Source organism: Nipponia nippon, unplaced genomic scaffold (assembly GCF_047370975.1).
Source record: "Nipponia nippon isolate SJK-2023a ecotype South Korea unplaced genomic scaffold, ASM4737097v1 scaffold_22, whole genome shotgun sequence".
Taxonomy (NCBI): domain Eukaryota; kingdom Metazoa; phylum Chordata; class Aves; order Pelecaniformes; family Threskiornithidae; genus Nipponia; species Nipponia nippon.
Genome location: NW_028262339.1, coordinates 4999351 through 5143529, shown reverse-complemented (window position 1 = coordinate 5143529; position 144179 = coordinate 4999351). Strand labels below are relative to the sequence as shown.

At 48.1% G+C, this 144179-nt stretch overlaps 1 protein-coding gene across 7 annotated transcripts; it reads right to left on the bottom strand.

Moving 5' to 3' along the window:
• Positions 1–81740: 81740 nt before the first annotated feature.
• LOC104019253 (zinc finger and BTB domain-containing protein 5) lies at positions 81741–125944 on the bottom strand. 7 transcript variants are annotated; one of them, XR_015705352.1, is made up of 4 exons: positions 116488–116589; positions 87424–89198; positions 83396–83471; positions 81741–82366 (listed from the first exon to the last, which is right to left on the bottom strand). XR_015705352.1 is itself a non-coding variant. In XM_087760330.1 (4 exons), the coding sequence occupies exons 1-4, from the start codon at positions 116541–116543 to the stop codon at positions 82347–82349; spliced, it is 1101 nt and encodes a 366-aa protein (XP_087616456.1). In that variant the 5' UTR covers positions 116544–116589; the 3' UTR covers positions 81741–82346. The 7 variants fall into 7 exon arrangements, 6 of the variants coding, with proteins under 6 accessions (XP_087616456.1, XP_087616453.1, XP_087616454.1 ...); XM_087760330.1 differs by having other exon boundaries at positions 88250–89198; XM_087760327.1 differs by having other exon boundaries at positions 81741–83471.
• Positions 125945–144179: the final 18235 nt, after the last annotated feature.

The following is a 144179-nucleotide window of genomic DNA, read 5'->3' as shown; positions in this document are numbered from 1 at the left end:
GCCTCTTCGGGCCATTGAGTGAGAGCCATCCATACCGCCTTGGCCTCAAGATACTGCACGGATTGCCCTTGATCTTGATAACTAATGTGGGTCCACTGACCATCCTCCTGCCATGTAACGACAGCTTTCCCAGTAATCGATGACACGTCGGTAAAAACCGTGCGGCCTCCGGTGGGTTGTTCAACTATGGCACTAGCTGGCAAAAAATGGAGTACCTGGATTATCTCCCCACAGGGGTGTGGTCTTAGACCTTCAATACGACCCGTAAATTCAGCTATCGCCGCTTGCAGGAGCCCCACTTGTGGAAGTACGAGCTCCCACTGTGCCAAAGAACAGGGCAATGCGATGACCTCCGGGTCCTTTCCTGTTAAGTGTTGAGTTTGCCTCCGACAGCGGAGAATAAGCTGGGATAATAATGTTGGCCAAGAAATTAAAGCCGTCTTTGGTTTGCCTTGATACAACCAAGCAAAAGGCCAGCCTTTTTCACCATTATTTTGAATTAGTAAACCATGGCCAGCGGTATGGGTCATGTAAATCAGGGCAGTGACCGGTTGTTCAGGTGTAAATCGAGCGAGACCCCAATGCTGGGCCCTCTCCATAACTGTCCTAAGAATCTCCTGATGGTTTCTTGAAAGAGTCCTTGGAGCTAGGGGGGAATCTCCTCCTTTCAGGAGTTGTTGATATAAGGTAGTCATTTCTGCCTCAGATATTGGAATAAAGTTTCTAAGCCACAATAGTTGTCCAATTAATTTTTGCGCCTCATGGAGTGTTGTCACTGTAGTCCGAATTTCAAATGATTGTGCTGTCACGCTTCGTGGCCTCAGTTGAGTACCTAAATACTTTACTGCACGCCCTACCTGCGTTTTCCGAGGCTCAATGTGTAACCCATGTCGCTCCAAACTGACTATCAGCTGCACGCGTGCCTTTTCCAGTAACTCCTCTTGGTTGGACGCCAATAACACGTCATCCATGTAATGGAAAATGATGACCGTAGGGAAATTTTCTCGAATGGGGCGTATCGCAGCGGCTACAGCAATTTGACACAAGACTGGTGAGTTTTTCATGCCCTGGGGTAACACCTTCCATTGATATCTGGCGCACGGGTGTTGATTGTTAGGCTCAGGAACAGTAAAGGCAAAGCGTACTCTATCTTCTTCATGCAAGGGAACACTAAAAAAGCAATCTCTAATATCTATAACCACTATTTGATAGTCAGGTGGAATCACGGCCGGAGAAGGGAGGCCCGCTTGTAGCGGGCCCATGTCTTGTATACATGCATTAACTGCGCGTAGATCATGTAGCAGTCGCCACGCTCCCGATTTTTTCTTTATCACGAAAATGGGGGTGTTCCAGGGACTTGTAGAGGGTTCGATGTGTCCTGCGTCAAGTTCTCGTTGTACCAATTGTCGAACGGCCGCCCTCTTTTCCTCTGTCAATGGCCACTGCTCTACCCACGCTGGTTTATCTGTCAACCAGGTGAGTTTTAATGGGCGGACACAGGCAGTGGCCATTATGATAAATTTGTACGCAGCACTATATTCATCTTCTGCAAGCAACATCGTCCCAAGATGACAACGGCTAACTCAGCAATGACGGGGTTACACCATGCTACCCTAGCTTGTCCGGATTCCGGATCCTTCAACATAATTTGCATTGGGTTCCTGCTTTGATGCGAGGTCTGCATGCCTCCCACGCCTTGCAGCGAACCTCTCGGTTCGAGTGGCCAATCATCTGGCCATAGATGTGATGGGATTACTGTAACGTCCGCTCCTGTATCCAAAAGGGCTCTTAATACGAGGCGTGGTGTTCCCCCCAACTCTGGGAGCCATGGGGTAACTATAATATCTACTTCTGGTCGTGTGGTCATGTTTAGGGTGAGTGCCACACACGGCGAGGCTCTATCCCCAGCCTCCTCTATTGCGCGCTCCCATCTCCCCAAGGCAGCTGAGTTGGATATTGCGTCATTGGAACCGCAGGCGACTGTGCTGGTCCCGGGGAAGGAAAGACTCCCTGTACCACACATTGCGCTGCTGTCGTCGGGCCTGTTGAGCTGATCGCTGGGGCAGGTGGGGATGGCACGGCCCTCGGCCATCCCCTCTTCTCGTTTCCCCAGCCCGGTCTCCTTTGCTGACTCCCCGATTTGCACTGTCGAGCTCTGTGGCCTAGTCGCCCGCAGCGCCAGCATCGTAGGTCTCTCTCTCCTTTCCCTGTTCCGGGGGTGTTTATTTTTGAAGGGCACTGTCGCGCCATGTGTCCTTGCCCCCCACACTTATGGCACGTAAGTCGTGCGTCTCGGCAGGCCGCGTGGACCGCAGCCACTACCGGTTGCATACTTTGCACCTGTTCCTGTTCCAGCACGTAACGAATCATTTGTGAAAGCGTGGTCCCTATGGGTAACTGTCTTAGCAACACCGCGGTTTGTGGATTTGCTTGCGTACGTGCACAGTCAAGCAATATCGCCTCCTTAGCCTGCTCAGGAAGTCGAGCAACCTGGAGCGCCGCTTGCGGCCGGTCTAAAAACTTTGTGAAGGGCTCACTTAACGATTGCCGTATTTGGACCCATGGAGGCTCCCTTCTATCAAGAGCCGCAATGATGCGTATCGCTTCCTGGGCAGCATTCGAAGATGCAGCAAAATCGTGCCCCCGCATTCGCTGAGCCTGTGCCTGAGGAGCTGCGAACTGCCCTTCACCCATCAGCTGCTCTAAAGTCACTCCTGCCATGGGATGGCCGGCCTGCTGCGCCTCGATAACAATTTGGGTGCACCGATTCCTCCACTCCTCCCTAAACAATACCATCATCGAGGGGGTCAATACAGGCCCGCATCAACTGAATGATATCAAAAGGTGCAAGCGGCGTTGCAAAAACACAGTCTAGTAGGACTTGGGTCTCTGGGGAATTTAATCCATGACTTTTCACCGTTGTGGCCAATTCTTTCACCAACTTCGTATCTAACGGTTGCCACTCATATCCTCCACCTGGGGCTGCTCGGATAGGAAATGCTTGAATCGGAGGGGCCTGGAACCGCACTCCTTCCAAGACACAATTTTTTGCAATCATCCGCCAATCCGTCCCGTTTGCCCTCTCTTTCGGCATTTCCCCTGGCATTAGACTTTCTGCATTTGCCACCACCCTTCTCAATCGGCTGATCAATGCCTCGAGTTCCCTTGAAACCTCGTTAGTCTGTCTCGGAAGCGGGGGCGGAGGAGCAACAATCGAGGATCCCTCGTCGCCCCCTTCGCCCTCACTGCTATCAGAGCTCATGGGGTAATCGTGTACAGGCTCCCTCCACTGTGAGGGAATACCAGTTTGCTTTCCCACTGCCCCAGGGATAGGGGGTCCCTCTGGTGGCTCAGGTATCACTGGCAGTGCCGGGGGAGCCCTACCACCCCACCACACCCCCCCCCCCCCGATGTCCTGCGCTCCGCTCTCTGTGTGTCCAGTACCCGTCGATCACTGGGATGCAACGGGGCGTCCTCAGAAGGTGATGGTGCCTTGCCCTCCTTTTCTCCTTCCCGCCATCTTCCTTCACGTAGTTCACGATACCGCTGGGATCCCACATCGCCCCCGGGACCCAATCCAGCAACCTATCAGTCAGCTCCCTTTCCACACATTGTTGCAACTCGCCCCAGGGGTACTGAGGAAGTGGCGGATCCGCCGGTGCAGGGGGCGCCGAAGGTTCCGTGGGCGACTGCTCTAGACTCCCCACTTGTAACGGGAACACCTTTCCCGACTCCTTTGTTCCCGCTACATTATAGTCTCCCTGCGCCTCCCCTTCCTCCGTTGGCTCAGCCCCCAGTAACGATGGTTCCATCTGTGTCCCACGGGCCACTCCTTCCCAGCCAGCCTGTGTCCCCTCCGAGACTAAACCCGTTGGTTTTTCGTTCCCAGGAGATTCATGTCCCATCAGCGCGCCACGTGTGGCAAGCCAGCACCGCTTTGCTGCAAACCCCTTCTTGAGCACCCTTTCTACTGATCCCCAGGCACGAAGCCCTAATACCTTTACGAGTTCCGCGAGCTCCATCGCTGCTGCCTGCAGCCGATCACGTCGGGGTCACCACTGTGTAGCGAACGCTACACATCAAGGTTATCCTGCCAGATCTCCAGCCGACCCGGGCTTTATACCCCCAGCAGTAGGCGTGTCATGTTATAAGGGGCGGAGACAAGGGAGGGTCGACCCTTAACTCTTTCCGTACAGCGCGTGATCTTCCGGTCGCCAGCCCTTATCTTTACTACATTTCCCCCTCCCGTAGCTCCAGTAGTTCTGGATCTTGCTGGGGAAGCTGCGCGTAAAATAATCGATATGTGGTAAGACTTATACAGACACGCATCCGTTACGTTCATGGATTTTGCCCAATCCAGCCAGTAGTTCGTCGCGGCTCCCTCATTACTCCCCCACACCATCAGGATGCATAGGGAAATGGTAACCTGTCAAGATAAGACTCAATAGATTGATTAATGTCTATACGGTCGAATATTTCGACTGGGTACCCATTCTAGCGTCCCTTTCTCGGTTTGCACACACGCATACCCACGTCCCAGGCAACGGAGGGAATAAGGGCCCCCCCATTCACGGGTTTGCAGGTCCCGTACTTGAACCAAAGGGTAAGGCCCTTCGTTCTCATCGAGCCGGAAATGTGCCTGGGTTGCAGTCTGGGTTTTATAGGTGTTCCCTCGAATGGTACGATTTAAGGTAATTAGTGCCGTCGTCAACAGACGCTGTGCCCGAAATAAGGGAGGGTCAAGGGGAGGGGGAACCCCTGTTCCTGGGCTTATCTTTTCCCCCTCCCTAAGTCGGTCGAGTAACCCTTTTAATGTGCGGTGCGCGCGTTCTACGATGCTTTGGCCCGTACTGTTATAGGGAATGCCATGACTCAACTGAATATCCCAGCGCGCGCAAAAGTCCTTTGTCTTCTTGCTGACATATGCCGCTCCATTATCTGTTTTAATTTTTTGTGGGATGCCAAGTTGCGCCATACAGTCCTGCCGATGTAAAATAACTGCGAGAGCATTTTGTTTAGCATGCATAGTCGCTAAAATAACTCCACTGCAGGTATCAACTGTGACATGCAGATACTTACGTGGATTAAAGGGTTCATAAATCGTAACATCAGACTGCCATATTTGGTTGGGCTGCAACCCTCGAGGGTTTACCCCTGCCTCCCAGAGGGGACCTTTGGAACACACAGGACAAGCAGCAATCACAGAGCGAGCATCTTGCAACGTAATGCCAGCGAGCTTAGCTAAACCGCGAGCTCCACAGTGGAGTAGCTCATGCAGGCGGAAAGCTCGTCTTAGGTTAGAAGTTTCTTCAACCGCCAGTACGCTCTTTGCTAAGCTGTCTGCTACTTCGTTCCCGGCAGAAAGAAAACTCGGTATGGAACTATGACTATTAACATGGATGGGACAGACAGGAGCGGTTCTCATTTGCAGTGCGGCGAGCAACATTCCAGCAATCTCCGACGTTGCCCCAAGTGCCCATCGGCACTTCTTCAGTAACTTATATACATAGCAAGAGTCTGTGATTAGATCCAAGGCCTCTTCGGGCCATTGAGTGAGAGCCATCCATACCGCCTTGGCCTCAAGATACTGCACGGATTGCCCTTGATCTTGATAACTAATGTGGGTCCACTGACCATCCTCCTGCCATGTAACGACAGCTTTCCCAGTAATCGATGACACGTCGGTAAAAACCGTGCGGCCTCCGGTGGGTTGTTCAACTATGGCACTAGCTGGCAAAAAATGGAGTACCTGGATTATCTCCCCACAGGGGTGTGGTCTTAGACCTTCAATACGACCCGTAAATTCAGCTATCGCCGCTTGCAGGAGCCCCACTTGTGGAAGTACGAGCTCCCACTGTGCCAAAGAACAGGGCAATGCGATGACCTCCGGGTCCTTTCCTGTTAAGTGTTGAGTTTGCCTCCGACAGCGGAGAATAAGCTGGGATAATAATGTTGGCCAAGAAATTAAAGCCGTCTTTGGTTTGCCTTGATACAACCAAGCAAAAGGCCAGCCTTTTTCACCATTATTTTGAATTAGTAAACCATGGCCAGCGGTATGGGTCATGTAAATCAGGGCAGTGACCGGTTGTTCAGGTGTAAATCGAGCGAGACCCCAATGCTGGGCCCTCTCCATAACTGTCCTAAGAATCTCCTGATGGTTTCTTGAAAGAGTCCTTGGAGCTAGGGGGGAATCTCCTCCTTTCAGGAGTTGTTGATATAAGGTAGTCATTTCTGCCTCAGATATTGGAATAAAGTTTCTAAGCCACAATAGTTGTCCAATTAATTTTTGCGCCTCATGGAGTGTTGTCACTGTAGTCCGAATTTCAAATGATTGTGCTGTCACGCTTCGTGGCCTCAGTTGAGTACCTAAATACTTTACTGCACGCCCTACCTGCGTTTTCCGAGGCTCAATGTGTAACCCATGTCGCTCCAAACTGACTATCAGCTGCACGCGTGCCTTTTCCAGTAACTCCTCTTGGTTGGACGCCAATAACACGTCATCCATGTAATGGAAAATGATGACCGTAGGGAAATTTTCTCGAATGGGGCGTATCGCAGCGGCTACAGCAATTTGACACAAGACTGGTGAGTTTTTCATGCCCTGGGGTAACACCTTCCATTGATATCTGGCGCACGGGTGTTGATTGTTAGGCTCAGGAACAGTAAAGGCAAAGCGTACTCTATCTTCTTCATGCAAGGGAACACTAAAAAAGCAATCTCTAATATCTATAACCACTATTTGATAGTCAGGTGGAATCACGGCCGGAGAAGGGAGGCCCGCTTGTAGCGGGCCCATGTCTTGTATACATGCATTAACTGCGCGTAGATCATGTAGCAGTCGCCACGCTCCCGATTTTTTCTTTATCACGAAAATGGGGGTGTTCCAGGGACTTGTAGAGGGTTCGATGTGTCCTGCGTCAAGTTCTCGTTGTACCAATTGTCGAACGGCCGCCCTCTTTTCCTCTGTCAATGGCCACTGCTCTACCCACGCTGGTTTATCTGTCAACCAGGTGAGTTTTAATGGGCGGACACAGGCAGTGGCCATTATGATAAATTTGTACGCAGCACTATATTCATCTTCTGCAAGCAACATCGTCCCAAGATGACAACGGCTAACTCAGCAATGACGGGGTTACACCATGCTACCCTAGCTTGTCCGGATTCCGGATCCTTCAACATAATTTGCATTGGGTTCCTGCTTTGATGCGAGGTCTGCATGCCTCCCACGCCTTGCAGCGAACCTCTCGGTTCGAGTGGCCAATCATCTGGCCATAGATGTGATGGGATTACTGTAACGTCCGCTCCTGTATCCAAAAGGGCTCTTAATACGAGGCGTGGTGTTCCCCCCAACTCTGGGAGCCATGGGGTAACTATAATATCTACTTCTGGTCGTGTGGTCATGTTTAGGGTGAGTGCCACACACGGCGAGGCTCTATCCCCAGCCTCCTCTATTGCGCGCTCCCATCTCCCCAAGGCAGCTGAGTTGGATATTGCGTCATTGGAACCGCAGGCGACTGTGCTGGTCCCGGGGAAGGAAAGACTCCCTGTACCACACATTGCGCTGCTGTCGTCGGGCCTGTTGAGCTGATTGCTGGGGCAGGTGGGGATGGCACGGCCCTCGGCCATCCCCTCTTCTCGTTTCCCCAGCCCGGTCTCCTTTGCTGACTCCCCGATTTGCACTGTCGAGCTCTGTGGCCTAGTCGCCCGCAGCGCCAGCATCGTAGGTCTCTCTCTCCTTTCCCTGTTCCGGGGGTGTTTATTTTTGAAGGGCACTGTCGCGCCATGTGTCCTTGCCCCCCACACTTATGGCACGTAAGTCGTGCGTCTCGGCAGGCCGCGTGGACCGCAGCCACTACCGGTTGCATACTTTGCACCTGTTCCTGTTCCAGCACGTAACGAATCATTTGTGAAAGCGTGGTCCCTATGGGTAACTGTCTTAGCAACACCGCGGTTTGTGGATTTGCTTGCGTACGTGCACAGTCAAGCAATATCGCCTCCTTAGCCTGCTCAGGAAGTCGAGCAACCTGGAGCGCCGCTTGCGGCCGGTCTAAAAACTTTGTGAAGGGCTCACTTAACGATTGCCGTATTTGGACCCATGGAGGCTCCCTTCTATCAAGAGCCACAATGATGCGTATCGCTTCCTGGGCAGCATTCGAAGATGCAGCAAAATCGTGCCCCCGCATTCGCTGAGCCTGTGCCTGAGGAGTTGCGAACTGCCCTTCACCCATCAGCTGCTCTAAAGTCACTCCTGCCATGGGATGGCCGGCCTGCTGCGCCTCGATAACAATTTGGGTGCACCGATTCCTCCACTCCTCCCTAAACAATACCATCATCGAGGGGGTCAATACAGCCCGCATCAACTGAATGATATCAAAAGGTGCAAGCGGCGTTGCAAAAACACAGTCTAGTAGGACTTGGGTCTCTGGGGAATTTAATCCATGACTTTTCACCGTTGTGGCCAATTCTTTCACCAACTTCGTATCTAACGGTTGCCACTCATATCCTCCACCTGGGGCTGCTCGGATAGGAAATGCTTGAATCGGAGGGGCCTGGAACCGCACTCCTTCCAAGACACAATTTTTTGCAATCATCCGCCAATCCGTCCCGTTTGCCCTCTCTTTCGGCATTTCCCCTGGCATTAGACTTTCTGCATTTGCCACCACCCTTCTCAATCGGCTGATCAATGCCTCGAGTTCCCTTGAAACCTCGTTAGTCTGTCTCGGAAGCGGGGGCGGAGGAGCAACAATCGAGGATCCCTCGTCGCCCCCTTCGCCCTCACTGCTATCAGAGCTCATGGGGTAATCGTGTACAGGCTCCCTCCACTGTGAGGGAATACCAGTTTGCTTTCCCACTGCCCCAGGGATAGGGGGTCCCTCTGGTGGCTCAGGTATCACTGGCAGTGCCGGGGGAGCCCTACCACCCCCCCCCCCCCACCCCCCCCCGATGTCCTGCGCTCCGCTCTCTGTGTGTCCAGTACCCGTCGATCACTGGGATGCAACGGGGCGTCCTCAGAAGGTGATGGTGCCTTGCCCTCCTTTTCTCCTTCCCGCCATCTTCCTTCACGTAGTTCACGATACCGCTGGGATCCCACATCGCCCCCGGGACCCAATCCAGCAACCTGTCAGTCAGCTCCCTTTCCACACATTGTTGCAACTCGCCCCAGGGGTACTGAGGAAGTGGCGGATCCGCCGGTGCAGGGGGCGCCGAAGGTTCCGTGGGCGACTGCTCTAGACTCCCCACTTGTAACGGGAACACCTTTCCCGACTCCTTTGTTCCCGCTACATTATAGTCTCCCTGCGCCTCCCCTTCCTCCGTTGGCTCAGCCCCCAGTAACGATGGTTCCATCTGTGTCCCACGGGCCACTCCTTCCCAGCCAGCCTGTGTCCCCTCCGAGACTAAACCCGTTGGTTTTTCGTTCCCAGGAGATTCATGTCCCATCAGCGCGCCACGTGTGGCAAGCCAGCACCGCTTTGCTGCAAACCCCTTCTTGAGCACCCTTTCTACTGATCCCCAGGCACGAAGCCCTAATACCTTTACGAGTTCCGCAAGCTCCATCGCTGCTGCCTGCAGCTCCTGCAGCCGATCACGTCGGGGTCACCACTGTGTAGCGAACGCTACACATCAAGGTTATCCTGCCAGATCTCCAGCCGACCCGGGCTTTATACCCCCAGCAGTAGGCGTGTCATGTTATAAGGGGCGGAGACAAGGGAGGGTCGACCCTTAACTCTTTCCGTACAGCGCGTGATCTTCCGGTCGCCAGCCCTTATCTTTACTACATTTCCCCCTCCCGTAGCTCCAGTAGTTCTGGATCTTGCTGGGGAAGCTGCGCGTAAAATAATCGATATGTGGTAAGACTTATACAGACACGCATCCGTTACGTTCATGGATTTTGCCCAATCCAGCCAGTAGTTCGTCGCGGCTCCCTCATTACTCCCCCACACCATCAGGATGCATAGGGAAGTGGTAACCTGTCAAGATAAGACTCAATAGATTGATTAAAGTCTATACGGTCGAATATTTCGACTGGGTACCCATTCTAGCGTCCCTTTCTCGGTTTGCACACACGCATACCCACGTCCCAGGCAACGGAGGGAATAAGGGCCCCCCCATTCACGGGTTTGCAGGTCCCGTACTTGAACCAAAGGGTAAGGCCCTTCGTTCTCATCGAGCCGGAAATGTGCCTGGGTTGCAGTCTGGGTTTTATAGGTGTTCCCTCGAATGGTATGATTTAAGGTAATTAGTGCCGTCGTCAACAGACGCTGTGCCCGAAATAAGGGAGGGTCAAGGGGAGGGGGAACCCCTGTTCCTGGGCTTATCTTTTCCCCCTCCCTAAGTCGGTCGAGTAACCCTTTTAATGTGCGGTGCGCGCGTTCTACGATGCTTTGGCCCGTACTGTTATAGGGAATGCCATGACTCAACTGAATATCCCAGCGCGCGCAAAAGTCCTTTGTCTTCTTGCTGACATATGCCGCTCCATTATCTGTTTTAATTTTTTGTGGGATGCCAAGTTGCGCCATACAGTCCTGCCGATGTAAAATAACTGCGAGAGCATTTTGTTTAGCATGCATAGTCGCTAAAATAACTCCACTGCAGGTATCAACTGTGACATGCAGATACTTACGTGGATTAAAGGGTTCATAAATCGTAACATCAGACTGCCATATTTGGTTGGGCTGCAACCCTCGAGGGTTTACCCCTGCCTCCCAGAGGGGACCTTTGGAACACACAGGACAAGCAGCAATCACAGAGCGAGCATCTTGCAACGTAATGCCAGCGAGCTTAGCTAAACCGCGAGCTCCACAGTGGAGTAGCTCATGCAGGCGGAAAGCTCGTCTTAGGTTAGAAGTTTCTTCAACCGCCAGTACGCTCTTTGCTAAGCTGTCTGCTACTTCGTTCCCGGCAGAAAGAAAACTCGGTATGGAACTATGACTATTAACATGGATGGGACAGACAGGAGCGGTTCTCATTTGCAGTGCGGCGAGCAACATTCCAGCAATCTCCGACGTTGCCCCAAGTGCCCATCGGCACTTCTTCAGTAACTTATATACATAGCAAGAGCCTGTGATTAGATCCAAGGCCTCTTCGGGCCATTGAGTGAGAGCCATCCATACCGCCTTGGCCTCAAGATACTGCACGGATTGCCCTTGATCTTGATAACTAATGTGGGTCCACTGACCATCCTCCTGCCATGTAACGACAGCTTTCCCAGTAATCGATGACACGTCGGTAAAAACCGTGCGGCCTCCGGTGGGTTGTTCAACTATGGCACTAGCTGGCAAAAAATGGAGTACCTGGATTATCTCCCCACGGGGGTGTGGTCTTAGACCTTCAATACGACTCGTAAATTCAGCTATCGCCGCTTGCAGGAGCCCCACTTGTGGAAGTACGAGCTCCCACTGTGCCAAAGAACAGGGCAATGCGATGACCTCCGGGTCCTTTCCTGTTAAGTGTTGAGTTTGCCTCCGACAGCGGAGAATAAGCTGGGATAATAATGTTGGCCAAGAAATTAAAGCCGTCTTTGGTTTGCCTTGATACAACCAAGCAAAAGGCCAGCCTTTTTCACCATTATTTTGAATTAGTAAACCATGGCCAGCGGTATGGGTCATGTAAATCAGGGCAGTGACCGGTTGTTCAGGTGTAAATCGAGCGAGACCCCAATGCTGGGCCCTCTCCATAACTGTCCTAAGAATCTCCTGATGGTTTCTTGAAAGAGTCCTTGGAGCTAGGGGGGAATCTCCTCCTTTCAGGAGTTGTTGATATAAGGTAGTCATTTCTGCCTCAGATATTGGAATAAAGTTTCTAAGCCACAATAGTTGTCCAATTAATTTTTGCGCCTCATGGAGTGTTGTCACTGTAGTCCGAATTTCAAATGATTGTGCTGTCACGCTTCGTGGCCTCAGTTGAGTACCTAAATACTTTACTGCACGCCCTACCTGCGTTTTCCGAGGCTCAATGTGTAACCCATGTCGCTCCAAACTGACTATCAGCTGCACGCGTGCCTTTTCCAGTAACTCCTCTTGGTTGGACGCCAATAACACGTCATCCATGTAATGGAAAATGATGACCGTAGGGAAATTTTCTCGAATGGGGCGTATCGCAGCGGCTACAGCAATTTGACACAAGACTGGTGAGTTTTTCATGCCCTGGGGTAACACCTTCCATTGATATCTGGCGCACGGGTGTTGATTGTTAGGCTCAGGAACAGTAAAGGCAAAGCGTACTCTATCTTCTTCATGCAAGGGAACACTAAAAAAGCAATCTCTAATATCTATAACCACTATTTGATAGTCAGGTGGAATCACGGCCGGAGAAGGGAGGCCCGCTTGTAGCGGGCCCATGTCTTGTATACATGCATTAACTGCGCGTAGATCATGTAGCAGTCGCCACGCTCCCGATTTTTTCTTTATCACGAAAATGGGGGTGTTCCAGGGACTTGTAGAGGGTTCGATGTGTCCTGCGTCAAGTTCTCGTTGTACCAATTGTCGAACGGCCGCCCTCTTTTCCTCTGTCAATGGCCACTGCTCTACCCACGCTGGTTTATCTGTCAACCAGGTGAGTTTTAATGGGCGGACACAGGCAGTGGCCATTATGATAAATTTGTACGCAGCACTATATTCATCTTCTGCAAGCAACATCGTCCCAAGATGACAACGGCTAACTCAGCAATGACGGGGTTACACCATGCTACCCTAGCTTGTCCGGATTCCGGATCCTTCAACATAATTTGCATTGGGTTCCTGCTTTGATGCGAGGTCTGCATGCCTCCCACGCCTTGCAGCGAACCTCTCGGTTCGAGTGGCCAATCATCTGGCCATAGATGTGATGGGATTACTGTAACGTCCGCTCCTGTATCCAAAAGGGCTCTTAATACGAGGCGTGGTGTTCCCCCCAACTCTGGGAGCCATGGGGTAACTATAATATCTACTTCTGGTCGTGTGGTCATGTTTAGGGTGAGTGCCACACACGGCGAGGCTCTATCCCCAGCCTCCTCTATTGCGCGCTCCCATCTCCCCAAGGCAGCTGAGTTGGATATTGCGTCATTGGAACCGCAGGCGACTGTGCTGGTCCCGGGGAAGGAAAGACTCCCTGTACCACACATTGCGCTGCTGTCGTCGGGCCTGTTGAGCTGATCGCTGGGGCAGGTGGGGATGGCACGGCCCTCGGCCATCCCCTCTTCTCGTTTCCCCAGCCCGGTCTCCTTTGCTGACTCCCCGATTTGCACTGTCGAGCTCTGTGGCCTAGTCGCCCGCAGCGCCAGCATCGTAGGTCTCTCTCTCCTTTCCCTGTTCCGGGGGTGTTTATTTTTGAAGGGCACTGTCGCGCCATGTGTCCTTGCCCCCCACACTTATGGCACGTAAGTCGTGCGTCTCGGCAGGCCGCGTGGACCGCAGCCACTACCGGTTGCATACTTTGCACCTGTTCCTGTTCCAGCACGTAACGAATCATTTGTGAAAGCGTGGTCCCTATGGGTAACTGTCTTAGCAACACCGCGGTTTGTGGATTTGCTTGCGTACGTGCACAGTCAAGCAATATCGCCTCCTTAGCCTGCTCAGGAAGTCGAGCAACCTGGAGCGCCGCTTGCGGCCGGTCTAAAAACTTTGTGAAGGGCTCACTTAACGATTGCCGTATTTGGACCCATGGAGGCTCCCTTCTATCAAGAGCCACAATGATGCGTATCGCTTCCTGGGCAGCATTCGAAGATGCAGCAAAATCGTGCCCCCGCATTCGCTGAGCCTGTGCCTGAGGAGTTGCGAACTGCCCTTCACCCATCAGCTGCTCTAAAGTCACTCCTGCCATGGGATGGCCGGCCTGCTGCGCCTCGATAACAATTTGGGTGCACCGATTCCTCCACTCCTCCCTAAACAATACCATCATCGAGGGGGTCAATACAGCCCGCATCAACTGAATGATATCAAAAGGTGCAAGCGGCGTTGCAAAAACACAGTCTAGTAGGACTTGGGTCTCTGGGGAATTTAATCCATGACTTTTCACCGTTGTGGCCAATTCTTTCACCAACTTCGTATCTAACGGTTGCCACTCATATCCTCCACCTGGGGCTGCTCGGATAGGAAATGCTTGAATCGGAGGGGCCTGGAACCGCACTCCTTCCAAGACACAATTTTTTGCAATCATCCGCCAATCCGTCCCGTTTGCCCTCTCTTTCGGCATTTCCCCTGGCATTAGACTTTCTGCATTTGCCACCACCCTTCTCAATCGGCTGATCAATGCCTCGAGTTCCCTTGAAACCTCGTTAGTCTGTCTCGGAAGCGGGGGCGGAGGAGCAACAATCGAGGATCCCTCGTCGCCCCCTTCGCCCTCACTGCTATCAGAGCTCATGGGGTAATCGTGTACAGGCTCCCTCCACTGTGAGGGAATACCAGTTTGCTTTCCCACTGCCCCAGGGATAGGGGGTCCCTCTGGTGGCTCAGGTATCACTGGCAGTGCCGGGGGAGCCCTACCACCCCCACCCCCCCCCCCCGATGTCCTGCGCTCCGCTCTCTGTGTGTCCAGTACCCGTCGATCACTGGGATGCAACGGGGCGTCCTCAGAAGGTGATGGTGCCTTGCCCTCCTTTTCTCCTTCCCGCCATCTTCCTTCACGTAGTTCACGATACCGCTGGGATCCCACATCGCCCCCGGGACCCAATCCAGCAACCTGTCAGTCAGCTCCCTTTCCACACATTGTTGCAACTCGCCCCAGGGGTACTGAGGAAGTGGCGGATCCGCCGGTGCAGGGGGCGCCGAAGGTTCCGTGGGCGACTGCTCTAGACTCCCCACTTGTAACGGGAACACCTTTCCCGACTCCTTTGTTCCCGCTACATTATAGTCTCCCTGCGCCTCCCCTTCCTCCGTTGGCTCAGCCCCCAGTAACGATGGTTCCATCTGTGTCCCACGGGCCACTCCTTCCCAGCCAGCCTGTGTCCCCTCCGAGACTAAACCCGTTGGTTTTTCGTTCCCAGGAGATTCATGTCCCATCAGCGCGCCACGTGTGGCAAGCCAGCACCGCTTTGCTGCAAACCCCTTCTTGAGCACCCTTTCTACTGATCCCCAGGCACGAAGCCCTAATACCTTTACGAGTTCCGCAAGCTCCATCGCTGCTGCCTGCAGCTCCTGCAGCCGATCACGTCGGGGTCACCACTGTGTAGCGAACGCTACACATCAAGGTTATCCTGCCAGATCTCCAGCCGACCCGGGCTTTATACCCCCAGCAGTAGGCGTGTCATGTTATAAGGGGCGGAGACAAGGGAGGGTCGACCCTTAACTCTTTCCGTACAGCGCGTGATCTTCCGGTCGCCAGCCCTTATCTTTACTACATTTCCCCCTCCCGTAGCTCCAGTAGTTCTGGATCTTGCTGGGGAAGCTGCGCGTAAAATAATCGATATGTGGTAAGACTTATACAGACACGCATCCGTTACGTTCATGGATTTTGCCCAATCCAGCCAGTAGTTCGTCGCGGCTCCCTCATTACTCCCCCACACCATCAGGATGCATAGGGAAGTGGTAACCTGTCAAGATAAGACTCAATAGATTGATTAAAGTCTATACGGTCGAATATTTCGACTGGGTACCCATTCTAGCGTCCCTTTCTCGGTTTGCACACACGCATACCCACGTCCCAGGCAACGGAGGGAATAAGGGCCCCCCATTCACGGGTTTGCAGGTCCCGTACTTGAACCAAAGGGTAAGGCCCTTCGTTCTCATCGAGCCGGAAATGTGCCTGGGTTGCAGTCTGGGTTTTATAGGTGTTCCCTCGAATGGTATGATTTAAGGTAATTAGTGCCGTCGTCAACAGACGCTGTGCCCGAAATAAGGGAGGGTCAAGGGGAGGGGGAACCCCTGTTCCTGGGCTTATCTTTTCCCCCTCCCTAAGTCGGTCGAGTAACCCTTTTAATGTGCGGTGCGCGCGTTCTACGATGCTTTGGCCCGTACTGTTATAGGGAATGCCATGACTCAACTGAATATCCCAGCGCGCGCAAAAGTCCTTTGTCTTCTTGCTGACATATGCCGCTCCATTATCTGTTTTAATTTTTTGTGGGATGCCAAGTTGCGCCATACAGTCCTGCCGATGTAAAATAACTGCGAGAGCATTTTGTTTAGCATGCATAGTCGCTAAAATAACTCCACTGCAGGTATCAACTGTGACATGCAGATACTTACGTGGATTAAAGGGTTCATAAATCGTAACATCAGACTGCCATATTTGGTTGGGCTGCAACCCTCGAGGGTTTACCCCTGCCTCCCAGAGGGGACCTTTGGAACACACAGGACAAGCAGCAATCACAGAGCGAGCATCTTGCAACGTAATGCCAGCGAGCTTAGCTAAACCGCGAGCTCCACAGTGGAGTAGCTCATGCAGGCGGAAAGCTCGTCTTAGGTTAGAAGTTTCTTCAACCGCCAGTACGCTCTTTGCTAAGCTGTCTGCTACTTCGTTCCCGGCAGAAAGAAAACTCGGTATGGAACTATGACTATTAACATGGATGGGACAGACAGGAGCGGTTCTCATTTGCAGTGCGGCGAGCAACATTCCAGCAATCTCCGACGTTGCCCCAAGTGCCCATCGGCACTTCTTCAGTAACTTATATACATAGCAAGAGCCTGTGATTAGATCCAAGGCCTCTTCGGGCCATTGAGTGAGAGCCATCCATACCGCCTTGGCCTCAAGATACTGCACGGATTGCCCTTGATCTTGATAACTAATGTGGGTCCACTGACCATCCTCCTGCCATGTAACGACAGCTTTCCCAGTAATCGATGACACGTCGGTAAAAACCGTGCGGCCTCCGGTGGGTTGTTCAACTATGGCACTAGCTGGCAAAAAATGGAGTACCTGGATTATCTCCCCACAGGGGTGTGGTCTTAGACCTTCAATACGACCCGTAAATTCAGCTATCGCCGCTTGCAGGAGCCCCACTTGTGGAAGTACGAGCTCCCACTGTGCCAAAGAACAGGGCAATGCGATGACCTCCGGGTCCTTTCCTGTTAAGTGTTGAGTTTGCCTCCGACAGCGGAGAATAAGCTGGGATAATAATGTTGGCCAAGAAATTAAAGCCGTCTTTGGTTTGCCTTGATACAACCAAGCAAAAGGCCAGCCTTTTTCACCATTATTTTGAATTAGTAAACCATGGCCAGCGGTATGGGTCATGTAAATCAGGGCAGTGACCGGTTGTTCAGGTGTAAATCGAGCGAGACCCCAATGCTGGGCCCTCTCCATAACTGTCCTAAGAATCTCCTGATGGTTTCTTGAAAGAGTCCTTGGAGCTAGGGGGGAATCTCCTCCTTTCAGGAGTTGTTGATATAAGGTAGTCATTTCTGCCTCAGATATTGGAATAAAGTTTCTAAGCCACAATAGTTGTCCAATTAATTTTTGCGCCTCATGGAGTGTTGTCACTGTAGTCCGAATTTCAAATGATTGTGCTGTCACGCTTCGTGGCCTCAGTTGAGTACCTAAATACTTTACTGCACGCCCTACCTGCGTTTTCCGAGGCTCAATGTGTAACCCATGTCGCTCCAAACTGACTATCAGCTGCACGCGTGCCTTTTCCAGTAACTCCTCTTGGTTGGACGCCAATAACACGTCATCCATGTAATGGAAAATGATGACCGTAGGGAAATTTTCTCGAATGGGGCGTATCGCAGCGGCTACAGCAATTTGACACAAGACTGGTGAGTTTTTCATGCCCTGGGGTAACACCTTCCATTGATATCTGGCGCACGGGTGTTGATTGTTAGGCTCAGGAACAGTAAAGGCAAAGCGTACTCTATCTTCTTCATGCAAGGGAACACTAAAAAAGCAATCTCTAATATCTATAACCACTATTTGATAGTCAGGTGGAATCACGGCCGGAGAAGGGAGGCCCGCTTGTAGCGGGCCCATGTCTTGTATACATGCATTAACTGCGCGTAGATCATGTAGCAGTCGCCACGCTCCCGATTTTTTCTTTATCACGAAAATGGGGGTGTTCCAGGGACTTGTAGAGGGTTCGATGTGTCCTGCGTCAAGTTCTCGTTGTACCAATTGTCGAACGGCCGCCCTCTTTTCCTCTGTCAATGGCCACTGCTCTACCCACGCTGGTTTATCTGTCAACCAGGTGAGTTTTAATGGGCGGACACAGGCAGTGGCCATTATGATAAATTTGTACGCAGCACTATATTCATCTTCTGCAAGCAACATCGTCCCAAGATGACAACGGCTAACTCAGCAATGACGGGGTTACACCATGCTACCCTAGCTTGTCCGGATTCCGGATCCTTCAACATAATTTGCATTGGGTTCCTGCTTTGATGCGAGGTCTGCATGCCTCCCACGCCTTGCAGCGAACCTCTCGGTTCGAGTGGCCAATCATCTGGCCATAGATGTGATGGGATTACTGTAACGTCCGCTCCTGTATCCAAAAGGGCTCTTAATACGAGGCGTGGTGTTCCCCCCAACTCTGGGAGCCATGGGGTAACTATAATATCTACTTCTGGTCGTGTGGTCATGTTTAGGGTGAGTGCCACACACGGCGAGGCTCTATCCCCAGCCTCCTCTATTGCGCGCTCCCATCTCCCCAAGGCAGCTGAGTTGGATATTGCGTCATTGGAACCGCAGGCGACTGTGCTGGTCCCGGGGAAGGAAAGACTCCCTGTACCACACATTGCGCTGCTGTCGTCGGGCCTGTTGAGCTGATCGCTGGGGCAGGTGGGGATGGCACGGCCCTCGGCCATCCCCTCTTCTCGTTTCCCCAGCCCGGTCTCCTTTGCTGACTCCCCGATTTGCACTGTCGAGCTCTGTGGCCTAGTCGCCCGCAGCGCCAGCATCGTAGGTCTCTCTCTCCTTTCCCTGTTCCGGGGGTGTTTATTTTTGAAGGGCACTGTCGCGCCATGTGTCCTTGCCCCCCACACTTATGGCACGTAAGTCGTGCGTCTCGGCAGGCCGCGTGGACCGCAGCCACTACCGGTTGCATACTTTGCACCTGTTCCTGTTCCAGCACGTAACGAATCATTTGTGAAAGCGTGGTCCCTATGGGTAACTGTCTTAGCAACACCGCGGTTTGTGGATTTGCTTGCGTACGTGCACAGTCAAGCAATATCGCCTCCTTAGCCTGCTCAGGAAGTCGAGCAACCTGGAGCGCCGCTTGCGGCCGGTCTAAAAACTTTGTGAAGGGCTCACTTAACGATTGCCGTATTTGGACCCATGGAGGCTCCCTTCTATCAAGAGCCACAATGATGCGTATCGCTTCCTGGGCAGCATTCGAAGATGCAGCAAAATCGTGCCCCCGCATTCGCTGAGCCTGTGCCTGAGGAGCTGCGAACTGCCCTTCACCCATCAGCTGCTCTAAAGTCACTCCTGCCATGGGATGGCCGGCCTGCTGCGCCTCGATAACAATTTGGGTGCACCGATTCCTCCACTCCTCCCTAAACAATACCATCATCGAGGGGGTCAATACAGCCCGCATCAACTGAATGATATCAAAAGGTGCAAGCGGCGTTGCAAAAACACAGTCTAGTAGGACTTGGGTCTCTGGGGAATTTAATCCATGACTTTTCACCGTTGTGGCCAATTCTTTCACCAACTTCGTATCTAACGGTTGCCACTCATATCCTCCACCTGGGGCTGCTCGGATAGGAAATGCTTGAATCGGAGGGGCCTGGAACCGCACTCCTTCCAAGACACAATTTTTTGCAATCATCCGCCAATCCGTCCCGTTTGCCCTCTCTTTCGGCATTTCCCCTGGCATTAGACTTTCTGCATTTGCCACCACCCTTCTCAATCGGCTGATCAATGCCTCGAGTTCCCTTGAAACCTCGTTAGTCTGTCTCGGAAGCGGGGGCGGAGGAGCAACAATCGAGGATCCCTCGTCGCCCCCTTCGCCCTCACTGCTATCAGAGCTCATGGGGTAATCGTGTACAGGCTCCCTCCACTGTGAGGGAATACCAGTTTGCTTTCCCACTGCCCCAGGGATAGGGGGTCCCTCTGGTGGCTCAGGTATCACTGGCAGTGCCGGGGGAGCCCTACCCCCCCCCCCCCCCGATGTCCTGCGCTCCGCTCTCTGTGTGTCCAGTACCCGTCGATCACTGGGATGCAACGGGGCGTCCTCAGAAGGTGATGGTGCCTTGCCCTCCTTTTCTCCTTCCCGCCATCTTCCTTCACGTAGTTCACGATACCGCTGGGATCCCACATCGCCCCCGGGACCCAATCCAGCAACCTATCAGTCAGCTCCCTTTCCACACATTGTTGCAACTCGCCCCAGGGGTACTGAGGAAGTGGCGGATCCGCCGGTGCAGGGGGCGCCGAAGGTTCCGTGGGCGACTGCTCTAGACTCCCCACTTGTAACGGGAACACCTTTCCCGACTCCTTTGTTCCCGCTACATTATAGTCTCCCTGCGCCTCCCCTTCCTCCGTTGGCTCAGCCCCCAGTAACGATGGTTCCATCTGTGTCCCACGGGCCACTCCTTCCCAGCCAGCCTGTGTCCCCTCCGAGACTAAACCCGTTGGTTTTTCGTTCCCAGGAGATTCATGTCCCATCAGCGCGCCACGTGTGGCAAGCCAGCACCGCTTTGCTGCAAACCCCTTCTTGAGCACCCTTTCTACTGATCCCCAGGCACGAAGCCCTAATACCTTTACGAGTTCCGCGAGCTCCATCGCTGCTGCCTGCAGCTCCTGCAGCCGATCACGTCGGGGTCACCACTGTGTAGCGAACGCTACACATCAAGGTTATCCTGCCAGATCTCCAGCCGACCCGGGCTTTATACCCCCAGCAGTAGGCGTGTCATGTTATAAGGGGCGGAGACAAGGGAGGGTCGACCCTTAACTCTTTCCGTACAGCGCGTGATCTTCCGGTCGCCAGCCCTTATCTTTACTACATTTCCCCCTCCCGTAGCTCCAGTAGTTCTGGATCTTGCTGGGGAAGCTGCGCGTAAAATAATCGATATGTGGTAAGACTTATACAGACACGCATCCGTTACGTTCATGGATTTTGCCCAATCCAGCCAGTAGTTCGTCGCGGCTCCCTCATTACTCCCCCACACCATCAGGATGCATAGGGAAATGGTAACCTGTCAAGATAAGACTCAATAGATTGATTAAAGTCTATACGGTCGAATATTTCGACTGGGTACCCATTCTAGCGTCCCTTTCTCGGTTTGCACACACGCATACCCACGTCCCAGGCAACGGAGGGAATAAGGGCCCCCCCATTCACGGGTTTGCAGGTCCCGTACTTGAACCAAAGGGTAAGGCCCTTCGTTCTCATCGAGCCGGAAATGTGCCTGGGTTGCAGTCTGGGTTTTATAGGTGTTCCCTCGAATGGTATGATTTAAGGTAATTAGTGCCGTCGTCAACAGACGCTGTGCCCGAAATAAGGGAGGGTCAAGGGGAGGGGGAACCCCTGTTCCTGGGCTTATCTTTTCCCCCTCCCTAAGTCGGTCGAGTAACCCTTTTAATGTGCGGTGCGCGCGTTCTACGATGCTTTGGCCCGTACTGTTATAGGGAATGCCATGACTCAACTGAATATCCCAGCGCGCGCAAAAGTCCTTTGTCTTCTTGCTGACATATGCCGCTCCATTATCTGTTTTAATTTTTTGTGGGATGCCAAGTTGCGCCATACAGTCCTGCCGATGTAAAATAACTGCGAGAGCATTTTGTTTAGCATGCATAGTCGCTAAAATAACTCCACTGCAGGTATCAACTGTGACATGCAGATACTTACGTGGATTAAAGGGTTCATAAATCGTAACATCAGACTGCCATATTTGGTTGGGCTGCAACCCTCGAGGGTTTACCCCTGCCTCCCAGAGGGGACCTTTGGAACACACAGGACAAGCAGCAATCACAGAGCGAGCATCTTGCAACGTAATGCCAGCGAGCTTAGCTAAACCGCGAGCTCCACAGTGGAGTAGCTCATGCAGGCGGAAAGCTCGTCTTAGGTTAGAAGTTTCTTCAACCGCCAGTACGCTCTTTGCTAAGCTGTCTGCTACTTCGTTCCCGGCAGAAAGAAAACTCGGTATGGAACTATGACTATTAACATGGATGGGACAGACAGGAGCGGTTCTCATTTGCAGTGCGGCGAGCAACATTCCAGCAATCTCCGACGTTGCCCCAAGTGCCCATCGGCACTTCTTCAGTAACTTATATACATAGCAAGAGTCTGTGATTAGATCCAAGGCCTCTTCGGGCCATTGAGTGAGAGCCATCCATACCGCCTTGGCCTCAAGATACTGCACGGATTGCCCTTGATCTTGATAACTAATGTGGGTCCACTGACCATCCTCCTGCCATGTAACGACAGCTTTCCCAGTAATCGATGACACGTCGGTAAAAACCGTGCGGCCTCCGGTGGGTTGTTCAACTATGGCACTAGCTGGCAAAAAATGGAGTACCTGGATTATCTCCCCACAGGGGTGTGGTCTTAGACCTTCAATACGACCCGTAAATTCAGCTATCGCCGCTTGCAGGAGCCCCACTTGTGGAAGTACGAGCTCCCACTGTGCCAAAGAACAGGGCAATGCGATGACCTCCGGGTCCTTTCCTGTTAAGTGTTGAGTTTGCCTCCGACAGCGGAGAATAAGCTGGGATAATAATGTTGGCCAAGAAATTAAAGCCGTCTTTGGTTTGCCTTGATACAACCAAGCAAAAGGCCAGCCTTTTTCACCATTATTTTGAATTAGTAAACCATGGCCAGCGGTATGGGTCATGTAAATCAGGGCAGTGACCGGTTGTTCAGGTGTAAATCGAGCGAGACCCCAATGCTGGGCCCTCTCCATAACTGTCCTAAGAATCTCCTGATGGTTTCTTGAAAGAGTCCTTGGAGCTAGGGGGGAATCTCCTCCTTTCAGGAGTTGTTGATATAAGGTAGTCATTTCTGCCTCAGATATTGGAATAAAGTTTCTAAGCCACAATAGTTGTCCAATTAATTTTTGCGCCTCATGGAGTGTTGTCACTGTAGTCCGAATTTCAAATGATTGTGCTGTCACGCTTCGTGGCCTCAGTTGAGTACCTAAATACTTTACTGCACGCCCTACCTGCGTTTTCCGAGGCTCAATGTGTAACCCATGTCGCTCCAAACTGACTATCAGCTGCACGCGTGCCTTTTCCAGTAACTCCTCTTGGTTGGACGCCAATAACACGTCATCCATGTAATGGAAAATGATGACCGTAGGGAAATTTTCTCGAATGGGGCGTATCGCAGCGGCTACAGCAATTTGACACAAGACTGGTGAGTTTTTCATGCCCTGGGGTAACACCTTCCATTGATATCTGGCGCACGGGTGTTGATTGTTAGGCTCAGGAACAGTAAAGGCAAAGCGTACTCTATCTTCTTCATGCAAGGGAACACTAAAAAAGCAATCTCTAATATCTATAACCACTATTTGATAGTCAGGTGGAATCACGGCCGGAGAAGGGAGGCCCGCTTGTAGCGGGCCCATGTCTTGTATACATGCATTAACTGCGCGTAGATCATGTAGCAGTCGCCACGCTCCCGATTTTTTCTTTATCACGAAAATGGGGGTGTTCCAGGGACTTGTAGAGGGTTCGATGTGTCCTGCGTCAAGTTCTCGTTGTACCAATTGTCGAACGGCCGCCCTCTTTTCCTCTGTCAATGGCCACTGCTCTACCCACGCTGGTTTATCTGTCAACCAGGTGAGTTTTAATGGGCGGACACAGGCAGTGGCCATTATGATAAATTTGTACGCAGCACTATATTCATCTTCTGCAAGCAACATCGTCCCAAGATGACAACGGGTAACTCAGCAATGACGGGGTTACACCATGCTACCCTAGCTTGTCCGGATTCCGGATCCTTCAACATAATTTGCATTGGGTTCCTGCTTTGATGCGAGGTCTGCATGCCTCCCACGCCTTGCAGCGAACCTCTCGGTTCGAGTGGCCAATCATCTGGCCATAGATGTGATGGGATTACTGTAACGTCCGCTCCTGTATCCAAAAGGGCTCTTAATACGAGGCGTGGTGTTCCCCCCAACTCTGGGAGCCATGGGGTAACTATAATATCTACTTCTGGTCGTGTGGTCATGTTTAGGGTGAGTGCCACACACGGCGAGGCTCTATCCCCAGCCTCCTCTATTGCGCGCTCCCATCTCCCCAAGGCAGCTGAGTTGGATATTGCGTCATTGGAACCGCAGGCGACTGTGCTGGTCCCGGGGAAGGAAAGACTCCCTGTACCACACATTGCGCTGCTGTCGTCGGGCCTGTTGAGCTGATCGCTGGGGCAGGTGGGGATGGCACGGCCCTCGGCCATCCCCTCTTCTCGTTTCCCCAGCCCGGTCTCCTTTGCTGACTCCCCGATTTGCACTGTCGAGCTCTGTGGCCTAGTCGCCCGCAGCGCCAGCATCGTAGGTCTCTCTCTCCTTTCCCTGTTCCGGGGGTGTTTATTTTTGAAGGGCACTGTCGCGCCATGTGTCCTTGCCCCCCACACTTATGGCACGTAAGTCGTGCGTCTCGGCAGGCCGCGTGGACCGCAGCCACTACCGGTTGCATACTTTGCACCTGTTCCTGTTCCAGCACGTAACGAATCATTTGTGAAAGCGTGGTCCCTATGGGTAACTGTCTTAGCAACACCGCGGTTTGTGGATTTGCTTGCGTACGTGCACAGTCAAGCAATATCGCCTCCTTAGCCTGCTCAGGAAGTCGAGCAACCTGGAGCGCCGCTTGCGGCCGGTCTAAAAACTTTGTGAAGGGCTCACTTAACGATTGCCGTATTTGGACCCATGGAGGCTCCCTTCTATCAAGAGCCGCAATGATGCGTATCGCTTCCTGGGCAGCATTCGAAGATGCAGCAAAATCGTGCCCCCGCATTCGCTGAGCCTGTGCCTGAGGAGCTGCGAACTGCCCTTCACCCATCAGCTGCTCTAAAGTCACTCCTGCCATGGGATGGCCGGCCTGCTGCGCCTCGATAACAATTTGGGTGCACCGATTCCTCCACTCCTCCCTAAACAATACCATCATCGAGGGGGTCAATACGGCCCGCATCAACTGAATGATATCAAAAGGTGCAAGCGGCGTTGCAAAAACACAGTCTAGTAGGACTTGGGTCTCTGGGGAATTTAATCCATGACTTTTCACCGTTGTGGCCAATTCTTTCACCAACTTCGTATCTAACGGTTGCCACTCATATCCTCCACCTGGGGCTGCTCGGATAGGAAATGCTTGAATCGGAGGGGCCTGGAACCGCACTCCTTCCAAGACACAATTTTTTGCAATCATCCGCCAATCCGTCCCGTTTGCCCTCTCTTTCGGCATTTCCCCTGGCATTAGACTTTCTGCATTTGCCACCACCCTTCTCAATCGGCTGATCAATGCCTCGAGTTCCCTTGAAACCTCGTTAGTCTGTCTCGGAAGCGGGGGCGGAGGAGCAACAATCGAGGATCCCTCGTCGCCCCCTTCGCCCTCACTGCTATCAGAGCTCATGGGGTAATCGTGTACAGGCTCCCTCCACTGTGAGGGAATACCAGTTTGCTTTCCCACTGCCCCAGGGATAGGGGGTCCCTCTGGTGGCTCAGGTATCACTGGCAGTGCCGGGGGAGCCCTACCACCCCCCCCCCCCCCCGATGTCCTGCGCTCCGCTCTCTGTGTGTCCAGTACCCGTCGATCACTGGGATGCAACGGGGCGTCCTCAGAAGGTGATGGTGCCTTGCCCTCCTTTTCTCCTTCCCGCCATCTTCCTTCACGTAGTTCACGATACCGCTGGGATCCCACATCGCCCCCGGGACCCAATCCAGCAACCTATCAGTCAGCTCCCTTTCCACACATTGTTGCAACTCGCCCCAGGGGTACTGAGGAAGTGGCGGATCCGCCGGTGCAGGGGGCGCCGAAGGTTCCGTGGGCGACTGCTCTAGACTCCCCACTTGTAACGGGAACACCTTTCCCGACTCCTTTGTTCCCGCTACATTATAGTCTCCCTGCGCCTCCCCTTCCTCCGTTGGCTCAGCCCCCAGTAACGATGGTTCCATCTGTGTCCCACGGGCCACTCCTTCCCAGCCAGCCTGTGTCCCCTCCGAGACTAAACCCGTTGGTTTTTCGTTCCCAGGAGATTCATGTCCCATCAGCGCGCCACGTGTGGCAAGCCAGCACCGCTTTGCTGCAAACCCCTTCTTGAGCACCCTTTCTACTGATCCCCAGGCACGAAGCCCTAATACCTTTACGAGTTCCGCGAGCTCCATCGCTGCTGCCTGCAGCCGATCACGTCGGGGTCACCACTGTGTAGCGAACGCTACACATCAAGGTTATCCTGCCAGATCTCCAGCCGACCCGGGCTTTATACCCCCAGCAGTAGGCGTGTCATGTTATAAGGGGCGGAGACAAGGGAGGGTCGACCCTTAACTCTTTCCGTACAGCGCGTGATCTTCCGGTCGCCAGCCCTTATCTTTACTACATTTCCCCCTCCCGTAGCTCCAGTAGTTCTGGATCTTGCTGGGGAAGCTGCGCGTAAAATAATCGATATGTGGTAAGACTTATACAGACACGCATCCGTTACGTTCATGGATTTTGCCCAATCCAGCCAGTAGTTCGTCGCGGCTCCCTCATTACTCCCCCACACCATCAGGATGCATAGGGAAATGGTAACCTGTCAAGATAAGACTCAATAGATTGATTAATGTCTATACGGTCGAATATTTCGACTGGGTACCCATTCTAGCGTCCCTTTCTCGGTTTGCACACACGCATACCCACGTCCCAGGCAACGGAGGGAATAAGGGCCCCCCCATTCACGGGTTTGCAGGTCCCGTACTTGAACCAAAGGGTAAGGCCCTTCGTTCTCATCGAGCCGGAAATGTGCCTGGGTTGCAGTCTGGGTTTTATAGGTGTTCCCTCGAATGGTATGATTTAAGGTAATTAGTGCCGTCGTCAACAGACGCTGTGCCCGAAATAAGGGAGGGTCAAGGGGAGGGGGATCCCCTGTTCCTGGGCTTATCTTTTCCCCCTCCCTAAGTCGGTCGAGTAACCCTTTTAATGTGCGGTGCGCGCGTTCTACGATGCTTTGGCCCGTACTGTTATAGGGAATGCCATGACTCAACTGAATATCCCAGCGCGCGCAAAAGTCCTTTGTCTTCTTGCTGACATATGCCGCTCCATTATCTGTTTTAATTTTTTGTGGGATGCCAAGTTGCGCCATACAGTCCTGCCGATGTAAAATAACTGCGAGAGCATTTTGTTTAGCATGCATAGTCGGTAAAATAACTCCACTGCAGGTATCAACTGTGACATGCAGATACTTACGTGGATTAAAGGGTTCATAAATCGTAACATCAGACTGCCATATTTGGTTGGGCTGCAACCCTCGAGGGTTTACCCCTGCCTCCCAGAGGGGACCTTTGGAACACACAGGACAAGCAGCAATCACAGAGCGAGCATCTTGCAACGTAATGCCAGCGAGCTTAGCTAAACCGCGAGCTCCACAGTGGAGTAGCTCATGCAGGCGGAAAGCTCGTCTTAGGTTAGAAGTTTCTTCAACCGCCAGTACGCTCTTTGCTAAGCTGTCTGCTACTTCGTTCCCGGCAGAAAGAAAACTCGGTATGGAACTATGACTATTAACATGGATGGGACAGACAGGAGCGGTTCTCATTTGCAGTGCGGCGAGCAACATTCCAGCAATCTCCGACGTTGCCCCAAGTGCCCATCGGCACTTCTTCAGTAACTTATATACATAGCAAGAGTCTGTGATTAGATCCAAGGCCTCTTCGGGCCATTGAGTGAGAGCCATCCATACCGCCTTGGCCTCAAGATACTGCACGGATTGCCCTTGATCTTGATAACTAATGTGGGTCCACTGACCATCCTCCTGCCATGTAACGACAGCTTTCCCAGTAATCGATGACACGTCGGTAAAAACCGTGCGGCCTCCGGTGGGTTGTTCAACTATGGCACTAGCTGGCAAAAAATGGAGTACCTGGATTATCTCCCCACAGGGGTGTGGTCTTAGACCTTCAATACGACCCGTAAATTCAGCTATCGCCGCTTGCAGGAGCCCCACTTGTGGAAGTACGAGCTCCCACTGTGCCAAAGAACAGGGCAATGCGATGACCTCCGGGTCCTTTCCTGTTAAGTGTTGAGTTTGCCTCCGACAGCGGAGAATAAGCTGGGATAATAATGTTGGCCAAGAAATTAAAGCCGTCTTTGGTTTGCCTTGATACAACCAAGCAAAAGGCCAGCCTTTTTCACCATTATTTTGAATTAGTAAACCATGGCCAGCGGTATGGGTCATGTAAATCAGGGCAGTGACCGGTTGTTCAGGTGTAAATCGAGCGAGACCCCAATGCTGGGCCCTCTCCATAACTGTCCTAAGAATCTCCTGATGGTTTCTTGAAAGAGTCCTTGGAGCTAGGGGGGAATCTCCTCCTTTCAGGAGTTGTTGATATAAGGTAGTCATTTCTGCCTCAGATATTGGAATAAAGTTTCTAAGCCACAATAGTTGTCCAATTAATTTTTGCGCCTCATGGAGTGTTGTCACTGTAGTCCGAATTTCAAATGATTGTGCTGTCACGCTTCGTGGCCTCAGTTGAGTACCTAAATACTTTACTGCACGCCCTACCTGCGTTTTCCGAGGCTCAATGTGTAACCCATGTCACTCCAAACTGACTATCAGCTGCACGCGTGCCTTTTCCAGTAACTCCTCTTGGTTGGACGCCAATAACACGTCATCCATGTAATGGAAAATGATGACCGTAGGGAAATTTTCTCGAATGGGGCGTATCACAGCGGCTACAGCAATTTGACACAAGACTGGTGAGTTTTTCATGCCCTGGGGTAACACCTTCCATTGATATCTGGCGCACGGGTGTTGATTGTTAGGCTCAGGAACAGTAAAGGCAAAGCGTACTCTATCTTCTTCATGCAAGGGAACACTAAAAAAGCAATCTCTAATATCTATAACCACTATTTGATAGTCAGGTGGAATCACGGCCGGAGAAGGGAGGCCCGCTTGTAGCGGGCCCATGTCTTGTATACATGCATTAACTGCGCGTAGATCATGTAGCAGTCGCCACGCTCCCGATTTTTTCTTTATCACGAAAATGGGGGTGTTCCAGGGACTTGTAGAGGGTTCGATGTGTCCTGCGTCAAGTTCTCGTTGTACCAATTGTCGAACGGCCGCCCTCTTTTCCTCTGTCAATGGCCACTGCTCTACCCACACAGCTATCAGAGCTCATGGGGTAATCGTGTACAGGCTCCCTCCACTGTGAGGGAATACCAGTTTGCTTTCCCACTGCCCCAGGGATAGGGGGTCCCTCTGGTGGCTCAGGTATCACTGGCAGTGCCGGGGGAGCCCTACCACCCCCACCCCCCCCCCCGATGTCCTGCGCTCCGCTCTCTGTATGTCCAGTACCCGTCGATCACTGGGATGCAACGGGGCGTCCTCAGAAGGTGATGGTGCCTTGCCCTCCTTTTCTCCTTCCCGCCATCTTCCTTCACGTAGTTCGCGATGCCACTGGGATCCCACATCGCCCCCGGGACCCAATCCAGCAACCTGTCAGCTCCCTTTCCACACATTGTTGCAACTCGCCCCAGGGGTATTGAGGAAGTGGTGGATCCGCCGGTGCAGGGGGCGCCGAAGGTTCCGTGGGCGACTGCTCTAGACTCCCCACTTTTAACGGGAACACCTTTCCTGACTCCTTTGTTCCCGCTACATTATAGTCTCCCTGCGCCTCCCCTTCCTCCGTTGGCTCAGCCCCGAGTAACGACAGTTCCATCTGTGTCCCACGGGCCACTCCTTCCCAGCCAGCCTGTGTCCCCTCCGAGACTAAACCCGATGGCTTTTCGTTCCCAGGAGATTCATGTCCCATCAGCGCACCACGTGTGGCAAGCCAGCACCGCTTTGCCGCAAACCCCTTCTTGAGCACCCTTTCTACTGATCCCCAGGCACGAAGCCCTAATACCTTTACGAGTTCCGCGAGCTCCATCGCTGCTGCCTGCAGCCGATCACGTCGGTCACCACTGTGTAGCGAACGCTACACATCAAGGTTATCCTGCCAGATCTCCAGCCAACCCGGGGGGCTTTATACTCCCAGCAGTAGGCGTGTCATGTTATAAGGGGCAGAGACAAGGGAGGGTCGACCCTTAACTCTTTCCGTACAGCGCGTGATCTTCCGGTTGCCAGCCCTTATCTTTACTACACCCGGCACTTAGCCTTGTTGAACCTCATACAGTTGTCCCCGGCCCAACGATCCAGCCTGTCCAGGTCCCTCTGTAGGGCCTTCCTACCCTCCAGCAGATCGACACTTCCGCCCAACTTGGTGTCATCTGCAAACTTACTGAGGGTGCACTCAATCCCCTCATCCAGATCATCGATAAAGATATTGAACAGGACCGGCCCCAACGCTGAGCCCTGGGGAACACCACTCGTGACCGGCCGCCAACTGGATTTGACTCCATTCACCACCACTCTCTGGTCTCGGCCGTCCAGCCAGTTTTTAACCCAGCGCAGAGTGCCCTTATCCAAGCCGTGTGCAGCCAGCTTCTCCAGGAGAATGCTGTGGGAGACAGTGTCAAAGGCCTTACTAAAGTCCAAGTAGACAACATCCACAGCGTTCCCCTCATCCACTAAGCGGGTCACCTTGTCATAGAAGGAGATCAGGTTAGTGAAGCAGGACCTCCCTTTCACAAACCCATGCTGATGGGGCCTGATCGCCTGTTGTCCTGTATGTGCTGTGTGATGGCACTCAAGATGATCTGCTCCATGACCGAGCAGATCTATATTTCATGGAATCATAGAATATCCTGAGTTGGAGGTGACCCACAAGGATCATCGAGTCCGACTCCTGTCCCTGCATAGGACAACCCCAAAATTCACACCATATGTCTGAGGGCGTTGTCCAATTGCTTCTTGAATGTTGTCAGGCTTGGCGCCATGACTGCCTCCCGGGGGAGCTTGTTCCAATAGTCCACTACCCTTTGGGTGAAGAACCTTTTCCTAATGTCCAACCTAAACCTCCCCTGGCATATCTTCCTGCTGTTCCCTCGGGTCGTCAGGGAGAAGAGATCAGCACCTGCCCCTCCTCCTTCCCTCGTGAGGAAGCCGTAGACTGCAATGAGGTCTCCCCTCAGTCTCCTCTTCTCCAGGAAGTGTAGTGTAGTATGATATATTTTCCTCTAACACAAAACATTGTAAGCATGCTGGAGTCCTATTGGTATGTAAGCTGGTGAAGTATAAAAATGTTGAGTCAAGTAGTTATATCTCTTTTCTGAGTAGAAACTACCTCTTGTTCTCAGATGAAAATGTAATACAGACATTCTGTGACTCAAGGTTTCTACCCTGTTCTTGGTTCAATGAGCAGCCTTCTCCCAGGCAGTGTCTTTTTGTTCTTGGAGCAGCTGTGTTGGTAGAGCACCTGCGTGAACCCAAGTTGATATTGATGCCTCATTTGCCATGGCCAGAGAAAGGCCTCTTGAATAACAGCCGTAGTTAGGAATCTGGCCTGCTACTGAAGGAATACCTGCTCATTGTCTGTTCATATGTACTACTGAAAGCATTAGGCAGGTGTCTTGATCCACTTGATGTCCGTACTATTCCAAATAGCTAAAGTAAGTCTTATTACAAATAAAAGCTGCTTCAGTGTCATGGGAAGACAGAATAAGCAATAACCTGTAATGGATCTGGATACTGGGGTTTATTTAAGAACCAATGAGATTAGAGCTTTTACCCTACTTGATCATTTCACATACTTACTCATTTACTCCCCCCAAAGTGTCATGTTCATTTGGTCTTGACTTCCCTTTCCATCGAGGAGGTCGCTGCTGGTTCAGGAAGGTCAAGCAGAGAGTCATGTTGGTTCTGTGCCATGCAGCTGCTCACAGTTACCAGTTTGGGGCATTACCAGCCAAGGTCCCTGGGCATCCCCTGGCATTTGTCTTCCCACATCTCTCCCATCTCCAGGATCTTCCCCCACTTCCAGGATGTTTCCGATGTTTCCTCCAGCCAGGACATTCACCATCTTCTTTCCGATTTTCCCATTCTAAACAGTCTATGTGCAGAAGCACAACGCCTGATCTCTCTCCTAATTGGTGATTTTGTCTCATGTCTCTATTAATCGAAGGATTCAGGACATGTCACTTTTGTTTAGCACTGGTGTTATGAAAATTTACAACCAGCCTGTAGCTAGCAATTAGCAGGCTTCTGCTTGAGAGTTCAGAAGTTCAGTTTTACACATTCACCCCTGCACACGTACGCACAATTATTTGCAGCATACCTGTCAGCATTCACAATTTAAGCTATTTTTTGTCTAACACATTCAGTAATTCTAAATAATATCAATGAAGTAGAAGCACATTTTGGAAAATAAGTTTCTCTTTTTGAACATCAGTGAATCACAAAAATTTATGATCTTTTTAAATATATATAGCTTTCGTGTCTTCTGTTCATAGAGCTAAAAAGAACACTGAACATCTTATCTGAAGATAAAGCTAGAATACACAGCAGAGTAAAAATCCTTATTTGCATGAACGATAAAACGGTTGTTCTTAATTCCTTTGAGTTCCTGTTCCTTAAATAACCTGTTCTATCCCTAAGTTGAGGATCAAGCTATCCCCAGTACTGGGGAAACTGCCTGGTGATTCTGCCTCAATACTTCAAAATACTATGGTTGTTCTGTATCAGCAGAGTGATTGGAATAGGATTAAGTCTGATTGTAATGAAGAGCTGTTATGTAGCATGAGACAATGGATTCCAGTCCACTAACCTAGATTTTTTATATGTGTGTGTGTGTGTTCCATTTTTAGCAAAAGATAGGTCTTGCTATGGAAGGAAGGAAGATCAAGTAGATAGCTTCCCTATCAGTTTCAAGTCTCATGTTCCACTGTGGATGTTGGGCAAATCACATGACCAGTGTGCATCTTGGTTCTCGTTCTGTATGCTGGACTCAGTCTTGCCATTCCATAACAAAGGCTGTTGCGATGATTAACACTCTTATGATTGTGAGATATTTGGCTAGTATGGTTAAGGTGAGGGTTTGGGATATGGTAGTAATGGTAAAAAGCTAGATAATTATATTTTAGCATTTTTTTTTTTCCTCCTGAGAGCTGTTGATATTCATGTATGGTATTCTGGGGGTGGGTTTTGTTTCCTGTTTTTCAAAATTGCAATTGTTTTTCCTTGCAAAATAGAGCTTAAAGTTATCAGAACAGTTATCCCAATTGATTTACATAAACTGATTCTGATGTTCAGATATTGTCCCTGCTTATCAAGTAAGACTTGTAACAATAACATGGCAATTGATTGTTCCTTAGGCTAAGCAAGAAAATCTTTGGTGACTCCCTAGTTTTGTTTCAAACAAGGTGGTGATGTTTAGAAATTCAAGTATAGGATTGGGAAAAGGATTGGGAGAAGTTCACAGTATGAAATACAGGCTGATTACAAGCACATGCACTAGAAAATATTGTTTGTACTGTCATTTTTTGGCAAGCAACTCATTTCTTCAAATGAAATTACTGAAATATTCCAAGAGACATACTGCTCTTCCCGATGACGTATACAGTTGAAAGAAGACCAGTGAAAGGTGAAAAAGAATCTTTCTTTCTCTAAATTTCGGTTTTTCTAAGGAGGGGAAAATGGTCTCCCAGAATTTGGTGCTCCAGTCAGTTAAATTCTGCAAGTTTCACTGGAGTTCTCATACAGCACTATTTAGCCAGTCTGTACATTTGTAATATGCTAGTTCATTATACTAGTCTGACAAAATAGATACCGTTGTTTTTTTGACACACATCCTAATGGTCCTGCTTGTATGCAGCTTGATTGAAAAGTAGTAATAGTTAAGGGTCTGAACAATAAGGAAAAATTGCTTAAAGGATTTCCTGTATTTTGCCCACTTTTACTGAAAAAGGAATAGTGAATATAAGGGATTAGGGAAGATGTATGGATGAATGCTACAACAGCAGAAGAATGGGTATATTACTCTTGGCCTTGGGGATTCCTGCTTCGGCCACTGTAAATGGAGAAGAACTGACTAGAATTTGGGATTGCTTTAGTTGCACATGATCAGAAGCAAAGGTGGGAACTCATTTGCTTAGACACACAAGTGTGACTTCTATCTCTTTTTTTTTTCGCTTTGAATTTTTGGCACCAATTATTTAAAAAAAAAAAACAAACAACAAACCAAAACTTTGAGATGCAAAGAATTTAGTTTACATATACTTTTTAATAAAGCATAAATAGTTGTTTGTATTTAAAGGAGTGCTGAAAGCAGAGTTGCATTCCTGCCTCTCCTCTGCCCCCTACTTCCCAACTTCTCTGTTTTTTTATTTACAAAGTGCAGGCAATGTTTCCTTCTTGCAGAGGAAGTGTGGACTCTTTTTAACCTTAGAGGTATAGGGAGTGTTGAGTCCAATCTGCGCTGTCTTAGGTACATGGAGGTCTCTTTCAAGAGGTATCCAAAGAAGTCAATTGAGAGTTCTGTTGTCCAGTAACAGAAGTTCTTCTATGTTTGTCAGGTGTGTGATTAATGTACAAATAAACAAAAAAATTAGGAGCTGTTCAATAAAAGTTTCCTCTGTGTCAGTTAGCTTTTACCTAATCAATACTTACATTCTAGTAGGTTTATCACATGGTGAGTCATTATAGAGATTTTTAAGGAAAATTGGTGCAAACAAGACCTGGATTGCGAATGTAAAATATAAGCAAGATAGAAAGTAGGCCTGTCTTGTATGTCACAGAGAAGCAAAGAACTGCTGCATGTGACCTCTTCAGTTTGGCTTTTGAATTAAATTTAAAGCTGGCATCCTTGTTCTTTTGATCCTGTTCCTCTGTCAGTAGCTTCTGAGCCCTTTGGGAAGGGTAGCAGATAAATTAGTGTCCTGCCTGAAGGAAACACTATGATGTGAGTTGATGCTGTTTTGTTTGGCTTGCTGGCATGTATGTATCTGCTGGCGAGTCAGCACACACGCTGCTTGGAAATAGCTGCAGTGTATGCTCCCTCTTTCCGGGCATGGGAAGGAATGGAGGGTATCAAGGGGTAGGGAAAACAATGAAATTGCAAAGAATGGGGACTGTAGGGATTTGGGGGGGGGGCAGACAGGGGGATGATGACTGGGTTATTGTGGGAAAGAAACACAACAATATAGAACAAAAATCCATGGTAAACAGGATTCATTAATTCTGCTGCTCATGTGACTACTTGTTTTTCTTGAGTATTACTCGTAGTGATAAGATGTTATACTATGATAAAAGAGAATTTTCAAAACAAAATGGTTGCATAGATTTATATGCATGTTTAATGTGAATTAACTGCAACATGTCATATATATGTCTCTTGTTAACCAGCTGTGTGGAGGCTCTGTGGAAAGGAGTGAGACAGCTGAAAGTGAAGCCAAAGGGGTGACCTTGAGCATATCAAGAGTGATTATGGGGCTCTGAGGATCAAGTTGAAGGGCATGGGAGCTCAGGTGGTATTCCTCCTCAGTATTACAGGTGAAAGGGAAAGGAATGAACACATCCACAGAATCACAGAATCACACAGAATGGTTGAGGTTGGAAGGGACCTCTGGAGAGCCACCTAGAAATGGTTGCCCAGGACCACGTCCAACCGGCTTTTGAATATCTCCAAGAATGGAGACTCCATAACCTCCCTGGGCAACCTGTTCCAGTGCTTGGTCACCCTCACAGTGAAAAGTGTTTCCTTATGTTCAGACGGAACGTCCTGTGTGCCACTTTGTGCCCATTGCCTCTTGACCCTCCAGCAGGTTAAGAACTGGCTGTGTAGCTGGGGTCACAGGCAGGGCTTTGGCTTTTATGACCACAGAACCCTCTTTGAGGAATGAGCACTGCTGGGGAGAGATGGGATCTATCTGACAAAAAGTGGGGCAAGAGCATCTTTACCAACAGGCTTCCTAACCTAGTGAGGAGGCCTTTAAACTAGCTTTTGCCCTGCGCCTGATGAGCACTGTCTGTCCTATCTTCTTATTAAATTCCATTTCTAACTCTTTTTCCTGGGTGAGGAACTCTCTATTACGTGTGCATTATGTGTGTGTGTATGGGGGACTGAGTGCCAGCAACTGGACTGGGACCGTGGGACCTAGGGCCCATGTGCCTGGGTGCCAGCGACTGGAGGGACTGGAGTGAGTAAAACCAAGTGCCAGCCACTGGAGCAAGTGTGGGTGTGCACATAAGTGTGTGAGCACTAGCAAACATCAAGGTGAAGTGGCTTGAGCACCAGGTGTGTCTCTAAGGGTGACCTCTCTGAAAGGGGTTGGCTACTGGGGACCAGGAGAATCCCAGCCAGCTGCCAGAGAGACCATAGGGCCTGGGTGTCTCTAGGGGCGAGACGCATGTGTGTGTGTGTCTAAGGGCAAGACCACAGGGGGGTTGGCTACTGGGGACCAGGAGAATCCCAGCCAGCTGCCAGAGAGACCATAGGGCCTGGGTGTCTCTAGGGGCGAGACGCATGTGTGTGTGTGTCTAAGGGCAAGACCACAGGGGGGTTGGCTACTGGGGACCAGGGGAGTCCTGGCCAACACACACAACATCTCTGTGTGTGTGTGTGTGTGTGTGTGTGTGTGTGTGTGACTGTCTGTACCAGTAACTGGAATGGGGCTCTGGCCTCGGGGGCTCTTATGTCCAGATGCCAGCAACTGGGGGGACTGGGATCCGGGGGCCAGCTACTGGGCAGACCGGGCATCTGAGCTCAGCTGCTGGAGGGATCCACCTTGTACATAAGGTATATATATATTCTCACTAGTGGACCTCCATCCTGCTCAGCCAGAGAGGGGAGTGGGATGAGGCCGTTGGTGCTGTCTGTGTTCGCATGAGTGCTCTCTGTGTCTGTGATCTGTGTGGCTGGCCGTATATAATGTATATATGTATATATATATGTTGTATATACGTGTGCTCTGTGTGCACGTGCCTACGTTTTCAGCCTTGCTACTGGTTGGACGTGGGGGCATGGAGCTGCATCAGCATCGCCTCTCGTTGGGCTGTCGGATCCTGTCTGATGATGGAACAGATCCTCCTAGAAGCTATGCTAAGGTACACAGAGGACAGGGAGGTGATTCGAGACAGCCAGCACGGCTTCACCAAGGGCAAGTCTTGCCTGACCAACCTAGTGGCCTTCTATGATGGAGTAACTACATCAGTGGACAAGGGAAGAGCTATGGATGTCATCTATCTGGACTTCTGTAAGGCCTTTGACATGGTCCCCCACAACATCCTTCTCTCTAAATTAGAGAGATATGGATTTGATGGATGGACTGTTCGGTGTTCTGCATCCTATCTCCATCTCCCAGCTCAGGGGCCAGTTGTGTAGTTAGTGCCTGACTGACTCCCTTGCCAGAGCTCCAGCAAGGCAGCCTCAGCTGCACGATTGCAGTCTCCCCCCAAATTGTTCCAGAGCCATGAATAAATAATCAGGGTCCTGGAGCACTGTGTCGTTGCACTCCGTATAGGGAGTGACGCGGTCTAGGGCCATCCCTGAGAGCCAGGATATTATTAATGCTGTGTGGCTAATTTCTGTTGGATAAGCAGCACAAATATTAGCTGTATCTCACTAATAAATCCCCATACCCTCACCTGATGCCCATTGAAGGGTTTGGGGAGGTGGGGGGCAGGGGCAGGCTGTGACCTGCCTCTGCATGCTGATTACAGCTTCCTGCAGGGTTTGGAGGTCAGCCTGGAGCTGTGGGGGAGCCATGGGGGCAAGTCCCTGTCCAGCCTGAGAGCCAGACTCCGTGGCACTCAGCTCAGGGCTCAACAAGGCCTGAGCTAACTGTCAAGGAGCAGCAAGAGGAGAACTGCTCCATGAAGGAAGGTGAGCTGAGAACCAAGGTGTGACCGATCAACGAACCCCTACAACGGAAGAAGACTCAGAGAAGATAGGCACGGGTGGTGTGCTCGTGAAGCTCAGAAAAGAATGTAGGAAGTGACCACGCCTATTGTAAAGGAAGCTGAACTTAACACAAAGGGGACTGTTTTAGCTAAACAGCTGTATCAGTTGAGTGGGTCAAGTGGTTATGTAAATGGACTTCCCTAAAATAATCACTAGAGAGTATTATCTTCCTAAGCCAGACAGACCAACATGGGGGAAGTGTATATGTGGCTCAGCTCAACATAGAACATAAAAACTGGACAACCAGCAAGGTGAACTTTGAAGAGAGCAACAGGCTTGAGCTGGCTTCAACCCACATATTCCTTCCTGGCAACTGGGGATGCTCAGTGTCGTGATGGTGAGCATATAGATATCGGTAACGGGAATCACGTTTGTATTGTGATCCAACTATATGTTGCAATTGCTATAGTGTGTTTGTGTTGTGATTTCAGTATGTTGCTGTATCACTCTGCTAAATCAAAAATCCCATGTAACGTCAAATACCTACAAATAAGTAAATCTGATATTAAACATTAAACCCTCCTCATGTGGAGTAACTAAAAGAACCTGGTCAGAGAGTACTGGACTCTGACACAAGGGCAACCACAGCACAGGCAGGGGCAGTGACCTAACCAAAAAGGGCACAACACCACAGTATCTGAGCAGGGTGAGCAGAGCAGGGGTGGTGATAGCAGCAGGTTCCATCAACAGTCCAACAATCATCAGACACAGGTGAGGTAACAAGTCAGGTCTGGGGTCAATCTGGGAAGTCCGAGCAACATGTCAGGAATGACAAGGGACAGGACTGGAGACAAATATACCAACAGCATAGCTCAGGCAAGGACACGTAGTCCGGGCCTGAGCTTAAATGGAGCTTCTGGACCAGTGAGCAGAGGGCATGTGAGTGGGAGTCTCAGGTAAGGTTGGTCAGGGCAATGAAGGCCTGTTATTGCACTCAGCGCTTTGACAGTTATCTGTCATGTCCAGCAATTTCTCATGTCATGGCCAGTAGTTTTCCACGTCTTGTTCAGTTAGATTAACCTCAGGCCAGGGACTAGTCGGTGGTGTAGTCATTCGCCTGCAGCCCTAACACTGAGCTAGCCATCTTGGAGAGAAATGGGCTGCTCCACAGGGTGAGCCATCTAATCTACCTTAGATAATCATCTTGTGTCATGCATCACCCTCTGGGGGTGCTATTGACTTGGAAAAGGAGCTTGGGGTGACTAGATATCCCACATTTTATTGTGTAAATAGGACAGGTGATTCCTACCCTGTACACCCACTGAATTTCAACGGGTCTCCAACTGTAATGTGGAGATAACGAACCGTAGGATATTGACATGCTCACTCTTTCCGTGCACAGCACCAAGCACAACAAAACAGAAGAAACAACCAAGCACATTTTCATCAGAAAAAACTTTTTTCCTGTCTTTTTTGATGCAAAGTCAATTATTTTTCCACAGAGGAAAATTTTCAGACTGCTAAGCATATTTTTGATGACTATATAAATCGAGTAGAATTAGGATAGAACAAGTCAGAATTAAAAAGAAAATCCTTGAAAATGCTCAAAGCTTTTGAGTTCCATGGGTTTTGAAATGGAAGGGTTTTTTGTTTTATAAATAAAAGTGATTACAAAATTAATTACAAAAATTGCTTTTTACATTTTCCCCCTCTTCCGGTCTCCCTTTTTCCCTTTCCCCATTTATTCCACTGACTGAAAACATAATAACAGCCATACTGGGTCAGACCTAAGGTCCACCTAGTATCCTTTCACTGACAGTGACCAGAAGTGGATGTTGAAAGAAGGGGATAAGAACAGAGCAAGCGTATATGATGCTTTCTCAAGGGCTCTCTCAGCCTCTGACCATTTGCGAGATCTGGGTTTATTTTCCATTCTTCTTTTGTCACTCAGTGATGGTTCCAAAACTGAGGAAGACTTTTAAGAGTGCCACATTGGAAAAAGGAAAAAAAATATAACTTGAGAAACTTTTGTCGTTGCCTGTCTTCCCCCCCGAAAAAAGAAAAAAGCGAGAGAGAAGGGAGAAAAAGAAACCTCCCCAAAGATTGCCTGTTCTGCTGTGTTTCGTGGCAACCTGGATGCCAGACAGCAGTGGGGTATGAGGGGAAAGAAGAAAACATGGAATATTTTTTTACAGGGGTTGTCTTTACCTCTAATGTTTTGACCAATTCTAATAAAACTAAGAAGATAAAAGGCCTTTGCGGTGGTCAGGGTAGGAGGTTTGTTGGGGTAAATGACAACATGGTGGCCTTTTTCAACACAGTAAAAGCATACCCCTTCCCTCCATCTGTGTTCTTGCTCTTGGGATGAGGGGCATGGCTGGATGGCACCTACTTCCATGGGCTCATCCTCTGGCAGGGTGTCACGGGTGAGACAGAGTAAACGACAACCCATAGTGGATCTGGATACTGGGGTTTAAGAACCAACAAGATTAGAGCTTTTACCCTACTTGATTATCTCACACACTCACTCATTCACTCGCTTCCTCCCCGCAGTGTTACATTCACTAGGTCAGGTCTTAACTTCCCTTCCCATCAGGGAGATTGGTCCAGGAAGACTGAGCGAAAAGTTGGATCAATTCTTGCTGTGCCGCTACTCGCAGTTACCGGTCTCAGGCATTACTGGCCAAGGTCCCTGGGCATTTAGGGACTGGAGCATCTCACGTATGAGGAAAGGCCGAGAGAGCTGGGGCTGTTCAGCCTAGAGAAGAGAAAGCTCAGGGGGATCTCATCAATGTATACAAATATCTGAAGGGAGGGTGCAAAGAAGACAGAGCCAGGCTCTTTTCAGTGGTGTCCAGTGACAGGACAAGAGGCAATGGGCACAAAGTGAAACACAGGAGGTTCCGCCTGAACATCAGGAAACACTTCTTTACTGTGAGGGTGACCGAGCACTGGGACAGGTTGCCCAGAGAGGTTGTGGAGTCTCCCTCCTTGGAGACAATGCAAAAGTCATCTGGACATAGTCCTGGGCAACTGGCTCTCGGTGGCCCTGTTTGAGCAGGGGGGTTGGACCAGAAGACCTCCAGAGGTCCCTTCCAACCTCAACCATTCTGTGATCCCCCAGCATTTGTCTCCACACATCACCCTGATCTCCAGGATCTTTCCCCACTTCCAGGATCTTCACTCACCTCCCCCCCCACACACCCCTCCCTCCCCCTCGAGACTACTTCTTCTTTTCGAGAACCCTTCTTTTTGGCACCGGCTTGTCTTTCCTGAACCCCAAGGCCCTGTTCTTCCCAATCTAAATAGTCTATGTGCAGAAGCACAATGTGTGATCAGCCTCCTAATCGGTGGCTCTGTCTCGTGTCTCTTTATTAATTGGAGGATGCAGGATATGCCACTTTTGTTCAGTCCAGGTGTTATCAAAGTTTCCAACCAGCCTATACCAGTTGCAGCTAGCAAGTAGCAGGCTTCCACTTGAGAGTTCAAAAGTTCGATTTCAGACATTCACCAACACATATACCCAATTATCTGCCGCCTGTTAGCATTCACAACTTAAGCTATGACAGGGTGGTAAGGGAGGTAGAGAAAAGCATGGCTGAGCTCCCCCAAGGATCTGGGCATCCTCTCTCTGGCACACCATCTGGCACCTCTCCAGGGTGATAGCCAGGTCTGAGAGCTGCCCCAGCCTCTGGGGTGGGTCCACCCTGGCCATCTCATCTTTGAGGGCCTCAGTCAGCCCTAACCTATAGCGAGCCATAAGGGCTCACTCTTCCCACACGATTTCCACGGCCAACTTCACAAATTGTGTAGTCAGCTGGCTCCCCTGCCAGAGCTCCAGTAAGGCAGCCTCAGTCACAGCTGCACAATTGCTATCTCTGAAAAAAATCACTCCAGAAGAGCAACTAGGTCATCAGGGTTCTGGAGCATGGGGGTCACTGTGCTCCGTATAGGGGGTGACCCAGTCTAGGGCCATTCCTGAAAACTGGGAGATAATAACTGCTGAGCAGCTAATACCTGTTTGGTAGGCCCCTGAATAAGCAGCATTGGCCACATCTGACTAACAAACTCCCATACCCTTGCTCAAATCTCACGGAAGGGTTTAGGGAGCTGGGGAGCAGGGGGTGCGCTGGGTGCAGAGGATGCTAAAGCAGCCTGCAAGGGCTGTAATCTGCCTCTGCATAGTGACCACAGCCTCCTGCAGGGTTTGGAGGTCAAATGGGGGCTGTGAAGGTAAGTTCCAGCACAGCCTGAGGGCCAGGCTCTACCAGTACTTAGTTCAGGGCTTGAGATGGCCTGACCTAATTGCAAGGGAGCAGCAAGAATGGGGCTGTTTCCTAAGGGAAGGTGAGCAGGAAGTTAAGGGTGGCCACAATACCAGCCAGGCAACAACCTCACCAACAGGGTGCAGTCCCATAGCACCAGAGGCAGATGAGCAGAGCAAGGTGGTGATAGCAACCAGTCCTGCTAGCAGCCCAGCGAGCATCAGATAAAGGGAACAAGCTAAATCCAAGGTCAAGCCCCTCACCACTCCTGGCCCCCAAGCCTGCCTGGCCTCCAGGGCTCCCAAGGGGCATCTCCCATGCCATGTCCTTTTCCAGTTTCCTATCCCTGCCCTAGCTCTGTGTCCCCTGAAATAGTCCCATGACAACCCATAGCAATTAAATCACTCTACATCAAGTCCCTTCTGAACCCAGATCTCTGTAAGGTGTGAGGACACGCCTTGCTGGGAGGGGAGGCTGCTGTCAGTGCCCTGAGGGCATTAATAGGCCTGAATTGCTCTGACCAGCCTCCCCTGGAGCCTCCACCCCCGCTTTCTGCCCAGGGGCCCAGGGGCTCCGTTTAAGCTCAGGCCTGGGCTTCTAGTTTCTAAGCTATGTTGTAGGTGCATTTGTCTGTGGTGCTGTCACAACTATGCCTGTGTTTGGTCATGGACCTTGTTGATCTGGACCCTGATCTGCAGTCTGGTTTCCTGGTTTGATCTTGGACCTGTCTTGTCACTGTGGATTTGCCCGGGCTATTTCTGCCCCTGGTTACTGTTGCTGGATCTGACCTGAGGACTGACTTCCTGGCTTAACCTTGGACTTGTCACCATGAACTTGCCTGATGGTTTGAACTCTTGGTTGAACCTGGCTATCGTACCCAGGTCTGTCCTGCTTGCCTTGCCCCGGTATCGTGGGACTGGGCCCTGACTGGCCAGGGTCCTGCCTTGCCAGATGTGTTATTGTGCTTGGCTCCTGGCTCTCTGTTCCTTAGGGAGCAGCTGGCCCTTGCTGCTACCTGACAGTGTTGACCCCAAGGAATGCCAGTAGTAACCAGCTGATGGTTGGATTTTGTATTGTGCAATGCAACCCTTTGAGCCTAGCAGACAGAAAATCAGCTGCACCATCTTGTAGTCCACTTATCCAGTCCATATTTCACCAATTTGACTATAAGTATTCTATGGGAGACCATGACAAAGGCCTTGCTGAAGTCAAGGTAAACCACATCCACTGCTGTGCCCTCACCCGCAGAGCCAGTCTTTTCATTGTAGAAGGCAATCGGGTTGGTCAGGCACGATTTGCCCTTGGTAAATCCATGCAACTAGGTCATCACCCCTAATAAAAAGGGGCTTTCATTTCTCTTAAGGTCTCCAGTGAGATTCCCTGAATGTGCTCAGTGATACACAGCCTGCTAAGCAAGAGTTTCCATTTTATGGGAATGCTTGCCTGGTCTACCCTTGGCAAATGGCCTGGATAACAACACCTATTAAGCTAAGAATGTGAGTACAAATTTTGTGTGTGTGTGTACTGAATATATAATACTATCTGGAGGGTGTTGTCAGAGCAGCCATAAAAGTGACCCGGTTATATTGGGAAAAATACTGACAGAGAAAGATGTCTGCTGAAGTGCTGACAAAGGAAGATGTCTGCTAGCCTGGGAACCCAGAGTATCCTTGAGAAGTGCAACTGGCATCCTTGAAGAGTATCTGGGTACCTGAGACATCCTGAGATATCCTTGATAAGCACAAAACAAAGAAACTGCAATAACAAATTATCATCTGGAAAAACGGAAATTCGTCTGGGAAAAGTAAAAATCAGTCTGGGAAAGCAAAAAATGGTCTGAGAAAATAGAAAACAACAACATCTATTGGCTGTTCCAGGTGGAAAAATGGAAGTCAGCAACAGCTATTGGCTGCTCCAAGTGCTGGTCTCCTACTGTACTGGTTTTGACTGGGACAGAGTTAATTTTCTTCGTAGTAGCTGGTATGGGGCTATGTTTTGGATTTGTGCTGAAAATAGTGTTGATAATACACTAATGTTTTCGTTATTGCTGAACAGCGTCAAGGCCTTTTCTGCTTCTCATACTGCCCTGCCAGCGAGTAGGTTGGGGGCGCACAAGAAGTTGGGAGGGGACACAGCTGGGACAGCTGACCCCAACGGACCAAGTGGGTATTCCGTAGCATATGATGTCATGCTCAGCAATAAAAGCTGGGGGAAGAAGAAGGAAGGGGGGGACACGTTCGGAGTTATGGCATTTATCTTCCCAAGTAACCATTATGTGTGATGGAGCCCTGCTTTCCTGGAGACAGTTAAACACCTGCCTGCTGGTTTGTTTTTGAAACAAAACCCTCTGTGTCCTTGTGTATTATGGAATCCTACAAGCCCACCATTGTGATCTTTGCACACTCGCAGGCCGGGTAACTTTTATAGGTTGTGACAGGTGTTTGCCCAAAACTGATCGTGTTAAAGAGGAAGACAACCATCAGCTAGATTAAAAAGTAACTGGACAATTAACAGGAGACACTTGAAACAAAGAAGGAGTCAGCCTGAAAATAAGTATAAAAGAAGCATGAAAATTTGTAACACTGGGGAGGGAACTTGGAGAGGAAACAGCAATAGTCAAAACCTGGTTTGATACTGCCAGAAATCACAGGATAATTTAGAAGGGACCTCAGGAGATCTCTAGTCAAACCCCTCCTTCTCATAACAGGGTTAGCTATGAGTTTAAACCAGGTTATTCGGGGTTTATCCAGTCTAGTCTTTAAAACCTCCAAGGATGGAGAGTGCGCAACCTATGTTGCCCTGCAAACAGTTCCCCCACACCTGTGCTGACAGTATGTGGTGCAGCAAGTAGGGACCCAAACTTTGCATGTGCCTATGTGACCTTGTGGGGTGCTTTCTCACTGGTGTGTGCATTACAAAATTGTAGGGAATCACATGGGTTACCATAAAGTTGGAGCACCACATCTCCCACAGCAGGTGTATGCAAGTAGGAGAACTCCCACTCCCAGAAGGCGGGGTGCTTATAAACCACATCCCATGAGAGGGGTCTGTGCGTGTAACAGTGTGAATGTGTGTGGGTGTTGGGGGATTAGAACTTCTTGGGGCTAGTTTTAGAAAGGTGTTTAGAACTTTGTAGGTGTATATCAACATTTTGCGCATAGTATTATGCTTTATCTGTTGTGTTACTGATATTGATCCTGAATGTACAGTTCACTGATTGCCGGTTAATTATGTGCTGTTAATAAATAAGTAAACTGCTTCTGTACTGATTTGATTTAAACTATGTGAACTGAGCAGTTTTTCCCTGCAACAGGTTTCACCACAGCAATTGAATCCTCCTACCGTTTACTTATGTTCATCTGGGTGAACATACTGATATATGTTCCCAAAAGGACAGGGAATTAACAGGGAAAGGATGGAGGCTAGTAAAAAAATGGTTGTTTGATTAGGAACAGAGGGACCATCAATCACAGTGACTGAAAGATAGTTACAGTGAGAGAAGAGGGCAAGCTAGATTAATACATTTTCATCTATAGCATTGGCAGGATGTTATTGCTATATTTTCTCCAAGTAATAGAGTTTATTGTCTGTCTTTATCCTTCACATATGAGGTGTGTGCATTTACATCAGATGCATAATGAAGTAATTGTTCCTTTCGCAGGCTGAGGCTTCATGGAAAAATAAAAATCAGATGTTTTAGAAACTGTTTTGAAGGACAGAAGCCATCACTGCCAACAGTGTAGGTGTGGTGGGTTGAGCCTGTGTTGTGGTTTAACCCCAGCCGGCAACCAAGCACCACACAGCCGCTCGCTCACTCCCCTCCCACCCCCAGTGGGATGGGGGAGAGAATTGGAAGGGCGAAAGTGAGAAAACTCGTGGGTTGAGATAAGAACAGTTTAATAACTGAAATGAAATAAAACAGAATAGCAGTAATAGTGATAGTAATAATAATAATATAATACAATAATAATATACAAAGCAAGTGATACATGATGCAATTGCTCACCACCTGCCAACTGATGCCCAGCACGTCCCTGAGCAGCGACCGCTGCCCCCCGGCCAACTCCCCCAGTTGAGCATGACTGAGCATGACGTCATATGGTATGGAATAGCCCTTTGGCCAGTCTGGGTCAGCTGTCCTGGCCGTGCCCCCTCCCAGCTTCTTGTGCACCGGGCAGAGCATGGGAAGCTGAAAAGTCCTTGACTAGTATAAACACTACTTAGCAACAACTAAAGCATCAGTGTGTTATCCACATTATTCTCATACTAAATCCAAAACACAGCACTATACCCGCTACTAGGAAGAAAATTAACTCTATCCCAGCCGAAACCAGGACAGTGTTAAGCCACATTAGGGAAATGCCATCTAATTGGAGGAATCCAAAATCTGAATATGCTTGCGTGCATTACAGATATTGATATTTCTTTCCTGGGAGAGGTCTCGTCTTCTGCCTTTTGCATTTCTCGTTCTGCACCGAGGCTAGCAATACTCCAGTGGAGGCCTAGAGGACACATCCACACACACCCCCTGTAGGTCTAATACTGCTGCTTGCTTAGTAAATTCATTGCTCTTTGACCTGGAGTTGAATGTGATTCTCAAAGACAGCACCCAGTGGGACCGGAGTCTAACTGATCAATGACAGCTCAGGTTGCCCCTGCAGAAAGCAAGAGATGTCTGCAGGAATGGAACACGGGGTTAGCTCCACTGTAAGTATCTTGTAGGGGAGGTGACAGCTGTATGCCTTGCATTTAACAATATAAATCAGAGCTGCTGTTTTTAACTCTTTCTCATTTCATATGTCTTAACTATTTAAATGTGAAATTAACGGGGACAGGAAGCTGGATGCGCATTGACCCTACAAGGAATTTGCAGATGAGCATATTTATTTGCCTGTGAAGTTAAAGCATGTATTTCAGCTTTCTGTTGAGAGGGGATGGCTAATGAACACTTTTTCTTGCTTTTTTGTGAGGTTTTTTTGTAAACAATATGACCTTCTGGTTAATCATTTCCTTTAATTTGCCAGCATCACTTCAGTCTTATTTGGACTGAACCTTTCCTACATGTCCCGCTCTCAGCCAGGCAATGAGAAGCCTTTCAACAGCACCAAGGAGGATAAAACAGAGACAACAAAGTATTCAGGGTGAAATTTATCCCATTGCAGTCTAGCTTACACAAGACCTTAAGCAGTACGTCAGCTGTTATCATGGGATTTAAGAGATTCCTTGGGCATTGAGCAGGCTTGGTCGAGTTTAATTCTTAATAAAATGATGTTTCTAATAACACGAATTAAAAAGCTAGATCACATTAAGAACCCTAATAACTATATTGCATGTGAGATTCTCACAGAGAATTCGAATTTTTTCTTATTTAATGACATGACATAAATGATTATTTTTAATTTAAAATGCATTTAAAATTAAATGAATACATTCAAAATTGTGAGCAGCATAAGGGATTTTTAACAGGTCAGTTAGTGCTCCAAGTGCTCCAAACTGGTAACAGAGTTTGCATGAGTGTGAAATGTTTCTTACAAGATATATAAGATCATTCCCTGCCAATACATATGTAGAAGAAAAGTTTAAATCTGAATTCTGTAGATATTATTAAAATATAACTTCATAATCTGCATAATTTGAAAGTTTCCTCTTAAAGGAGTACCCTACAATATTCTAGAAAATGGTAAATGCCATAGAGAGTATCTGTTTGCATGTTATGTATTTGTGTGAGAAGCTGGGGAATGATTATGCAACTAAGTCTGGCTAGTAACATTCACTGAAAAGATGAAAGTGTTGAGTCTGTGTTGGAGAAAACAAGGAACACCACATGAATGCTGTATGATGTACCTGCACCAAGAAGTTGCAATGCAGAATTTGAAAATGTTTGCTGCGTGTTATAAGCATAGGTAGAACTTATCCCTCTTAATGTTTCTGCACTATGTACCTGGGAAATTATTTAGGTTGCAAAGGGAAACTTTTGAGGTTTACATTTACTCTCTGCTCAGGCCTGTTCCTGTGAAGATTTGATTCGCAGACTCCTAGAACCATTCAGGTTGGAAGGGACCTTGGGAGGTCCCTAGTCCAACCCCCGTCTCAAAGCAGGGTCAGCACTGAATTCAGACCAGGTTGGTCAGGGCTTTATCCGGTCAGGTCTTGAAACTGCGCCCCGCAGTTTGGTGTTGTCCACAAAGTTGATGAGGTGCATTACGTCTCCTCCTCCAGGACACTGATAAAGATATTAAGCAGGAGCTGTTCCAGAATAGACTCCACTTGTAACCAACCTCCAGGTAGAGCATGAACCATTAACCTTTGAGCCCAATGATCCAGCCACTTTCTCACCCATCTAGTAGTCCACTCATCTAGACCACAACATCCCAACTTGGATATGAGGATGCTGTGGGAGACAGTGTCAAAAGCCTTGCTAAAGTCAAGGTAGGCAACATCCACTGCTCTCCCCTTGTCCCCAGAGCCAGTCATCTCATCATAGAAGGCATCAGGTTGTTCAAGCGTGTTTTACTCTTGATAAATCTGTGCTGGCTCTTCCCAATCACCTCTTCCTTCATGTTCCCAGAAATGTGTTCCAAGAGGACTTGCTCCACGATTTTCCCAGGGACTGAAGTGAGGTTGACCAGCCTGTAGTTCCCTGGATCATCCTTCTTGTCCTTTCTGAAGACAGGTGCAACTTTTGCCTTTCTCCAGTCACTGGGGATCTTCCCTGATCTCCAAGCCCTTTCAAAGATGATTGAGAGCAGCCTCATAATGAAATCAGCCAGCTCTCTCAGCCCCCTTGGCTGCATCACATCTGGTCCCATGGACTTGTGTGGGTTGAGATTTCTCAAGCGATCCCTGATGCCTGACTTGATCTTCCACTATTGGCAGTTCCTTTCATCCTTGAACTCTCTCTCTAGGCACAAAGGCCTGGGAGACCTTGTCTTAGTGGTTATTCTTACTTAAAGCAGTGAGCTTTGAACTCACCTGAAGTGAAAGGAAATCTGCAATACTGAATGCAGCAGCTTTCTGATCACTGCAATATTTTGAGTTTGTAAACTCTAAAACAAAACAAAGCCCATAACAGTGGAAAAATCCTCACTGGATATAACTTTTCCTTAGATCTGTTTGGTGTAAGCTATCAAGGAGTTTAACACTGGACATCAGTCAGCACTGTTCTGTTCAGGAGAATGAGGTAGGGTAACAGTTACTTCTGTAAGGGCCCTGAGAGCATCCCCCCCCCCCGAGGTTTGGCTGCCTGGGCTCATGGCCAACTTAGAGACAGTGCAGCTGAGGGCTGCCCCCCTTCCCTTCCCTTCCCTTCCCTTCCCTTCCCTTCCCTTCCCTTCCCTTCCCTTCCCTTCCCTTCCCTTCCCTTCCCTTCCCTTCCCTTCCCTTCCCTTCCCTTCCCTTCCCTTCCCTTCCCTTCCCTTCCCTCTGGTGACCTTGGGGAGAGCACTCCCAGACAGCTCTGCGGGGAGGCCTCAGCAAGGGCTGATCCCCCTTCCCATGGGAGTTGCTTTTAAACTGAGCCTCTACCGTTTGGCCCCTGCCTGAGCTACAGCTCCCACTGTGTTGCAGCCAAGCCTGTGCCTGGCCATGGGACCCGTTGATCAGGACCCAGTCCCTGACTCACAAACTGACTTCTTGGCCTGACTTCGGACTTGCCTTGTCACCATGGACTTGCCTGGAGATCACTGGACTGTCTGACCCTGGTTACCGTCACCGGACCTACCCTGCTTGTCTTGCTTGGGTACTGTGGGACTGGGGCCTTACTGGTGAGGCCACTGCCTCTGCTGGCCTTGTTATCACGCTTGGCTCCTGGCTCACCTTCCCTTGCGGAGCAGCCAGCCCTTGCTGCCTGACAGCTTTTATCTTTGAAGAAGGAAAACTAGGTCTTTAAATACCCTGTAGACCTCAGCCTCTCCTCACAGGGCATGTGCTCCAGCCTCCTGACCATCTTGGTGGCCTCTGTTGGACTTGCTCAAGTTTATCAACACCTTTCTTGTACTGGGGGTGGGGGGTGTGTGCATAAAGGCACTCAAGATGATCTGCTCCGTGATCTTTCCGGGCACTGAGGTCAGGCTGACAGGTCTATCAGTTGGTCAGATACTTTATCCGTGCAAAGCAGGAATTGCCTCTGGGTTCCTGTCAATCTATTGATTATCTTATCAACATGAAGCCAGGACTGCCTGGGATGGGGGGTCCTTTATCAAATGGTCAATTATCTCATCTAGGGAGAAACTGCCTAGGGGGTTCCTGGGGGAGTGTTCTATTCATGACTAAATGGGCTGAGTATGTACATAGGCACAGGCTTTATACCCATCTGCATTAATTATAATTGCAGTTGTCCTGGTTTTGGCTGGGACAGAGTGAATTTTCTTCCTAGTAGCTGGTATAGTGCTGTGTTTTGGATTTAGGATGAGAATAAATGTTGATAACACACTGATGTTTTAGTTGTTGCTAAGTAGTGCTTACACTAGTCAAGGACTTTTCAGCTTCCCATGCTCTGCCAGGTGCATAAGAAGCTGGGAGGGAGCATAGCCAGGACAGCTGACCCAGACTGGCCAAAGGGCTATTCCATACCATATGACATCATGCTCAGTATATAAGCTGGGGAAAGAAGAAGGAAGGGGGGGACGTTCAGAGTGATGGCGTTTGTCTTCCCAAGTAACCATTACGCGTGATGGAGCCCTGCTTTCCTGGGGATGGCTGAACACCTGCCTGCCGATGGGAAGTAGTGAATGAATTCCTTGCTTTGCTTTGCTTTCATGAGCGGCTTTTGCTTTACCTATTAAACTGTCTTTATCTCAACCCATGAGTTTTCTCACTTTTACTCTTCCAATTCTCTCCCCCATCCCACTGTGGGGGAGTGATCGAGCGGCTGTGTGGGGCTTAGTTGCTGGCTGGGGTGAAACCATGACACTTGGTCATGAATCAACATTGCTGAGCAGTTACAATCTGAATTTTCCCTTCAAGTGGTAGATGGTTTCTTTTCCTGGGAAGAAAAGAGAGATTATAGAGAGCCATTACCTTGGAAATCCTACCCAGAGCAGCAGCATCAAGAGCTGCCAGCCCTTCCTAGCTCTCTCTAGGTACTAGGAGTTGTCCAAAGGAGACTGTACTATCATGCCTGTAAGAAGAATTGCATGATCATGCATTCCCATCCCATGTCCATCATAGGTATTGCTAACCCTGAGCTGGCTCAAGAGAGGGTCCACTTGATTCAGAAGCCTTTGATATTGAATGCCAATCAAGCTCATTTACTCCTCTTCATTGGTAACAGATCCTGCCTGTCTCATGCTTAGGTATGGCTGGGCAAACCTTACTGTTTAATCCTTGCAGTTTCAGATCTGACCTCCTGCTTCAGCCAGCATGGCTGTAGGTCAGTGGATTCCTTGGGCACAAGCTGGAAGCTCTGTGTTAAAATACAAATGTGACTCTCATTACTGGTTTCTGTAATATGCTCACTGTCACAACACTGGGCATCCCCAATCAAAGGATGGGAAGGGGGGTGGTAGTTAATGAGAATGTATTGGATAGTGTGAGACCTGAGCATGACATAAATGGTATGGAATAAGGGGTGGAGAATGAGCTGGTTTGGGCTGGGATAGAGTTAATTTTCTTCATAGTAGCTATATGGGGCTATGTTTTGGATTTGTGCTGGAAACAGTGTTGATAATACAGGGATGCTTTCGTTATTGCTGAGTAGTGCTTACACAGAGTCAAGGCCTTTTCTGCTCCTCACACCACCCCATCAACGAGTAGGCTGGGGGTGCACAAGAAGTTGGGAGGGGACACAGCCAGGACAGCTGATCCCAACTGACGAAAGGCATATTCCATACCATATGACATCATGCTCAGCAATAAAGCTAGGGGGAGGTTGGCAGGGGGGCCACTGCATGGGGACTGGCTGGGCATCGGTCGGTTGGTGGTAAGCAATTGTTTTCATTTGCATCACTTGTCTTTCTTGGGGTTATTTCTCTTTGTTTTTTTCCTTTTCATTACAATTTATTATTATTATTGTTGTTGTTGTTGTTGTTGTTGTTATTATTATTATTATTATATTTTACTTCAATTATTAAACTGTTTTTATCTCAACCCACAAGTTTTCTCACGTTTACCCTTCCAATTCTCTTCCCCCATCCTGCTGGGGGGAGTGAGCAAGCAGCTGTGTGGTGCTTAGTTGCTGGCTGGGGATAAACCACAACACCTGTGGAGTGAGTAAGAGGGCTCAGAATCTGGGCAGAGGTATCAAGACAGAGGGGCTCTTCTGATACTTGAGGGATCTGCGAATGTGCGTGTGCTTGGGAACTTAGAGTAAGGGCATGTGTGCTTTCACTAGTGAACTTCAGTCCTTACCAGCTGAACAGGAAGAAGGGGACTTGACTATCTATACTTATGTTTATGTGAGTCCTAGTAGTGTTATATATGGGTGCTGTTGAAGGCAGGGCCTTCTCTGTAGCAGTCTGTGTAGCCAGCTGCATCAGTGTCCTCTCTATGTGTACCTCTGGGATAAACACTCAGCCTTGCTACTGATTGAACCTGCAAATGGGAAAGAAGCAGCTGTGTCCATCGTCCTGGGAAGGAGACCCCCCCCCCCCCAGGTGTCTGGGCACACTGGGCTGCGCTCCAGCATCTGGGAAGGAGGAATTCCCAGGCCTCAAAGCTGCTGGAGGCAGTGGCTGCTTATAATATCCCTTAATCTTTATACTAGCCCCTGGCATCAATGGGAGCAGCCCACCCTGGTGTTAGCAATGAACTGGGGCAGGTGGCTTGTTGGGTTTCCACCATATCTGGCATAAAGCAGCATAGCTCCACTGATTGCAGTACAAATTATGCCTGGCTAGCACTCTGCTGCGGACAGTGCATTATAGTCAGATAACACTGCATATTATGTTTTTGGAGTCTAAAAATATCATCTGGGAAATCAGTCTTTGTTTCTTGCAGGATTTGGATTAAAGTTTTTTGATTTTGATGCTGAAAACAAGAAACAATATCTTAGTAACTGCCCCCCCCCAAGAAATCTACTGAACTGAAACAGCTCTTTCTCTGCTTACAAAGGAAATGTTTGACCAGACAAAAAAAAAATCCAAACCAAACATCAAAGCACAGCAAAGCAGGAACAAGCTCTGGAGAGAAGGCCACACCCCACACTTCCTCACTCAGGCAACCTCCAGGAGTGTGCCAGCAATTTCCACTGAACAAGGCTTCCAAACAGCTATGTACCCACCACTGTCAAGTCCAGTGAGACACTTCCCAGATGCACATCCAAAGCTGTAATACCTTCTTTCCCCTACAAGCCATAGCACAGGATCCAGTTTTCCACTTCCACATTAACTCCTATCTAGAAACTGAAGGAGTGAATCCAAGTCAATATATTTTGGAATAGGTAGGACATTTTTTTGTTTTACACAGTCTCCTAAATATTTGTAACCCAAGAGTTCGAATCTTTTTGTTAGTTCACCAAAGTTAATCATTCATTGAGGAATATGGGATTCCAGCTCCAAATGTGTGAGAGAGGCTCAGAAATGCTTCTCACTACAGAATGAAATTCAACAATTGTTAATTGTAATTAATTAAATTTGTAATTAATTAAACAGTTACTCTGCAGAAAATCATTTGTGGATGTTTTCCTCCTAGACATGAAGGTTAGCATGAATGCAGTTTCCCATTGACTGGCTCCGGGCTCTGCTCTGTGCAGCAAACTTTGCTGCACTGGGACTGTTGGATTAGGAAGGATGGACAGGTATTATTGCATGAGGGGTCAGCCCAGGTGAATGAGCCCTGTCTCAGCCCTCATTGGCCACCCTCTGTCCTGGCAGGAAAGCAACCATTGGATTTCTGAGCTGACACAGAAGCTTCCTGTCTTAAGTCCTCCTGTCAGTGCATTTGGGGGCCGCCTCTTTGCAATGGGACCTCTTGGGTGTTCAAGGTGGTTGAAGAAGACCCTGGTGTCAGCATTTCACATCTGCTGTAATTTACAGGCATCCAAGGCAGCTGGACAGCAGCTACCCAGAGTCCTGATAGAGCAAGATCCTGAGGCAGGTGAAACTTTGGGTATTCCTGCAAAAGGAAAAAGCAGAGGAGAGCTGGCTGTGATTGAATGTGAATGTTCACTGAGTCTCCAGCGGGGTTTAATGCTGACTGTGGCATTGAGGGAATCATTAACTTACAGGAAAGTATAATATGCTGGATTTCCTGTTCCTCTTCAGGGCAACAGTGACTGTAACATCCCCTTCCTGGCTGCTCACCAAGGTGGAGGCTGAAATCCTAGCTCCTGGGAAACCAGTGGGAGGTAGTTCAGCATCCATAAAGCATCTGTGTTGCTCAGGGATCGTGCACCCACTTGGGTGTCTCTCCAGTGATCTGCTGCATATGCTCAGTGCACATAGACTCATGACATTCAGAGCAAATGGGGCTTTAGCCTCACAGATACTGTAAAACCCTGTGCAATGGTACAAGCTAGTACCAGTGGTCCCAGTGAAAGCCAGGGAGTCTCACCCTAGACTGTGATAACATGTTTGCTGCTGCATCTTTCAGACATCTGACATGTTAGATTCGCAGAAAACCAGTGTGAAAACACATTTTTTTTCACTACAGTGCTGTGGTGGGTTAACCTTGGCTGGACACCAGGTGCCCACCAAAGCCACTCTATCACTTCCCCTCCTCAGCTGGACAGGGGAGAGAAAATATAACGAAAGGCTCATGGATCAAGATAAAGACAGGGAGATCACTCAGCAATTACCGTCATGGGCAAAACAGACTCGACTTGGGGAAAATGAATTTAATTTATTACCACTAAAATCAGAGTAGGGTAATGAGAAATAAAAACTAAATCTTAAAACACCTTCCCCCCACCCCTCCCTTCTTCTCGGGCTCAACTTCACTTCAGAATTCTCTACCTCCTCCCCCCCGAGCAGCACAGGGGGATGGAGAATGGGGGTTGCGGTCAGTTCATCACACATTGTCTCTGCTGCTCCTTCCTCCTCACACTCTTCCCTTGCTCCAGCGTGGGGTCCCTCCCACAGGAGACAGTCCTCCACAAACTTCTCCAATGTGAGTCCTTCCCACAGGCTACAGTTCTTCACTAACTGCTCCAGCGTGGGTCCCCCACGGGTCACAAGTCCTGCCAGCAAACCCGCTCCTGCATGGGCTCCTTTCCACAGGGCCCCAGGTCCTGCCAGGAGCCTGCTCCAGTGCAGGCTCTCCACAGGGTCACAGCCTCCTTCAGGCACATCCACCTGCTCCGGCATGGGGTCCTTCACAGGCTGCAGGTGGATATCTGCTCCACCATTAAACTCCATGGGCTGAAGGGGGACAACCTGCATCACCATGGTCTTCATCACGGGCTGCAGGGGAATCTCTGCTCTGACACCTGGAGCACCTCCTCCCCCTCCTTCTTCACTGACCTTGGTGTCTGCAGAGTTCTCTCTCACATATTCTCAGTCCTCTCTTCCGGCTGCTGTTGCGCAGCACTTTTTTTTCTCCTTCTTAAATATGTTATCACAGAGGCATTACCAACATTGCTGATTGGCTCGGCTTTGACCAGTGGTGGGTCCGTCTTGGAGCTGGCTGGCACTGGCTCTATTGGACATGGGGGCAGCTTCTGGTGTCTTCTCACAGAAGCCATCCCTGCAGCCCCCCTGCTACCAAAACCTTGCCACGCAAACCCAATACAAATACTTTACCTGTAACACAGCAAGTAGACGAGACATTTCCAAAGCTTTCCTCAGCAACAACCCTTTCTAACACAAAAATCAGTGTTCCTATCCACAAGGCCCATCAGTAAAATAAGCTGCCCAGATACATGTTTAACACACAGGTCCAGCAGCCCCCCTGTTTAACCTGAAACATCCCTGAGGAGACAAGAGTGGGAAATGAACAACATGCTTTTTCTAAAAGAGTATATTTGGCTTTGAGATGCTATCTGCAGTGAGGGTAGAGAAAGTGGTCAATCTTAATTAGACCTGTATCCAAAGGGGAATTAACTGCTGAACAGCTGAATGACTAGCTCACTAGGTCCAAGACTATTGGTTTTCATGGTGTCATGAGTTGACCTTAGCTAGCTGGCAGATGCCCACCAAGCCACTCTATCACTCCCCCTCCTCAACAGGACAGGGGGAGAAAATACGACAAAAGGATAATGAGAAATAAAACCAAATCTTAAAACACCTTCCCCCCACCCCTTCCTTCTTCCCGGGCTTAACTTTACTCCCGAATTCTCTACCTTGTCCCCCCAAGCGGCACAGGGGGATGGGGAATGGGGGTTGCGGTCAGTTCATCACACGTTGTCTCTGCCACTCCTTCCTCCTCAGAGGGAAGACTCCTCACACTCTTCCCCTGCTCCAGTGTGGGGTCCCTACAACACCTGCAACACTCTCCCATCCCACCCCCCACCCCATTGCCAAAATCTTGCCATGTAAACCCAATACACATTGTGTCTAAACTCCACCTTTGCACAGGGACTTTGCCCAATCCACAGCATAAGCACAGAAACAGAGCTTGGAAGCTCTGCGGAGGAAAAAGGGGGCACTAGAAAGCCAGAGAGATTGGACTTGGAGTGAATGAAATCTGGGGAGAAAAGTTCAAATATATATAATTTTTTTCTATACTGCTCAAAAATGTTGAGAAAATTAAAAAAAGGTCTACAAATATATCTATGTATATAAATATAAAAATAAATTTTTTAGATTCATGTTAATTTGTTCAGGAAAAGCTTTGACCAAAGCAATTGGAAGCAGCGGAAAAAAGACTGGAGAGGGGGACAGAACAAGGATCTGTCATTGAACTTGTGTGAGACTCAAATTAGCCAAATTTGGCACATCAGTGGACAGTGCTGAGTGAGATATATAAAGAGATATAAAGGAGAAGGCATTTCCAGTCTACATCAAAAAGTCAAGATGATGAAAATGTTAGTTTGGTTCTCAAGGATGCCTAACATTCATTAAGAACCCAAACTTTCTTCATAAGGAAGACAAGTCTAGACTTTGTTTAAAAGTGGGTTTTTATGTCTGGAATATTTTAGCTTCTCACTGCAGAAATCAATCACATCTCTGATTTAAAAACAATTCTGAACTGCTGGAGGAAAACACAAACTTTCTAGGAGAGTTTGCTGGTTAGTAACTTTATTTGAAAAAAAAACAACTGTCAGCACATTTTCGGATGGCCCAACTTTCATCAAGTGCTTGAGGAAAAGGAATGGCTAGATCCAAGGGAACGTTTGAAGATCTTCATGAGAACTATAAGCCCCCACAAACTCAAGGTGGATCATCATTCAAGCCAAGCCCATGTCACTGCTTATATAAATCTCAAGGCTGCTTTGCTAATACGTTTGTAATAGAGTATCAGTGGCCAGAACAGGAGAGGAAGTTACAAGTTCCTGCCACTTGCCAACCCATCCAAAGATGGGGAAGGATTTGTTGTGGCTGGTGCCCTTGGATAGTTCTCATTGTTCTGAAGGTAGAGGAGGAGATGCCCAAGAAGAGCATCAGGGAGACGCAGTGGGGACACACGCAAAATGAAGAAGTGTAGGAGGAAAAAACATATGAAAACCTGAAACTTCAAATGAATTTGCAAATTTGGACTCCCTCTGAGCAAAGGTGAGGGAAGAGCTCCTTTCCAGGTACTGACTATTCTGGAAAAAATAATGAATACACTATTTCTGAGTCAATATACACTACTTTTTGAAAATTACCACTTGAGTGTTTGTGGGACATTCTCAGCAAAGCATTTTGGGCTGAGCAAAGTGTCCTGCCTACTGGCTTTTAAAACACTGCTTCAAGTAGATGAATATGAATTTACATCTGAAAAGTCTTTTCAAAGCTAAAACCTGGAATATCTTGGTCGATTCCCCCGTTACGAGTGAAAAGCAGGTGCGGATCCCTCAGGGACGAGGCACGACACTCAGCAAGTGAAAGCTTTGGCTTTAATGAAAGCGTAGCATTACCATGGTGGGAGCCCTGGGACACCAACACTAGTCAAAATGGGGACCTGATGCAGTGGAGCCCTGCTCAGGAGTGAAGCTCAAATGAAAGCACTGCAGAGGTGGATAATAAAACTTGTACTGATTAACATATCATACATATGCAATGTCCTGTTTTGCTCATTAGTGAACTCGCTGATGTGATGCAGGTGCTGTTGTCCGAATTCTCTATCCGCAGGTGGCGCCCGTGCAGGGGTATATGCAGATGCAGGGATAAACGAACTATCCTGGGTTACCGTGACAACGAGATAAAATGTGCTTAGGACTCTACATACTCGGATGGGAGAGGCAAACTATCCTGGGTTACCATAACAAAGTTTTCTCGCGCCCTACACCCCCATCCCTCCAAAAAACTCTCTTTGTTCTGCAAGAATTTTTGGGGTTTGTTTAGATTTTTTTTTAAAGACTTTTGGTTTTTGACCACAGTAACTCAGTGAATTAACACAGATCTGAGCAATCAGTTGACCCAAATGTGAGTTTTCCACAGTCAAAAAAGTTGCTGTCAACCCCTGCATGCTCCAGCCCAGCACTAAGCCACCTGTATCTGTGGAGTTAACTTTCCCCATAGCAGCCCTCATAGTGCTGTGCTTTGTATTTGTAGCTAGAAAGGTGTTGATAACACACCAGTGTTTTGGCTACTGCTGAGCAGTGCTCCCACAGTATCAAGGCTGTCTCTCCAAACCCCACCCCACCCAAAGGCCAGTAGGCTGGGGGTGGGCAAGAGGTTGGGAGGGGACATAGCCAGGACAGCTGACCCAAACTGACCAAAGAGATATTCCATACCATATGACATCATGCTCAGCAATAAAAAGCTAAGAGAAAGGAGGGGGAGAGGGGGCATTCATTATTGTCATTTGTCTTCCAGAGAAACCGCTATGCGTACTGAGGTCCTACTTCCCAGGAAGTGGCTGGATATAGCCTGCTGATGGGAAGTAGAGAATAAATCTTTTTGCTTTCCTTTGCTTCCATGTGTGGCCTTTGCTTTTTCTTTATTAAACTGTCTTTATCTTGACCCACGACTTCTTTTTCAACTTATTTTCTCCCCCTCCTGTTCTTCTGAGGAGAGGGAGTGATAGAGCGGCTTGGTGAGCACCTGGCGACCAGCCAAGGTCAACCCACCACAGTGTTTACTCCTTTTTTTTTTCTTCTTTTTTTCCAGCTGACCCTTTCAAGAAAAAGTTGGCATTTGGCAACTGCATGCATTTGACATTTGTGCCTAAAGTTTCAGCCTCACTGTTATGAAATAATATGACATATTCAGTTCCACAGCACCCAGTCCTCTTAGCTCTAGTGCAACTTTGAAAATTAATTATCATTAATTTACCTCATAGTATTTTCCCCAAATCACAAGTCCAAGAAGCCATCTCACATCCTGCAATTCACAAGTTGTTAAGGGATGTTAGGAGTAGCCACCACCTCCAGCAGCTCCAGGCCCAGGAATTCCTTCTGCCCAGCTGCTGGAGCACAGCCCAGTGCGTCCATGGCCTGGGGATCTCTGCCCCAGGCTGAGGGATGTGGCTGCTGCTTTCCCATTTGCAGGTTCAACCAGTAGCAAAGCTGAGCATGTATCCCAGAGTCGCGCGCACACATACACACACAGGACACCGACAGGGCCAGCTACACAGACTGCCTTCAACAGCACCTACATATAGGACCCATATAAAGCATAAACATAGACAGCCAAGTCCCCTTCCTCCTCTTCAGCTGGTAGAGGTAGAAGGTCACTAGTGAAGGCACACATACACAACACTCTCCAGATTCACAAGCACACACACATTCACAGATTCCTCGAGTACCAGCACAGCCCCTCTGTCCATCCAATGCCACTGCCCAGATCCCAGGCCCTCTTACCCACTTCACAGGTCCCCTACTCGCTAGCTAGTCCAGCCTGATGCTCACTAGCAAACACACACACTGCACATTCGCAAGTCCTCCTGGGCATACCAGCACAGACCCTCTGCCCGCCTGATATCCCTGCTCAGATCCAGGTCCTCCTACTTGCTGGAAAGTCCAGCTTGAAGTTTGCTAGAGACTTACACATGCATCGTCCCCCTGCACACCAGGTTTGGGGAAGATACAGACATTTCTCAGCCCCCCCTCACCAGCAGCTAGCACCAGGCACACAGGCTGTGACCCGCGGTCCTGCTCCAGCCTCCGGCGCTGAGCCCCTCACTCGCCTCACTCACATCGGCCCCTCCCAGTAGCTGGTTTTCAGGACACACACCATTTCCACCCCAGTGGCTGGTAGCCAAGACCTCCACTCGCTCCAGTAGCTGACACCGCAGGCCAGGGGAACCTACACCCCTGGTCTGAGTCCCGTTGCTGGCACCAAGTCTACTGACACTGCTCCCCCCCCCAGTAGCTGGCCCTTAGTTCTTGCAGCATACACAGACACAGGATAGAGAGCAAGATTATGCAGAGAGAGAGAGTTAAGAAAGGATTTAATAAAAGAATGTTACCAAAAATAGTAACCAAGAAAACTCTCCAAACCAAATGATAGTTTAGAAAGCCAACATTGGTTTATTGCAGCGCTGGGTGCATGGGGGATCTCTCCTCCTAACATGCACACCAAACAGGACTTCCATGATACATTTATACACAAAAACTGCAAAGCTCATTCTCTTTACAATGATTGGTTAGTAATTTGCATGATGAGATTACGGACAGGTTTCTAAAGCCTCAACTGTCCGAAACTGGTTTTAGGTAGACATGTAACTATTCCTTCAGACATGTAACCATTCCTCCCTCCTCATCTCATTGTTTCAGTTCCTCCTTATCACATCCTGCTTTCAGTCTGTCAGGCTTTACAACCCAGGAGATACTACTATTGAGACCTTTGACATGCAGACTCCTTTATCTTACAAAGTTTACACCTTACAAAATTTACATGAAAGGACAAAAGGGGCCTGATCTTTTACTAAATTGTTTAAGTCTTTGGTATCAAGAAGATAGGACAGACTGCAGTGATCAGGTGCAGGGCTCAGTCAGTCAAGCATACTGATGGACATGGTTTTTCATGCAACCAGGCCTTTTTATACCCCTTTCTGTCTATTCCTCCTTTGTTCCTCCCTGATTCCCACTGCACCCCTTCAGGGTTGAAGCCGTATCAGTTGCAAAGTACTGGTTTGCCTGCAGTTTCTTGCTAGCCCATCAAGTGGTGAGACTGACAAGGTAAGTTTCTTGTACTTTGTTTCTGTTATGTTTGCCTGTCAGGTTTGCGTCTCTGTATATTTTGTTTATTGCTTCCCCCTTTTCCTTAGTATCCCACTTGACAAGGTCCTCGATCACATAATCTTACTGAAATAAACATTCCCACATTCCACATACCCTTATCAATTAGAGTGACTGACCAGTTCTCGTTACTGCCTCCCTTACCGTTTGTCAGTCAGGTTTGTGTCTCTATGTTCTTGTTTATGGCTTCCCCCTTTTCTTATTACCCCTTTTTGCATTGAAAATGTCCTTGATCAGACACCATTAAAGGAGCAGATGCTGTCTCCTTCCACATACCCTTACACAAGTTACCATCCTAAACAATTGTAAAAGGCATAAGTGACAAGGTTTAAGCAGCAAGGGGCTGCAGGGATGATCTGTATGGGAGAAGGCCATGAACTGCCCTGTGCCAGTCACAGACCATTCCAGTCAGCTCTGAAATCAATGGGAACATCAGTGGGAAAAACCTATCATCTTGTGCCAAAACCGTGTCCAATAGGAGAAGCACATGGCACCCCTGCTGAAACATATTTAGGGAAACCAGCAGCTGCCAGGGGCTGCAGACACACTCTTGGGGGGAAGCACTCCGTGTCAAAAGGGGGAATGTACACCCCTGAGGAGACTGAGGCTTGTGGGCAACCCATGCCAGAGCAGGTAAACTGAGGAAGAGAGAGGCAGGAAAACTATTAAGCATAGAATAGCAGAAAGAAACTGTTAAACGCAGAGCAGCAAAAAAAAGTCAAGCACAATGTCAGGGGAAAATTTCTGGCTGGAACTGACAGCCCAACAGAGGCAAGGCTGATGCAGTTCCATGCGCCAGGTGCAACCAGTAGCGAGGCAGAAAATTTACTCCCAGTAGGCAAATGCACATAGATCACACATATATACCACATATATATACATATATATGGCCCAGCCACAGAGATTACACACAAACACACAGAGCACTCACGTGAACACAGACAGCATCAATAGCCTCATCCTGCTCCCCTCTCTGGTTTGCTAGTGAGAATATATATATACATATGTACAACGGAGATCCCTCCAGCAGCTGAACTCAGACACTCTTTCTGCCCAGTAGCTGGCCCCTGGATCCCAGTCTCCCCAGTTGCTGGCACCTGGACATACGAGCGCCTAAGGCTGCAGCCCCCACTCTAGTTGCTGATACAGACTGTCTCACTCACACACACATATGTGTGTGCACACACATACACAAAACTGACCAGGAATCCCCTGGCCTCCCAGGAGCCAGCCCCATTGTGGTATCACCCTTAGAGATGCACACACACCCCTGGCTCCCAGATGGAAAAGGGAGGTACAAGGGCAGCGAAAAGGAGAGTCAAAAAATGGGAAAAGGGACAATAAGGTATGCAAATGATGGGATCAGGGATGTGTGGGGGTACCTGCCAGGCAATCCTGCACTTGATCCAACCAATTTTCCACTCAACTTATCGTCCATTTGTCCAGCCCATATCTCACCCATTTGGTGAAAGGAAGACTATGGGAGACTGCATCAAAAGCCTTGCTAAATTCAAAGTATACAACATCCAATGTCATCCATTCTTCCACAGCACCAGACAGCACACCTGTCCTGGTTTCAGCTGGGATAGAGTTAATTTTCTTCTTAGTATCTGGTATAGTGCTGTGTTTTGGATTTAGGATGAGAATAATGTGGATAACACACTGATGTTTTAGTTGTTGCTAAGTAGTGCTTACACTAGTCAAGGACTTTTCAGCTTCCCATGCTCTGCCAGGTGCACAAGAAGCTGGGAGGGGGCACGGCCAGGAGAGCTGACCCAGACTGGCCAAAGGGCTATTCCATACCATATGACATCATGCTCAGTATATAAACTGGGGGAAGAAGAAGGAAGGGGGGACGTTTGGAGTGATGGCGTTTGTCTTCCCAAGTAACCGTTATGTGTGATGGATCCCTGCTTTCCTGGGGATGGCTGAACACCTGCCTGCCAATGGGAAGTAGTGAACGAATTCCTTGCTTTGCTTTGCTTGCGTGTGCAGCTTTTGCTTTACCTATTAAACTGTCTTTATCTCAACCCATGAGTTTTCTCCCTTTCACCCTTCCAATTCTCTCCCCCATCCCACTGGTGAGGGGGGAGTGAGTAAGCAGCTGTGTGGTGCTTAGTTGCTGGCTGGGGTTAAACCATGACAGTGCTTTTTGGCGCCGAACATGGGGCACAAAGGGTTCGAGACAACAACAGATTTAATTGGAATGTGCTAGATCGAATTTATAGCTGTTATTGCTGTTTAGCTATTAATCGGCAGGCTCCTGTGCTTGCCATGGGGCTTGCTTGCCTTACTGTATTTTAGAGCCTAGTGCTTGTTAGTGGCTGCTTTTTGCTTTTGCCGCTTTCTGTACTGCTGAACTGCTTCTCATCTTACTCTGCTGTGCCTGGGAACATTTTGATAACAGCAATGGCCATGCGCCTGGGCTGGCAGATGGCCAGGGCATCTCTGCTGTTTTCTGTGCTGCTGTACTGGACAGGCTGGAACTCCAGTGTGAACTCGAGTTGAAGGGACTGTGACCTGTGGATGAGTCCATGCGGAAGCAGGACACCCCAAAGCGTCTGTGGATGTGGATAAGCCCATGCCAGAGCAAGCATGTCTCAAAGCGTCTGTGGCCATGGTTATGTCTGTGCCGCAGCAGGTATACCTCTGAAGGGATTGTGGCCCAAGGATAAGTCCACGCTGGATAAGGTACACCTCAAAGCATCTGTGGCTGTGGATAAATCCATGCTGCAGCAGGTACACCTTGAAGCATCAGGGGCTGTGCATGAGGTCATGCTGGAGCACCTCAAAGCATGTGGCCATGGGTAAGGCCATGGCGGAGCAAGTTTACTTCTGAAGAGACTGTGGCTGTGGGCAAGTCCCCACTGGAGCAGGTATATCTCTGAAAGCATTGTGGCCCATGGAGAAGGACATGCTGGAACAGGTGCACCTCTAAGTGACTGTGGCTGTGGATAAGTCTATGCCGCAGCAGGTTGTAGAGAACTGCTAGTGCAAAACAACGAGATGTCTCAAACAGCCTTGGTGCTGAAACCACAATGCAGAGCGATGGTCGCTAGGACCCAGGACCGGACAGTACCCTGGAGTGAGGGTGAGGGAGGGAGCCCTGTGGAGACAGGACAGACAGGACGGCCTTGCCTGAGCCCCATCCCCTGTGGTCTGTGAAGCGTCTTATTCCCCCACACACACCTACTGCCTGGGGGACAGTCCTGGTATTACTTCTCTTGGTTTGACTGGTCGCTGATGTAATTTTCCAATTAGCAAAACTACTAACCACTTGTGCCTTAGGAAAGGAATTTGGGAGGAAGCTAAAAGATAACAAACTGTGGAAAACTAACAGCTCTAACCTTGAAGAAGAGCTAACAAGCCAATAAATGTGAACATCTTGGCACCAAAGACTGGACAGTGGCCAGAGAAGATAAAACTGAAGAAAGTAGGTGAAAGGTAAATGCGACGAGGGGAGATCGCAACCACCGACTCAGTTCAGGATGAAATGTTAATCACTAACCAATAAGTGTAAATTTAGGCAGGTTTATACTAATCATGTAGCCTGATAAATGTGCTGTAGTTTGTATGATGGGGTGCTTGTGCTTGTGCGTTCTTGTACATGCTTGATTTGTGGAATTATCACTGAGCACCCTGCGCAGAATCAACATCTCTATAAGAACCTTCATTTCTCTTCCTTGCTCTTCTTTTTCCTCACCAAATACCCCTGTTGGCAGGACCAACGCTGGATCCAGGACTGGTGATTCTCTTTTCCTTCTCTCTCTCTCTCTCTCTTTCACTTTTCCTAAGGTGATTAAGTTCTTAAAGTTGTTAAATTGTAGTCAAGCACTGCATGGCCTACCTTGACTTTCCATAAAACCGCATAGCTGGGGTAGATATAACCATGAGAGGGTTGGCGGGTACGAATATTTGTCCTCAATATTTGTCTCTATAGAAACTTTCTATTAAAGCTGGTGTTTGTGTATGGACCTTGAGTGTTGGCCCACCTTAATCCACAACGAGAAGATTTGCGAATCTTTTAGTCACTCCTCCCCCCTCCTCCCCAGGTGGGACGTGACACAGATATACCCCTGGAGAGACTGTGGCTCATAGATAAGGCTCCACTTGGAGCAGGTAAACCCCTAAGGGACTGCAGTCTGTGGATCAGTCCAATATGGAGCAGGGGCAAGGGGAGGAGTCCATTGCAGTGTTAAACTCAATGGTGTGGTCCAAAGGGGCCAGGGGTGGAGATCGTAATGGAAATACCTTTAAATTGTTGTAACCCGGGATTTGAGTTGCATGTTATAGGAATTACTACAGCAGGAATCCCTTGTTGCTAGCCAGGCTAGGAGCAAGGGGAGGAGTTCATTGCAATGTTAAACCCTATAACCCGGCCCAAAGAGACCAGGGGTGGAGATTGTAATGGAAATACCTTTCAATTGTTGTAACCCATGATTTGAGTTGCATGTTATGGGAATTACTATAGCAGGAACCACCTGAACCAATGGAGGAGAAGCCTTACAAGAAGCAGTGCAAGTGCAGCAGTGACCTGACCTGAGCTGGCTTTGGTGCCCAATAACTCCACACAACACACCACCTCTCCTGTCCTGAGTGACCACTATCACAGATGGAGCCCGAAGTCATGGACTAAAAGAACTCAATGGACATTATGTGGACATTTATGGATGTTTATGGACATTTCACAGACATTTCACAGGGGTGGTCCATAGACTAAGGGAATGATACCTGTGTATTGTATCAAAGGATGGGAAGGGGGGTGGTAGTTAAAGAGGATGTATTGGATAATGTGGGACCTGAGCATGATGTAAATGGTATGGAATAAGGGGTGGGTACTGTCCTGGTTTCATCTGGGATAGAGTTAATTTTCTTCTTAGTAGCTGGTATAGTGCTGTGTTTTGGATTTAGGATGAGAATAATGTGGATAACACACTGATGTTTTAGTTGTTGCTAAGTAGTGCTTACACTAGTCAAGGACTTTTCAGCTTCCCATGCTCTGCCAGGTGCACAAGAAGCTGGGAGGGGGCACGGCCAGGAGAGCTGACCCAGACTGGCCAAAGGGCTATTCCATACCATATGACATCATGCTCAGTATATAAGCTGGGGGAAGAAGAAGGAAGGGGGGGACGTTCAGAGTGATGGCGTTTGTCTTCCCAAGTAACCGTTATGTGTGATGGAGCCCTGCTTTCCTGGGGATGGCTGAACACCTGCCTGCCAATGGGAAGTAGTGAATGAATTCCTTGCTTTGCTTTGCTTTGCTTGTGTGTGTCGCTTTTACTTTACCTATTAAACTGTCTTTATCTCAATGCATGAGTTTTCTCACTTTTACTCTTCCAATTCCCTCCCCCATCCCACTGGTGAGGGGGGGAGTGAGTGAGTGGCTGTGTGGTGCTTAGTTGCTGGCTGGGGTTAAACCACAACAGCACCATAGAAAGCAATCAGGTTCATCAGGCATGATTTGCCCTTGCTAAATCCATTCTGGCTGCTCCCATTCGCTGCCTTTTCCTTCATGTGTTTAGAAATAGCTTCTAAGAGGATTTGATCCATAACTTTCCCAGGGACAGAGGTGAGGCTGACGGGCCTGTAGTTCCCTGAATTTGCTGTATTTCAGTTTGTGCCCATTGCCTCTGGTCCTGTCACTGGGCACCACTGAGAAGTGTCTGTCTCTCTTTACTCCCTATCAGTTATTTAGACACAGTGATAAGATCCCCACTAAGCCTTCTTTTCTTGAGGCTGAAGAGTTCCAGATCTCTGAGCCTCTCCTCATATGAGAGATGCTCCAATCCCTTACTTAGTGGCCCTTTGCTGAACTCATCCCAGTATGTCCATGTCTCTCTTGTACTGGGGAGCCTGGAACTGGACACAGGACTCCAGGTGTGGCCTCACCAGTTCTGAATAGAGGGGAAAGATCACCTCCCTCGACCTTTTCTGCAAAGCTGCTTTCCAGCCAGTCAGCCCCCAGTGTGTAGTGGTGCACAGGGTTATTCCTCCCCAGGTGCAGGACTTGGCATTTCCCCTGTTTGAACTTCATGAAATTCCTCTCTGCCCAGTTCTCCAGCCTGTCCAGGTCTCTCTGAATGGCAGCACAACCTTCTGGTGTATCAGCAACTCCTCCCAATAATGTATCATTTGCAGGCTTGCTGAGTATGCACTCTGTACCATCATCCAGGTTATTAATGAAGATGATAAACAGTATTGGCCCCAGTATAGACCCCAGGATACACCACTAGTTACTGGACCCCAGCTGGACTTCAAGCTGCTGATCACAACCTTTTGAGCCCAGCAGTTCAGCCAGTTTTTCAATCCACCCCACTGTCCACTTATCTAGCCCATACTGCACCAGCTTGTCTATGATGATGTTATAGGAGGCACTGTCAAAAGCCTTGCCAAAGTCAGGATAAACAACATCCTCTGCTTTCCCCCCCTCCGCTGAGCCAATGATTTCATCACAGAAGGCTTGGTCAAACATGATTTCCCCTTTGTGAATCCATTCTAACTACCCATTCACCTCCTTGTCCTTAATATTTTTGGAGATGATTTGCAGGTTGATTTGCTCCATCACCTTCCCAAGGAAGAAGAGAGGCTGACCACCCTTTAGTTCCCTGGATCTTCCTTTTTGTCCTTTGTCTTTTGTGAAGATAGGGGTGACATTTGTGTTCCTCCAGTCCTCAGGAACCTCTCCTGATTGCCATGACCTTTCAGAGATAATCAAGAGTGGCCTCACAGTGACATTGTCCAGCTCCCTCAGCACTCATGGGTGCATCCCATCAGGTCCCATGGACTCGTGTATGTCCAAATTGTTTAAACGTTCCCTAACTTGATCCTCCTGTACTGAAGGTAAATCTTCATTGCTCCAGACTTTCCCACTGGTCTCCAGGTCCTGGGCTTCCTGAGTTTACAAAACTCTTCAATTTGTGACTTTCAAATTTCACTTTCGTTTCAATTAAACTTCCCTGTTTGCTTAAATAGTTTTGCTAATTAAAAAAAAAAAAAAAAGGATCAGCACTTCCATTTTATTGCTTAGCCATTTTTAATAAAGGGTTGATTTTAGTCACCAGATACAAATACCCTCACTGCTGTGCTACCTCTTCGCTACATGGAGAGAAGAGAGGATAAACTGCTTTGACTGTTTGCACTCTTTATGAACACATTAGATGAGCTGGCAACATGCAGGGCCTCTCTGCATGTGTTCTACTCCTGGAGCTATCACGAGCTTGCCCAAGCCTGCTGAGCTCCCCATATGTGCAGTTCAATTCATACGGGGACTTTCACCCTTGCTGCACAACGTGAATTTTAATTTACCTGAATTTCAGTCCTGGTGACTTTTAATCCTCTCTTAGGCTGGGCTGTCTATAAAAGCATGTTCTGTTTCCACTCAGTATGAATTAACTGTGAAGATATCAGCACATCTGTGTGTAAGCTGTTCAAAGGGGTGTGCATGTCCTGGGGTGTTGAGAAATGCCAGCCCTTGGATATACATTTTCCCCAGCCAATCTGTGAAGGTAATCTGACATATTTACCCACTCTGTTAGGGTGCCAGGAAACTGGTATTTATAGGCTTCCTTGCCTCTGTCATGCTCCATTTGGGTAACAGCTATCCCTTTTGGGTGCAGTGCATCACACCAGTTTCTACATTTGAATAACAAAAGGCTGAGAGTTAGATGGGGACTCCAGTGCACTGTTAAGAAGTGGTGAGTAGCTGCCAAGGCCATCAGGACTGGAACAGGCACCTTCATGGTGCTATCAGAATTCTCAATCTGGCCATGCAGGTGCTCTCCTGCTAGCCATAGGGAAAGCACACCCCTTCTACCCCAGTCCTCCTGACCATGGAAGCAGATTTGACTTGTGTGGCATGGTCAGAACAAAAGGCTTGATTTATTGTCCTGATTTAGGCTGTGGCAATCAAGTGCAGGGCTGCCTGGCAGGTACCCCCACACAGCCCCGATCCCATCATTTGCATACCTTATTATCCCTTTTCCCATTTCTTGACCCTTCTTTTCGCTGCCCTTGTGCCTCCCTTTCTCCACCCCAGTCCCCTCCCAAAGAAACAACCTGCCCCTAATTCCTTTTTCCCCATTGGTCCCAGTTTTGCTACATCCTTACCTACATTTGGTATTTCTGATACTGGTCCCAATGCACTCTTGTCCTTGTATGCTATTACTGATATGGTTACCCAGGCATTGCTGACCTTGCAAGGTTCCACTCCCCAAAAGGTCCCCAATGCTCTGCATCAGGTGTTTGTGAAGTTTAGTCATGCCTCACATAGCATTAACCACTTGTGAAAGCTAGCCATCTCTCACAGCACTGCCTGTAACTTCTGGCAGCTTCAGGGCCACAAAAATGATCAGAGGGATGGAACACCTCTCCTATGAGGAAAGGCTGAAAGAGCTGGGGTCGTTCATCCTGGAGAAGAGAAGGCTGTGGGGACACCTTATTGCAGCCTTTCAATACTTAAAGGGGGCTTGTAAGAAAGATGGGGACAGACTTTTTAGTAGGGCCTGTAGCGACAGGACAAGGGGTAATGGTTTTAAACTAAAAGAGGGTAGATTCAGACTAGATATAAGGAAAAAAACTTTATGATGAGGGTGGTGAAACACTGGAACAGGTTGCCCAGAGAGGTGGTAGATGCCCCATCCTTGGAAACATTCAAGGACAGGCTGGATGGGGCTCTGAGCAACCTGATCTAGTTGTAGATGTCCCTGCCAATTGCAGGGGAATGGACTAGATGACCTTTAAAGGTCCCTTCCATCCCAAAGCGTTCTATGATTCTATGATTCTATGATTCTCACTGTTACTTGTCAGATGTGGCAATTTCTCATGTCACGGCCAATAGCTTTCCACATCCTGTTCAGTTAGCTGAATCTCAGGTAAGGGCCTGGTAATTTACCTGCAGCCCTAACATGTACTTGCCTCCCCCAGAACTTCCTCTGACAGCACCCTGGGGCAAGGGACTGAGTGCAGGTGCAATTGCTCTTTTTTCTTCAACCTGCCACAGATTCTTTGGCCTTTCCCACTCTGATCCCTGTCACACACATACATGTGCACCTTTCCCCACTGCAACCCTCTGGCATGCTCATGGGTCGGTCAGTATTTTACTGTGGCTCTCCTGAAATCCAGACAGCTTGAGGACTTGGGGGCTGAGCACCAGCTTATCCCACTAGGTACTGCAGCTCCATCTGTGGGGTGGAAAGGGGGAAGATGTAGAGCTGCTGAGCAGGGATGTGGGGGATCTCATGAGTGTAACACCTCTCTCATAGGAGTATCTTTTTCCATGCAGTTAAAGCCATTCAGAGTCAAGAAATTCCTCTACACTAACATTGCTTCCTGACCTGAAGTGGCCACTGTGATCCCAGTGGTGTTTGGTAAGAGGGTGCATGTGAAGGGCTTAAAGGCTAGGCAATATCTCAGGGCCTGTGACTCAGAGAGACTGCAAAGCTTCCTGAGAGCTTGTTAGTTTTCTGGCTGGGTGTGGAGATGATGTGAATTAACAAGTTCTGTGCACAGAGGCACTGCTCCCACCTGATTTCCCATAGTCTTGCTTCCCATGTTCTGACAGCTCCTCCCCAGCCCCTATGAAACATTCCCTTTTCCCCAGCACCTTGTTTCATGGTCCTGCCCCAGTACCTCCAGTTCTCCTGTCCCCAGCATCTGCAGGGATACCACTCCCAGATTTCTCCTATATCCACAACTGCTGGCAGGGAAAGGGCCAGCTCATACTCCATTTGGCTTTGACCTCTGCTTTGCTGAATGGCCAAATGTCAGCACCAGTGGGATGGATAACTGCTGTACGCAGGCACCAGCCTTTCCCTCACAGGGGCCCTGACTCAGGTTGCTCTCCTGTGCCCACACTTGAAATACCTAGACTTCTGCCAGACTGGGCAAAACTGGACAATGAGTTTCAGTTTTATTTGTCTGACAGAAGTGGGCAAACAACACCAGGACATCATGAGTCACATCCTTGTAGGAAATGAGGCTGACAAAAGAGACACTGAGACCCCTATACCTCCCATTTGAAAACTAAACCCCAGGTTGTCTCTCCTTCTAAAATCCCAAGCACAAATACAGGCTGGGTGGAGAATGGATTGAGAGTAGCTCTGAGAAGGACTTGGGGATGCTGGTGGGTGAAAAACTGGTCATGAGCCAGCAATGTGCTCTCGCAGCCCAGAAAGCCAACCGTATCCTGGGCTGCATCAAAAGAAGCGTGGCCAGCAGGTCGAGGGAGGTGATTCTGCCCCTCTACTCTGCTTTGATAAGACCCCACTGAAAGTGAAAGTGAAAGTACTGAAAAAGAAACAGTGGACAAGGAGGTCAACAGGTCCATATCATCGATTAGTAAGGGAGGAGGAAAAAGTGAATCATAGAAACATAGAATTGTTTAGGTTCGAAAAGACCCTTAAGATCATCAAGTCCAACTGTTAACCTAGCACTGCCAAGTCCACCACTAAACCATGTCCCTAAGCACCACATCTACCTATCTTTTAAATACCTCCAGGGATGGGGACTCAACCACTTCCCTGGGCAGCCTGTTCCAATGCCTGACTACCACTTCCCTGGTGAAGAAGTTTTTCCTAATATCCAACCTAAACCTCTCCTGGTGCATTTCCTCTTGTCCTATCACTTGTTACATGGCAGAAGAGACTGACCCCCACCTCACTATAACCTCCTTTCAGGTAGTTGTAGAGAGCAATAAGGTCTCCCCTCAGCCTCCTCTTCTCCACACTAAACAATCCCAGCTCCCTCAGCCGCTCCTCATAAGACTTGTGCTCTAGACCCTTCACCAACTTCATTGCCCTTCTCTGGACATGCTCCAGCACCTCGATGTCCTTCTTGTAGTGAGGGGCCCAAAACTGAACACAGTACTCGAGGTGCGGCCTCACCAATGCCGAGTACAGGGGCACTATCACCTCCCTGGTCCTGCTGGCCACACTATTCTTGATACAAGCCAGGATGCCATTGGCCCTCTTGGCCACCTGAGCACACTGCTGGCTCATGTTCAGGCAGCTGTCAACCAATACCCCCAGGTCCTTTTCTGCCAGGCAGCTCTCCAGCCACTCCTCCCCAAACCTGTAGCGTTGCATGGGGTTGTTGTGACCCAAGTGCAGGACCCGGCACTTAGCCTTGTTGCATCTCATACAGCTGGCCCCGGCCCATCGATCCAGCCTGTCCAGGTCCCTCTGTAGAACCTTCCTACCCTCCAGCAGATCGACACTTCCGCCCAACTTGGTGTCATCTGCAAACTTCCTGAGGGTGCACTCGATCCCCTCATCAAGGTCGTTGATAAAGATATTAAACAGAACTGGAGGAAGGGTTTGATTAAGCAGCTGGTCCTTTGACACAGAAATTGGAGGAAGGAGAGAGAATTCAAACAGGAAGCGGAAACTACCCAGTCCCTGACCTCATCAGAACTTCGAGACATGCGGAAAGATTACAGCCGCCAGCCAGGTGAGTGGATTGCTGCCTGGCTGCTCAAATGCTGGGATAACAGGGCTGACAGTCAGCAACTGGAACATAAGGAAGCCCAACAGCTGGGATCCCTTGCTAGAAACCAGGGAATTGGGAGAGGAATTGGAAAAAAGGCAGCAATTTGAAGTCTCTGGAGATGGCTTCTCTCAAGTGTGAGGGCAAGATATCCATTCAAGGAAGGTCTTGTGAACTCCCTGGGAAAGTGGACTACTGCAGACGAAGGCATCCAGTACCTGAGAGAATTAGCGGTGCTGGAAGTCATCTACAGTGATCTAGACGATGACAAGGTCTCCAAAGATCCAGAAGATGTCCTATGCTCATGGGCCGTGTGGAGGAAGGTGATTCAAAGTGCCCCAGCGTCATATTCTAACAGCTTGGCAGTGATGTATTGCCCGGATATGGATACACCAACTGTGGAGAGAGTGTCGTCTTGGCTCCAAAACTTTGAAGAAAATCTCTCCCTCCTCATCCCTACAGGCCAGCGCCTCGGCTGTCAGTGGCGCCCTGGGAAGTCAGTCCCTTCCTGCCCCGGTCAGAGGGAAAGGGAGTCCCAGGCGCATGCCATGTGGCGCACTCTGGTTCTTCCTGTATGACCAGGGGGAGGACATGAGCAAGTGGGATGGAGAACCCACCTTTAAGCTGGAAGCCCGTGTACACGAACTGAGAGGGAAGACGCAGCTAAGAAGGGGCCATCCAAGAAGGCTGTCAGCTTAGTTGCTGTAGAGACACAAGAAGGCAATCAGCGATCTCCCAGACACAGAAAGATTGAGATCACCTCCCTTGATCCTGGTGAGGGGACTTGTGGTCTGGCACTGAAAGGGTCAGATAGTGAATACTCTGACCAGGAACAGGAATAGAGGGCCCCTGCCTTCAGCCAGGAGGAGGAAAGGGATGACCGGGTATGCTGGACTGTGTGGATTTGATGGCCTGGCACATCAGACCCGCAGGAGTATAAGGCTCTAGTGGACAGCGGTGCACAGTGTATACTGGTGCCATCAGGGCATAGGGGCATGGAACCCCTCTGGGTCTCTGGAGTGATAGGGGGATGCCAAGAATTGTCTGTACTGGAGGATAAGGTGAGCTTAACAGAGGACAAGGGGCAAAAACACTCCATTGTGACTGGCCCAGAGGCCCCTTGTATCCTTGGCATAGACTACCTCAGGAGAGGGTATTTCAAGGACCCAAAAGGGTACCGGTGGGCTTTTGGTGTAGCCACCATGAACACAGAGAAGATTAAACAGCTGTCTACCTTGTCTGGCTTCTCGGAAGATCCCTCCGTTGTGAGGCTGCTGCGAATCAAAGAACAGCAGGTGCCGATTGCTACGAGGATGGTGCACTGGTGGCAATATCACACCAGCTCAGACTCCCTGGCCCCCATCCATGAGCTGATTCATCAATTGGAGAGCCAAGGAGTGATCAGTAAGACTCGCTCACCTTTAAATAGTCCCATATGGCCAGTGTGGAAGTCTGACGGAGGGTGGAGGTTGACAGTAGACTATCATGGCCTGAACAAAGTGACACCACCACTGAGTGCTGCTGTACCAGATGTTAGAGCTCCAATATGAACTGGAGTCAAAGGCAGCCAAGTGGTATGCTACAATTGACAGTGCCAATGTGTTTTTCTCAATTCCTTTGGCAGCAGAATGCAGGCCACAGTTTGCTTTCACGTGGAGGGGTGCCCAATACACCTGGAATCGACTGCCCCAGGGGTGGGAGCACAGCCCCACCATTTGTCATGGACTAATCCAAACTGCACTGGAAAAGGGTGATGCCCCTGAACATCTACAATACATCAATGACATCATCGTGTGGGGCAACACGGCACAAGTGTTTGAGAAGGGAAAAAGAGCAATTCAGAATCTTCTGAAAGCTGGTTTCGCCATAAAAAGAAGCAAAGTCAAGGGACCTGCACAGAAGATCCAGTTCTTGGGAGCAGAATGGCAGGATGGGTGCTGTCATGTCCCTATGGATGTGATCAACAAGATAGCAACTATGTCCCCACCTGCTAACAAGAAGGAAACCCAAGCTTTCCTAGGCTTTCCGAGGGTACTTAAAGAGCTGGCTGATGTCATAGCGAGACCTCTCTCAATGATTTTTCAATGCTCTTGGGAATCTGGGGAGGTCAAGCTGGCAAACATTGTCCCAATCTTCAAGAAGGGCAACAGGGATGACCCTGGTAACTACAGGCCTGTCAGTCTCACCTCTGTGCCTGGCAAAATCATGGAGAAGATTATTCTGGGAGTTATTGAAAAACACCTGAAAGACAACACAGTCATTGGTCCCAGCCAGCATGGATTCATGAGGGGAAAGTCCTGCTTGACCAACTTGATTTCCTTCTACGACAAGGTTACCCACCTAGTTGACCAAGGGAAGCCAGTCGATGTAATCTTTTTGGACTTCAGTAAAGCCTTCGATACTGTCTCTCACAGTATCCTCCTGGACAAAATGTCCAGCATACAGCTGGATGAACACAGAATGCAATGGGTGAGCAATTGGCTGATGGGTCGGGCTCAAAGGCTTAGAGTAAATAGGGTTACATCGGGCTGGTGACCAGTCACTAGCGGGGTTCCGCAGGGATCCATCTTGGGGCCAGTGCTCTTCAATATCTTCATAAATGACTTGGATGCAGGACTGGATGGTTTGTTATCAAAGTTTGCCATTGACACTCTTGAGGGCAGAGAGGCCCTGCAGAGAGATCTGGACAAATTAGAGAGCTGGGCAATCACCAACCGTATGAAGTTTAACAAGGGCGAGTGCCAGATTTTGCACCTGGGACATGGCAATCCCGGATGTACATACAGACTGGGGAACGAGAGGCTGGAGAGCAGCCCCGCGGAGAGGGATCTGGGGGTTCTGGTCGACGGCAAGCTGAACATGAGCCAACAGTGTGCCCTGGCAGCCAGGAGGGCCAACCGTGTCCTGGGGCACATCAAGCACTGTATTGCTAGCTGATCGAGGGAGGTGATTGTCCCGCTCTACTCTGCACTGGTGCGGCCTCTTCTTGAGTACTGTGTGCAGTTTTGGGCGCCACAGTACAAAAAGGATACGAAGCTACTAGAGAGTGTCCAGAGGAGAGCCACGAAGATGGTGAAGGGTTTAGAGGGGAAGCTGTACAAGGAGCAGCTGAAGTCACTTGGTCTGTTCAGCCTGGAGAAGAGAAGACTGAGGGGAGACCTCATCGCAGTCTACAACTTCCTCACGAGGGAAGAAGGAGGGGCAGGTGCTGATCTCTTCTCCCTGGCGACCAATGACAGGACCCAAGGGAACAGCAGGAAGATATGCCAGGGGAGGTTTAGGTTGGACATTAGGAAAAGGTTCTTCACCCAGAGGGTGGTGGAGCACTGGAACAGGCTCCCCCAGGAGGTAGTCATGGCGCCAAGCCTGACAATATTCAAGAAGCAATTGGACAACGCCCTCAGACATATGGTGTGAATTTTGGGGTTGTCCTATGCAGGGACAGGAGTTGGACTCGATGATCCTTGTGGGTCCCTTCCAACTCATGACATTCTATGATTCTATGATTCTATAATTCTAGGCCTTGTGGGATTCTGGAGAATGCATATTCCAGGTGATGATAGTCAGCTTGTGAGCCCTCTCTGTCGAGTAAGCCAAAAGAAGAACTATTTTGAGTGGGGCCCTGAGCAACAGCAAGCCTTTCAGAGGATCAAAGAGGAGATAGCTCATGCGGTAGCCCTTGGGCCTGTCCATACAGGACCAGCTGTGCAAAATATACTCTACACTGCAGCCGGGGAGCATGGTCTCACCTGGAGCCTCTGGCAGAAAACATCAGGAGAAACCCAAGGTTGACCATTAGGGTTTTGGAGCTGGGGGTATCAAGGATCCGAGGCCCACTATACTCCAACTGAAGAAGAGATACTAGCAGCACATGAGGGGGTTCGAGTCGCTTCAGAAGTTGTTGGTACAGAAGCACAGCTTCTCTTGGCACCGTGATTGCCTGTGCTACACTGGATGTTCAAAGGAAACAACATCCCCTCTATGCATAATGCAACCAGTGCTACATGGCGTAAATGGATAGCATTGATCATGCAATGAACTCAGTTGGGGAAACCCAACCGCCCAGGAATCCTGGAAGAGATCATGGACTGGCCAGAAGGCAGAGATTTTGGAGCATCGCCTGAGGAAGTGGCTCGTGCCCAAGAGGCACCACCACATAATAAGTTATCAGAATATGAAAAGCGTTATGCTTTGTTTAGCAAGGGATCCTGTCATGCTGTAGGAAACCATCGGAAGTGAAAAGCTGCTGTGTGGAGCCCCATATAAGAAGTCATTGACACCACTGAAGGAGAAGGTGAGTCAAGTCAGTTTGCAGAAGTGAAAGCCATCCACCTAGCCCTAGAGATTGCTGAATGAGAAAAGTGGCCAGTGCTCTATTTCTATACTGACTGCTGGATGGTGGATAATGCCCTATGGGGGTGGCTACAGCAGTGGAAGACGACTAATTGGCAGCGCAGGGGTAAACCCATCTGGGCTACTGCATTATGGCAGAACATCGCTGCCTGGGTAGAAAACTGCTCTAAAGGTACGTCATGTAGATGCTCACGTGCCCAAAAGCTGCGCAACTGAAGAACATTGAAACAATGAACAAGTAGACAAGGCTGTCAAAATTGAAGTAGCTATATGCTGGGAAATTGAAGGGAAACATGTGTTGTGGTTCAGCCTGGCAGGCAGCTAAACACCACACAGCCATTCCCTCACTCCCCCCACTCCTCGGTGGGATGGGGGTGAGAACTGGAAAAAAAAAAGAAAAAAAAAGAGAATTCATGGGTTGAGATAAAGACAGTTTAACAGGACAGAAAAGGAAGGGAAATAATAATCATAGAATCATGGAATCATAGAATCGTTAAGGTTGGAAAAGACCCTTAAGATCATCGAGTCCAACCGTTAACCTGTCACTGCCAAGTCCACCACTATACCATGTCCTCGAGCACCACGTCTACCCATCTTTTAAATACCTCCAGGGATGGAGACTCAACCACTTCCCTGGTGAAGAAGTTTTTCCTAATATCCAACCTAAACCTTCCCTAGCGCAGCTTGAGGCCCTTTCCTCTCATCCTATCGCTTGTTACTTGGAAGAAGAACTCCACCCCTACCTCACTACAACCTCCTTCCAGGTAGTTGTAGAGAGCAATAAGGTCTCCCCTCAGCCTCCTCTTCTCCAGACTAAACAACCCCAGCTCCCTCAGCCACTCCTCATAAGACTTGTGCTCTAGACCCTTCACCAGCTTCGTTGCCCTTCTTTGGACACGCTCCAGCACCTCGATGTCCTTCTTGTAGTGAGGGGCTCAAAACTGAACACAGTACTCGAGGTGCAGCCTCACCAGTGCTGAGTACAGGGGCACTATCACCTCCCTGGTCCTGCTAGCCACACTATTCCTGATACAAGCCAGGATGCCATTGGCCCTCTTGGCCACCTGAGCACACTGCTGGCTCATGTTCAGGCGGCTGTCAACCAACATCCCCAGGTCCTTTTCTGCCAGGCAGCTCTCCAGCCACTCCTATGTGGCCAGTCTCCTACAGCCACATAATGGCACTCAAGATGATCTGCTCCATGACCTTCCCTGGCACTGAGGTCAGGCTGACAGGCCTGTAGTTCCCCAGATCCTCCTTCTGACCCTTCTTGTAGAGAGGCATCACATTTGCTAACTTCCAGTCATCTGGGACCTCCCCGGTTGACCAGGACTGCTGGTAAATGATGGAAAGTGGCTTGGCAAGAATAATAGTAGTAGTAATAATAATAATAATGATAATAATAATAATAATAATAAATTGTTGTAGAAGTCAGATAAGGATTTAAAGGACTGTTGAAGCCTTAGACCGCAAGCTGTGAACTTTCACCTGGATACGCTGACCGTATGCTGAACTCCTACCTAGCTACATGAAGGAAGGCCCTGAAACCGGTGCAAACCAGGAAGATAAGGTAGCCGAAACCATCGGCAGAAGCTGCAGCTAATCAAGGTAAGAAAAATAATGTCCTGCCTGGAGACAGGGAAAGGATCCAATATGGAACAAGAAGACCCCAGACCCAAATATTACTATTGGACCAAACCATCACATGAAGGGAGGGGAACATAGACTGTAAGGGTATAGTTGCCCAGGCATTTCTTTCTTTGGGGTCCCTCTCCGGAGGCACCCAGCTCGAGCTGCTCTTCACCGCTGTACCACTCAATAAATACGCCTGGCATACGTCATGTACGTCACTCTGCTTCGGGGAAACCTAGGGTCGAGCCTGAAGGGAGAGGAAGGGCCCGAGGGTGAGTGTGTGTGTGAGTGAGGAGTCGAAAAGGGGCGCCCGTCAGCTCAATGGAGCTGCCCGCTGCAAAGGGACTCCAGTCCTAGCAGTTAAAGTCTTGGGTGGTGTGTCCTAGCAGTTAAAGTCTCGGGTGGTGCGTGTGCGACTCCCTGAACAGTGTGTGAATGCTTGGGTGGCTGCTGCTCCCTTAACATGATAAAAGAATATACAAAATAAGTGATGCACAATGCAATTGCTCACCACCTGCTGACCGATGCCCAGGCAGTTCTTGAGCTGTGGTCCCTGCCCCCCGGTCAACTCCCCCCAGTTTATATACTGGGCATGACATCATATGGTATGGAATAGCCCTTTGGCCAGTTTGGGTCAGCTGTCCTGTCTGTGTCCCCTCCCAGCTTCTTGTGTATCTCCAGCCTTCTCAGCCAGTAGAGCATGAGAAGCTGAAAAGTCCTTGACTTAGTATAAACACTACTTAGCAACAACCAAAATATCAGTGTGTTATCAACATTTTTCTCATACTAAATCCAAACCACAACACTATACCAGCTACTAGGAAGAAAATTAACTCTATCCCAGCCAAAATGAGGACAACATGTTACCATATATGGGGCAAGCATGTGCTGGGTAGTAGTCCTAAAAGATAAATCAACCCAGTTAAGTTTAGCTTGGAATAGCACCCAGAGCAGAGCAGGTAATAACAGAGCCACATATGCAGGATATATTAGTGGACATAAAGGATTTCTCACCACTGTGATGACTAGACTTAATTGGACCACCAACTTTATGAGTATTTATAAGCAGACCCCAAACAATCTAACATTAGAATTTAAATATAATGAGACCCTATCTAAGGGAAGAAACACAAATCAAACTAGTGAATTCAACACAGTATTATCTTGGCAAAGAACAGATAGGACAGACTGCGCTGATTAGACACAGGGCATAGCCAGACAAGCGTACTGACCATAAATTATTTACATGAGACTGGCCCTTTTTATCCCCTTACCCCTTTATTTTTCTATTCTTGTTCTTCCCCAAATCACCAAAACCCCTCCCTTGTCCTGCCTTTGGTACCTCCCCTAAACATCCCGTAATAAGTCCTGTGTGATCCCATACTGCTTTACCCCTGCATCCCTTAATATGTCCCACCCTTAGGCAGCAACCCCCTTAAGTCCGAAAAGTGATCTGGAGAACTGCTCCTGATGATTCATCATGATTCATGTGATGGGTTTCATGCCTGAACAATGGGGCTGATGGCTCTGCTGGGACAGCCCTGTGAGGGGCTGGGACAAGTTGTTCCCTTCCTCATGAGTCCTTGATTTGGGTTCCTGCCTGCCATAGTGCGCCCCTGTGCTCCTCTGGGCTTGTGGAGGTGGGCCTTTGATGGGTTGATGGCCCGCGTGATGGGACTGGGAGTAGCTGGGTGTATTGGTTTTGGCTGGGATAGAGATAATTTTCTTCATAGTAGTTTGTATGGTGCTATGTTTTGGATTTGTGTTGAAGACAGTGTTGATAACACACCAATGTTTTAGTTACTGCTGAACAGTGCTTAACACAAAGTGTGTAGGGAAGAATTTAGACATATAATGTATTCTGAGGGCAACAAATGACAATGGATTATGAATTTCACAGCTGCTGCATCTCAATTTCTCAATCAAATGCATTGTTTAAAAACAGAAGGCAAATTTTTTTTAAGCTGACCAACTTGGCCATCTACAGCAAAGTTGATTTCTTATGTTTTCTCTTCCACACGCTCCCCCCCCCCCCCCCCCCCCTTCTGGATTCCTACAGCACAGAGATCAAATTATATATTATGACATATCTCTCCTGCTATAGTCCTTTCAGACAATGCCATCAAAGACAGCTAGCTATTCAAGACCATGGCTAGTAGCATGTTTACATAAGAGTAACTGGCCTACCAAACAATTTATTAAAACACAAGTGTCTTCAGCACTCCAGCTGTGTAAAGATAAACAAGACTAACTGATATAGCATTAGCAAAAGTCTACATATAGTCCTTTCCATTTCTCTTACAGGAAAGAAGACAGGTGCAAGAACACTTACCAAAAAAGCTATGATGGGTCTCCCTCTCTCACTGGTGATATTACTATTATTTCAATAATGACCATAATAATCAGCTCATATAAAGAATACACCCTAAAGGAACAGCACTGTTACTATAAAAGAGCCCTTTACAATTAGTTTTAGATAAAAAACAATATTCTTTTAAAGGCTAGCATAAATAGTAGGTGACCACTTTCAAGATTACTTTTAAAGTGGCCCACATTGCCTGTTAGCCATATTAATTTATACAACCAATTCTGAGTGACATGCAGTGGTCATCTGCAGACATAATTGGCAGAGAACAGAAAATACGTTCTAACTTTATGCAAATTTTCCCAATATACAACTGCTGCAATCTCACTCTGATGGTTCAAATTGGCACACAAAATGTTGATTGCATAACACGACCCTGTAAGACTTTCTAATGGCTCAACTACTGTCCATTTGTATGTTGATCAAGTACTCTGTGTCCTTGTAGTTGGCAAAAAAAAAAAATCAGTGTAAGGCAGGAGGCTTGCATGAGCAGTACTGTGTACTTTGTTTAATTTGGTTTAAAAAAAAAAACACACACAATTGTGTGTTCACAGTTGAACAAGATTAATTTCCACTGACAAATGATTGCATAACACATGCAACCTCCTTACTGAAGACACAACCAGAACTTGTTCAGTCAATAATCCACTGCAAGCTATCAACAAAAAACCAGGACAATGTAAGCAAGTAAATCAAATCAGACATAAGAGCACAAAACTGTAGTATTTATTTTTGGATGTATTTTGTAATACTAAACATACTGACATCTTCATGTGAGATCTCACTGTAATGCTCAGAAAGTAAGTCTTCCAAACAAAAAAACCCAACAGTGATAGCTTTGTGACAATTATCAGGCTTGAAGATGCAGTATTTATTTTGCAGTATGGGTTATTTACATGGTGATATCTTTCTGAAATAATGCTTCATAGAGTTGACACCTGCAATGGATTCAGGGGCAACAAGAGCAGCTTCTATTGATACATTAATAGCAAAAGGCTGAGCAAGGAAAATGAGCATCTGTTGATGAATGGGGTAGGTAATTTAGTGATAGCAGACACAGGCAAGGCTGAGGTACTCACTGCCTTCTTTGTCTTGGTCTTCATCAACAAGGTCTTCCAGGACTCTGTACGTAGAGACAGGGTTCAAGGAGAACTTTGCCAGTGGTGGATGAGGGTCAAATCAGGAATCTCTTGAGAAATCTCAACCCATACAAGTCCATGGGACCAGCTGGGATGCATCCAAGGGTGCTGAGAGAGCTGGCTGATGTCACTGGGAGGCTGCTCTCTATCATCTTGGAAAGGTTGTGGAGATTAGGAGAGGTCCTTGATGACTGAAAAAGGACAAATGTTGCATCCATCTTCAAAAAAGGCCAAAAAGATGATCCAGGGAATTACAGGCCAGTCAGTCTAACTTTAGTCCCTGGGAAAATCATGAACTGACTCTTCTTAGAACATGTTTCTGGGCACATGAAGGAGAAAAAGGTGACTGTTCTGCACTGGAGGGGACGGGGGGTGTGGAGAAAAGTAAGCAAGTGAGACAGTGCAGGGTTCTTTCTGGATCTCAATAAGAAAGGCCCAACAACAAATGGCTTAATAAAATAGCTGTTTTAATAAGACAGAAAAAGAATAGGAATACAGATAGCAAATAAATTTTACGTCCCTTCAGATGCTGGGAACCCTTCATTTGTGCAGCATCAGACAGGACCCCAGATGGATTTTCCCATGGCATGCTGTGCAGATTATGTTCGTGGAGAGAGGTTCCTCCTTTTTGGTCATTTGAGCTATTATAGAATTTCCTTACGAGAAAACAACTCTATTTACAAAGGATGTTCACATGATAACATCTTGCTGTACTGTTAGATAAAGGCAAGACCACACAGCTGGCATAATTGCTGGTACCAAGTGGGCGCTCTGTTACAATGAGCTGGCTGAGTTTATCCTGCAGTCAAGGAAGTTGTGCAGCACAAACACAGGCCTGAAGGCCACGCTGTATGTGCAGCACAGCACAGGCCTGGCCTCCTCAGGTTAACTGTTATGTGGATCACTAATTCCTCAATGTACAATGGTCTCCTGGTCAGGATCATTACAGTGATTAAGAACAGTCATCATGGATTTACCAAGAGTAAATTACACCTGATCAACCTGATTGTCTTCTATGATAAAATGGCTGGATTTGTGGACGAGGGGAGAGCACTGGATGCCATTTAGCTCGACTCCAGCAAGGCTTTCAATACTGTCTCCCACAATATGCTTGTATCCAAGTTGGGAAATTACACTCAGGATGGGTAGACAACTAGATGAGTAAAAACCTGTTTGGATGATTGGGCTCAGAGGGTAGTGGTTAATGGGTCTTACTTTACCTGGAGGCTGGTTACAAGTCAGGTACTGCAAGGGTGTATCCTGGGAACTTTCCTGTTTAACATCTTCTTCGATGACCTGGAGGAGGTGATAGAGTGCACTCTCATCAAGTTTATAAATGACACTAAATTAGGGCATCAGTTGATATGCTAGGGCAGGGCTGCCATTCAGAGAGGCCAAGACAGGTTGGAGGAATGGGCCAAAAGGAAGAACCTTATAAAACTCAACAAGGACAAATGCCAAACTCTGCCCTCACGAGGGAAAAAAATCCCTTGCAACTATACAGGCTGGGGACAGACTGGCTGGGAAGCAGCTCTGCTGTAAAGGACTGGGGACTGTGGTAGAAAGCAAGCTGAACATGAGCCAGCAGTATGCCCAGGCAGCAAAGGCAGCTAACAGCATCCTGGGCTGTATTAACAGGAACATAGCCAATAGATCCAGGGAAGTGGTCATCTCCCTTTACTTGGCACTCATTAGACCACATCTAGAATATTGCATCCAGTTTTGGGTCCCCAGTATAGGAAAGAGATCAACAAAATGGAGCAAATTCAGCGGAAGGCCACTGGGGTGGGTTGACCCTGGCCAGCAGCCAAACATCCACCCTGCAAGCACTTGTTTAGCAATAGCCAAAACATTGGTGTGTTATCAATACTGTTTCAGCCACAAATGCAAAGCACAACACCATATGGGCTGCTATGAAGAAAGCTAACTCCATCCCAGCCAGACCCAGTACAGCCACTAAGAAGTGCAGGGAGCTAGAGCAAATGCCCCATAAGGAGAGGCTGAGAGAAATGGGCTTGTTCAGCTTGGAGAAAAAAAGGCTTTGGGGGACCTAGTAGCAGCCTTCCAATACATACAAGAAGATCAACAAGAAGATGGAGCCAGGCTCTTCACAGTGGTGCATAGTGGGAGGCTGAGAAACAACAGGCATAAAGTTGAAACAAGAGAAGTTCAGACTGGATATGAGGAAAAACTTTTTCACTATGAGGACAGTCAAGCAGTGAACAGCAGCCAAGAGAGGTTGTGGGAGTTCTGTTCTTGGAAGTTTTCAAGCCCTGACTGCACAAAGCCTGAGCAACCTGATCTGATCTCATAGCTGACCCTGTTTTGAGCAGGATGTTGGACTAGAGACCTCCTGAGGTCCCTTCTAACCCAAATGTTCTGTGAATCTATGATAGTGAAAGACCAAGAAAGCAAGAGCAGTCAGACACAAGTTCCTGGATTTTCAGTATGCCCCTCCAGGAACACTAGAATCAATGAATGATGAAAATTAAAAATTGCTATTTGCGAAAAAAAAAATTATTTTTTTTTTAAACTAAGTCCTCCCTTACAACCTCTGGCTAGTCAAAAAGTACAGTTAAACATGGTAGGGTTTCAGGTGCAATGTAGCATATGAAAGCAGATAGAAAATACAGATAAAACTAATTTTAAGGGAAACACTAGAAAGGCAAGGAAGATGGAAAAAATAGGCAGGATGTCACTAATAAGGCAACACACAAGCAAGATAATTAAGTAGAAAATACTGTATCTTATTGTTGATCCAGTGAGAGTGAGTGAGGCTCAATGTCATTAGACCCTGATATCAATATGATTATCAAACAAAATGTGCTCTTTCCTACTGCTTTCTGTAAGTATGACAAATTTCTTTAATGCTTTAAAAATAAGGATCCAGAAATGTGACCATTAAATAAAACCTATAGTGAGATTTTAACATACTAAAGGATTTAATCATGCCGTTTACCATAGTTCCACATTCTTATTTACTTTGGATGCTCAAGCTGCAAATAAAGTATTGACAGACATTAGGCAGTTTTTCCAACGTGGAGAAGTGTGGTTAGAGGAGATGAAGCTGTATTTCTTTATTAGTGAACTACTGTTTCATATAAACACATGTAGAGAGAGTTCCATATTTCCTTTGGTCCGACAATGCACATTTTGTTTTGGTGCTTCAATACTTCGGATTGTTCATCCAGTTAAAATTAGTTAGAGCACTGTGAATTAGAATTTTCTTTTCAGTTTACCTAAATATAAAACCAAGATCATTCAGAAGGCTAACCTGTCTATCGGATAGCACAAGTTCCTCAAAATTGGTCAATAACATCACACAGGATATATTTGCTATACAGAACAAAGAGGGGAAGTTTGCAAGTACGTTTTCATATTAAAAGCAGCATCTGCTGTGTGACTTAGATATAGAAAATGTTAAATATCTGTCTGTTCTAGGTAGAACTGACATGCTGAAGCACTGACCCAGCTCCCATGTAGCAGAGTAACATTTATCAGTATAAGTAAGTAAGTACTCCAAAATTTATTTAGAAACCCAACATATTGAAAGGCAGTAGTTAGTTTATGGGCATCTGTAACAAAAAACAAAACCAAAAAACCTCTGCAAACATTATTAGTTACAGTGGTTTCTAAGAAGAGGAAATTAAAACACAATCTATGAAATTCACCTGAAGAATAAAGATCACTGAACTTCTGCTTTACAAAGTGCATAATGCTATAGTTTTAATGAAATTAATGCTAGATTTTTACTTACTTGAAAAAGTACATTTATGATACTTCTCTAAACTGAAGGATTGGTGTTGATAGCTACGTTTTATACAGAGACATCCATAAATATGGCAAGTGAGGCTCATTCCTGACATTGAACTGAGGAACAATCTATAGCTAGGAAGGACAGTAAGTATATGGAGGAAAAAATCAAAGCCTGAAGATAAAATGAGGAAACAATAATATGCTTACACAATAATGTGAATCAGATTGACTATCTGCATCTGGAATAAGAAACTACTTTACCCAGTAAAAAGAGCCACCACAAATCATCTCTCATTTTAAAAAAACAAAGTAGATATAGACAAGCTTGTTTCAGGCTTCCATGTCTATGAAATTTAAACATATGAAATACAAGTTGGTTAAACTATTGCTAAGAACAGCACAAACAAAAAAACAGTATTTCACTTATTACTCAATACAAGTTTTTACAGAAAAAATGGTGAAACAACCAGATCTTGCTGTATTCAAAGTATTTATATACACATCTAACAGTCCAGAAGTTACTTGTGGACTTATTTTAAGTACCTTCATTAAACACTGTCCTTTACTGCAAAACAGCCAAAAATGCATTCAGAACCCTAAAACTACTTTCATAATTAACACTTTAAAGCATTTTATGGCAGACAGGTGCATCCAAGGTTGGTTTTCTTTTAAGAATATGCAATCTGTATTAGTTACTGTAAAGATCTCTTTGCATTACTGTTCATACACAACTTACCAACTTATGTTATGGGTCATTTATTTTAATGCTTTCAGAATTTTACAACCCCCCCCCCCCAATTATTTGCCCTTCAGTTTTTCATTCTTGAAACATGCTACTCCAACATAATTAGGAGTTAACTACATTCTCACGCAACCCCCACCTGTCTGCCCTACAGTGGAACTACTTGGTTTTAGGGATTACATCCCTGTGGACCCAAGACCTGCACGTATTTAACAATAACTCTTAACCTGTCTACAGTGCCTCCTTCTGCAGATCTCAAAGCAGGCCATTAACAGTTGTTTAAGTCTCACAACACCCCTGTGAGGTAAATACATCACCAATTTACAGAACCAAGACTTTTGTGAATGCAGCACAATCACATGCAAGCATTCACTAATCTACAAGGGCAGCTTCTTTACCTTCAGCCTTGAACAAAAGAACATTAGTGTTCCTGAAATACTCCAGTCTTAAAAGTTTGTATTAGCATTCCCATGGGGCTGGGGGGGGGGGGGGGGGGAGATTAAAGCAAAGTGCTAGGTAGATTGCTGCTCTGCCACCTCAGACAGGTTGTTTTGGAATGTTTATATAGATGGCTGGACTGACTGAACCGTTTGCCACACTTTAAACAGGCATAAGGCTTTTCTCCTGTATGCACACGAATGTGCTTCTTACAGTCTGTTAGGGTCAAAAAAGTCTTGCAGCAGATTTTACAGGCATATTTACGAGCACCTTCAACAACCAAGACATTATGTTCAGATAAGGCCTTCTTACATTTTGAAAGAACATCTGCAGATGCCCTTGTCAACTGTGGTGGACCAGGTTGTGTAGGATGTCCATTTTCAAAAGTGGTCCCATTGATTAACAGCTGGGAACTGGAAGTGTTATCTTGTAGCTGGGAGCTCCTGACAGAGGTCACAACAGGCATTTTGGGGGCTATGCGACGATAGCCAGGAAAGCTACTAGCTCCACCTCTTACAGATCCCATCACCGTCCTTGATGAAGAATGCAGGCCCAAGCCTGACCTTGGAAAATCCATACCAAATTGGTCTGCAGCCCTGTACCTGGAAGTCTGTACACATGGAAGAGCCATTGCATCCTGCATTGGTCTAACAAAATGAGAGTCTGCAGACTCACTGAATGGATTCTCTACATGACAAACCGTAACAGAGGAATGACTCCTAGCAGGCCCAGACTCTGGACTCAATAAGTAAGAGGCATCACCATCCATTCTGCAGTCCCTTGTTGTATTCGGAATGTTATCATTGCTATTTTGACTTGCACCAAAGTTACCACCTCTGCTTTTATTCAGAAAATTTGAGATACTGAAGGTGGACTTGTGTTCCAGGTTATTTGACACTTCCATAATATGGATGTCTCCCACCCTATCAGTACTAGACTGTGGGTCAGAAAAGCTACGATCACTGCTTTCAGGACTCAGTTCTATCTTCTCTGTGCTCACCACTCCTCCTTCCACTTCAACAGACTCATTGCCTTCTGCTTGAGAAGTGACATCGCTCACTTCATCTTGAGGCTCTGGGGAACTCAAAGGCTCAGATTTAACCACCACCCCCGTGTGTTCTTTTTCATTTAGACTGACCTCTGGATTTTTGCATGGGAAGTTTTTTTTTTCAGAAGTAGCTTCCTGATCAAAACTGGTTTCCACTTGTATTATCTGAGATGAGATGGATATCTGTGAAATGTTTCCTCCACTGTTGTCTGACTGGCTAGGCACTTGAGCATCTTCTTGAGCACCAAAAGACTGATCAAACATAATAGTATTATCCTCTTGTTTATCAATAACAGCATCAGCCTTAGAATTGTCCACATTCTTCAGTGAATTTGGTGAAAAAAAATCTTCTCGTGAATGAACTACTGACTGCCCACTCTCTGGAGTAACATCTGAAATGGACTCATCTATGGTAGGTCTGATTTGCTGTCTGGCCCGATCATCAGAAGACTGTTTACGCTTGTGGAGACGCTGGATAGGAAAGGTAGTACGTTGTTCTATGTTACTTCTCATTGATGAGCTCATGGTATTTAGTTGTTCCTCTGTGCTCTGAGTGGAATTTAATGCAGAGCTCACAATGCTCAGCCCAAGCTGCTGAAGCATGAAAGATCTTTGGATGTGTGCATTTTGCTCCTGAACTCTGTCACTAGGTGGAGACATTGGTAGTGTCCTGGTAGTAAGGTAGTGTTTACAGGCTTTAACAACAGAGTTCAAATGTAGGTGAGAAGCAGCCAGCAAGACATCCATTACATTGCTCTCCCCAAGCATTAGTGTAGAAGTGTACATCATATCAATCAGGGCAGCAAAAGCTTCTGCTGTCACCACTTCACTGTCCAGCTGAATCATGTTCATAGTTTGATTACCCTCTGCTACAGTAAAGAGAGCTCGGAAGTGTGTGCTACACGCTGCTAGAACAGAGCGATGGGCTTTGAAATGTCTGTTTCCCACCACAATGACACAATCACAAAGTTGGCCATGAAGCCTCTGGTAGTTTAGTTGCTGAAAGACTTGCTCAAAGTGTCCTGGAAAATCCATGATTCTAAAAAATAAAGCAGAAGAAGCTATAATGTTAAAAATGGATGAAGTTTGACGCAGATCACAGTGAGAACAGTTTAAAAAAAAAAAAAAAAAAAGATGATGGCTGAGACAGATGACCAAAAACTTACCTTTGGTAAGTGGTTCCTGTTAATTCCTGTTCAAACTAAAACACCTCTTCAGTAAACCATCCAATCCTGATGTAAAAATTTCTACTTATGAAGAAGCCAACACAGTCTTTGATAAATTGTTCCTCATACTGAAAAATTTGAGCTTTAACTCTAGTCTGAATTGGTCTAGCTTCATCTTCAGGAGTATACAAGGAGCCAATTGCTATCTGTTACATCACAAAAAACTTCATTCAAGTATCTGCCTTCTGCATAGGAACTTTAAAAATAGAGCAATTATTTTCATATGTGTACAGCCATGAACTACAAACATAATTTGCATACAGAACTCCAGATATACATATAACCTTCTATTGGGTTTATGTGGAAGATTTTGGTAGCGGGGGGGGCTACAGGGGTGGCTTCCGTGAGAAGATGCCAGAAGCTGCCCCCATGTCGGACAGAGCCAGTTTCAGCCGTCTCCAAGATGGACCCGCTGATGGCCAAAGCTGAGCCAATCAGTGACTTCGGTAGCTCCTCTGTGATAACACATTTAAGAATGGGTAAAAAAAACGCTGCACAACAGCAGCCAGGAGAGAGGAGTAAGAATATGTGAGAGGAACAACTCTGCAGACACCAAGGTCAGTGAAGAAGGAGGGGGGGGAGGTGCTCCAGGCACTGGAGCAGAGATTCCCCTGCAGCCCATGGAAAAGACCATGGTGATGAAGGTTGTCCCCCTGCAGCCCATGGAGGTCCACGGTGGAGCAGATATCCACCCTGCAGCCTGGGGAGGACCCCACGCTGGAGCAGGTGGATGTGCCCTGAAGGAAGCTGCAGCCCGTGGACAGCCAACGCAGGAGCAGGCTCCAAGCAGGAACTGTGGCCCCATGGAGAGGAGCCCATGCAGGAGCAGGTTTGCTGGCAGGACTTGTGACACCGTGGGGGATCCACGCTGGAGCAGTCTGATCCTGAAGGACTGCACCCCATGGAAGGGACCCACACGGAGCAATTTGTGAAGAACTGTAACCCATGAGAAGGACCCACATTGGAGAAGGTCGTGGCTTGGGAGCCAGGTACGCATGTGTCTCTAAGGGTGAGGCACCTGGAGGAATTGGCTACCGGAGGGACCAGAGGGTCCAAGCCAACTACAGAAGAGACCATGGGGTCTGGGGGGGGGGGTGGAATAAGAGAGACATTTATGTGTGTGTGCGTGCGTTTCTGTGGGAGGCAACTGGGGGGATCCAGGGGCCAGCTACTGGGTAGATCGAGTGTCTAAGCCCAGATACTGGGGGCTCACAGTGTGTGTATGAGAGGAGGTCTGTACTGGCAACTAGAGTGGGGCTCTACTACGAGCTTGGGGGCTCATATGCCCAGGTGCCAGCAACTGGGGAGACCAGGGGATCCAGGGGCCAGCTACTGGATAGACTGAGTGTCTAAATCCAGTTACTGGATGGATCCACACTGTATATACGTACATCTTCATTGATGATCTGGATGAGGGGATCGAGTGCATCCTCAGGAAGTTTGCAGACGACACCAAGCTGGATGGAAGTGTCAATCTGCTGGAGGGTAGGAAGGCCCTGCAGAGGGACCTGGACAGGCTGGATCGTTGGGCCGGGGCCAACTGCATGAGGTTCAACAAGGCTAAGTGCCGGTTCCTGCACTTGGGTCACAACAACCCCATGCAACGCTACAGGCTGGTGGAGGAGTGGCTGGAGAGCTGCCTGGCAGAAAAGGACCTGGGGGTGTTGGTTGACAGCTGCCTGAACATGAGCCAGCAGTTTGCTCAGGTGGCCAAGAGGGCCAATGGCATCCTGGCTTGTATCAGGAATAGTGTGGCCAGCAGGACCAGGGAGGTGATAGTGCCCCTGTACTCGGCACTGGTGAGGCCGCACCTCAAGTACTGTGTTCAGGTTTGGGCCCCTCACTACAAGAAGGACATCGAGGTGCTGGAGCATGTCCAAAGAAGGGCAATGAAGTTGGTGAAGGGTCTAGAGCACAAGTCTTATGAGGAGTGGCTGAGGGAACTGGGGTTGTTTAGTCTGGAGAAGAGGAGGCTGAGGGAAGACCTTATTGCTCTCTACAACTACCTGAAAGGCGGTTGTAGCGAGGTAGGGATCGGTCTCTTCTCCCTAGTAACAAGCGATAGGACGAGAGGAAACGGCCTCAAGCTGCACCAGGGGAGGTTTAGGTTAGACATTAGGAAAAACTTCTTCACCAAAAGGGTGATCAAGCATTGGAACAGGCTACCCAGGGAAGTGGCTGAGTCTCCATCCCTGGAGGTATTTAAAGAACAGATAGATGCGGTGCTCGAGGACATGGTATAGATGGACTTGGCAGTGTTAGGTTAACGGTTGGACTCGATGATCTTAAGAGTCTTTTCCAACCTTGACAATTCTATGATTCTATGATTCTATGATATTTCCCACTAATGGAACTTCATCCTGATCAGCCAGAGAGGGGAACAGGATGAGGCCATTGTTGCTGTTTGTCTGAGTGCCGAGTGTTTCTGTCTGTGTTGTTCTGTGTTGCTGGCCATGTGTGTTATGTATGTATTTGTATACCTGCTATGAATACATTCCCAGCCTTGCTACTGGTTTGATCTGGGGATATGGAGATGTGGCAGACTTGCCTCTGTGGTGCTGCCAGATTCAGCAGTTCCCTAACAAGAGATCAGGATGTTTCCCATCTTGACTGAACTACTGAGCAGTGTAGAGTGTGTACCACTTAAAAAGGCCCGATGGGTTTCAGGTCACAGGTTATGCAATTAGTTAACCAGAATAGTGTAGTAAAGATAAGGGCTGGCGACCGGAAGATCACGTGCTGTACGGAAAGAGTTAAGGGTTGACCCTCCCTTGTCTCCGCCCCTTATAACATGACATGCCTACTGCTGGGGGTATAAAGCCCGGGTCGGCTGGAGATATGGTGGGATAACCTTGATGTGTAGTGTTTGCTACACAGTGGTGACCCCGACGTGATCAAGCAACAGCGATGGAGCTTGCGGAACTCATAAAGGTACTAAAGTCGGTAACGACAAGGGTGCTCAAGAGGGGGTTTGCGGCAAGGCGGCGCTGGCCTGCCACACGTGGCGCGCTGATGGGACATGAATCTCCTGGGAACGAAAAGCCAACAAGTTTAGTTTCGGAGGGGACACAGGCTGGCTGGGAAGGAGTGGCCCGTGGGACACAGACGGAACCATCGTTACTGGGGGCTGAGCCAACGGAGGAAGGGGAGGTGCAGGGAGGCTATGATGCAGCGGGAACAAAGGAATCGGGAAAGGTGTTCCCGTTACAAGTGGGGAGTCTAGAGCGGCCGCCCACGGAACCTTCGGCACCTCCTGCACCGGCAGATCTGCCACTTCCTCAGTACCCCTGGGGCGAGTTGCAACAATGTGTGGAAAGGGAGCTGACTGATAGGTTGCTGGATTGGGTCCCGGGGGCGATGTGGGATCCCAGCGGTATTGTGAACTACGTGAAGGAAGATGGCGGGAAGGAGAAAAGGAGGGCAAGGCACCATCACCTTCTGAGGACGCCCCGTTGCATCCCAGTGATCGACGGGTACTGGACACACAGAGAGCGGAGCGCAGGACATCGGGGGGGGTGGGTGGGGTGGTAGGGCTCCCCCGGCACTGCCAGTGATACTTGAGCCACCAGAGGGACCCCCTATCCCTGGGGCAGTGGGAAAGCAAACTGGTATTCCCTCACAGTGGAGGGAGCCTGTACACGATTACCCCATGAGCTCTGATAGCAGTGAGGGCGAAGGGGGCGACGAGGGATCCTCGATTGTTGCTCCTCCGCCCCCGCTTCCGAGACAGACTAACGAGGTTTCAAGGGAACTCGAGGCATTGATCAGCCGATTGAGAAGGGTGGTGGCAAATGCAGAAAGTCTAATGCCAGGGGAAATGCCGAAAGAGAGGGCAAACGGGACGGATTGGCGGATGATTGCAAAAAATTGTGTCTTGGAAGGAGTGCGGTTCCAGGCCCCTCCGATTCAAGCATTTCCTATCCGAGCAGCCCCAGGTGGAGGATATGAGTGGCAACCGTTAGATACGAAGTTGGTGAAAGAATTGGCCACAACGGTGAAAAGTCATGGATTAAATTCCCCAGAGACCCAAGTCCTACTAGACTGTGTTTTTGCAACGCCGCTTGCACCTTTTGATATCATTCAGTTGATGCGGGCCGTATTGACCCCCTCGATGATGGTATTGTTTAGGGAGGAGTGGAGGAATCGGTGCACCCAAATTGTTATCGAGGCGCAGCAGGCCGGCCATCCCATGGCAGGAGTGACTTTAGAGCAGCTGATGGGTGAAGGGCAGTTCGCAACTCCTCAGGCACAGGCTCAGCGAATGCGGGGGCACGATTTTGCTGCATCTTCGAATGCTGCCCAGGAAGCGATACGCATCATTGCGGCTCTTGATAGAAGGGAGCCTCCATGGGTCCAAATACGGCAATCGTTAAGTGAGCCCTTCACAAAGTTTTTAGACCGGCCGCAAGCGGCGCTCCAGGTTGCTCGACTTCCTGAGCAGGCTAAGGAGGCGATATTGCTTGACTGTGCACGTACGCAAGCAAATCCACAAACCGCGGTGTTGCTAAGACAGTTACCCATAGGGACCACGCTTTCACAAATGATTCGTTACGTGCTGGAACAGGAACAGGTGCAAAGTATGCAACCGGTAGTGGCTGCGGTCCACGCGGCCTGCCGAGACGCACGACTTACGTGCCATAAGTGTGGGGGGCAAGGACACATGGCGCGACAGTGCCCTTCAAAAATAAACACCCCCGGAACAGGGAAAGGAGAGAGAGACCTACGATGCTGGCGCTGCGGGCGACTAGGCCACAGAGCTCGACAGTGCAAATCGGGGAGTCAGCAAAGGAGACCGGGCTGGGGAAACGAGAAGAGGGGATGGCCGAGGGCCGTGCCATCCCCACCTGCCCCAGCGATCAGCTCAACAGGCCCGACGACAGCAGCGCAATGTGTGGTACAGGGAGTCTTTCCTTCCCCGGGACCAGCACAGTCGCCTGCGGTTCCAATGACGCAATATCCAACTCAGCTGCCTTGGGGAGATGGGAGCGCGCAATAGAGGAGGCTGGGGATAGAGCCTCGCCGTGTGTGGCACTCACCCTAAACATGACCACACGACCAGAAGTAGATATTATAGTTACCCCATGGCTCCCAGAGTTGGGGGGAACACCACGCCTCGTATTAAGAGCCCTTTTGGATACAGGAGCGGACGTTACAGTAATCCCATCACATCTATGGCCAGATGATTGGCCACTCGAACCGAGAGGTTCGCTGCAAGGCGTGGGAGGCATGCAGACCTCGCATCAAAGCAGGAACCCAATGCAAATTATGTTGAAGGATCCGGAATCCGGACAAGCTAGGGTAGCATGGTGTAACCCCGTCATTGCTGAGTTACCCGTTGTCATCTTGGGACGATGTTGCTTGCAGAAGATGAATATAGTGCTGCGTACAAATTTATCATAATGGCCACTGCCTGTGTCCGCCCATTAAAACTCACCTGGTTGACAGATAAACCAGCGTGGGTAGAGCAGTGGCCATTGACAGAGGAAAAGAGGGCGGCCGTTCGACAATTGGTACAACGAGAACTTGACGCAGGACACATCGAACCCTCTACAAGTCCCTGGAACACCCCCATTTTCGTGATAAAGAAAAAATCGGGAGCGTGGCGACTGCTACATGATCTACGCGCAGTTAATGCATGTATACAAGACATGGGCCCGCTACAAGCGGGCCTCCCTTCTCCGGCCGTGATTCCACCTGACTATCAAATAGTGGTTATAGATATTAGAGATTGCTTTTTTAGTGTTCCCTTGCATGAAGAAGATAGAGTACGCTTTGCCTTTACTGTTCCTGAGCCTAACAATCAACACCCGTGCGCCAGATATCAATGGAAGGTGTTACCCCAGGGCATGAAAAACTCACCAGTCTTGTGTCAAATTGCTGTAGCCGCTGCGATACGCCCCATTCGAGAAAATTTCCCTACGGTCATCATTTTCCATTACATGGATGACGTGTTATTGGCGTCCAACCAAGAGGAGTTACTGGAAAAGGCACGCGTGCAGCTGATAGTCAGTTTGGAGCGACATGGGTTACACATTGAGCCTCGGAAAACGCAGGTAGGGCGTGCAGTAAAGTATTTAGGTACTCAACTGAGGCCACGAAGCGTGACAGCACAATCATTTGAAATTCGGACTACAGTGACAACACTCCATGAGGCGCAAAAATTAATTGGACAACTATTGTGGCTTAGAAACTTTATTCCAATATCTGAGGCAGAAATGACTACCTTATATCAACAACTCCTGAAAGGAGGAGATTCCCCCCTAGCTCCAAGGACTCTTTCAAGAAACCATCAGGAGATTCTTAGGACAGTTATGGAGAGGGCCCAGCATTGGGGTCTCGCTCGATTTACACCTGAACAACCGGTCACTGCCCTGATTTACATGACCCATACCGCTGGCCATGGTTTACTAATTCAAAATAATGGTGAAAAAGGCTGGCCTTTTGCTTGGTTGTATCAAGGCAAACCAAAGACGGCTTTAATTTCTTGGCCAACATTATTATCCCAGCTTATTCTCCGCTGTCGGAGGCAAACTCAACACTTAACAGGAAAGGACCCGGAGGTCATCGCATTGCCCTGTTCTTTGGCACAGTGGGAGCTCGTACTTCCACAAGTGGGGCTCCTGCAAGCGGCGATAGCTGAATTTACGGGTCGTATTGAAGGTCTAAGACCACACCCCTGTGAGGAGATAATCCAGGTACTCCATTTTTTGCCAGCTAGTGCTATAGTTGAACAACCCACCGGAGGCCGCACGGTTTTTACCGACGCGTCATCAATTACTGGGAAAGCTGTCGTTACACGGCAGGAGGATGGTCAGTGGACCCACATTAGTTATCAAGATCAAGGGCAATCCGTGCAGTATCTTGAGGCCAAGGCGGTATGGATGGCTCTCACTCAATGGCCCGAAGAGGCCTTGGATCTAATCACAGGCTCTTGCTATGTATATAAGTTACTGAAGAAGTGCCGATGGGCACTTGGGGCAACGTCGGAGATTGCTGGAATGTTGCTCGCCGCACTGCAAATGAGAACCGCTCCTGTCTGTCCCATCCATGTTAATAGTCATAGTTCCATACCGAGTTTTCTTTCTGCCGGGAACGAAGTAACAGACAGCTTAGCAAAGAGCGTACTGGCGGTTGAAGAAACTTCTAACCTAAGACGAGCTTTCCGCCTGCATGAGCTACTCCACTGTGGAGCTCGCGGTTTAGCTAAGCTCGCTGGCATTACGTTGCAAGATGCTCGCTCTGTGATTGCTGCTTGTCCTGTGTGTTCCAAAGGTCCCCTCTGGGAGGCAGGGGTAAACCCTCGAGGGTTGCAGCCCAACCAAATATGGCAGTCTGATGTTACGATTTATGAACCCTTTAATCCACGTAAGTATCTGCATGTCACAGTTGATACCTGCAGTGGAGTTATTTTAGCGACTATGCATGCTAAACAAAATGCTCTCGCAGTTATTTTACATCGGCAGGACTGTATGGCGCAACTTGGCATCCCACAAAAAATTAAAACAGATAATGGAGCGGCATATGTCAGCAAGAAGACAAAGGACTTTTGCGCGCGCTGGGATATTCAGTTGAGTCATGGCATTCCCTATAACAGTACGGGCCAAAGCATCGTAGAACGTGCGCACCGCACATTAAAAGGGTTACTCGACCGACTTAGGGAGGGGGAAAAGATAAGCCCAGGAACAGGGGATCCCCCTCCCCTTGACCCTCCCTTATTTCGGGCACAGCGTCTGTTGACGACGGCACTAATTACCTTAAATCATACCATTCGAGGGAACACCTATAAAACCCAGACTGCAACCCAGGCACATTTCCGGCTCGATGAGAACGAAGGGCCTTACCCTTTGGTTCAAGTACGGGACCTGCAAACCCGTGAATGGGGGGGCCCTTATTCCCTCCGTTGCCTGGGACGTGGGTATGCGTGTGTGCAAACCGAGAAAGGGACGCTAGAATGGGTACCCAGTCGAAATATTCGACCGTATAGACATTAATCAATCTATTGAGTCTTATCTTGACAGGTTACCATTTCCCTATGCATCCTGATGGTGTGGGGGAGTAATGAGGGAGCCGCGACGAACTACTGGCTGGATTGGGCAAAATCCATGAACGTAACGGATGCGTGTCTGTATAAGTCTTACCACATATCGATTATTTTACGCGCAGCTTCCCCAGCAAGATCCAGAACTACTGGAGCTACGGGAGGGGGAAATGTAGTAAAGATAAGGGCTGGCGACCGGAAGATCACGCGCTGTACGGAAAGAGTTAAGGGTCGACCCTCCCTTGTCTCCGCCCCTTATAACATGACACGCCTACTGCTGGGAGTATAAAGCCCGGGTCGGCTGGAGATCTGGCGGGATAACCTTGATGTGTAGCGTTTGCTACAGAATAGTACTGCAAACTGGTACTCCTGTACCACCAAATATGGGAAACACTGGCCATATCTATTTAGTTTTTATCCCCATCCTAATGCCAAGCACAAGCATGACAGTTAAAGTAGAAGGTTTTATGGGTTTTGTTTATTTTTCAGGTTTGATAACTTAACACTATGGTAACTTATCACTTTTTGATAACTTATCACTTTTCAGGTTTGATAACTTATCATTATGATGTGGTCGCCATCACAGAAACATGGCGGGATGACTCACACAACTGGAGTGCTGCAATGGTTGGCTACAAGCTCTTTAGAAGGGACAAGCTAGGAAGGAGAGGTGGAGGGGTAGCCCTATATGTTAGGGAGTGTTTTGACTGTCTAGAGCTCAACGAAGGTAATGATAAGGTTGAGTGCTTATGGGTTAAGATCGGGGGAAGGCTAATAAGGCAGACATCCTGGTGGGAGTCTGTTACAGACCACCGAACCAGGATGAGGAAACAGATGAAGTATTCTACAAGCGGCTGGCTGAAGTCTCACAATCTCTACCCCTTGTTCTCATGGGAGACTTCAACTTACCAGATATCTGCTGGAAATACAACACAGCAGAGAGAAAGCAGTCTTGGAGGTTCCTGGAGTGTGTGGGAGATAACTTCCTGACGCAGCTGGTAAGCGAGCCAACCAGGGGAGGTGCCCCGCTGGACCTGCTGTTTACGAACAGAGAAGGCCTGGTGGGCGATGTGGTGGTCGGAGGCTGTCTCGGGCTCAGCGACCACGACATGATAGAGTTTTCCATTCTAGGAGAAGTAAGGAAGGGGGTCAGCAAAACCGCTACCCTGAACTTCAGAAGGGTGGACTTCGGGCTGTTCAGGAGTCTGGTTAACAGAGTCCCTTGGGAGGCAGTCCTGAAGGGCAAAGGAGTCCAGGAAGGCTGGACGTTATTCAAGGAGGAAATCTCAAAGGCACAGGAGAAGGCTGTCCCCATGTGCCGCAAGTCGAGCAGGCGGGGGAGAAGACCGGCCTGGCTGAACAGAGAGCTTTGGCTGGAACTCAGGAAAAAAAGGAGAGCTTACCGCCTTTGGAAGAAGGGGCAGGCGACACAGGAGGACTACAAGGATGTTGTGAGGATATGCAGGGAGAAGATCAGAAAGGCGAAGGCCCAGCTGGAACTTAAACTGGCCACTGCCGTTAAAGACAACAAAAAAAGTTTTTATAAATATATCAGTGACAAAAGGAGGGCCAGGGAGAATCTCCCTCCTTTGTTGGATGCAGAAGGTAACTTTGCCACGAAGGATGAGGAGAAGGCAGAGGTACTTAATGCCTTCTTTGCCTCAGTCTTTAATAGTCAGACTGGTCATCCTCGGGGTTTTCAGGCCCCTGAGCTGGGAGATGGAGATAGGATGCAGAATGAAGCCCCAGTTGTCGAAGAGGTGGCAGTCACTGACCTGCTCCTCTACCTGGATGCCCACAAGTCTATGGGGCCAGATGGGATCCACCCGAGGATACTGAGGGAGCTGGCAGAGGAGCTGGCCAAGCCACTCTCCATCATTTATCAGCAGTCCTGGTCAACCAGGGAGGTCCCAGATGACTGGAAGTTAGCAAATGTGACACTCATCTACAAGAAGGGTCAGAAGGAGGATCTGGGGAACTACAGGCCTGTCAGCCTGACCTCGGTGCCAGGAAAGGTCATGGAGCAGATCATCCTGAGTGCCATTATGAAGAAAGTGCAGGACAACCAAGGGATCAGGCCCAGCCAGCATGGGTTTATGAAAGGGAGATCCTGCTTCACTAACCTGGTCTCCTTCTATGACAAGGTGACCCGCTTAGTGGATGAGGGGAAGGCTGTGGATGTTGTCTACCTGGACTTTAGTAAGGCCTTTGACACTGTCTCCCACAGCATTCTCCTGGAGAAGCTGGCTGCACACGGCTTGGATAAGGGCACTCTGCGCTGGGTTAAAAACTGGCTGGACAGCCAAGCCCAAAGAAAGTGGTGGTGAATGGAGTCAAATCCAGTTGGCGGCCAGTCACGAGTGGTGTTCCCCAGGGCTCAGTGTTGGGGCCGGTCCTGTTCAATATCTTCATTGATGATCTGGATGAGGGGATTGAGTGCACCCTCAGGAAGTTTGCAGATGACACCAAGCTGGGTGGAAGTGTCGATCTGCTGGAGGGTAGGAAGGCCCTGCAGAGGGACCTGGACAGGCTGGATCGATGGGCCGGGGCCAACTGCATGAGAGTCAACAAGGCTAAGTGCTGGGTCCTGCACTTGGGTCATAACAACCCCATGCAATGCTACAGGCTAGGGGAGGAGTGGCTGGAGAGCTGCCTGGCAGAAAAGGACCTGGGGATGTTGGTTGACAGCCGCCTGAACATGAGCCAGCAGTGTGCTCAGGTGGCCAAGAGGGCCAATGGCATCCTGGCTTGTATCAGGAATAGTGTGGCCAGCAGGACCAGGGAGGTGATAGTGCCCCTGTACTCGGCATTGGTGAGGCCACACCCCGAGTACTGTGTTCAGTTTTGGGCCCCTCACTACAAGAAGGACATCAAGGTGCTGGAGCGTGTCCAAAGAAGGGCAATGAAGTTGGTGAAGGGTCTAGAGCACAAGTCTTATGAGGAGTGGCTGAGGGAGCTGGGATTGTTTAGTCTGGAGAAGAGGAGGCTGAGGGGAGACCTTATTGCTCTCTACAACTACCTGAAAGGAGGTTGTAGTGAGGTGGGGGTCGGTCTCTTCTCCCTAGTAACAAGCGATAGGACGAGAGGAAACGCCCTCAAGCTGCGCCGGGGGAGGTTTAGGTTGGATATTAGGAAAAAATTCTTCACTGAAAGCGTGGTCAAGCATTGGAACAGGCTACCCAGGGAAGTGGTTGAGTCTCCATCCCTGGAGGTATTTAAAGGATGGGTAGACGTGGTGCTTGAGGATATGGTATAGTGATGGACTTGGCAGTGCTAGGTTAACTGTTGGACTCGATGATCTTAAGGGTCTTTTCCAACCTTAACGATTCTATGATTCTAAGATCACTAGGATAGTGTCTAATTACTGCCTGCTGGCTCTTGAGTTGGTAATTCTTAATCAATATCAACCAACTTAAAACAGGAACAATACAATATTTTTCAAAACTTGACTACAGATGGTTCCTAACTCTCTGCATTAACCTCTAAGTCTGACACTTTTCAAGATGTAGCTATGCATGTAAGTAAGAAATTTTTCAGTCTTGGTAGCTCATTATAATAGAGGAGCTCTTAATACTTCTTACAGATAGTGGTGAAGGCCTGTCAAGTAAGACCTATTAGATGCACTATAGTATTTTGCACAAGTAGTCAACACACTGAAGAATCATTATAATTATTTTGGTGTTAAAACAAAAAGTTGGGCCAAGTAAAAGCAGAAGTGGATGAGTGGCTTGCTAGTGCCAAAATGGTTGCTTAGTTACTGTTTACTTTGAACTAAAATATGGTACAACTGAAATAAAAATTAAAAAAAAAAGCGCAGGTATTTGAACTACTTAACAAAAGATACTAAAATTTGAAGTTAACTCCCCCCCCCCCCCCCAGTAACTCTGCATATCCATCTTGGGGAAAATAAATAGCAATGTTATGTAATATTCTTTAACCTGTTTCTCCACAGATAGCTCCCCATACAACTAATAGTTACCATGAGCTGACAAGTTTATGATATTTGACTGCCTTCTTCATTACATGATTTAATCAGAAGTTAAATATCATAAAGGAAATTAATTTGGTTACCCACTTCGTTTTTATTTTCCAAGAAGTGATTCGATCCCAGATACAGCTATATTTTTGCTTATGTTGGTCTCAGTTTCCAAAGATTACCCTCACAACTAACAGGAACTGAACAAGATCAAAGCAGAGGCCAATAAGTGTGATATTGTGGCAGGAGTTTGTTACAGACAGTGTGAGGAAGCAGACAAAGCCTTCCTTAAGCAACTCGAGGAACTTTACAGATCACAGATCAAGGGCAAGAAGAGCTTCTATTACCACTTTAATAGTAAAAGACTGAACAAGGAGAAGGTGGACCTATTGCTGAATGGGATGAGTGATCTAGTGACAGTGGACATAAATGAGGATGAGGTACTCAGTGCCTTCTTGGCCTCAATCTGCACCAACGAAGTCTCCCAGGCCTCTGTGCTTAGAGACAGGGTTCAAGAAAAACTACCAACAATGGATGAGGATTGAATCAGGAATTATTTCAGAGAACTTAATCTGTACAAATCCATGGGACCAGATGGGCTGCATCCAAGGGTGCTGAGAGAACTGGTTGGTTTCATAGTGAGGCCGTTCTCTTATCAGCTTTGAAAAGTCATGAAGATCAGGGGAATTCCCTGATGATTAGAGAAGGACAAATGTTGCATTCCTCTTGAAAAAAAAAAAAAAAGCCAGAAGTTCAACCCAGGGAACTTCAGTTCCTGGGAAAATCATAAAGAAAGTCCTCTTGGAACATGTTTTTGGGCACATGAAGTAGAAGGTGATTGGGAACAGTCAGCATGCATTTACCAAGGGGCCTGACCAACCTAATTGCATTCTGTGATAAAATGGCAGAATTTGTGGATGAAGGGAGAGCAATGGATGTCATTTACCTTGACTTTAGAAGGGCTTTCAATACTGTATCCCACAATATTCTTGTATCCAAGTTGGGATAGTCTGGATGGGTGGACAACTAGATGGGTTTAAAAACTAGTTGGGTGACTGAGCTCAGAGAGTGGTGGTTAATGGGTTCTACTCTACCGAGATGCCTGTGGTGTACTGCAGCGCTCTATCCTGGGACCTATCCTGTTTAAAATCTTTATCAAACACCTGGAGGAGGTGATGCATCTTGCTCTTGTTAAGTTTGCAGGAGTTGGGAGGATGAAGTAAACACAATCAAGGGCAGGGCTGCCATTCAGAGAGATCTAGACAGGTTGGAAGAATGGGCTGACAGGAACTTAATTTAATTCAACAAGGACAAATGCCAAGTCCTGCACCTAGGGAAGAAGAACCCCTGCCATCAGTATCATCTGGGGACTGGCTGGGGAGCAGCTCTGCCAAAAAGGACCAGAGGATCAAGGAAAACAGCAAGCTGAATGAGCCAGAACTGTGCCCTGGCAGCAAAGGTGGCTAGCAGTATCCTGGGCTGTATTACCAGGAGCATAGTTAGTAGACTGAGGGAAGTGATTATTCTCCTTTACTTGGTGCTCATTAGATCACATCTAGAATGCTGTGTCAAATTTTGGGCACCCCAGTACAAGAAAGTAATGATAAAGTGGATCAAATTCAGAAGAGGGCCACCAAGATGTCAGGGGGCTGGAGTACTTGCACTATAAGGAGAGGCTGAGGGAACTGTGCTTGTTCAGCCTGGAGGAAGGAAGGCTGCAGGGGCACCTAATAGCAGCCCCCCAGTACCTATGAGAAGGCTATCAATAACACAGAGCCAGGCTCTTCACAGTGTTGCATAGTGGGAAGATGACACAATGGGCACAAATTGAAACAAGCAAGGTTCACGCTGGTTATAAGGAAACTGTTTTTCACTATGAGGACAGTCAAGCAGTGGAACAGGGGCCCTGAGAAGTTGTGCAGTCTCCAGTCTTGGAGGTTTTCAAGCCCTGACTAGAGAAAACCCTGAGCAAGCTGGTCTGAATTCAGTGTTGACCCTGCTTTAAGCAGGAGGTTGGACTAGAGATCTCCAGAAGTCCCTTCCAACTTGAATGGTTCTTTTTTTTTTTTTTTTTCTTCTAGCCTGAGAAGAGTTTCTCTGTGAAGAAGTGGAACTGCCAAAAGAAAAGACACCTAAACACAGTGTTGAGTTTGGAAGGCAGCCATTGCATTCTCTTGTTTAGCCTTCTCCCAGTGCCTGCATCAGGAACAATGCAGGGATTTAAAGAAGCAACCTGAGTGTGTTTGTGTCCTAAGCAGGAACAGGCTTTCAAGCTCTGCTGTGTAGATTGCCACCAGCTCCTCAGCAGCAGGTACTGCAGAGCTCACTGCCTGAGTGGATGAGAGAAAGTGACCAAGGGATCAGAAGCTAGGATTCCAGGCAGCTTGCAGAAGACTGCCATGTGCTGTTATTCTCCCTACTCCTGTCCAGTCATTGCCTACTCCGCAGCATGGCTGAACGTCTCTCCTGCAGTTCCCACTGAGGAGCGTGTCCCAAAATGCCATTCCCAGTCTGGAGTGCGGGGACAAATTGATGAAACCCGGCTACCATACACCACCAACCCTCGCCACTTCCGGGTGCTCCCCGCCTCCCTCTGCGCTGCTGTGACAGTCTAGGACACTCATGCTCCAGAGGCAGCAGCAGTCCAGCCTGGCGCGATCTTCACCACTGGTGGGAATCCTTATGAGACAGGAATGAGGGACAAGGGGCCGCACATGGTGGCCCCGCCACAGCAGAGAGATGCGAGCAGCAGCACACCCTCTCCCCAGTGACTCACCTGTTGTGTCTTCCATGCCACCTGAAAAAACAATTTGGAGGTAAAAGTTGCCACTGCTGCCGACCAAACTGGATGCTGCATCCACCACCTCACATTCTCGATGACATAGGAAGTGCAGCACAGAAACCCAACTCGTGTCAACTACACGTGACCAAGAGAAAGAGCAGCTGGGAGGAGTAAGCCCCACATCTCTCCTTTCCTCAGCTAATCAATCACAGAGCTGACTGGGTACAGCCTCGCTCCAGAAGGGCTTTGTGGGTGTCATGATACTCCTTATGCTTGGTGAGCTGTGCTTGTGGAAGGATACATATCAGGGTAAAATATGCTGCGCAACAGCAGCTGGAAGAGAGGGGTGAGAATACGTGAGAGGAACAACTCTGCAGACACCAAGGGCAGTGAAGAAGGAGGGGGAGGAGGTGCTCCAGGCACCAGAGCAGAGATTCCCCTGCAGCCCATGGTGAAGAACATGGTGAGGCAGGCTGTCCCCCTGCAGCCCATGGAGGTCCATGGTGGAACAGATATCCGCCCTGCAGCCCGTGGAGGACCCCACACGAGCAGGTGGATGTGCCCTGAAGGAAGCTGCAGCCCATGGAGAGAAGCCCATGCAGGAGCAGGTTTTCTGGCAGGTTCTGTGACCCTGTGGGGGATCCATGCTGGAGCAGTCTGCTCCTGAAGGACTGCACCCCATGGAAAGGACCCATGCTGGAGCAGTTCGTGAAGAACTGCAGCCCATGGGAAGGACCCACATTGGAGAAGTTCCTGAAGGACTGTATCCCGTGGGAGGGACCCCACGCTGGAGCAGGGGAAGAGCGTGAGGTGGAAGGAGCCACAGACATGAAATGTTATGAACTGACCACAACCCCCATTCCCCATCATCCTGTGCTGCTTCAGGGGGGGTAGAAGAGTTGGCATTGAAGCTGAGCCTGGGAAGAAGCGAGGGGTGGGAGGGAAGGTGTTTTTAGATTTGTTCTTATTTCTCATTATCCTGCTCTGTTAATTAATTGACAGTAAATTAAATTAATTTTCCCAAGCTGAGTCTGTTTTGCCTGTGATGGTAATTGGCAAATAATCTCCCTGTCCTTATTTCTCTCTCTTCTCCAGGATGAACAGGCCCAGTTCTCTCAGCTTCTCCTTGGATGTCATGTTCTCCAGCCCCCAACCAGCTTGGTGGCCCTCTGCTAGACTTATTCCAGTGTGTCACTATCCTTCTTTTACTGGGGAGCCCAAAACTGGACACAGTACTGCAGATGCAGTCTCAAAAGTGCCGAATAAAGGGGAAGGATCGCTTCCCTGGACCTGCTGGCTGTGCTTTTGCTAATACAGCTCAAGATGCAGTTGGTCGTCTTTGCTGCAAGGGCACACTGCTGACTCATCATCAACTTGTTGTCCACCAGGACCCCCAGATCCTTTTCTGTGGAGCTGCTTCCCACACAGTTGGCCTCTGGCTTATATTGTTGCATAGTGTTATTTCATTCCAGATGCAGGACTTCGGATCTGCTCGTGTTGACCTTCATGAAGTTCCAGTCATCCCATTTCTCCAACCTGTCCAGGTCCCCTCTGAATGGCAGCCCTGACCTCCAGCATACTGACCACTCCCCCCAATTTGGTGTCATCCACAAACTTGCTGAGAGTGCACTCCATCCCATCGTCCAAATCATTAATGAAGACATTAAATACCAGTATTGGTCCCAGTACCGATCCCTGAGGGACCCCGCTAGTTACTGGCCCCCAGCTGGGCTTTGTACCACTGATCACAACTCTTTGAGCTCAGCAGTCCAGTTAATTTTCCATCCACCTTATTATCCACTTATCAAGCCCACATCCCAACAATTTGGAGATAAAAAGACTATAGGAGACTATGTCAAAGGCCTTGCTAAAGTCAAGGTATACAACATCCACTGCCTTCTGCTCTTCCACAGCACCAGTCACCTCATTACAGAAAGCAATGAGATTGGTCAGGCATGATTTGCCCTTGCTAAAGCCATGTTGGCTGCTCCCAATCACCTTCTTGTCTTTCAATCTCTTTAGAAATGGCTTCTAAGAGGATTTGCTCCATAATCTTCCTGGGAAAAGAGAGTAAGGCTGACCAGCCTGTAGTTCCCTGGATACTCCTTCTTGTCCTTCTTGAAAATGGGAGTGATGTTTTCCCTGTTCCAGCCATCAGGAACCTCCCCCAATTGCCATCATAACCTTTCAAAGATGATAGACAGCGGCCTCCCAATAATATTGGCCAGCTCCTTCAGCACGCTTGGATGCATCCCATCTGGTCTCATGGACTCATATATATCCAATTGGCTTAAGTGCTCCCTAACTCTTTCTTCCTGTACTGTGCTACCGTTTCACTCCCCCAAACCGTGCTAGCTGGTTCAGGGACCCAAGAGCAGACCTTACCAGTAAAAAATGAAGCAAAAAAAGCATTGAGTAACTTGACTTTTATGATGTCCTTGATCACTAGGTCCCCTGCCCCACTGAGCAATGGGCCCACTGTGAAGAAAAGTACAAACTTATATCACTTAATAGGATTAACCTTACCCTAGTTTCAGTGAGCTTTCCAAGAACTCAAGGAGGGAAGACACTGAAGCATGAAAGCTCAGCTAGTTACGACAACCTTGCCCAATAACAAACCCATGGAAACTGGTTCTGAGCATGTAGCAGACAAAGGATGAAAACCAGCCCAGACCACTGTCTCTGATCACACAGCCATGTGAAGGATCGGTCAACTATAGATAAGCTTAGGACCGTAATTGGGAGATAGCCCACCTGTATATTCTATATAACCTGTGTGTTACTTATGATTAGGGTCCCTCAGAACTAGGCTGGGGCACCACATGCGCATTGCAGTAAAGAATTTCCCTTTGGAATTCTATACTTAAGGGTGTCTGCATCTCCTTCCTTGGTCAGCAATAAAGAATCCTGCTACAGTTTTGGCACCCCAGAAGGGACTTTGCCGACTCGCTTGAATCCACCAGCCGCTATGATCCCCTGCGAGTCAACAACCCACTGATGGCAAAAGGCGAGTTCACCCGGGGAACTTGAGTGCAAGGGGTAGCAGTTGGACAAATCATTTTTTTGCGGTGAGGTGAGAGTTAATAAATAATGGGGACCGGACACAGTATAGTGAAAGGAACACCTTTAGGTGAATTGCTAACCAATTGGTGGAAAACAGATGGAAGCCAGGAGTTATCTAAGAAAAGGGCACTGGAATTGCATCAGGATACCTGGCCCACATTGACCACCCCTGGAATTGCAAACCAACGGTGGCCTGAGGTGGGCAGTTTTGATTATGATAGGCTGCATTTTTTGCAGCTCAAATTGGATGAACAGTTCCCAGGGCAAATGCATTATTAGTATGTTTGGAATAATTATGTCTGGCAATGGAAACTTCCCCCTCTGAAAGGGAACCAATCTCGATGCAAGAGTGTGAGGAGGAAGGAGCCAGAGACAAAATGTTATGAACTGACCGCAACCCCCATTCCCCATCACCCTGGGCCGCTCGGGGAGAGGAGGAGGTAGAAGAGCCAGGAGTGAATCTGAGCCTGGGAAGAAGGGGTGGGGGGAAGGTGTTTTTAGATTTGTTCTTATTTCTCATTGTCCTGCTCTGTTACAATTGACATTAAATTAATTTCCCCAAGTCAAGTCTGTTTTGTACATGATGGTAATTGGTAAGCAATCTCCCTGCCTTTATCTTGACCCATGAGCTTTTCATTGTATTTTCTCCCCATCCTGTTGATAGAGAGAGAGAGTGACAGAACAGCTTGGTGGGCACCTTGCAGCCAGCCAAGGTCAACCCACCACAGACATCCCTGGCAAATAGCCAATACTTGGATACATGTCAATATTAACTTTTGGCTTCTTAGCTTAAGTTACATTTTACAAAAATATTAGAACACTCTTCTACTGTGCTTAATGTTTGTGCTAGAAATAACACAGCTCAAAAGAAAGTTCCCGTCAAGTCTGAAGTAGATGGTTAAATCCAGATAATAGTCAGTGATAAAAGCACTATTTAAAAATATCCTTCCAATTGTTTTGGGGATTTTTTTTTTTTAATAAGCAAGCAGGTGGGAGAGGAGAGTGAACCTTAAGGTTTGTGGTTTGGGTTTGCTGGGGGTTTTTTTGGCATTTTCAGTAAGTTACATCACTTCAAAATAAGGAGCTAGATATATCAACGGCTCTAAGGGTGTACTCAGACTGAACATGAACCAGAACTTCTAGAAATAATTTTAACCACCATTTAACTGATTTGCTCCATCTAACCAAAACCTCAGTGCATGAATGTGACACCTTCATTTTGCCTACGATACTAAGTGACAGGCATTATAGGACTTTTATTTCATGTCTGAGAAATATAGCAAAGCAACAGCTAGCGGCTTTAGTGCCTGACATTCAAGTTTGCACACTACACTTGCAGTGTTTGCTTAGTGTGGTTTTATGCATAGTTCAACATGTACAAGTTTTCTCCTGTATTGGAGAGGATGAGTTACCACTTGCTTAAGAATCAGAGGAGATAGATAAACTGAGCTGCTGAAGCTGCTCCTGGTTGCAGCAACCCTCCAATGAAGGACAAGAGTTTTCCATGTGGCTCAGAAAGTGTCCAATGTTTTATCACCATCTGAAAAGTACCGCAAATAGATACTCCAACCTGCCGTGAGACCAACTTGCTAGTAAAAAACAACAGTACAGTCTGTTAGCCACAGAAAGCATGTTGAGAGGGTATTCACAAAAAGCTTTTTTTTTTTTTTTTAAAAAAAAGGACACACTTGGCTGTCTGAGGCAACCAAAGCCAATTGCGATGGCAAGGTGCATGCCCATCTCCTTAGGCTCTTTGTCTTCCAGATCACTTATCTCCAACCCTATCATGCACCTCGCTCATAGTATCACACTTGAATATTTCAGTCTCTTACCATATGTCTTGCTTTCAACTCCTGCATTTTGATGTGCCTTGCCAGTTAAGATGTTTCCTGTTATAATTATAACTAGAACGTGAAACAGTCTCACAGACTGTGATGCTGAACACTGGTGCTTGCTAATTCTTTTCCAATGCCTTTATCACTTGAGCTTCAAAGTCAGTACTATAACCTTTATATGAGTCAGTCTCTAGAAAGACCCGACATAAGCTTTTCTAGTCTGTTATATGAAAGCACAATGTTTGTTAGGTGTCAATAGAAAACTGGAAATGAAGTCATTAGATTCCATTCTTGAATTTAGGAAGATAGCAAAACATACCTGGATACAAGAAACTAGCTATTCACAAGAACAGGATATCTTGTTTGATAAGACAGAGGGATATAAAAGAAGAAATTCAGTTAGGTAGTAACACTTATTTTAGAAGGAGAAAAAGCAGGGTATTGTCTATTGATTGCCACACAGAACTGGCAATAAAGCCAAAGAAGGGCATAAAAGCATAAGCTGCTACCAATGAGCATTAATCTGAATTTACAGTTTCCACATTATTAGCCCAGGAAACTGTCCTTTGGGGTTCATGGTATTCTGGTAGTCTTTGCTATTAGCCATCTTCCCCACAGGAGGGGATCCGACTTTAAAAAAAGAAAACTCAGTTGCCAGCTTTTCCTGTCTCAGAACAATCCTCTGTTCATGAATGAAATCACAAATGATGAGTGAAGCTAAAGGTCTGCATGTAAGCATCCAAAGGGAAAGAGCAACCATAGACATCTCAGCATGATGCTTGCCTCAATACAGCATTAATTTCTAAATGTAACAGTTAAACTTAATTGTTTACTGAAAGCTCAAGAATCTTAACTCCTCTCTCAGCCCTCCTTGATTCTGAAGATGCCTTTCCCTACACTTTTAAAACACCACTTGGATGAAACTAGAGTTTAACTCCATATGGGGGGAGGGGTCTTTTCCCAGAAAAATTTAGATTATGATAACAAATGTCAGTTGTGCCACCTGCACAGAGACTACATCAGTTTTCAACATGGGTTTTAAGATCCAAACTAGATCCACATAATGGATTGACACCCTGCCCCATTACCAATATCGGCAGGGTAGACAGACTGCCAACACCCTTCCCCCAACCGACATCGGCAGCAGCATAGGCAGGTTGCCGCCCACATTATCCATGTAAGGTATGATTCTCTCAAATCACTCTGCCATTGGTGGAGCCAAGGGGCGGCACGACTCTCACCTGCATTCAAAAGGCATTTGCCCGGTTGGCTGTTGCTGCCAGATGACCTGTACACCAAGTGTCCCCGGCAGTCCACCAGAGCTATGGCATTGCTTATGATCCTGTGTTTGCTATTGGTGAGTTGCTGTATGGGCGCGTTGTTGCTTGTCTTTCCTACTGCCTCAATAAAGCTTTGTTTTAGAACATGTTGTCAGACTCAGTGTTTGGACCACATTATTGGCATCACAAACAGGATAAGAGTCTTTCTGACAACTACTGGAGGCTTTAGGAAAGGAGCAAGTTTGGAGCTCCCCCCAATGGGAGGACGATTGGGTGCAAGATAATTGAACAGATCCCCAGGCTATGAGGGATGAATTTGAATTGTGGCATAAGGCCAGTCATTGCAAACAAGGAAAGGGCAAGGGAGCCTTAATCGGCCTCCTGAGTTGTGCCCTCAACATTGCCTGGGCTGAAGTTACTGGGCTGCATGGTGCCCTCAAACAGGCAGGAGAAGCTAAACAAGGGGCCAAGAGGGATGAGCAAAAGTTAGCCTCCTTGGCTCAGCAGGCCCTTGAGGCCTGGAGAGATCATCCCAGTACAATGACCCAAGTTAGGGCCACTATCTACCAGGACGATAAGGATGATAATTGGGACAGGGACATTTTTGGCCACAGACCAGACCCTGACCCCCTTCCCAACCCTACAGGGGAAGGCTGGGTGGAGTGGCTCGGGAATCTCTGGCGCACTGGGGCAGCTCTAACTTACCTCAGTGAAGGGAACCATGGGCATAGGAGCTCTGCACACCCTGGCTGCAGGGGTGGGTGCTGTGGCAATGGCTTCTGTGCCCTGCAGTCAGATACAGAGGAATCCTCACCTGGGCAGAGGACAGGGCACCTCCACCATCCAGACAGAAAGGCTCAGGCAGCTCCTGCTGGAAACTGGGTTTACCCCTCCCAACAAATTAATAAATTGCTGAATAATGTTTTGTTACAGCTTTTGAATGGCCATCAGCAGGTGGCAGTCTTGCAGTGCCTCCTGGCATGCCAGTGTTAACCCCTTAGCATCCCCTCCCCCCCAAAGGCACTGCCAGACAACTGGTGGGCAGGTGTCCACTGCCAGATGGAGATCTGCCTCCTAGCCCTGTTTTCTGGCATACCCTTTTTGCTTACCCCATGTCCTAGCCCCAATTAGAAGTTGTCATGAATGACTGGCACTCAGTCACTGTTGTTGCGGACACTGGGGACCAAATCTCGATGTTAGACCCACAGACCACCCCTTCAGGCTGTCCTAGAAGCAATTTTGTATTTCAGGAAGTGATAATGTCCATGATGAGACCAGAGCCGCTGACTCAGCCTGGCTACTGGACCCATCTGTGTACTGGTTTTGGCTAGGATAGAGTTAATTTTCTTCTTAGTAGCTTGTATGGTGCTATGTTTTGGATTTGTAATGAAAACAGTGTTGATAACACACTGATGTTTTAGCTGTTGCTGAACAGTGCTTACACAGAGTCAAGGCATCTCACCCTGCTTCTCACACTGCCCTACCAGCAAGTAGGCTGGGGGTGGGGGGCTCACCTTCAGAGTTATGGCATTTGTCTTCTCAAGTAACCATTACGCGTGATGAAGCCCTGCTTTCCTGGAGACAGTTAAACACCTGCCTGCCAATGGGAAGTAGTGAATGAATTCCTTGCTTTGCTTTGCTTACACACGCAGCTTTTGCTTTACCTATTAAGCTGTCTTTCTCTCAAACCATGAGTTTTCTCACTTTTACCCTTCTGATTCTCTCCCTCATCCCACTGGGTGGGGGAGTGAGCAAGTGGCTGTGCAGTGCTTAGCTGCCTACTGGGGTTAAACCACAACAACCTGGAAAAATCCTGCTGCTACATTGCATTCATTTTACTTGTACTACTGTTGGTTATTCTGTACAAGAACCAATTCTGAATATGCTGTGGATACTGTTCTTAGGGACAGTCCACCAGGGCCTTGCTGGTTGGGATTTTAACTTGTTAATTCACACATCTCAGGTGCTGGCAAATGTTAGAAAGGAAACTTATTGTGGGTTTTGTACACAACATCCTGCATCTGACCACCAAGGAGTTCCTATGGTGGGAATGCTAGTATTGGTGGAATTGTGGGTCCATGCACCTAAAACTTTTGTCAGATGTTACTCTATTCAGGCTAATCTCTCAACCACTGACTACTCACTGCTGCCTTGGTAAAGAACGGATCAGAATTCTACATCCTCCAGAACTTTATGGGCTATGATCCATCCCGTGATCAGCTACAAACCACGTGGCAGTGTCTATCCTATACCATGCAAACCTACCGTGCCAATATTGACAATTGCCTGAAAGACACCACTCGCTGCAGCGACCCTAGCACAATGGGCGCCCTCGGCCTATACTGGCTGTGCAGCAATCATGCCATGAAAAAACCTCACATGGAGGTGGGAAGGTACCTGCACACTTGGACAAATAGTGCCTGGGATGCATGTTGAAGAAAACCTTGACACGGCCCATGCCCACAATTGCCCTGATGCCCTGCAACATCAGCGTAGATCAGCCCTTTGGTAGAGCAAAGACCTGGATTTCACCAATTTACCTGGGTCCTCCTTTCTCAGCTAGGGGTCTCCGAGCTGGAGAAAGCAACTGTCAATCTCTGCTACCCTGGAAAAATATAGAAAACATAACAATTGATGCTATCCAGGCGCTGCAGTAAGAAATCACTCAAGTATCGCAGACTACCATTCAAAACCATCTAGCCTTAAGACTACTTGCTGGCTGCACAAGGTGGCATTCGCACATTAGTAAATACTACCTGCTGTGTCTATGTCAACCAAGATCAGTGCATTGAGACTGACCTTAAGAAAATCCAGGCACAACTAAAGCCCTTGCATCAGGTGACAACTGAAAATACTCATTGGGGAATTGGCAAATTGTGATCATGGCTTACCTCTTGGTTCCCAGATCTCAGGGTAGTTGTCAAAAGATTTTGGCTGTACCTTTTGTAATTAGCTTGTTTATTGTTATTGTTTATGTTTTGTTTCATATCACTGGATGGGGTTGTAGATTGTGCTGTAAAGTATTTTCCCAGTCGAGGTCAAGCCACTCCCTGACCCAGGTTTGGGGCCACTAGATATAAGCGGATACTAACTCTGAATTGTAATCTCTTGTAGCAATTGGGAAGATGCCATAGTAATCACCTCCCGGATACCCATGCAACTGATACTTGATAGAGGCAATTCTACAGTACCCATCTCGTGATGCACCAGCTTTTGACCTCTGACTATGTAACTTATACTCTGCAGGTGTCAGGACACCAACCTCACCTAGCTTATTATATAGCTAATGACCCACCAAAATAACACCCTAGCCTATAATTCTGCATGAAGTGATGCTTTGAGAGAATCAAGGGGTGGAAGTGACACCCTGCCCCTTGACCAATATTGGCAGTACAGACAGACTGCCAACACCTTCCCCCCAACCAACATCAGCAGCGTAGGCAGGATGCAGCCCACATTATTCATATAAGGTACAATTCTCTCAAATCACTCTGCCATTGGTGGAGCCAAGGGGCGGCACGATTCTCACCTGCATTCAAAAGACATTTGCATGATTGACTGTTACTGACAGACAACCTGGACACCAAATGTCCCTGGCAGTCCAATGGAGCCATGGCATCGCTTATGAGCCTGTGTTTGCTATTGATGATTGGGTGAGTCACTGCATGGGCACATTGTTGCTCATCTTTCCTACTGCCTCAATAAAGCTTTGTTTTATAACGTGTTGTCAGACTCCATTACTGTTCGGACCATATGGATTCAAACAGATAATACTGCATTTCATTTGAGACTTATCATTATTATTTGCTTTTGGTCTTCTCAAACTCATTTGAATGTAAGTAATTTCAAAAACTCATCTTCTGACAATGACTTGGAACATTAAAAGCTTGTTATACAATCTTTACATCAATCTATTGTACTGTTCTAGACATTTTAACACATACTGAGGAATAGAAAAAACAACCACCAAAGTCATATTTTTCAAATAATGGTTTATCAGTCACACAAGAGCTTTAATTCAATGTATGTTCCAATAATTAAATTATTTCTGAACAATTTTAAATGGATGGGAAGAAAAATTAAGTGGCTTTTTTTCCTCAGTTCAAAAATAGTAACTTTTCCTCCATTTTTACACCAGTCCACATTACCTTTGCTTTGTTATTTATCAGTTTATAAAAGAGTACAACAGCAGCAGCATGATTACCAGCTTGACCTTGTTAGCATGAATGAAGTAGTCATGGCTAATCATGTCAACATGACAGAGATAATACATATTTATAACAGCCAGCTATAATTTGCACAGCTCTTGTATGCTGACAGTATAGATAACATTTCTCCATTTGATTAAACATTATCCTCCACAACATAAACTATTATGAGCAATTCAATAATGACAAGTACAAAAAAAGTAGTTCTTCCTAAGGTGTCACAAAAAAAAAAAACAACCAAAAAACAATCAATCAATCCAAACTTTAAGAATTTCAAATAATTAAACTAATTTTTGGAGGAGAAAGACTAATTGTTCACCTCTCAGCATATTCAAAAACAGATGGAGAAACTGAAGAATCAAGTCATAGATGTTTTAGATCAACTTGGACATTCAAATTTAATGTATAGCTCTCTTCAGGGTTACATCTACATTTCATCCTTACATAATTACTAAATAGAACTATATAATATATTCAGCACTATATTTTATACAACTATCATCATCATCTGCAAAGCAAACAAGTTCTACAGGTTGGGGTTTTTTGCGCTTCTTTTTATAAGCATTATAAGCTCAGAGTAAGATTTTTCAGCAAGATCTGAAGCAGAGGCAAAATATCAGTTTCAGTTCACTAGTTTGTTTTGGGGTTGGTTTTTGTTTTTTTCCTCTTTTGTTTAAGTGCTAAATGGTATTGAATACTTCACTCTCTCTTGGTTTTGGATTTGCAAGACAACTGATGGTTTGAACACAATAATCGTACACAGCAAGAAAAAAAAAGACAAACAAAAAACAAACCAAACTTTGAATCTACCAAGAGGAAACCTGAACAACAACATAAGTATACAATAAAAAATATAAATAAAGCATCTACTGCTTTCTAGGAATTATGTACTAACCTTCGGTTACTTTTTAACAAATCACATTTGCCATTATCTAAAGAAGTGTTCCTACTTAATTACCATGACTTCAGCAGCATTGGCTGAATGGAGATTCAGTGTTGCAAGCCTCTCATTCATACAATGCTGTCAAAATGAAATCACTAGACCTTCTCACTGTATAGCACCCAGGTATTTTTCAGTATATGTATTGCTAGGTTATTATGCATGTTATACCACTCACAAAGCTATACTAGTGTGGTAACCACCTGGAGGAAGCGGTGAGTGATGTAGTGGGCAACTCCCTGCTATGGGGCAGAGACACCCATCTGCCAACCTGACCTGTTAGCTAGAGAAGTTTGCTGCTTGCCAGGGGCCCAGATCCGGGATGTCACGGAGAGACTGTCAAAACTTGTCTGACCCTCTGACTATCACTTAGCTGTTGCTGATGTTCAAAAAGCTGCCTATATGAAAGGTGTTTTCATAACTTGCATTCTCCCTGTAAGTCAGAATCTACAAGTTTGCTAAAGATAAACCTCGGAGCTAGGAGCTTTTTCCCCAGTGACCTGTCCTTTTACCTTTTCCCCAGAGGCACGCACATGCTTATGAAAGACAGTCTACAAGAGCATCACTCCCATCCCATGCAACTGCTCAGGTGGAAATTTCATTCAAGCCCAGCTGAACTACCACCACAAACTCCAAATTAAAGGAACAAAGTGCTACAGAAGACTGCAAGGAAAACAAGGACTTCACAGCAACCCAAGGAAATGCAAGGGGAGGATACCAGAGAGCAAGATACAACCCCACTCCCTACCTGATCCGCCTCTGTGTTACTCACCTCCCAGATCATGCGCAGAAGACACGCGCCCCACTCCCCCTACCGTCAGCTGAATAGCCAAATTAACGATAAACCACCCGCCGACACCCCCATCCCCTTCACATTTACCAACGTCCGCGATTCAGGCGCGCGCGCACCCCCCCCCACCCCCCCCAACACAACCAGCTGCCTCTCACAGCTACCACTAGCTGCCGCCCGTCTACCTTACCTGCAGTCCCCCAACCCACTTCTCTTTATATCCAGGTGGAAGAATTTCCAGAGCATGAAAAGGGCCAAAAATAACTATTATTTTCAACCCAAGCAACTCTGTCTCCAGCTCGTTCTAATCCCTTCCCCCCCCTCCCCCGCAGCCGCCTCACTGGCACCCGGAAATAGCGTCATCGTACCACGACCCACTCAGTGCAGAAGAGCGCAGATGACTAAAAGAAAGCATCAAAATCCATGGGGATACGAAACCACCAGCCAATCACAGAACCTCATCCACTGCCCTATGGTGCCCTAACACACGTGATCAGCCAATCAGTAACGTTACCAGTCATTACTGGTACACCCTGGGGGGCTGCTGGAGGTTTATCAATTAGCTGTGCGTTCTTCCCTTCCTCTTTGGTTGCGGGAAGAAAGTTTGTGAATATCTCTTTTTGGTTCAGTTATTAGCTGCATCCTATTACGTTGGAGGTCCTTGGGCAAGGCAACAACTTTTTATGTAGGTGCAGGGGACTTGGGGTGGGCTGGGTCTCCAGAGCCGAAGAGAGCATGTCAACAGCCAGAGCAGGTCAGTACTGCACAAAATGTGGGACCTTCCTTGGTATCAGCAGTGCTGCTTAAACCTGCCCTTCCTACAGTGAACAATTGGGCTGTAAGCATCTGTGTGTACCAGTTATTGCATGCGACACCCCTCTGGGTTTGTATCACCACATGCTGCTGGGGTCTAGGCTGTACCTTAAGGTCTGAAATTACCCACCCCGCAAGCTGTCACCAAAAGGTGATGCAGTGTTTCCCCCCCCCTCCCCCCAGCTACTGGAGATGCTCACCACTTCCCCTGTGTGTGGTTGCTGCTGCATTTCAGTGGGATCAGTTGAAAACTAATTTGCAAAGAACAGAAAAGGGAAGGTACTTTCAGTTATGTGGACTCCTTGCTCCATCTAAGTGTATGACTACAGGGTGAGCTACAGCTTGCTGATCTGACTGAAAGCAAGTTGCATTTTCTCTGTAGGGTCATTTGCAGTCTGATCTAAATAAGCAGGCAGCCACCCAGGCAGTATCTGGAACCAACCCCAGGAGGGTGCAGGAATGGGTATGGGGTGGATCATCCTGTTGAGGCTCTCAGCTTGAGTAGATGTGAAACCACAGTGCTAGTTCTCCTTGCAGGTAGTGATTGACTCTGTCTCTTATGTTGACCAGATAGCAGAGGGAGTGAAGCATCAATTTCTTGTGAGGGTTTATAGCATTCTCCAAAGATGGACAGTCAGTGGGGTAGGATTCCAGCCTTCCCAGCAAGGCCTCAACCTTTAGCATTCATCCAAATCTTTCTGGCTGTTGTTGCCTTGGTGTTTTGGGGTAGCTGAGATGCAGAGAAAATCTCACTGCACTCTGCTGCCTCTTGGCTTCTTCCCCCGAAGCAAAAGGCTTATTGTTCTGTTGCATGGCATTGCTGGTATTTGAAAAGTGACTGTGGTGGCCCTTGCAAGGCCAGGCTCTCCCCATTCTTGCCAACAGCATGTTTTTCACCTTGTTTTTCAGATGATTGACATTGCCAAGGCCATGAGGTTGAAGGCCTCCAAAACAAAGGAGCCCCTGTGACTTGTGGCCAACCAGGATCACAAGCTGGCCTCATTCTCCCCTTTCCTGTGTACAAGCCATCAGGGAGCCAGTGGAAGCACAAAAAAAATGAGGTAAAATGCCTAAAAAGACTGGGCAGGAATGAAAATGATTCCCATCCCTTGCTACACCCTCCAAAGGCAGAGCATCTAGCAGGACCTTTTGTCTGTTTGATATGACTTTGGTCAGTGTTGGCATGCATTCCATTCAAAACCTGCTCTCAGTATTAGGCTGGGATGGATGTTCACTTCATTGAATAATTTATTTATTTATTTTTTAAATCACAGAATCACAGAATGGTTGAGGTTGGAAGGGACCTCTGGAAGTCATCTTGTCCCACCCCCCTGCTCAAACAGGGCCACCAAGAGCCAGTTGTCCAGGACCATGTCCAGATGGCTTTTGAATATCTCCAAGGATGGAGACTCCACAACCTCTCTGGACAACCTGTTCCAATGCCCAGTCACCCTTACAGTAAAAAGTGTTTCCTGATGTTCAGATGGAACCTCCTGTATTTCAGCTTGTGCCTCTTGTCTTGTCACTGGGCACCACTGAAAAGAGCCTGGCTTTGTCTTCTTTTCACCCTCCCTTCAGATATTTATATCCATTTGTTGCGGAGGAGCACAAAGTCAAATTAGGCAGGTGATGTAACCAAAAATAATATTTATTCTAATCAAAAGTGTTTGGTACTCTGACAAACATTAGTAAACCACAGGGTCAGGATGACAACAGGAATTTAATACTATGCAGCCAACTTAAGAATTCTTAAGCTTCAGAATGATGACTCAAAATGCACAATCACTCACCTAATAAGACAAGGGCTTTTGACCTTGAGGAGTTACCTTGGGCGGTGTCCCAACCCAAGGGGAGAGTCCCCGACTGCAGACCCACTGCTCCGAGGAGGACTGACTCAATTTGCCCCGGCAGGACTCCGTTTATACCCTAGTTGAATCTGACCTGTGGTCATATATGGTCATGTCCATTCCTATTGGCTGAGGGCTCTATCTACCGGCAAATGTGTACGGGACAACAGCCACAATAGGGCAGTAAGGGCGCGAAAAGTAAGAGTGTGAAAAGTAAAGGTGCGAAAAGTAACAAAGGCCCGGTCTTTATCAGGGCAGGTGCACCTGCCGCACAATCCACCCTGTGACCACAGTCATGATTCGACTGGTTTCCTTGGAGTGGTGGTACAGTCACCTTTTGCCTCCAAAGTTAAAAGGGAGCACAGTCTTGGTGAGCTTAATGCTCGTTGTGGGTCATCATTCCTCAGTCATTCTAAGGTTAAATGGGAACATCTAATACACGAACAAGTTTTAAGGGGGTTAGCACGGACTTCACTACGGTGCACTTAATATAGCTTATCACAATACAGATCACAACAACCATAACTACAATCATTATTAAAGATTGGAGGAGGCTAGTTAGCCATCCTGACAGGGAAAACCCAAACATATCAAAACCTTTCCCCAACCAGTTAGTCCTCACTGCAGCAACAATTGCTCCTGAGTCTGTCGCCACTTTCTTCATTTTGTTGATCTGATCCTGAAGCGGCATTGACTCGTTTGGGATGTGGACACAGCACTCGTCCGTTGTCAAGTTCAGGACACCACATACACCCTTCTCTTTTAGCAACATTAAGTCCAATACAGCTTGGTTTTGGATGGTCATTTTACTGGCATGTAGCAATTGTTGGTTCAGGAGCCCCAGACTATCAGACGTAGTGTTGGCTGCGACTGATACTTGTAGGCCTAGTTCTAGAATGGCTTGCTGATTTCGCACTGGAGCGACTCCTAACCCGAATAGTGATTCCGTCCACCATCCGAGTCGTTTTAGTCCATCTTTCCATCCGTCTTGCACACTTCTCGGAGAACAATCCCACCATTTATGTGGCATGAGTCCTTCTCGATAGATAGGATAGGAGAAAGCACAGAAAGAGTAAAAGCTAATCCAGGAACAGTATGATGAAATCGGGAATATAGGTGGCCATCAGAACATGCCCACACTAAGTTAGAAGGTGTGGTAACAGCAGAAGTTTTGCAAGATTCTTTTTTAGAACTTATTGGGGTGCATCCTTTGCTAGCCCCCTTAAAGTCGAGCCCCTCCATGTCACCTCCCAGACACTCTAACACAGCAGGTCTCGAGTAACTAGTATTACTACACAGGCAACCTTAGATTAAAGTTTCTTGGGTAGGAGAGTATAACCATAAGAAGGACATTTTATCTATATCTTTACATCCAATTTCTACTTGACAATCCCATAATGGGGATCTTCCTGGTGGGGGTGTTCTCATTTTGCTTCTGTCCCAGCCAGGACCATAAGCATTCCATAAACAATTATATGGACACCCAGTGTTGGTCTGTTGGTTGCACACCTTGGGACAATCATTACTATCCCACTCAGAGTGTTTGATATACCACAAAGCATTTAATGGTTTCATGTATCATAGAGAGTGGTCATCAGTGTATTGGGCTTCACCTATGGTAGCCCCCCATGGAATGCTGGAACAGGGTGCCATCTGGTTTTTACCACTGTTGGTGTAAGTACAATTTGTACTCCAGATTGATGTGACATTAAGTGTACCTAAATCCCAAGTTACGGTAGCCTGAGAGTGGCTATATGTACTGTTATTTATAAACGAGCACAAGGTATAGTGACCTCCCCAATCCCATGTGTAATTGGTATTATTTTTCCAAGTTAGCTCTAAAGCTAATGAAATGTTTAAGTCTTGCGCAAAAATTGGCAAGGGATCTTCGGCTGACTTAGGGGTGGGTAGGCAAACTGTTACTGAGGTTAAGTTCATCATTCGGGCAAATCCTACTATCATTTTTGTCACTACATTGTTGTTCAGGCCTTGATCTCCTATGAAGTCCGGTATTGCTCCACTCGTCAGGAGGGACAGGATGACAATGGCTGTCCACCCCATCATTTCCTGGAAGAGAATAGAAAGAAACCGAACCTCGGCAATGGATTATAGCCAGGATAAAGGTTAAAAGTCGGGAATTATCTATCGAGCACTGATACGGTGGGTCTTCCTGCTCCCATCCAGTGCTTCCCATGCATATAAGCCTCTGGGTTTTGCCAATGTCATCGGTACCACACCAATGGAGGGCAATTTTACCATAACAGGTTGTCCCACATATGTCCTCAGCGGGAACTTAGCCTTTTGATCATCAGGTATGGGGGCATCACCAGTCAGTGACCCCATAGGACAAATGCTCGAATTTTTGGGCTCCCATAACTTCCCCAGTGGTTATTAACAATAAAGACCGCTTGCGGCAACCATATATCCCAGTTGTGGCGTGAGACGTCAGCATGTCTCAATCAAACCATTGGTTCGTTCAACTATGCCGTTGGCCTGAGGATAATATGGTGTCTGGAACACCCATTTAATGCCTTCCCCTTGTGCCCAGTCCTGTACCACTGTGGCTGTAAAATGCGACCCGTTATCACTTTGGATATATTCAGGAATGGGTAAAACACCAAACCACTCTCACAATGCTTGGACCGTCTGATCTCCGGTGGCAGTGCCAACAGCTGTAGCCATCGACAGTCCTGATACCACCTCTACTCCTACTAAAATATATCTCTTCCCATGGAATGGCCTCAAAGGCCTGACATAGTCAATCTGCCAGGTGCTCCAAAGAGCCTTGCCTTGTCTAATATGCTGGGCCAGAGCTTGATTCGGGTGGTCAGCCTTGAGCCTTATTCAGCATTGTGGGCAAGTGGTGAGGATTGCCTCACAGGTTTTCACAGACACTGGCCAACCCTAGATCGGCATTCATAACAGAGATCTGCTTTCCCTGAGTGGCCTCGCTTAACGTGCAGCCATTCAGCTAGTTGTTCCCAATCTTCCTTTTCACTAGCAACCACCCTGATCCGAGCTAGGTGGTCTACTTGGTGTTTCCATTTTGCAGCGGGGGTTCCATCCCACCTTCAAAGGTCGGAATCTCCTTATTGCCAGAAGACGTTGCCAGTCCTCTGTTCTCCACACCTTTGTGTGACCCACTTCCCATTTACTAGATTCCCATTGACATATCCATTCCGTAGCGCCCTTGTAGGTCGTGTAGGAGTCAGTGTAAATGACGGTAGCACCATTTTCTGCAGCCAATAGGAGAGCTCGCAATTATCCCACTTGTGCGCTGCCTTCACTCTCTTTGACTGTCTTCCTGGTGCCAATTTCTAATGCTACTGCCTTATATTGCCACCTGGATCCCACGTGATGAGCGGATGCATCAGTAAACCATACTCCCTGCACGTCTGAGTTCACCACGAACTCAGACGCTTCCTTAATTGGAGAGGGCTTATAGGGTCAACCTAACAAGGTTGGGTCTGGGTTTATGGGTTGTTGCAACTTGGAAGCCTTGGTCAGGCCTTCTTTCAGTGGAAGCAATTGGCTGACCCCTTCTAGATATGCGTACCATTTCCAAACTGTAGCCTTTTGAGCTACTCCCTTGGGAGGGGGCGATCCATTAAGGATTGAGTTTAAGAGGGGAAAAGGGCCCTGTACTATGACATCTTGTAGGGTGCACAACTTCTCAGCCTCTTTAACTGCTCTAGTGAGGGAAAGGACTCCTTTTTCCCAATCCAAGTACTGTTGTTCGGTCTCCTTGAACGAGGTGGAGGAGAACAACAAAGGCCTCGCCGGTCCCTGCAGTCCATTTTGGAACATGCCACAGTATGAGGCATGGGTGGCAAATCCCCACTCCACTCTTAACGGATCTCATGGGTGCAGTGGGCCTAGCCTCTGGTAGGCCTTGAGTTCATCCTTCAGGATATTAAGGGCTTCTGTGTGTTGCCGAGTCCAATCCCATTTCCTATTCTTTCGAAGCAAGTCATATAGTATAGAGGGCGGGCAATCACTGAAAACCCCAGTATATGCTTCCTCCAATAGCCCAATGTGCCCATCAGCTGCTGTAATTCTGTTTTATTACCTGGAGTCTGCCCCTTCTCGATAGCCAGCAGAGTATCATCAGGCACCGCAATTGCTCTAGCTATCCACCAAGCTTCCAGGAATTTAACTTCTTGTCCAGGACCTTGGCATTTAGAAGGTGGGATATCTATCCCATTCTTAGTCGACAGGTTGCAGATGGCTCCAGCCCTACCTGGTCTCTGTTATCTCTACCAACTAGGATATCATCTATATATTGATATATGTGGATGCCTGATGGCACTTCCACAGTGTCGAGAAGTTTGGCTAAGGCGTTGTGGGCAATAGTGGGTGAGTGTTTGTATCCTTGTGGGAGTTGATTAAAGGTATACTATGTCCCTTCCCAAGTAAACGCAAACTGAGGTTTATCCTCCTCCCTTAGGGGAATCATAAAAAACATATACTTAACATCTAGGGTGGCCATCCACGGGTGGGCGGCTGCCTGTATTGCCATCACTATTGAAGTTATGCTCGGGACAGCAGCAGTTAGCGGTGGGGTATTACTATTTAACCTCCTGTAGTTGATCATTAAATGCCATCGCCCATCTGGCTTACGGACTGGCCAGACTGGAGAGTTATAAGGGGAACGTGTGCGGCTTATGATCTGTCTCTTCTTGAGGTCACTAATTACCTCTGAAATGCCTCATTTGGCAGCACTTGGTAGTAGATATTGAGGGACATGGGTTACTCTAGATTGCAGTAGCACGGGAGCGACTTGCAAAGTCTCCTCGTGGATGGCTTCTGCCCCTCTGCCTCCAAAACTCTGCACCTTGCCGTCAGGTAAATACCATCGTTTGCCCACCAGCACATCGAACCCCGATATATTCCCCTTATGAGGGCTGAGAGCCACTTCCACAGCCGTCATCCGCGTTTCCCCAGGTAGCCAACGTTGGGTTCAAGCTAAGGGACATCTTTCTGCTACACCCATCGCTCCGATTGTGTTTATAGCTTTTCTTGATGGTTTAATTCCTAACTCATCAGCTTGTTGTCTATTTAGAACACTAATTTGGGCCCCCGTGCCGATTAGGAATTCTAAACTCATTCGCCTTGGGCCCACGGGAACGTGTATATAAGGCTCCTTATCAGCGGACCATTGGCAGGAATTCACTATGCGGAGTGGGCTGCCGAACCCCAAACCGCAACTTGTAGTTTTTTAACCCTTTCAGTTCCTCTCGCAGGGGCGCGAAGGGGTTAATTGCGCTATCATGCGGAGGGGCGGTTACCTGCGTGTTACCCAGGTTACCCTGGCCCCTAGGTTTTCCTTCTAACAATTCCACCAGCCTCCGGATACAGTCGGTGGATTGCCCATGCAACATCGCCCGGGGTGCTCCCAGCTCTAGCGCTTTTCGCCAAAGGTGGTTCCTTCTTAGATCGTAGATTCGATCCAGTTTACCTCGGGAGAGTTCAGACTCCCGGGGGGGGGGGGGGCGTCCGGGGTGAGGTTTGCGACTGGCTTGTCGGACCCTCCTATTCCCGTCAGCGCCGCCGCCCGGATCGGTCCATCCCATCTCGCGCCCGTAAGTAACTATACTGTGTAATGTCTCCGCCCAAGTCGGCACGTGCGCGGGCGGATTCTGAGGGGTTTTCTGATTGTGTTCTATGGCCCTCTGAATCCTTTCTCTGAGAGACTGAACATGTATTTTTAAAGCGTCTGGTAGCCCTCTAATGAGGGGTCTAAGGTGGCTGGGGTTCACGGGTGCAGCCATCGGTACCCCGCGCCGTCCTCTTTCATGCATTGCCTGGGCGCAAGCAGCCTTTTGTACTCCTAGTTCCGACAATCCCTTCACCTTGATAGTAATAGGCTCTCCTCTTTCTTTGGAATCCACACCCCCAGCCCAGTAAACCACTCCAGACGTTATCGACTGGTCACCTGCCGCCCGTCACTCAGAAACACTCCGGGGCCCCAGAACCCCCCTGACTCGTCATCGCGTCATCGCTTAACAGTATTCGATCACCCACCCCACCCCCGTTAAAGAGACTCTCCACAAATATTCGGTTTCTGTTTCTCACGGTCTGCGCGAAAACCTGGCTTGGAGTTCACCGAGTTCAGGTCCTGTCCATGGGGCTGGACGGACAGTGGTTTGGGGGTTACCACCTTGCGGGCCCGTGGACCTTTCTGTCTTCATAAGGGGTGGCACATCCCTTTCCTCCACTTCCTCGACTTCTTTGGAGCCATTTTCATCAGGGTCTCCCCATATGTCCCCATCCCAATCCTCGGGATCTGCGCCCGCGATTAACCTGGGGATATGGACAACACTGGGAGGCTCTTTCGCTTGTGCTAGCCTAATTTCGACTTTTTCTTCTAACAACAGACGCGTATGCTCTCGTTCTCTTTTCAGTTCTCCCTTCAAACAATCTATTTCTAATTGCTTTTTTCAGTTGTTCTTTTCTAACGTTCCAGAATAATTGTAATGATCTTGCACCTGAATTAAACAGGCAGCTGGGATGGCACACATCGTTCCTTTACCTTTGCCATCCCGACTATTTCCGCGGCATTGTGCTATCCTTTCTACAACCGCCTCTGGGTCGAACCACTTCTCCTTCAACCACTGTATGTCTGGGGGAGAAGGAGTACAGCCGTGTCTCTGTAATAATTCCTCTATTGACATCCTGCCGACTACACCAATTTAGTGTCACGGAGGAGCACAAAGTCAAATTAGGCAGGTGATGTAACCAAAAATAATATTTATTCTAATCAAAAGTGTTTGGTACTCTGACAAACATTAGTAAACCACAGGGTCAGGATGACAACAGGAATTTAATACTATGCAGCCAACTTAAGAATTCTTAAGCTTCAGAATGATGACTCAAAATGCACAATCACTCACCTAATAAGACAAGGGCTTTTGACCTTGAGGAGTTACCTTGGGCGGTGTCCCAACCCAAGGGGAGAGTCCCCGACTGCAGACCCACTGCTCCGAGGAGGACTGACTCAATTTGCCCCGGCAGGACTCCGTTTATACCCTAGTCGAATCTGACCTGTGGTCATATATGGTCATGTCCATTCCTATTGGCTGAGGGCTCTATCTACCGGCAAATGTGTACGGGACAACAGCCACAATAGGGCAGTAAGGGCGCGAAAAGTAAGAGTGTGAAAAGTAAAGGTGCGAAAAGTAACAAAGGCCCGGTCTTTATCTGGGCAGGTGCATCTGCCACACCATTGATAAGATCCCCTGAGCCTTCTCTTCTCTAGGCTAAACAGTCCCAGCTCTCTCAGCCTTTCCTCATGGGAGAGATGCTCCAGTCCCTTCATCATCGTGGCCCTGTGCTGGACTCTCTCCAGTATGTCCATGTCTCTCTCATACTAGAGGAGCCCAGAACTGGATACAGTCCTCCAGGTGTGGCCTCACCAGTGCTGAGGAGAGGGGAAGGATCACCTCCCTCGACCTGCTGGCAATGCTTTGCCTAATGCAGCCCAGGATACCATTGGCCCTTGCCACAAGGGCACATTGCTGGCTCATGTTCAACTTGGTGTCCACCAGGACCCCTAGGTCCTTTTCTGCCAGGCTGCTTTCCAGCTGAGTGGCCCCCAGCATATATTGATGCCTGGGGTTGTTCCTCCCCAGGTGCAGGAATTGACACTTCTTGTTGAACTGCATGAGGTTCCTGTCAGCCCATTTCTCCAGCCTGTCCAGGTCCCTCTGGGTGGTAGCACGACCCTCTGGTGTATCAGCCACTCCTCCCAGTTTTTGTGTCATCTGCAAACTTTCTGAAGGTACACTCTGCCCCAGCATCCAGATCATTAATGAAGATGTTAAACAGAACTAGACCCAGTCTTGACCCCTGGGGTACACCACTAGTTACTGGCCTCCAACTGGACTTCCTTTTGTCACCTATATACTCATAGAAGCTCATATTTATATAAATATTTATAGGATATATATTAAAAGAAAACTTAACCAAACCCTAAACAATAGGACCTCTGCCCTTCTTCACAGATGTGAGGAAGGTGGACACAGGGGAGGCCAGAGTGGGGAGAGTAGTTTGAAACTACAGGTCCTCCACTGAGTATCATCAGGTTGGTTCTGACATCATGGCCTTCTGCTAGCTTACAGTCAGATATCACCCAAGCACAAAGGTCTCCCTGCCTCTGTTCCTGTTCTTTTGTTCTTAGACAGGAGAGTCAGCCTGTTTTTTTCCACTGTTGTCTGGGGAATGCAGGCTGGACAAACCCATGAATTCAAAAAAATTCCTTCATGGTGCTGACACTGGTGGCATGCAATTACTGAAGTGCAGCATTATTTTTCCAGTAAAATATGAGCCAAAAATGCCATTGTTTTTCATTACCCTTTGCCTGCTGTCAGATTTTACAGAAAGCTGATGATGCGCAAAAGCAATCACAGATGCTCAGAGAAGGAATAGCATGTGTGAGAATGGTACATTTTTACTTGCGACTGTGTAACCTTTCAACTACACACTCCAAGGCTGCAGTAGCATTGTTTCTACCTCTGTAGTTCTCATGCTGTTGTTATCCTGGCCTTGGACCTGTGAATACTGAGATATTGTTATGTCTGTTATGGCAGTTTCTCATCGGAAAGAATTGCCACCAGAAAGAGGCAGCTACAGAGAGAGAAAAAACCAGACAGGACAGAGAGAGACTGGGGGGGGGGGGGGGGGGGGGGGAGGAGATACAGGGAAAGAAAGAGAAAGCTAGAGAGAAAGATGAGAGAGACACACAGAGAAAGCAAAAGAGACAAAGAGAGCAAGACAGATGAGAGACAGAGGGGGAAACAGAGAGAGGCAGAGAAGGAGAGAGACAGGAGAGGGGGGCGGGGGAGGGGGAAGGAGACCCAGTCAGGGAGGCTGAGAGAGAGAGAGAGAGAGCAGCAGGCAGGGAGAGAGGCAGAGGCAGGCAAGCAGAGAGAGGCAGTAAGACAGAGAGGCAGGGGAAGAGAGTGAGAGGCAGTCAGAGAGAGGCAAGAAGGCAGAGTGGCGGGCATCCAGAAGAGGCAGAGAAGAAGAGAGGGCGGCAGAGAGAAAGAGATCCCAGTAGGGAGGCTGAGATATGGGGTGAGTGGGGCAGGAAGACAGAGGGAAAGGCAGGCAGAAAGGCAGACGGCAGACACGCAGAGAAAAAAAGAGAGAGGCAGTCAGGGAGGCAGGCAAAGAGAGAGAGTCAGGAAGACAGAGAGAGGCTGTCAGGTAGAAAGGCAGGTGCGGCAGAGAGACAGACAGAGAGACAGGCAGGGAAAGAGAGAGGCAGGCAGACTGGAAGCAGCAAGGCAGAGAGGCAGGCAGAGAGGCAGAGAATCAGGTATAGAGGCAGGCAGGCAGGCTGAGAGGCAGAGAGACAGGAAAGGAAAGCAGAAAGAGGGTGAAGCAGGCAGAGAGAGAGTCAGAGGCAGGCAGGCAGGCAGGCATAGAGAGAGGCAGGAAGGCAGAGACAGGGAGAGAAAGAGATGCAGGCAGAGAGAGGGAGAGGCAGGCAGAAAGGCAGAGAGACAGGCAGGGAAAGAGGCAGGCAGAGAGAGGCAGGAAGTCAGAGAAGAGGCAGGAAGAGAGGGAGAGAGAGAGAGAAGCAGAGAGAGATGCAGGCAGGCAGCAAGAGAGGCAGAGTGGCAGACAGGCAGAGAAACAAGCAGGCAGAGAGGAAGAGAGACAAGCAGGCAGAGAGGAAGAGAGACAAAGAGAGAGGCAGTCAGGCAGAGACGCAGACAGAAAGCAGAGGCAGGCAGGGAGAGAAAGGTAGACAGGGAGAGAGGAAAGCAGGCAGAGAGGCAGAGGGAGAGGCAGGCAGAGAGACCAAAAGGCAGGCCAGCAGAGAGAGAGGCAGGCTGGCAGACAGGCAGAGAGAGAGGCATGCAGGGAGAGAGAGAGGCAGACAGGGAAAAGGAGAGGGAAAGAGGCAGGTAGGCAGAGAGGCAGGCAGACATAGAGAGAGGTGGGGAGGCAGACAGGCAAGGAGAGTGGCAGGCAGAGAGAGAGGCAGGCAGGCAGTGAGAAAGACACTCTTTCTCTGCTCCAGAGTGGGGTCCCGCCCATGGGAAACAGTCCTTCACGAACTTCTCCAATGTGGGGTCCCTTTCTCAGGATACAGTCCTTCATGAACTTCTCCAAAGCGAGTCCTTCCCACGGGCTGCAGTTCTTCACGAACTGCTCCAGCATGGGTCCCTTCCACGGGGTGCAGTCCTTCAGGAACAGACTGCTCCAGCATGGGTCCCCCACAGGGTCACAAGTCCTGCCAGCAAACCTGCTCCAGCGTGGGCTCCTCTCTCCATGGGGTCACAGGTCCTGCCAGGTGCCTGCTCCAGCGCGGGCTTCCCACAGGGTCACAGCCTCCTTTGGGCGCATCCACCTGCTCCAGCGTGGGGTCGTCCATGGGCACCTCTGCTCTACCGTGGACCTCCGTGGACTGCAGGGGGACAACCTGCCTCACCATGGTCTTCACCAGGGGCTGCAGGGGAATCTCTGCTCCTGTGCCTGGAGCACCTCCCCCCCCTCCTTCTTCACTGGCCTTGGTGTCTGCAGAGTTGTTTCTCTCATATATTCTCACTCCTCTTTTCCGCTGCAGTTGCTGTTGCGCCGGGTTTTTTTCCCTTCTACCAAAACCTTTCCACACAAACCCAATACAGGTTTCTTCATGGAAACTCTGCAGAGACAAGAGCCTGAAACACACAAAGCAAGGAAGGAAGGAAGGACAGATGGAGACCTTGGTCAAACAGATACTGGAGGATGGCTGTCAGGATGGAGGAGGCTGGAAGCTTGTGATGACTGGCAATTGGAGAATGGCTCCTGCTCCACCTGCAGACCTGTGAGTTGAGAATAGATGTTTTGGGTTTGCATGGCAAGGTTTTGGTAGCAGGGGGGCTACAGGGGTGGCTTCTGTGAGAAGCTGCTAGAAGCTTCCCCTATGTACGATAGAGCCAATGCCAGCTGGCTCCAAGACGGACCCGCCGCTGGCCAAAGCTGAGCCAATCAACGATGGTGGTAGTACCTCTGTGATAACATATTTAAGAAGGTGGGGGGGAGCCCAACAGCAGCAGCTGGAGAGAGCAGCAAGAATATGTTAGAGAAACAATTATGCAGACACCAAGGTCAGTGAAGAAGGAGGGGAAGGAGATGCTCCAGACGCCAGAGCAGTGATTCCCCTGCAGCCCGTGGTGAAGACCATGGTGAAGCAGGCTGTCCCCCTGCAGCCCATGGAGGTTAATAGTGGAGCAGATATCCACCTGCCGCCCATAAAGGACCCCACGTCGGAGCAGGTGGAAGTGCCCTGAAGGAGGCTGTGACCCAATGGAGAGCCTGCGCTGGAGCAGGCTCCTGGCAGGACCTGTGATCCCATGGAGAGAGGAGCCCACGCTGGAGCAGGTTTGCTGGCAGGACTTGTAACCCTGTGGGAGACCCACATTGGAGCTGTCTGTTCCTGAAGGACTGTACCATGTGGAAAGGACATGTGGAAAGGACCCACGCTGGAGCAGTTTGTTAAGAACTGCGGCCCGTGGGAAGGAACCACGTTGGAGAAGTTTGTGGAGGACTGTCTCCCATGGGAGGGATCCCGCACTGGACCAGGGGAAGAGTGTGAGGAGGAAGGAGAGGCAGACACAACATGTGATGAACTGGCCACAACCCCCATTCCCCGTCCCCCCGTGCCTCTCGGGGCAGGGAGGAGGTAGAGAAAATCGGGAATGAAGTTGAGCCGGGGAAGAAGGGAGGGGTGGGGGGAAGTTGTTTTTAGATTTGGTTTTATTTCTCGTTGTCCTACTCTGATTGGATTGGTAATAAATTAAACTAATTTCCCCAAGTTGAGTCTGTTTTGCCCATGATGGTAATTGGTGAGTTATCTCCCTGTCCTTATCTTGACCCACGAGCCTTTCGTCATATTTTTCTTCCCCTGTCCAGCTGAGGAGGGGAAGTGATAGAGTGGCTTGGTGGGCACCTGGTGGCCAGCCAAGGTCAACCCACCACAGTAGGTATAGTGCCCTGGGAACTGGTGAGGACATGAAAGACCCATCAGAACCAACTGAGCCCAAACTTTGTGGCCACACAAAGGAGAAAAGGCATGTGATAGTTATCAGAGACTGCCTCCTGCAGGGGATGGGGGAATCTGCTGATACCACCTGGTATCTTGTGAGGTTTATTGTTTGCCAGGAGCCAGGATATGGGATGTTGCAGAGGGACTGTCCAGCCCTCAGACTATTACCCCTTCTTGCACTTCCACGTGAGCACCAACCATTTTGCTAGGAGTAACCAGAAGCATATCAAGAGTGACTACAGAACTCGGGGGGTGAGTGAAAGGTATGGGGGTCCAGGTGGTGTTCTCCTCAATCCTTTCAGGGAGGCAGAAAAGACTTGAGCAAAGTGGACTCATCCAGCAGATCAACATCTGGCTGTGTGGCTGACATTGCAGGCAGGGCTTTGGCTTCTGTGACCATGGGACCCTCTTTGAGGAATGAGGACTACTGAGAAGGGATGGGATGCATCTGACAAAGTGGAGCAAAAATGTATTATTTGCAAACAGGTTTGCTAACCTACTGAGAAGGGTTTTAAGCTAGATATGCTGGTGAGGAATTACCATAACTTGAAGAGAAGTGAAGGCACAAAGGGTAGAGCAGATGTGTCTGTGGGAATGTTGTGATGGGGAGGCTCTTACACTTCCCCTGTAAAAGCAGCACAACTTAAGGCCCATCTCAAATGCCTGTTGTACTGGGTATGGCTGGGATGGGGTTAATTTTCTTCATAGCAACCTGTATGGTGCTGTGTTTTGGATGCGTGACCAAAAAAAGTGTTGGTAACACACTGATGTTTTAGCTATTGCTGAACAATGCTTGCACAGCATTAAGGCCTTCTCTGTTTCTCACTCTGCCCCACTGAGTAGGCTAGGGTTTGTGAGTGTGTGCGAGTTTGCTAGCAAGCATCAAGCTGGACTTGCTGGCCAGTAGGGGACCCTTGAATCAGGTAAGAGGGCCTGGATCTGGGCAGGGGTACTGGACGGACACAGGGGGCTGTGCCGGTACTTGAGGAATCTGTGAATATCAATGTGCTTCTGAATCTAGAAGAAGGGGACTTGGCTGTCTATGTGTATGTTTTATGTGGGTCCTATATGTAGGTGCTGTTGAAGGCAATGCCTTGTCTGTGGCAGTCTGTGTAGCCGGCTGTGTCACTGTCCTGTGTGTTGATACAAAGATCGGTGTTCTCCGAACCCCCTTGCTTTCTAACTTTCCCCACCGAGGTGGGAAGCTAGGTGTGGCTAGGTAAGGAAACCGATGTAATGAAACTCAATAACAACAGAGTGTTATTAAGCAGGCATTTTATTGCAGCGCTGGCCAGCACTGGGGATTCTCCACCATGAGTGCTCCATTGATTTGGTAGACTTTCAGAGATTATATACTATAAAGTCATACATATTCACAGGATTTCTGAGAATTAATTTACATAAACATGAGATTTCCCAGAACTTATTAACATATGCAAATGTCCGATCCACATGCGCAGTCATCTTCCTTGGTGGTCTTTGGGTGGTTGTGGGGGGGGGTGGTGGTCTTCAGATGAAGGCTCATAGTCGTCTTCACTGTGTTCGCTGACTGACCTTCATCCCCTTGCAACTTTCTTATCATCTTCCATGCATTTGTTCTCCCAAGGCCGAGTTGTCTGAGATGGGATTATCCCAGAGCCCCCTTATCTTACAACCATTCTAACTACTCTCTAAATCACAAAGGCCTTTCTTTTGTTTAGTTAAGTGACTAAGATATTTAAAATATCCTCCTTGCCCCTTGGCTTTAATTCTTTCAGGAGGCATTTTGATGCAGCTGCTTTGTCTAATCTTGGCTTTAACCCTTTCAGTGTCTCTGTGTCTCTCTGTGTGTGTCTCTGGGATATGTGCTCAGCTTTGCTACTGGTTGAACTGCAAACAGGAAAGTGGCAGACGGGTCCCTCAGCCTGGGCAGAGACCCTGGTTCCAGGGCAAACCAGGCTGGGCTCCAGTGGCTGGGCAGGAGGGAGTCCTGGACCAGAGCTGCCGGATGTGGCAGCCTCCTCTTAACATCCCTTAACACCCAGTAGAGTTTACATATATAAAATCTAGAACAACTGTCTAACATGACAAAACCTGGCACCACAGATATAACCTATGTTCTACCCATGTATCTTTAGCCTTAGGAAGTGAAGTTATATTACTACAATCAGTTAGTCCTCACTTTTATAACTTTTGATCCCTTATAAAATATCAATTGCATTTGGAAAAGAAATCGAAGAAAGTTCATTAGTTTTCTTTAAAAGTGCCTTGATGGAGGATGAAGGCCCAAACTAGTGTCCCTTTCCCACCTCCTTCCAAAAGAAAAACTGGCATAATTTAGCCATTATACTTTCTCTTTGGAAGCTCTGGCTATTAACAGTTTACCCATAGTTACACAGCACACTCATCCTCTTGTCTATTTGGGATGTCATAGGGAATATGAAGAGGCATTGTTGTTAAAGGATGAGCATAAGGTGATAAAGGGCAAACATCAGGTAACACCTTGTCTGTGGCAGTTTGTGTAGCCAGCCATGTCAGTGTCCTGCATATGTGTGTGTGCATGTCTGGGATAAGTGCTTAGCTTCACTACTGGTTGAATTTGCAAACAAATGGGAAAGCAGCAGCTGTGTCCCTCAGCCTGGCCAGAGACCCTGGTCCCCTGAGTGTACTGGTCTGGGCTCCAGCAGCCAGGCAGGAGGAAGTCCTGGACCAGAGCTGCTGGAGGAAGTGGCTGCTTCTGACATCCCTTAACAATTACTGTTTCCCCAGACTTCAGGCTGCTGGCAGCTGGGGAAGAGTTTTTGAGCCTGAGAAAAGCAAATAAAAAGAGCTGTGGTATGGGAGATCAGGAAGAAGGAAAGGCCTGAGCAGAGTGTAATAATCCCTCCGTACTTGGGAGGATAGTTTGCAAGCTCTGCCTGAGCCCTACTCCTTTCCCCAGCTCCTCCCTCCTTCCCCTTCCACCTCCCAACCCCACTGCCTTGGTTGCTTACAAGATCTTTAGTACTGACAAGACCTAAAATCACATGCACATTTGTTCTTTCCTCTTTGCATTTTGGCAGGCTGGTAGACCTGGCATGTCACTCACCCCTGGAGCTGTGGCTTCATGGCCAGTTTTGGGGAGTCCATAAATGGTAGCATGGGAGGCACCTCCAGGGCTCGCTGTTGGACAGCACAAGGCTCTCTCAGGGGCCTCTTTGGGTGTGCGCCCAACTCTCAGCTCACCTAGGCTGCCTTCCCTGCTGATTGCTTTGAGTCTCCTGGGTTTAGCATGCTTGAGCTTTTGGGGATAACTGAAACAGAACCTTTTGGGACAGTTTCCCCTGACATTATGGATAATTACTTAGTTATACTATTCCAGTCCTAAAAGCCCTCATCATGGGCCGTGACATGGGTGCTCAAGGCACAGCACTTGCTCAGAGCACATTGCTCTTCATTCCAGAGAGCTCTTGAAAATCCTCACTGCCCTGACCCCATATAACATAGCAATTGGGTGGATCTAGGAATGAACAAATCTCGCTTGTTCACTTGCTCTCTTATGCTCCATGTACATACCAATGATGTTTTAAGCTACTTCAAAAGCCATGCATTGTGCCCCTAAATAACTCATATATGTAAAGTGGTTTAGTGCCCCTGAGGATATGTGGCAGGAAGGTCCTATAGCAAAGTGAATAGGAGCGAGACATGGTAAAAATGGAAAGAATAGCAGTAGAACATATGTAAAAAATAAAAGCCTTATGTCCACTTTAAATTTTTTTTTAATGACACTGTTCTTAGAATAGGTAACGTACTCAAGGTATCTGTCCTCAGTAATGCTTGCTGAGCACACTATGTCCTATATAATAGTTTAAGCAAAGTATCTGTAAATTAAAGGATAATAGGACATTGTCCCAAAAGAAAAGCTAATGCACTCAATGAAATAATCACAGAACATTCTCACATAACTCTGCTTTCAGCGGCATAACATTATTAAAATAAAGTCAGCAGGTAACTGTAACAAATGTAATATTTCAGAGCTATGATTGCTATTCCCAACACTTTCTCTTATTAGTTTCCTGAAGTGATTCTACTCATCTTTCATTACTTATGAGATACCCCTGCAGAAATATGACCGAGAGTCTGCAGGACTATATTATGGTGTCCTGGGCCCTGTGCACAGCCCTTATACTGCTTTCTGTACTTAGGTGTATGTCATAGTCCTCTGCTCTTCCCAGGATGTTGGTCTGATTTATTATTTTTTCTCCACGACATAGCACTATGTGGGGAGTGTGGCTGGTGTCCTTTATATAGTAATCAAATAAGTGCAAGATGTGGGTTTCAGGCTCTCCAAGTATTTTCCACAACCACCCCATACAAATGTGTATTAATGTGGTATGGGTAGTAATCACGAGGGTCCTTCTGACCCTTGGTGGCTGAGTGGCAGATGGCATACCAGCTCCATGGGCCCAGCAGTGTACTACTACCAACTAATGCAGTTTTCAAGCAGAAGATATAGGTACCAGAAGTCTTTCAGCTGTATCAGTGTCCAGGTTTGGCTTGACATTTGATGCCTCTGTTCCTTCCAGCTACACTTCAAACATCTCAGGATCTTTTTGTTTTTGGAGCAGGGAAGACAAGGACTGTCCTCAATATCCAAACAAATCATGATTGCATTTCTTTGTTAAGGCCCCAGTTTCCTCGAAATTAAATTACTCAAGAAATAGCCTATGATGTAAAGTTCTGCAAACAAACATAGGTAGAAGAGTAATATATCTGTATATATATAACTGCTGGATTTTTGGGATTGACTAACAGCAGAAAACTAGCTCAAACGAAACAATGCTGCTAATCTAGGTGTTTATACCCAACTATAACTAAGATGTGTCATTACTGTGGAAAAAGAGAGAAGCATTGGCTCCAAATTACACATCTATTGGGAAAAGAAACATCAAACCAAGCTAAACAGTCAACTTAAAACTGTTCTAAGGTAAAGGGGAAAAATACCCATAAACCCTGCTCTTTGACAACCTCAGTGAACTTTTTTCTGTGGTGCATCTCTTGATGTACCCTCTGCGCCCCCAACCCTTACCTTCCATGCAGTTTTCTTGCTATCTTCTAGAAATACAACTCAAGATCAACATTAGTAATTCTTTGCCAGCTTCTCATTGCTTCAGGGTACTGGAGCATAACTTACCAGAAGGTTTGATGGAAATCACTTGACAACAGGGATGAACTCTGCACACAAATTAAAACAAGAACTAAAGGTATGGTTATATGGCTGTGTAGTAAGAACAGAGGCAGTAGGATAGGGAGTTATCAAACACAGGTGTCCTGGTTTCAGCTGGGATAGAGTTAATTTTCTTCTTAGTAGCTGGTATAGTGCTGTGTTTTGGATTTAGGATGAGAATAATGTGGATAACACACTGATGTTTTAGTTGTTGCTAAGTAGTGCTTACACTAGTCAAGGACTTTTCAGCTTCCCATGCTCTGCCAGGTGCACAAGAAGCTGGGAGGGGGCACAGCCAGGACAGCTGACCCAGACCGGCCAAAGGGCTATTCCATACCATATGACATCATGCTCAGTATATAAGCTGGGGGAAGAAGAAGGAAAGGGGGGACGTTCAGAGTGATGGCATTTGTCTTCCCAAGTAACCGTTATGTGTGATGGAGCCCTGCTTTCCTGGGGATGGCTGAACACCTGCCTGCCCATGGGAAGTAGTGAATGAATTCCTTGCTTTGCTTTGCTGGCGTGCACAGCTTTTGCTTTAGCTATTAAGCTGTCTTTATCTCAACCCATGAGTTTTCTCCCTTTTACTCTTCCGATTCTCTCCCCCATCCCACTGGTGAGGGGGGAGTGAGTGAGCAGCTGTGTGGTGCTTAGTTGCTGGCTGGGGTTAAAACATGACAGTGCTTTTTTGGCGCCCAACGTGGGGCTCGAAGGGTTCGAGATAACAACAGATTTAATAGGAATGTGCTAGATCGAATTTATAGCTGTTAGTGCTGTTTAGCTATTAATCGGCAGGCTCCTGTGCTTGCCATGGGGCTTGCTTGCCTTACTGTATTTTAGAGTCTAGTGCTCGTTATTGGCTGCTTTTTGCTTTTGCTGCTTGCTGTACTGCTGAACTGCTTCTCATCTTACTCTGCTGTGCCTGGGAACATTTTGATAACAGCAATGGCCATGTGCCTGGGCTGGCAGATGGCCAGGGCATCTCTGCTGTTTTCTGTGCTGCTGTACTGGACAGGCTGGCACTCCAGTGTGAACTCGAGTTGAAGGGACTGTGACCTGTGGATGAGTCCATGCGGAAGCAGGACACCCTGAAGCATCTGCGGACGTGGATAATCCCATGCCAGAGCAGCCCATGGAAGATAAGGGTGGAGCAGCTATCCACCTGCAGCCCGTGGAGGACCCCATGCTGGAGCAGGTGGATGCCTGAAGAAGGCTATAACCCCGTGGGAAGCCTGCGCTGGAGCAGGCTCCTGGCAGGACCTGTGGCCCTGTGGAGAGAGGAGCCCACGCTGGAGCAGGTTTGCTGGCAGTACTTGTCACCCTGTGGGGGACCCACGCTGGAGCAGTCTGTTCCTGAAGGACTGCACCCCGTGGAAGGTACCCATGCTGGAGCAGTTCGTGAAGAACTGCAGCCCGTGGGAAGGACTCGCTTTGGAGAAGTTCATGGAGGACTGTCTCCTGTGGGAGGGACCCCAAGCCGGAGCAGGGGCAAGGGGAGGAGTCCATTGCAGTGTTAAACCCAATGGTGTGGTCCAAAGGGGCCAGGGGTGGAGATCGTAATGGAAATACCTTTAAATTGTTGTAACCCGGGATTTGAGTTGCATGTTATAGGAATTACTACAGCAGGAATCCCTTGTTGCTAGCCAGGCTAGGAGCAAGGGGAGGAGTTCATTGCAATGTTAAACCCTATAACCCGGCCCAAAGAGACCAGGGGTGGAGATTGTAATGGAAATACCTTTCAATTGTTGTAACCCATGATTTGAGTTGCATGTTATGGGAATTACTATAGCAGGAACCACCTGAACCAATGGAGGAGAAGCCTTACAAGAAGCAGTGCAAGTGCAGCAGTGACCTGACCTGAGCTGGCTTTGGTGCCCAATAACTCCACACAACACACCACCTCTCCTGTCCTGAGTGACCACCATCACAGATGGAGCCCGAAGTCATGGACTAAAAGAACTCAATGGACATTATGTGGACATTTATGGATGTTTATGGACATTTCACAGACATTTCACAGGGGTGGTCCATAGACTAAGGGAATGATACCTGTGTATTGTATCAAAGGATGGGAAGGGGGGTGGTAGTTAAAGAGGATGTATTGGATAATGTGGGACCTGAGCATGATGTAAATGGTATGGAATAAGGGGTGGGTACTGTCCTGGTTTCATCTGGGATAGAGTTAATTTTCTTCTTAGTAGCTGGTATAGTGCTGTGTTTTGGATTTAGGATGAGAATAATGTGGATAACACACTGATGTTTTAGTTGTTGCTAAGTAGTGCTTACACTAGTCAAGGACTTTTCAGCTTCCCATGCTCTGCCAGGTGCACAAGAAGCTGGGAGGGGGCACAGCCAGGACAGCTGACCCAGACTGGCCAAAGGGCTATTCCATACCGTATGACGTCATGCTCAGTATATAAGCTGGGGGAAGAAGAAGGAAGGGGGGACGTTCAGAGTGATGGCGTTTGTCTTCCCAAGTAACCATTACGCATGATGGAGCCCTGCTTTCCTGGAGATGGCTGAACACCTGCCTGCCAATGGGAAGTAGTGAATGAATTCATTGCTTTGCTTTGCTTTGCTTTGCTTGTGCGTGCAGCTTTTTCTTCACCTATTAAACTGTCTTTATCTCAACTCATTAGTTTTCTCCCTTTTACTCTTCTGATTCTCTCCCTCATCCCACTGGTGAGGGGGGAGTGAGCGAGCGGCTGTGTGGTGCTTAGTTGCTGACTGGGGTTAAACCACGAGAACAGGTAAGAACAAATGGTGGGGGAAATACAGGTGTGTATGTGTAATTTTTTAAAGCAAATCCTTCAAACCGCTGGAGAGCTGTAAAAGGCCTCTGCTACTTGCTCTGCCTCTCAGGCAAGCAGTAACAGTCTTGGCACTCTTGCTGTTGATCAAACCAGCAGTATTTTACTTTAACAGAGGAGGAAAAAGAAAGAACAGATGCTCATATTAATGCAGCCACTAGCTGGTAGCAATGCTGCTAGACAGACAAGTTAGTATCCATGAAAAATAATGCTTGCACTGCTCTGTGGGCCAATGGTGCACATTATTTGCTGTGGTATGACTCTTCCTTTGCAAAGCTGGGTTGTTTTTTTTACTGGTTGTATTTCTAATGTGGCAATAGAGCTGGCCAGAGGCACGGGGAGCCCAGCACTCAGCTTACTGACCTAATGTCATGCAGGGCATGACAGGAGGGCAGCTATAGCTGCTTCTGCAAAATAGTGGGACTCGTCCAAGAGTCAGCACTTTGTTGTGGTTATGCAAGGCCCAGATGTGAATGGCTCCTACCATGACAGTGCATGGTAGCTTAACCTTGGCTAAGGGCCAAACTCCCACCCAGATGCTCTCTCACTTCAGTGCTTGACTACAATTTAACAACTTTAAGAACTTAATCACCTTAGGAAAAGTGAAAGAGAGAGAGAGAGAGAGAAGGAAAAGAGAATCACCAGTCCTGGATCCAGCGTTGGTCCTGCCAACAGGAGTATTCAGTGTGAAAAAGGAGATGAGCAAGGAGAAGTGAAGGTTCTTATAGAGATGTTGATTCTGCGCAGGGTGCTCAGTGATAATTCCACAAATCAAGCACGTATAAGCACACCGTCATACAAACTACAGCACATTTATCAGGCTACATGATTAGTATAAACCTGCCTAAATTTACATTTATTGGTTAGTGATTAACATTTCATCCTGAACTGAGTCGGTGGTTGTGATCTCCCCTCGTCGCATTTACCTTTCACCTACTTTCTGCAGTTTTATCTTCTCTGGCCACTGTCCAGTCTTTGGTGCCAAGATGTTCACATTTATTGGCTTGTTAGCTCTTCTTCAAGGTTAGAGCCGTTAGTTTTCCACCGTTTGCTATCTTTTAGCTCCCTCCCAAATTCCTTTCCCAAGGCACAAGTGGTTAGTAGTTTTGCTAATTGGAAAATTACATCAGCGACCAGTCAAACCAAGAGGAGTGATACCAGGACTGTCCCCCAGGCAGTAGGTGTGTGTGGGGGAATAAGACGCTTCACAGACCGTGGGGGATGGGGCCAAGGCAAGGCCATCCTGTCTCCACAGGGCTCCCTCCCTCTCCACAGGGATCCCTCCCTCTCTCTATCAGCTCTCTATGGGAGCATGAGTGGGTCACTGTGACAAAATCAGATGGGGAGCTTGCAGAGTTCTTAGCCAGGACCAAACTGCCCACAACGCTGAGCCCCAGAGATGTGCTTTTCAGCAGCAGAAAAAATGCCATTTGTCTATATTACAAAGCAGCCTCTGATTAAAAGATACATTATTATGATTTTACTAGCCTCTATCCCTTCATCAAGAAAACAAAACAATACCCTCTTGGGCACCCCAAAGATATCTTTGAGAATTTTGACACCCTGACGGCCTATTTTGGGATGGTCAAAGTAAAGGTGGACCTGCCTCATCATAGGTTCTTTTTCCCTGTGCTTCCTGTGAGGGTGAATGGCAAGCTATTGTTTCCCTTGTGCCACACTTGTTCTGAAACCTGCCAGGCCCTCTACCTAGACAGTGATGAAGAAAGAGCCCTTGTGGGTACCTGGTGTTCCCCAGAACTGAATGAGGATCTGGAGAATGGCTACAGGATTTGTAAAATCTACGAGGTTTGGCATTTTGAACTGAGGGCTAGCATTTTTTTCTCAGATTTTATACAATTCCACCTCCACCAGAAGCAGGAAGCTTCAGGCTACCCAGCCTGGTGCATGGATGATGACAAAAAACCTGAATATGTTGAAGATTACAGGAAGAAAGAAGACATTGTTTTGCATCCTGAACATATTAAGAAACCCCCCGTGAAGCACCAAATTGTGAAACTGTTTTTAAATTCTCTGTGGGGAAAATGTGGACAGAGATCCAACCTACCCAATACTATCATTATGAAAGAACCGGATGAGTTGTATGATTACCTCTTTTCTCCATCTTAGGATGTGTCTTGTGATTTTATTGATTAGGACGTGTCCACTGTCTCATGGAAGCACACCAAAGGATGCGTGACCCTGGAGACAAACTAACATTTTTATAGCGTGGTTCACCACAGCATACACATGCCTAGAGCTTTACAATCTCTTAGACACTCTGCAAGGATGTTGCTTTTATCATTACACAGACTCTGAGATATCTATGAGTCACCCAGGGGACTGGAAACCCTGTTCAGCAACTATTTAGGTGAAATGATGAGCAAGTTGCTGCCAGATGAGCACATTACAGAATGTGAGTCATCAAGCCCCCAATCCTACAGCTACTTGCAGTCTGGAAGAAAGTGTTGTTTAAAGGTTAAAGGCATCACTCTAAATGCAACAAATAGAGAAAAGATCAATTTTGAGGCACTGAGGGATCTTCTGTTGGAGTGCAGTGGAAATCCAGACAGTGATAACCCTAAATAGAACGTGATAGAGCAGTGCTCTACCATGAGGAAGAAGCACAAGTGGGCAATAGAGTTATTTTTCTTCATAGTAGCTAGTATGGGGCTATGTCTTGGATTTGTGCGGAAAACAGTGTTTTACATTATGCTCAGGTCTCACACTATCCAACACATCCTCATTAACCACCACCCCCCTTCCCATCCTTTGATACAATACACAGGTATCATTCCCTTAGTCTATGGACCACCCCTGTGAAATGTCTGTGAAATGTCCATAAACATCCATAAATGTCCACAAAATGTGCATTGAGTTCATTTAGTCCATGACTTTGGGCTCCATCTGTGATGGTGGTCACTCAGGACAGGAGAGGTGGTGTGTTGTGTGGAGTTATTGGGCACCAAAGCCAGCTCAGGTCAGGTCACTGCTGCACTTGCACTGCTTCTTGTAAGGCTTCTCCTCCATTGGTTCAGGTGGTTCCTGCTATAGTAATTCCCATAACATGCAACTCAAATCATGGGTTACAACAATTGAAAGGTATTTCCATTACAGTCTCCACCCCTGGTCTCTTTGGGCCAGGTTATAGGGTTTAACATTGCAATGGACTCCTCCCCTTGCTCCTAGCCTGGCTAGCAACAAGGGATTCCTGCTGTAGTAATTCCTATAACATGCAACTCAAATCCCGGGTTACAACAATTTAAAGGTATTTCCATTACAGTCTCCACCCCTGGTCTCTTTGGGCCAGGTTATAGGGTTTAATATTGCAATGGACTCCTCCCCTTGCCCCTGGTCTGGCTTGGACTGATCCACAGACTGCAGTCCCTTAGAAGCGTACCTGCTCCAAGTGGAGCCTTATCTATGAGCCACAGTCTCTCCAGGGGTATACCTGCTGTGGCATAGACAGCCACAGCCACAGTTGCTTTGAGGTGCACCTGTTCCAGTGTGGCCTCCTCTATGGGCCGCAATGCCTTCAGAGATATACCTGCTCCGGCGTGGCCTTGCCCACAGTCACAGTCTCTTCAGAAGTAAACCTGCTCCAACATGGCCTTAACCATGGCTGCAGTCCCTCCAGGGGCGTACCTGCTCTGTCATGGGCTTATCTATGGCCACATGCTTTGAGATGCTCCAGCATGACCTCATGCACAGCCACTGATGCTTCAAGGTGTACCTGCTGCGGCACGGACATAACCATGGCCACAGATGCTTTGAGATGTACTTGCTCTGGCATGGGCTTATCCATGTCCACAGACGCTTCAGGGTGTCCTGCTCCCGCATGGACTCGTCCACAGGTCACAGTCCCGTCTACTTGAGTTGATACTTGAGTTCCAGCCTGTCCAGTACAGCAGTACAGAAACAGCAGCGATGCCCTGGCCATCTGCCAGCCCAGGCGCATGGCCATTGCTGTTATCAAAATGTTCCCAGGCACAGCAGAGTAAGATGAGAAGCAGTTCAGCAGTACAGCAAGCAGCAAAAGCAAAAAGCAGCCACTAGACTCTAATAAACAGTAAGGCAAGCAAGCCCCATCGCAAGCATAGAATCCTGACAATTAATAGCTAAACAGCAATAATAGCTATAAATTCGACCTAGCATATTCCAATCAAATCTGTTATTATCTCGAACCCTTCGAGCCCCACGCTGGGTGCCAAAAAGGACTGTCGTGGTTTAACCCCAGCCGGCAACTAAGCGCCACACAGCCGCTCAATCACTCCCCCCCCAGTGGGATGGGGGAGAGAATCAGAAGAGTAAAAGTGAGAAAACTCATGGGTTGAGATAAAGACAGCCGTACACGCAAGCAAAGCAAAGCAAGGAATTCATTGACTACTTCCCATCGGCAGGCAGGTGTTCATCCGTCTCCAGGAAAGCAGGGCTCCATCACACATAATGGTTACTTGGGAAGACAAACGCTATAACTCTAAACTTCCCCCCCTTCCTTCTTCTTCCCCCAGCTTATATACTGAGCATGATGTCGTATGGCATGGGATATCCCTTTGGTCAGTTGGGGTCAGCTGTCCTGGCTGTATCCCCTCCCAACTTCTTGTGCACCCCCAGCCTACTCGCTGGTGGGGCAGTCTGAGGAGCAGAAAAGGCCTTGACTCTGTGTAAGCACTGCTCAGCAATAACGAAAACATCCCTGTATTATCAGCACTGTTTCCAGCACAAATCCAAAACATAGCCCCATACTAGCTACTATGAAGAAAATTAACTCTACCCCAGCCAAAAGTAGTACACCATGAATGCTCAGAACCAAGAGATTTAAAAGGGAAAATAGAGGAAAATTTTGTCAATAAAAATGCCAGAAAGATTACTTTAAGCAGAAGTGATTTTCTGAAACCACTGACTGACCTTTGGCTGCGGATCATAAAAGTAATAAATAAGATGTAATATGCAGCTCTGTTCTGTAGGGCTGCAGTAGCTCCACAGCTCTGATCTGTCCTTTCTTTGGAAAGGTGGGAGACGACCAGAAGATTCACACAAGAGATGGCTTGGCCCTATCTAGTTTTCCATGCTGTGTGAGCCTTGTTCATTTGACATGCATACTCCCTTGCACTGTGCCTGCACTTCATATATTCACAGAGCAGCACAGATATTTCTCTCTTGCTTCTTGATCCAAGCATGAAACAGCAGATT

What these genes read in the sequence shown, in the direction of transcription:
- LOC104019253 (XM_087760324.1), bottom strand. Translation starts at nt 116,543, where the DNA reads ATGCTCTGGAAATTCTTCCACCTGGATATAAAGAGAAGTGGGTTGGGG. An exon ending in AGTGGGTTGGGGGACTGCAG is followed by an intron (nt 89,199 to 116,487) that starts GTAAGGTAGACG and finishes TTTATTTTTTAG; the next exon opens with AATCATGGATTTTCCAGGAC.